Genomic DNA, 144,179 nt, shown 5'->3' on the forward strand with positions numbered 1-144,179 from the left:
AAGTTGGGAGGCGAGGTGGAGTGGGCGCGGCAGTAGCATTGTTATTCAGGCCCAGAGGAAAGAGGGAAAGATCCGCTTTGGGTGAAGGAATGCACTGTTCACCTAGGTGCAAGGAGGTTCAGGAAATGATAAGGTGAATGAAGAAATTATTGTGTATGAAACATCATCTACTCCTAGATTTTGAACTGTCATGGGAGGCATTCATTTAGTCAATAGTTTCCAGCCAAAAAGCCCACCAGGAACACAGCTGTCCTCAGAAAGTTGGGTTTATTAGTCGTTGCCATGAGGGAGAACACACACCTTGGGCAAAGGCGGGTCATTTTAATAACAGTATTAGGAATGACTTTTTATAGGATTTGGGCTTGTATTAGGTAATTTGGGGGGAGGATTCAAGGAAATGGAGATTCGTTCTGTTTTGGGTGCTGTCGAGATGGGTAATTCTAAGATTGAGTATCATAATACAGCTTATGCAGAAGAAGGGAGGGAAACTGCAAGGCTAGATCTGTAATTGGTAAAGCGGCAAAAGTTTTACTAAACCTTTGAGAGGAGGAATTTGGTATTTGTGTAGTTGCAGCGTGACCTTGCCTTTATCTGTGTTCAGGCAAGATTATGAGGTGATCTTGTCTGTTGTCTTACTTTGTCAGGATCAGAGTGGCTTTGATGCTGGCATTCTGTCATGTTGTTTCACAGGGACACACCGTTGCTAGCTCCTAACAACATTGAAGCCATGAGGGTGTGTCAGTTCAGTCCCTGATAACAGCTGCTGCTTATCTTTTTCTCACATTGAACAAATACGACTTGAGTACATAGGTGCTGAGGCTTCTGGGGAAAATGAGGCAGAGAAAGTGTGTGTCTTAAACCTTACGGAAGGAGAAACAGTAAACAAGTAAATATATACAGTGACTTCAGAGGTTGATAAGTGCTCTGAAAGAAGCAATGAGGGGTGGGGACAGCAGATAGTTTGTATACGATGGTCAAGAAGGACTTTTTTTTTCCTTGAGGAGTTGATATTTGAACCCAGAATTAAATCATGAAGACACAAGCTTGCAAAAAATGATTCTGGAAAGGAAAACAGCAGTTGACAATGCTTTTAAAAGGGAACAAACTTGGCATGTTCAAGGACTAGAGAGACCAGTGTGTCTAAACATAGTGATGCAGGGGGAAAGTGCTTCCGCATTAGGGTGGAGAGGAAGGCAGGGGCCTGGTCACGCAGAGCTTTGAAGACCACAGAAATGAGTTCAGATTTTATTCTGAAGCAGCCATGGGAAAATCTTTAGCAGAGAAATAATGTGATCTTAATTAAATTTTAAAAAGATAGACTACCTGCCTTGGAGGTGAGACTTGTGGTACACAAGGATAGAAGAGGAAGATCTGTTAGAAGGTTGTTCAAGTGACAGGCGAGGTTGGCGGGGCTGGGGTGGAGGCAGTGGAGAGAAAGAGGGCAGTGGAGGGAAAGAGGGCTACGAGAACCAGCTGCAGCTACTGTGCTGGAGACACCCCTATGGAGCAGGATTTACTTTAGTGGAGCTTTGGTGTTCACCAAGTGTGCACTTGAGTGTGTCACTCGTGGATGTGGTAGGGTTGTAATCCAGTGTAGTAGAGTCTGACCACCAGTTGCAGTGTCTCTGGGGCCTCCTGGGAGGTGCAAAGACAGCCAGTGCCTGTGCCTTGCTCAGGGCCACCCAGCATGAGCTACACAGCAAACCGTAGTTGGCTGCTACTTGTGCTGGGCTTGGCGGTGTCCAGGAGAGGCCAAGCTATGAGCCAACGCAGGCTGCTGCTAGTTCCAGGCCTGGGGCCACTTACCAAGTATGGGGCCCGCTGCTGCTTGTTTGAGAGATTTTAGGAAAGTCCCAAGCATGAAGCTTGAGAGGCCACTTGTGCAGAAAAGCCCCTGGAGATGGCCTGGATGAGATTTCGGGTAGGTAAGGGCGGGGCCTCCAGGAATCACCGGGGCGGGGCCAAAGATGTGGGTAAGGTGCTAGCAATTCAAATATGGGGCCTGCCAAAGGAGCGGTGGCCTCCGCCAGCCCTTCTGCCTGGGAGGAAGCTGCCCCTCCAGCTCTCACCCTGATTCCAGGCAAGTTAGTTCCTCCCCAAGTGTCCCAGGTCTCTTTCAAGCTGCGGCTCAGAGGGAGCGCGTCTGAGTGAGTCCGTGTGCGGGCCCTCTAAGAGGAAATCCTGGGACTCCCGCCGCCTCAGCGTCACTCAGCCACAATCCCCTCTGGTTTTCACTGCCCGGAGTTATGGAGACTTCTCTTCCCAGCCTTGGAGCCCTGGGCTGGGGGCCTGATGTGGGGCTGGGACCCCTCGCTCCTCTGGGAAACCTCCACTGCCGAGATTCCCTCCCGGGTTACCCCGCGGCACCGGGTGTGGGCCGTGTCTCTGGGATTCAGCTCCTATCCGCCCACGTCTCCACCCCTCCTACGGGTCTCGATGCTTCTTCAGTTCCCTGTTGTAGGGCTTCTGTTCAGTCAGATTTCAGGAGGTTGTGAGTGATGGTTGTTCTGTATTTTAGTTGTAATTTTGATGTGGTTGTGGGAGGTGATGGGTACCGCTGTTACCTACGCCGCTGCCATCTTGTTGTCTCTCCAGACTCTGTTTTGAACTTAGTTTGGGGAAAATAGTCTCCGTAATAAAAACTGAGTGAGTTTACCTGTCTTGTGTTCTCTGAAACCCTGTCTGTCACAGAACTCTCAGTGGGTGGGAAGGGTGGTGTGAGTGTGAGCGTGTGTGCGGTAGTAATAGGCATATTACGTGGCACTCTGAATTCTGGGCCATATTTATGCCTCTTTCTATTTGGATAAAACCTTAACACAAACAATGGACATATTTTTAGTGCCCAGTGGAACTTAACAAATACTAGGCATATGCTTTTGTCAGGGCTAACTCTATGAAGAAGGGTCTTTAACCTTCTCTACAATGAGTAAAAGGATCAGAAAATCTACAAGGGAGTTGGAATCTAAGGCGATTCATGGGTCATGATCGATCCCATAATCTCTTGGACTTAGAATGGTTTTCAGCATAGAGGTCCTGTGCATGTTTCATTAGATTTCTTCCTAAGTATATCATTTTAAAAAAACAGCTATCATAAGTGGTATTGTTTTTTAAACTTTGGTTTCCAATTATTCATTGCTTTTGTATAAAAATACAGTTTTGTATAAAAATACAGTTGAAAATTGATTTATGTGTATTGACCTTGAATCTTATAACCTTATTAATCTCATTTATTTGTTCCAAGCGTTTTTTTCCTGTGTGTTTTGTTGTTGTTGTTTTTTGTAGATTCCCTGGGATTTTTGTTATATGGATAATCATAGTATATGAGAATAAAGACAGTTTTGTTTTATCCTTTCTGATCTATATGCCTTTTATTTATTTGTTTTATTTTTTGCCTTATTGTACAAAGCCTTTCATTACAATGTTTAATAGGAGTGGAGAGACTAGACATCCTTGCTTTGTTCCTGAGTTAGAGAAAAAGAATTAACTTTTCATCATTAAGTTTGTTAGGGGAGGGTTTTTTGTAGATTCTTCTTATCAGCTTAAGGAAGGTCACTTTTTCTCAAGTGGAGTGACATTTTTCCAAATTCTAAAACTGCTTGAGTTATGCCTTGGGTAAAGGGTGTCCAGAAAAGTTCTTTTCCTTAGGTCTTTAGCTTAAGATACAGGTTTTCTTGTTTTTCATCCTATTCCTGAGATCTTCTATTTCTCTCTGAAGTTGTTGGTTCTGACCTTGGAATCCTTCCTTTAGTAACTGGGCCTGTTCCTAAAAAGGGACAAATAAAAAAGAGTGAATAAAGTACAGCAGTAAGCAAATCTCTAACTTCTAGTTTCCACATGCATAGATTTTTATTGTTTTTTTAGTATTTAATTTCTTCTTGAAATTTTCTCTACTGTTAATTTTCATTATGCTCTCTCTTGGGCATCCTAGCTCCATGATTACTTTTCTTGAACCTCCTTTAGCTAAGAAAGATTTTGGCTTATACCTTCTGATATATTGATGAACTTAAATTACAAGTCTTGATCTTTTATCCCATTAATTCTATACAACCTTTTTGGGTAATCTTAATCATAGGTTTGTTTTCAAATCTTATCTGTGCATTATAGACTCTCTTATATACACACACACACACACACACATACACACAGAGACTCTTTTATATACACACACATAACAGAAGTAAAAAATTCTCAAAATCAAAGGAGGTGTCTGATTCTTAGGGCAGGGAATTTGATTTAAGCCTCCATAGCTTGGTGGCAAGGGTAGCAGAAAATAATATTGGAAATCAAGGCCCCAAATCGACCATACTGGATTTCTGCACATAACTCACTACAGAAACTGGGAGTAGGGCATAGAAAACAACCAGGAGTGGCAGACTAACAGAGATGTGAGAGCTAAGGAGTCTTTCTGCTCATAAAGGTTCTCGAGGAACTCATCATACCAAGTGTGACAGAAAAACAGTGATTATGGATTCCCCTAAGTGGTGAAGGTGGTTCAGATATATTACCAAGCTGTGTTACCCTATAAAAGTTAATATTTTCTGAACCTCTGTTTCTTCTCCTAAGTCTTAGGGAGACAGCAGTTCTTCATATAATATTAAACAAGAGATACAGATAAGACATTTTATAATCCCTAGCAGATGATAGCTGCCATTGATTGAAGAATATACTGATAAAGGACTGGATGTGATATAAATGCAAATAAAATTTTTTATAACCGGACATAGGCAGGCGTCAGGTCAGGCAGACAGACAGTATAAGTGGGCGAGAAAGGTCCTTCTGGGCTTCATGTTCTAACAGACACACTAACAGGTCAGGGAGAGTGGAGAGAAAACAGAAAAGGAGAAACCTCAAGGTGATGCAATTAAATACCTTAAGTTTAAGAGCGAGAGTCCTCTCTTGCTCTGCAATTAACTGGGCCCTCTCTTTCTCCATCTTCTCAGTCAGTTGTCTCACATGTTCCTGATAACTCTTTTCTTTCTCCTCCATCACCTGCTGATTCTCCTTCTGTATTTCCTGCAACATTTTTGCTGCAGCCTCTGCAGATTCAGTTTTCACACGTTGCACTGTCAGGGGGAAAGGAAGAAGAAAAATTCACGTGGATGACCACGTTGCTTTTTCCGAGTTGTAAACTTACCTGTCGTTGCTGCTGACTGCGCTGCCTTACTGAGAACTGACTTCAGCTAGTAAGAGTCATCTTTGCGCATCTTGCTCTTATTACGGGACCCCAGGTTCACCCAGCCAAGTTATTTAAACTTTTTTTTTTAATAAAGCTATTACATGCCGAAATGAACCTCTTATTTTGATAATTATTTCTGTAGATGATGCACAGAACAACACACTGGAATTAAATTCAGTCTCACTTCACCAGGGTTCTTTTGGTTTTCAATCTTCACCTGAGGATACTTTTCCCATTGCTTTTCAGAGAGAGTGGAAGGGGGGAGAGAGAGGGAAACATCGATGTGAGAGAGACACATCAACTGGTGGCCATCAGGGCAGGGATCAAGCCTGCAACCAAGGTATGTGCCCTTCACTGGAACTGAACCCAAGACCCTTCAGTCTGTAGGCTGATGCTCTAACCACTGACCAAACCCGCCAGGGCTATTTAAACTTTTAAAAGCTGTTGAGGCTATCTAGTCTCTAGACTCGCTCCTCACCTTCGATCTCCTTTTCCTTTTCCTTGAGAGTCTGGTCTGTCTGTAGAATTGCATCAGTCACAGACTCCTTGGACTTCAAGTATGTCTGAAGAACTTCTTCACTCTAGGACCCAGAGAAAATAGCATTAGTGACAGGAAATAGCCATGAGCGCTTATTCCTATCTGCCCGCCATATTTTCCTCTAGGAATTGCTTCTCTTGGCCCTGGTGTGTCTGCTGGTCAAAGTCCCTGTCACTCATTGGGCACATGCTCCAGGTTGGCCAAGCATGGCACCCTACAAAGCAGAATCCTCTGTATGAAATTGATATGCTTATAGATGGAGAGTCTCTGTTCTCTGAGTGAGGGCTCATACTTTTGGACATGTTGGTGCTGTAGTCCCGTATGGGGTGAGCTTGCTGGGGAATGAAGCCACTGTAGAGAGAGCAGATCCAAGGAAAGGAGGTGGAGGGTGAATGGAGGAAGGGAGGCGTGGCGTTGAGGGGAGCAACAGACATACAGACAGACAGATAAATGTTGGTTACCTGTATTCCCTTTCTGGGTTCCTGATAGTACTTTTCCTTCAGCTCTTTCATAACCTGGATGAAGAGACGGTATCCTCCTGGTTTAGAATAAACCCCCTGCTTTATATCTTCTTCTAAAGAACTGAAAATATCTTTAAGTAAAGCCGAGCAGCGATCCGATGATGCTTTCTTATTCTGTTTACAGAAGTCTTCTAGCCTTTTCTCTAGCTGGGCCTTTCATGTGAAAATAAGAAGTAAAAAGAGTAGAGAGAAAATGTTAGCTTGAGCTCAAGATTTTTGGAAAGGCTTCTCAAAAGATAGTCTGTGACCCCGATAAAAACTTATAGGCACCTCAGCAGGACCACATCCTCCTGATCCTGTCTTTCTACTGAAGTCCCTTTCTCATGGCAGAGATTGCTACCTTTACATTAGCATTCTCTACCCGTCTGCCAGTCATAGTGGGCCATGGCCTTTTACACTGCAGCTGCATTCTCCATCTGGGCCAAGGCGAGGACTGTGTTCTCCATGCAGGGCAGATCCCCACTGCTGATGGCATTGACATAGGTCAGCACTAGGGTTTCTAGTTTTACAAAAACACCTTCAGAAATAAACTTCTGCTTTTCAAATTGTACCAATGATCGCATATGGAATGAATGTGGCTCAATTTAAGCCTGCTCAAGATAACTAAGACTACATATTTCTTTGCTTTTGGCTATAATTGTCAATCAGTCTGATAACAGCAAACATGTAACTTGATTAGAAGCTCTGATTGTTACTTATATGCATTTAACTAAATTATAAGAAAGAGTATTAGTTTATGCAAGAAAGAAAAATGTTTCAAAACTTTAGGTCAATCATAATAAATTGCTTCTTCTTATAATAATAACAAATAGTGTTTTTAAAAATCATTTTAAAGTCTAGTAAGAATTCCTTCTCCCATAATAAACACCCATTTCATTTTCTAGGACTTTGCTTTATGAGACCCTAATCCATGTGAATGTGAGAGAAAAATTACCCCTAAGTCCTTTTGAAATAATTGGTCTACATCCTTAAAGGAATTTTTCATGAAGACTTCGATGGCCTCTTTCTCACTGGCCCTGTGCAGGTCCAGCAGCTCCTGGAGGGTTTCTGTGGGCAGCTGCACCTTCTCACCCATCTGCTGGTCATAGTGGTCAATGGCCTTTTGCACTGCAGCCGAGTTCTCTATCTGGGCCAAGGCCAGGACTGCATTCTCCATGCAGGGCAGATCCCCACTGCTGATGGCATTGACATAGGTCAGCACCAGGCTCTCCAGGCCTACAAATAGAGAACAAAAGATAAGTTTATTGTAGGTGGGGTGAGGAAGCAGTCTATTCTCTGTAAATCTGATGATGTCTTTCACCACTCATTTGGCTCACAGCATCTATGTCCTCAGCATCACCTTCTAGAAATGCAGACTCTCAGCCTCTGCCCCCAATCAACTGAATTAGATCTTCCTCTGGCAAGACCCTTGAGGGATATGGATACATAGCAAAGGGTGAGGACCTCTGTTCTGTATACCATAGACCTATGTTTATTGAGTGCATGTACTTTACTCCCAAGCACCATTAGGACAGGAAATGTAAATCTCTCATTTATGACTCTATCATCAGTTCTGGTCCTTGGTAAGCATTTGTAAAATCGATATTTGTTAAAAAGGAGTCCTCTACCCTGGCTGGGTGGCTCAGTTGGCTGGAGCGGCATCCCATGTACTAAAAGGTTGTGGGCTCAAATCCCCATCAGGACACATACCTAGGTTTCGGGTTCAAGCCCCTGTGGGGCGAGTGTGGGAAGCAACTGATCAATGTTCCTCTCTCTCTCTCTTTCTTCCTCTCTCTAAAATCAATGGAAAAATATATCCTTGGGTGAGGATTTAAAAAATTAAAAAATAAAAATAAATTTAAAAAAGGAGTCCTCCATTTTATTTATTCTAACAGAACACTGTCCAAGAGATCTTTCTGTGACGTTGGTCTTGTGCTCTATGTGCTGTCCAGTATTGCAGTCACTAGTCATGTGTAGGTATGGGCCCTTGAAATACAGCTGTGTAATCAGAAATTCTAATTTTCTTTCATTTTAATTAATCTACACTTAAGTTTAGATAACTACAATTTCTAATAGCTACCATATGGAATAGGACAGGTCCAGTTTAATTGGGCAAATTTCAGTGATAGAGCTTTTTTCTTTGTCCTTTCCTATCTTTGCTCACCCAAGAACTCTGACTAATAAAACCTATTAGAAATGTTGTGTCACGTAGAATGTACCACAGGAATTGCACTAGATTTGCATTTTTCAAAGCTGACACTAGGTGGACGTTCCACTTTCTTTTAGTCTTGACAGTGAAGATAAAGACCAAGAAGAGGACTCACGGGGCCCGTTGACCTGGATGCCCCCTGAAAGAGTTTTGACTTTGGAACTGCTAAAGATGTAGGAGCAGAAGTCTGCAGCTTGTTGCACAAATTCGGAGTCCAGCTCATCGTCGTGCATGGTCTCCAGTTCGCTTAGCTTCTTCCGGTGAGTGGGCCGGTCAAAGATAAAGCATTTCTTGTTCGGGAAGAACTTCCGGATGCAGAGTCGGGGCAGGTTAAAGTTTTTATCTTTATCAGTGGTACCTGGAGAAAGATTTTTTTTTAAAAAAGACTGCTTAATATAGGAGCTTGGAAACTTTCTGTAAAGGGCCAAACGGTAAATAGATTAGGCTTTGAGGGTCAGGTGGTCTCTTTTCCCAATTATTCAGTTCTGCTAGTATAACGTGAAAGCAGCCATAGGCAATCTACATAGCATTAGTCCAATAAAACCTATTTATAAGACAGCTGGCAGGCTGCTTGGGCCATCATTTGCCTGTGGACCATGGTTTGCCAACCCCTGGACTAGTGCACTGTTCATACTTTATTTTCTTTAAATAAATGCCCATCCGACTCCATGTTCTTTGGGCTAATTACAGCATCACAAACTCTAAGCAAGGAGAGAAAATCAATCTGATTATAGCACAGGGAAAGGAGAAAGAAAAAGAAACTTGGTCTTAGAACACGGAAGAAGACAATTCAAAATCAAATCTATTAATTCACATATTAAACAAGCATTAATTTTTAGAACTAGCCAGCTGAGATGAAGTAGAAAACTATACATATAAGAAAGCTAAATAGAAAAATAAAAAATGATGGTTTCTAGTGTCTTGTGATTCCCAATAATCAATTCTAAGTCTGCTTTACCATGCTTAAGTTTGAGTGAATTCTGCAGGTACTCGTCTGGTGAGATGGATTGTCCATCCACTTCCAACACTAGGGAGAAATCCCTCAGTGTCCACACAAAATCTGGAAAGAAGCTCACAAAGTCAGCTGAATCCTCAACATTATCTGCATCAGGTGAAGATTTTGCCCTTATTCGATCTGTCAGCTCTGTCACATAGCTGAGTAGCAAACTAAGGAAAACTGGTGTAAAAGAACAGTGCCCTTCGTCCCATGTTAGTCCCACGTATTCCCAACCTTTGCTTTGCCTTTGTTTCTAACCCGAGTGTCAATTCTTCAGTAGGTACATAGGATCTTTCTCCTGCCCTTGAATTATTTTTTATACATTCTGTTTTTGTGCATGATTAACCAGGATTCGCATTTAGGCAGCTGGTTTTTAAGTACAGGTCTCCCCTCTGATTTTGATGATGTTCTGGACTACAAAGAGGATACTGCAGTTGATCCATGGCCTGCTGGTTTATGGTCCCCATGCTATTGTACACAAAGGTGCTGCTCAGCAGTATTGCCAGGGCGAAGATCCAGGAGTCATTTTTGTTGTCACCCTGGAAATCAGAACACATTTGAGCCAGGATTATGATTTATTCTCATGGCACTTTCCAGATCAGCAGTAGTAAAAGGATGCTCATTTAATCAGAATTTTTTTTTTTTAGAGTAATGACTTACAGGAGGAAACCAAATCCAAATAAAAATGACTGTTAGTAGGACTTGGACTTTGAATAGTTTCCCGATTAGTATTTTTGGTTTACAGTGATTCTCACTAGGTCCTCTTATGATCATTTGCAGATCATTGCAAAACAAATAGTCAGGGTTGGTGGGTGTTCTAAAGCCTTAGATATAATTTTAATTTTCTCTATGTTTTTACAGAAAATTGACTTATATAAGAGTAATAATACTTATAGCTATTTTATGGAGCAATTATTCTGCACATAACATTTTCCATTCTTATTAAATATTCAAAACAATACTATGAGGCAAATACAGGTTGTTAAATCAGTTTTACAGATTAGAAAGCTGAGGTTAAAAGAGGTGAAGTAATTTGCTAAAGCCACTGTGTTAATGACAGAGTTTAAATTTAAACAACAGTTTAGTACTTCTGAACATTAATCCTTACCTGAAGTTGTCTGCAGGATAAGACTCAAGACTGACTTTGTTTGTACTACCTTTATGCATCTGGATTAACTGGCTTAACTTATAGCCTATTGTTAATAATTAGAATACTATCTACTGATCTCTATGCTCTTCTAGGATTCTGCCTTATGAATATTTTCCTGACCCCTGATTGCAAAACTTGGTCTCGTAGCACATGAACAAAAATGAAAAAAACATTATGGTTGAGCGCAAGCTCTTATTTGAATTAAAATTAGTGTAGCGAATATCCAGAAATGAGCAGATTGAATCCCCAAATTGAATCTTCAGTACTTGCCTTCTCTACATCTCCCAGGCCTTCAGTGTCAAGGAGAACTAGGATGTGTTTTGGTTTCTTGGGATGAGGCACACACCACATCCAGATTCCCTTGGTGTGAGACTGTACTGTGGAGCCCAGAGAGAAGCCTGCAGGGGGAGAGGAGATAGAGGGAGTGGGATTTTAACAGCAGATGTGTCTGGAAATTGAGATAAATTTAACTTAATCAAGGTAAGGAGAGAGAACCAAAACCATAACCAGTATTAATTTTACAGAGAAACGGAAATTTGAATATCTGATACATGAAAACATTCAGTACCTTTTTATGGTAAAAATAGTCAACAAACTAGAACTAGAAGGAAACTAACTAAACATAATAAAGGCCGTATATGAAAAACCTTCAGCCAACTTCACACTCCATGGTGAAAGACAGAAAGCTTTCCTTCTACAAAAATTAACCAAAATAGTTCAAAGACCTACATGTAAGAGCTAAAACTATAAAACTCCTAGAAGAAAACATAGGAAAACTTCATGATATTGGATTTGGCAATGATTTCTTGGATATGACACCAAAAGCATAAACAACAAGAGAAAAATAGATAAGTTGGACTTCAAAATTAAAACTTTTGTGGATCAAAGGATACTATCAACAGAGGGAAATATTTCTTAGTTAAGGGATTGATATCCAGAATATATAAAGAAGTCCTACAATGCAACCCCAGAAAACAAACAACCCAGTTAAAAAATAAGCAAAGAACTTGAACAGACATTTCCTTAAAGAAAATATACAAATAACAAATAAACACATAAAAAGATGATTAACATCACTAGCAATTATGGAAATACAAGTCAAAACCACAGTGAGATACTATTTCACAGTCATTAGGATGACCCCTATCAAAAACCAAAATAACAGATGTTGGGGAGAAGGTGGAGAAATTAGAATCCTGTGCATTTCTGGGAGAAATATAAAATGCTACAGTTGCTGTGGAAAATGATATGGTAATTCTTTAAAAATTAAATAGAATTCTAGGAAAGGAATAAAAATGTATGCTTTTAAAAGGGGAAATTAAGGCAAAGTGGGAAGGGACAGTGAGTTGAACTCTTTCGGATCCTGGTAAAGATAAGAGGATAATTGTAGATTAAAAGTTAGCTTTCAGTATTCCTCCCTCTCTCTAACTTTCCTTGCAACACCATACTCATGCTGGGAGTGTGGGTGGACAGAGGGATCTGGCAAAGCTTTGCTGGTGCCCCCCTTACCTCTTGTTTTCCCAGCCAGCTTGTTCATCAGGTAAGATTTGCCTGTGCGGTAGAGGCCCACAATGGCCACCACCACAACAGGCTGTGTAATGGCAGACAGGATCTTCAGAGCTTCTGGATTAACCACTAGTCGCTCTTTATTGTTCTCAATGAGGCACACGGGACCTGGCATGTCCATGGTGTCACCTTATCTGCAAGTGAGGAGATAGGATGAATTTGAATTTCACCAGGTTATTTTTCATTCAGAAGGTGGAGTCATAAAGTTCCCCAACATGGACAGAAAGTTTTGTGTCAACAGTGAAATAGATGAGGGGAATCTATATTATTTTAGAAAGTTACAGAAGTGCAATAGAAATAGCCCATTAAAAAAATATTGGTTTGACAATGACATCAACATTTAACCACTTTCATAAACAAAATCTTTAATTTACCATGGAAAACTTTCTTTTTATATTCTCATTAAAATTTTTAAAACAGACATCAAATGTAAAATAGAATAGGGTTGAGAGGGTATTTTACATCCTGGCTATATGTAAGAAATTCGATATTCATTTATTCATTAATTCTGCTATGAATAATGACTTCTGTGAATAAATGTTTCATCTTTTGATGTATGCCCTTTGGACAATTTTCACAGATTTTAAATGTCTTTTTTTCTACCAGTTGTATTCATTTTGCTAAAATGAGGGTTCACAGAACTGTTTACACTGCTGTTTCGAAAGCAGAACCAGTATAACTTATGCTTGCAAATCTGATAAAAACGTATGGCTGTATGAAATATGACTAGGGACCCACCCAAAGCCTTGGTATGGGCTTGCGTTAGCAAGGGTCCCTGATGACTTCAACTTCATTGGCTTCCCAATAAATACGCCTCCAACTAAAGAATGTTGCTAAGAACCATGTTTGTGTATATATGTGTGTGGTGTAAGGGAACAAAAGACTATGAAATATGGATTAAAAGATCAGGAGAGCTAGGGAGGAAACGGTTCAAAGAAAATATATTTTCAGCCGTACACTTCTAGGCTTTCTGTTTCATTCCGTTTTTCCATTTGGTAGAGGGGAAGGAGAAGCAGGAAGAAGATGGGATGGGGAAAGGGAGAGGGAGGGGAAAAGGGAGAGGGGGAGGGAGGGAGGGGAGAAGGGGGAGGAGGCAGGGGGAGGAAAAGCTGAACAGAGAGAGAACTGCCTGAGAAGCAGGTGATGCTAAAGCTCCAGCCAAGCCAAGGAACTCAGAGGCAGTTTCCAGGAAGCAAGAACAAAGCCGCTTGAAAGCGTAGAGAAATCAGGAAAAGAAACTGTTGGCTTTAGCGGCGAACCACTGTAGATTCAAGGACAAAACTTTTTAGTAAAGTAGCGGGGCCAAATTCTGCTTGTAAGGGGTAAGAAAGAAGCTGGCACTAAGAAATCGGATCTCATGAACCTGGGCTATTTTTTAGTTTAGTTTATTTTTTAAATTTTTTAGTTTTCAATTGCAGTTGACATTCAATATTTTATTAGTTTTGGATGTACCACATAGGGGTTATGTTCTGGCCACCAAGCAGAAGAATATACCTAAGGAACTAACAGTAAAGGTAGAACAAGATCCCCACTGTACAGGACAAGCCCTGACAAGCTAGCCCAATAATTACCGCCCCCCCCCAGTTCCCATAGAAAGAACAAACCAGTCACGCTCAGGCCAAGCATAACCCCATTACTCATCGTAACACATTGTGTTTAAATCGCCCCTTTTGTGTTGCTAAAGGTCCCCCTTGTTTCCTGTACCAAAAGCTGACAGCCTGACAAATTCTTGGAAACCCCTTTACTGCAGCGCCTCTGTGGTTACTGGGTATAAAATGAGGGAAGAACTGAGGGTCGGGGCTGCAGGTCGGCTCTCACGTGGGTGAGATGCTGCAACTGTAGCCGCTGGCAGCTAATAAAGGCTCCAAAATTCAAACACAAACTCTGGTGGTCGCCTGTCGCAGGTCCCCCCAGAACAGTTACACATTTACGCAACTTAAGAAGTGATGCCTTTGGTCCGTCTAGTACCCACCTGGCAGCATGCATAATTATTACAATATTATTGACTGTATGCCCTAAGCTGTACTTGACATCCGTGACTGTTTTGTGCCTGCCGAGCTGTACTCCTCAGTCCCTTCTCCTTTTCACCCAGCCCCATCCTTCCTCCCCTCCGGCATACAGACCCTGCGCTACTGCTAAGCGAAGAAATCTACTTTGAAGCAAAGTTCACATGTATGATGAAAAAGTATGGTGTTTTCCTGAATCTTCAGCTTTTACGCTGGCTTTCAGGTTTTTCTTTCTTCGTTTTCAACAGTGACAGGCGGCTATTTACATTGCAGCTCATTTTCTATTCTTTCTTTCTCATGAAAATAACGTATTTGCAGCCCTTTCAGTGCCTCGGCTGGAGGGAGGTCAGAATTGAACAAGTTGCATGAGACAGTGGTAGTTTAACTGTGTCTGCGGCCAACGCAGACAAGGTTGGCAAAGAAAGAGAATCCTAAGGCATTTCAAACTCTTAGTTTAGCCCCGTTCTGCTGCTACCTAACTTCTCGCAAGCACAGTAGTGACACTTAGGGATGCGCTGCCGCTTGATATCACCAGGATTTCTCCTAACCCCATGTCCCGCACTGGGCTCAGCTGCAACCTGTCTTTAGGCTGGTTGTTCTTTAGAAAATGCACTGACCCTTATAAATCCCTTGCCAACCGTGCCCCAGCTCTGATAAGAAAATCAAGCTCTTACCTGTTGTTTTCTCCTCCTCAGTTTAGGTTGGAGTGGTTTCTGTTCTGTTCCACTGAGTGATTGGACTTTTATATCACCCTTAGGATGCAGGAGGCACTCGGGAGTTCCTAAATACCCTTTCATTAGAAGCAAAGGAGTTACGGTAACGTGAAACTGAAAGCACTGAGAAAAAGGCAATGGCGCAACAACCATAAAAGGAATTTCTGAAAGCTGTGCAAATGGATTTCACAAAATATCTCAGCTAGTTCAATTTCACAAAAGCTCCACCCCTGGTGAGTAAGCAGGGTAAGGTGTATCCCTGGGAAGGGCAGGCCACCAGTATTTCTCATCCCCTCCGGCACTGAGTTGTAGAAGTTAAATTCCTCGAGGCTGAGGCTCCAAACCTCCACCCAGCCCCTGATGCTAGCGGGCTGAGATCACCAGGCCTGATTACCCTCCCTCTGGCTCATTTGTAGGGTGGAGTTTCCAAGCTGGGAGAGCCAAGTGGAGAAGACCAGAGGCTATACCACCCCAGCCCAGCAGAGGAGCAGTGGCTCAGAGATTTTTGTTCAGGGAGAGAAGCAGTCCATAAACACGGAGATCTCTGAAGTTTTCCCCCAAAGAACTGATTTTATTTGAAACAGAGTGTGGGGACAGGAAGAAACTTTATTGCTTGCAGATTGATTTTACAAAAAAATACAAAAGGAGGTCTTTAGGCAGGAACCAAGTGACCCCAGATGATACTACAAATCCATAAAGAAAAACAAAGAGAACCAGTAAGGGAATTATGTAGTTATAAAGGACAGTATAAATGCAGATTTCTTCTTTCTTCTCTTAACTGGTTTAAAATTCAGTTGTGTACAACAATATGTATATAATTGCATCGCAGGGCCTATAACATACATAAATGTAATATATTTAGCAATAACAGAATAAACGAGGTAAGTGGACACAAAGCCTATTGAAATAAAGACATGACACCTGATGTTAACTTGAACTCATAGGAATAAAGAGAACCTGAAATTATAAGTGAGAAAGTTAATGTAAGAAGCCCTACAAATTTATTCTTTCTCCTTCAGCTTCTTTAACAGACATAATGACTATCAAAATATATTGTTGAAATTGTTACCTATAGGTATAATTTGTAATATATATGTAAAAATAATAGCACTAAAAGGGGTAAGAAGGAATAGAGTTACAGGAGTAACAGTTCTGCCTCACTGGAATTACTTTAGCATAAATTTGAGGTATATTCTTTTTTTTTAATTTTTTATTGAATTTATTAGTGTGACATTGGTTAATAAAATTACATAGGTGTCAAGTGTACAATTCTCTAATACATCATCTGTATATTGTATTGTGTTTTTACCACTCAAAGTCAAGTCTCTGTCCATCATCATTTATCCCCCCTTTACTCTCTTCTGCCTCCCCAAGTCCCTCTTTTTCCTCTGGTCATCACCGTACTATTGCCTGGGTCTGTGAGGGTTCTTCTTCTTTTTTGCTTAATCCCTGCCCCTTTCTCACCCAGCTCCCCCACCCCCAACTCCCTTCCCCTGTACAGACCTGGAGAGTATTATGCTAAGTGAGATAAACCAGTCAGAAAAAGACAAATACCATGTGATTTCACTTATATGTGGAATCTAATGAGCAAAATAAACTAACAAACAAAATAGAAACAGACTCATAAATAAAGAGAACAGACTGAGGTTACCCTGGAGCACCATCAAGAAAACAACAGATCTCAAATTAAAATCCTTTCCCCTTAGGACACTGACAAAATAAGAGCAAACTAAATCCAAAGCAAGCAGAAGGGAAAGAAAAAAAGATTTCTGTAAATGAATGTTGTGATATTAATGAAATAAATAGAAAGATAAAGAGGAAAAAAATCAGTGCAAGCAAAAGCTGGTTCTTTAAAAAGATCAGCCAAATTGACAAGCTTTTAGCTAAAATGACCAAGAAAAAAAGAAGGGAGACTCCAATTACTAAAATCAGGAATGAAAGAGGGGACATTAGTATTTACATTAGAGAAATAAAAAGGATTATAAGGCAATACTATAAAAAACTGTATACCATCCAGCCGTGTGTGGCTCAGTGGTAGAGCATTGACCTAGGATCCAGGAGATCAGGATTCGATTCCTGGTCAAGGCACATGCCCAGGTTTCGGGCTGCAGCCGATCAGTGACTCTCTCATCATTGATGTTTCTATCTCTCTCTCTCCCTCTCCCTTCCTCTCTCTGAAATCAATAAAGATATATTAAAAACAAACAAACAAACAAAAAAAAACCTGTATACCAATGAATTAGATTAAAAAAATAGACAAATTCCTAGAAAGATACAAACTACTGAAACTGTCTCAAGAAGAAATAGCTCATCTGAATAGACTTATAACAAGTAAAGAGATTGAAAACTACCACCAAGAAAAGCTTAGGCCCAAACAACTTTACTGGTGATTTCTACCAAACATTTAAAGACGAATTAATACCCATTCCTCACAAACTTGGCCAAAAATAGAAAAGGAAATTTACCCCAATTCCCTTAATGTTATTTTTTCACATTACTTTCTCTCTCTGTCTGAACTATTTGAGAGTTAGTAACAGACATAATGCCTCACTATATATCGCCTTTAAAAATTACCTGGAAGAGAGACTACAGCTTCTCCATCTCCTCCTTCCAGTTGCGTAGTCTACTTGGTTTCTATATTGGCCATCTGCTGATGTCCATATAGACAGTCGTCTGTTTGATTGTGTTGAAGCACATGTTTGTGCTGGACAAGTTGTTTTTCTCACAGAACTTCATGAGCTGTTTTTCTGCTTCATTTCTGACCCCCAGTCCCAATATTTGATTCTGCTTTATTTCCTACTTTTGCATTCTAGTCACTGATTGCTATCAGCATGTCTTGTTCTGATGTGTGGTTACTTGCATAAAATCATTCAATTTCATTTTATTCAGTTCATTAAAATGAAAGTAGAGAGAGAGGGAAAAAAAGAACAGGAAAACATAGCAGTGGTTTACCACTATCTTCTGCTGTGCAGTGTGTGGGTCCAAACCCCACATGTGTTGGGTCCCTGGTGTCACAATCACCAAACACCTACTAAATATAAGCTCTGCTGTGGTTCTAAGTTTTTTATAGGTGTTATTAACTAAATTCAATTCTTCAGCACATGCATATAATATAGCTATTATTATTATTTGCATTTTACACACTAGTAAATACAGTTTAAAGATATTTAATGCTTTTAATTTTTGTTTGTTTTTTAAATCGATTTTTGGAGAGAGAGGAAGGGAGAGGGAGAGAGAGAATGAAACATTGGTGTGAGAGTAAAACAACGATCGGCTGCTTCCTGCATGCCCCACACCAAGGGGGATATATATATCTTTATTGATTTCAGAGAGATGAAGGGAGAGGGAGAGAGAGAGATATAGAAACATCAATGATGAGAGAGTCATTGATCGGCTGCCTTCTACACGCCCCCAACTGGGGATGCAGCCCACAACCTGGGCATGTGCCCTGACCGGGAATCGAACCTTGATCTGGATCATAAGCTGATGTTCAACCACTGAGCCATGCCAGCCGTGTCATACTGGGGGATTGAGCCCAAAATCCAGGAATATGTCCGGACCTGGAGTTGACCCCCAACCTTGCACTGCAGGAGTTGACGCCCAACCAACTGATGCACATTGGGCAGGGCTCATGGTTTGTTAATAGCAGTTCATTGGGCCGTAAGGCCCTGGTGATTGATTTGAGGTTTCCTGAAATGATGAGTCAGTGTGTTAAGAGGAAGGTGAAATTAGGTTCATCCATGGCTCTGTGTTTGCAAAGTGGGCTGAAATGCTGCTGCTGCATGTCTCCCCATTTATCCTCACTGCCTCTGGCAGTCTGACCAGAGCTTTTATAAATTAAAATTCTCTGGCTCTTCCTTTTCTCACAAGTGAGGAATTTCTTGTGTCGATTAATGACAACTTGAAAGTATTTGTATTGAACACACGTCCTTTGAAAATGCAAGTGGAAACAAGCTCTTAGTTTCCCAAGAATAGACTAGATGCTAAGAAAACAGCTCCTTCCTGTTTAGTACAATGAAATTCTGTGCAGTTTTTGTGCCTTTTATTTTCATGTGAGGCTATTTGAAAATTTTTCCAGGGACTTTTTGAAATGCTGAGTATGATGAAGTTATATTTCCTCTCTTTCCAGTGTACTTGGAGTTGCAGTCTCTAGAATACTTGTGTTATTCTAGAAGATAGTCACAGATCAAATTAATTTGCACGTTAGTATTAGTAGATTAAAAATTGATGTGTGTATATGTGCTTAGTGACTTCAAATGTTATCCAGACAGACTCTGAATTTCAGATGTGGGATATTTTTATACTAAGCTGCTTTTCACATGTGCAAACATCCAGAGTCAAGAGAATACGTACAGCGTGTGGAGATACAAGCAGTTCATTCCAACCTCAACAGTCTTAAGCCCTACACTGCTGAAAAGAATTCTTAAAATGTTGAGCTGATCTGAACAATTTTTCCTTCTAATTCATCACCTTTATAGATGTGGGGCAGGAATTTGGAGACCATTCCAGTTGACATCCCAGTAAATTTTATATCTGGACAGAAATTAGGGAGAAATTTAAAGACCTTATTGAGAGGCCCAAACGACAACAAAATTAAGATGCACAGTTTGTAATTTCTGTTTCCTGCTGTAAAAAGTAGACTCATTCTGTTGAGCTGACTTATGGTCTTTCTAGTAGTGTTAAAGACTCTGATTTTGTCATGAGAACTTTGTCTTTCCATGTATTTTTCTTTTAGTTTCAATTTTGTAATTGTACTTATTTAGGTTTAAATAAGTAATAATTTATAAAAGATACAGAAAAATATGTTATGTAAGACTAGTTATCCTTTCATATCTTACGTCAGCTATGCACGTTCATTCCTGTTGTGTCCATGGATACTGTTTTGCTTTATATTTTTCCAGATAGATGATTATAAATGCACGTAGTCATTATTTGCTAAATTTGGTGGTACCACCATACGCACATCCTGCATCTTTTTTTCACTTATGATAAATCTGTAAGTTTCTTCACGTTAGTACATACAGAGCCTCCCTTTCATTTTAGTGACTTTTGGGTATTCCTCCTTTGTAAGCATGTCTCAAGACTTAAAGCTCTTTTCAGTCTTTTGGAGTGATAGCCATCCTGCCACAAATGTACTACTACTATGTCATTTTCAACTGGGGTAAATAAATCTTAAGGTTAGTTCCTGAATGTGGACTTGCTGAATCAATAGCAGTTGCATTCAAAATTTTGATGTGTATTTGCGCCAAATTGCATTCTCACTAGCAAGGGCCAGAGACTGCCAGTTTCCTGAAACCCTTGCCAACCTACTGTCCCATCAAAACTGTCCTTTCTGGACCATCTGACAGGTGACACAGGTACCTCCTAGCTTTACTTTGCATGTCTTTTATAATCATTAAAGTTAAATGTTATACTTTTGTCCATTTAAAAAATGTGGTTGTTGTTCTTTGCTCCTGGATTCCTAAGGATCATTATCACTGAAGAAACAATCTCCGTGGCTATAATACAGATTGCCAGTGTTTTCTTCGTCTTACCATTTGTCGTTTTGCTTTACTTAAACCTTTACTATGACTAAATTATCTTCTAACTTATTTTTCATTTCTTAAAAGCAATTAATTTCATCAACATTAAACTTTTTTTTTTTGGTATATCAGGCCCTGATATCCTTTGGTAATCACTCTTTATTTTTAAACTTTTATTGGCTGAAACTACTATGGCACACATACTTATAAAATGAGCCACAGTGTTATGCTATTATACTGTAAGGAACATTTTATAATATATTTACCAAATATTCTCAGCCTGTCTAAAAAATAAAATCTACTCATTTTCTTCATTGGGCCAGGGAGTTCTCTAGTAATACACCAGCTGCCATATAAAAGAGCTCTATAAATATTGAAGGCCAAATGTTTTCAGTTTCTTCAATCTCTTCTTTTAGTTGATTTATCTCTTTCCTCATCTTCTCCGATTCCTTTTCAAATCCCTCAATAAGTAGTTCTTCTTGGATCTGTAAAAAAAGGAGAGAGTTTCTTTGAAAATCCCAATTAGCAGCACTTTGTACTTAATGACTGCAGCAGCTCAGAACATGTTCTATTTCTCTACTCACTTAAATGCTCTTTGAAGCCTTTGTCCAAAATTTTCAAATATTTGGACCTCATAGTGGGAGTATCCGTGGTTTATAAATTTCTAAGGCCTCTCGGTAGCATCTCACTTCGGGGGTGGGGAGGTGGGGATGTGTCAGGCCTGACAACTATGCCAGGAATGTGTTCCAGTCCCCACAATGCTCTTTGGGAAGGTTGGAGGTTTAACTCTAATTATTTCTCAGTTCCACTGAAGTAGGATGACCACACACGTGTAACACATAATGGGAACTTCTGACTTACCTTCTGCTTGTGCTCCAGCATTCTTTCCTGCTCTCTCAATCGGTTTTCGCTTTCTCTCTTAATCTTCTCCTTCAGTTGCACTAAGTTTTCCTGGAAGCTTTTCTCTTGAGCCTCCGATTTTTCCTGCTCTTCCTTCTGTTTCTGTCTTAGCAGCTCCAGCTCCTTCTCAGCTTCCCAGTTCTTGGCGCGCTCAGCTGTTCCCCAAGGGTGACAGGGGAAGGAAAGTCAGTTATGCTCAGCTGTACCCCACTGGGCTCAGAGACTGAAAGGACTGTAAAATGGTAAGGCGGAGCCTGTGTCTCAGAATGTGATGGAAGGGCGGGAACTGGCCGAGTAAGCTGCCAGAACTGCCCCGTGATTTCCAGTGTAGTCGAGGTGCTGGACAGAAGGCCAGGAGGCGCCTGGTTTCAGGAGGGCCTCGCTCTCACCTGCTGCGGGCGCTGCAGGATCCCCCTCCCCTGCGTGATCAGAGCCCCGCTGTACCTGCCAGGGCCCTCTCTGTGGCCGTGAGGGCTGTGTCTGCCTGCAGGATGGAGTCCTTTGTTGCTGCTTGCGACTGCAGGAAGCCTTGGAGAACCTCATTTGCCTGGAAAAAAAAAAAAAAAAGGAGCTAAGACTCTTGTCAATAAAACTACAAATTTGACCCTGCAAATTCTTCATCGTTCTTAGGATCCCACAGCGGTTCCCTTCCTTCCATGGTCACAATAAAAAAATCCAGCCCTGGCCCATGTGGCTCGGTTGGAGCATCAGCTCATATCGAAAGGTTGTGGGATAGATGCCCAGTCGGGGCATGTGCAGGAGGCAACCCCCCCCCACCTCTGTAAATAAAAAACACACATACAGATGCCATTTAAAAAAAAAAAAATCCAACCTTTTTAGTTAGAATAAAACGCTCTTTGGCAGCCTTTTTCTTAGCTCTCCAGCTTCCTGTCTGAATGATCCCAGCCCCCGCACACCCAGGGCACAGACAACCAGGTTTCTGTGCAGTTCTACACTCATCCCTTGTTTGCAATACCTTCCCATTCTTTTCCTTCTGCCTGGGTGCTCATCTACCCTTTCTTTACTCATGTAGCATAGACTGATTCCTCAACTTGTCGCTCCTATCTCCCCTTCCAGGAAGCTTTGCTGAACTTCCTTCTGAGATCCGAATCGCTGCCAGGTACAGAGCTGCCCTACCAGCTCTACCACTTGCTCGCTGTGTGTTCTTAGGCAAGTAGTAGCTTCTCAGTGCATCACATTTCTGTATAATGGGGATGACAGTAGCACCTAAATTCACATTATTCTAAGAATTAAATTGATAATCCAAACACATCACCTAAGGTGATACCTGTAATAGAAAGTGAGTGCTCAATATGTTAGCCATCACCATCATCATCGTCATCACTACCATTGTATGATTATATAAGCATATCCCATCATATCCAATTGACTATTTACATGTCCTTTATCAGTAAGATCATAGATTTTTGAGAATGTTCTTTCTTTAATTATATATCTCTTATACTTAGCACAAACTATCCACACTCTTTCTTAAATAAAACCAATGTTCTATTTCATCTAGATTTCTGATAATAAATCCTATATTTGGGAAGAAATCATTCTGGTTCATTTAAAAGTATCTAACTGTGGATATAAAAGCTAAAAATGTAAAGCTCATCATGCTCTGCTTTCTCTCCACAAATGGTGCGGTGTGGTCTTAGATTTTGAAAAGAAACAACTAAGACTCCCTGATGATAACCTATTGTCCTTCCACCCTCTTTTTATATCTCACCTTAACTCCTTTCTTGGGCACCAGGGTATAAGATTCTTCAAGCTTGTCCATTGCTTCTAAGTAGAGATTGTATCCACCAGGCACAGAGAAAGTTCCTCCTGAAATACTTTCCATCAAGGGCTCTGACAGCTGCTTAAGCTGAGCCTGGCAATATTTGCCAGATGCCTCTTCATTCTGCAGCAAGAAATGTCCCTTCTTCATCTCTATGGTTTCCTGTCAGGGAAATGTGGAGAAACCCAAAGGAAAGAGACTGTTAGAAGGGAAAGTCCAATGTGATCTTCTAGGAAGAAGCAGTCTGACTTGATGGCACAGTAGGTAAATGCAGTGCTTGTCTCCTCCCAAAACCACATTAAATTTACAACTAAATTATAGAACCACCATCATTAAGAACAATCTGTAGACTAGCTGAACAGAAATCTATAACTAAAGATATAAAGAAGAAGCCACAATGAGACTGGTAGGAGGGACAGAGATGTGGAACGGGCAGGCCCATATTTATGATGTGGCAGTTAAGAATCAGAGGAATATCTCAGCTGCTGAGCTCCCCTCTGTTGAATGATGGGTCCCAGCCCACACTTGGCTTCCCACTCCAAGGAACCAGTGCCTGGAAGAGGAGTTCTCACAACACATGGCTGTGAAAACCTGGAGGGATTGTGAATGAATGAGGAGGGCCTCTGGAGTCCCAGGCATTCCCCTTGAGGGGCCTGGGTAAGGACTCACTTGCTCACAAACTCACTCTTACCTTGCAACCTTGCAGGGCTCCAGGGATATATAGGGGGGAACTTAATTCACTAGTGTCAGGGCTAGGGTGCAGGGGCAGCCACCATGGAAAATAGTAAGGAGACTCCTCAAAAAATTGAATGTAAAACTACTGTATGACCCAGCAATTCAACTGCTGGGTATTTATTTGAATGATTTCAGAACACTAATTTAAAAAGATATATGTACCCCTATGTTATTGCAGCATTATTTACAGTAGCCTAGATATGAAAGCAATTTGTGTCTATCAGTAGTCAATTGGATAAAGAAGTGGTACATATATACAATGGAATATTACTTGGCCATATAAAAGAATGAAATTGTGCCTTTGTGACAACATGGATGGACTGAGAGGGTATTACACTAAATGAAATAAGTCAGAGAAAAAGACAAATACCATATGATTTCACTTATGTGTGGATCTAAAAAACAAACATAAAGACAAAATGGAAACAAACTTAATAGAGAACAAATTGATGTTTTCCAGATGGGAGGCAGTTTGGGGGGATGGGTGAAACAGGGGAATGGATTAAGAAGTACAAATTACCAGTTATTTAAACAGTCACGGGGATATAAAGTACAGCATAGGGAATATAGCCAATAATACTGTAATAACTTTGTCTGGTGTTAGATGGGTACTAGACTTCTTGGGGTGATCACTCTGGAAATTATATAAACATCTAATTGCTATGTTGTATGCCTGAGACTAATATAATATTGTATGTCAATTGTAAATGAAAAATATTAAAAATAAAAGAAGCAGTGTGATGGCATCAGGGTGGCCTGGAAATTGGAATGACTAGGCATCATGTGGAAAACCCCTTATTTGCTCTGGCTCAGGCTCAACACATGTGAAATGATGAGGTTGGTAGACATGAACTCCACAGTGCCTTTCCCCCCAGATTGATAAATAATTAACTTATAACATTATAATAGTTTCAGGTGTACAACTTAATGAATCAATATTTGTATACATTGTGAAATGATCACCACAATAAGTCTAATTAACTGCCCTCATCTTACATAGTAACAAACATTTATTTTTCTTTTGATGAGACGTTGTAAGATTTACTCTAGAAATTTTCAAATATGCAATCCAGCATTATGCATGATTTCTTTATCAGTAGTAGGATTGATTGACAATGAGCAATGGAAAGTTCAATATGACTTTCCTCTGCAAACTTGGGTTGCAATAGATAAAAATAGGTACATAGCACATCAATTGCCCATTAATGAGTTAAGTGGTCTGTGAACAGAGTTTTAAACCAGTCACAAATTTTTTTCAATGAGGGTTTGGTAGTGTAAAAATATACAAATAAAATGCACTTGCTGTACTTCCACATTTTAATGAAGCTGGTTTTCTTCTATATGAACTGAGAGATTTTTATAACCCATAAGATAGTCAAAACCAGACTCAGAGACAAACTTTCAGGGATGGTGATTTATGATGTAAGTAGAATTATCATGTCTGTTAAGTGTTCTCTCCCTTGGTATCCACTCTCTACATAGTTCCTTGGGCCTGTGGGTATGATGAATATTAATCTTGAGATTAGATTAGATTAGATTAGATTAGATTAGATTATACAGCTCAGCTTGACTTTAACTACATGAGCCCTTTAAAAGCAGTTTTCTCCATTTTGCGGGAGAGAAGGTAATCAGAGAGGTTAGAAACAATATAAGGATATGAAGCACCATTGCTGGCTTGAAGATGGAGGGGAGTGCCCCAGAACCTCCACTTGATAATGTAAGTTCATTTGAACCTTGTTTTCAGCTTGTGGGACACTGAGCAGGGCACACATATCTTGCTCTAGAATCTGACCTGAAGAACTGTGAGCTAAGGAGTGTGTGTTGTAAGCTGCTAATCACATGATCTTTTGTTTTGCAATAATACATAAAAAAATCTAATCTGTTAGAAAAAGCATAGAGATTAACCTATAAGGCCCTGTCACTCAAAAGAACTGGGGCTCATTCTACAATGAGAAACACAGGAAGTCTGTGGTCACAAAAAGGGAATTTAGGCATCATTTTAGGACAGTTTTGAGGAGGGATGTATGTTAAGATATCTTACCATAAGCTTCTTCTGGAACACCTGGTTTTCATCCCTGAAGGACTTCTCCATGAAGATTGCAATGGCCTCCTTCTCACAGGCTGCGTGCAGGTCCAGCAGCTCCTGGAGCGTGTCTGTGGGGAACTCCACTAGCTGGTCCATCTGCTGGCTGTAGTGCTCGGCTGCCTTCTGCAGGGCCCCTGAGTTCTCAAGCTGGGCCAGGGCTGTCACCGCGTTCTCCAAACAAGGCACTCCTCCACTGTTGATGGCATCCACATAGGCCTTTGCCAGCGTGCCCAGCCCTGAATGACACATGATATTTAGGAAATTAACAGGAATTTCTCACTCATTGTTTTACAAGCTTTATAGATCAGCAATCTAAAAATCACGACAATTTTATTGAACTGAGGGTTTCTGTTTACTTCCCCCCTGTGTTCCTCCTTGCCCTCATTTTTTATTTATGAATTCATCACACTATAATATTAAAATAATAATCTCAACCAACACAATCTAGAATTTCCTAGAATAATTTTCCCATTGAAATTTTAAAATGAATTTCTTTTATAGGTAAGTAAAGTTGATAATTTGCGGACACTATTTCAAAATGAATGCTGGGCCCTTTTAAAAAAATCATCAAGAATTTCAGGGCAGTGACACAAACATTAAACCAAGCATGGGCCCGTCTCAGCACAGGGCACTGGGTGTCCTCCTAGTTGGTATATCCGTGAATCTTGCCCTGTATATAAGGCTATAGTTAAATTTGCTTCTCAGACTTCCAGTGAACTTTCAGAGGCTCATGTTCTGCTATTTATATGTATATTTTAACTGGAGTAAATTTACAAAATATGTGTGTCCTCACCAAGACACTCATCTCATTCCTACCCTTAACAGCAGCTTGTGCTTATGTCATTAGTGTATTAGTTTCATTAGGTACAATAAGCTTCAATAATCCTTCATATAGGGAAACTTCAATGGAAAAACATGCATGTCCCTGTGTGGCATGAGCCTCTGCTTTTTCTACACCACGCAGAGGAGGAAACAAAATTACCAACAAACCCAGCGTGCAATCACACACCTTGAACTGCGGAGAAACATGCTGTGACAGAGAAGACTCACCATTTCCAGTGAGAATGATTTCATCTCTTATGGTCTTGGGTTTTGCATGTGTAAAGATATATTGACAGAAGTTTTTGGATTGCTCCTGGAAATTCCATTCTAGTTGGTTATCTGACACCTCCTCCATATGGTGTAATAATTTTTTGTCAGTTGTAGGCTGGTCAAAGACGAAGCACTTCCACCTGGGAAAGAACTTCCTGATACACTCTCTAGGCATGTTGGATTTCTGGATTTGGGGATCCTCGCCTATGAAAAAGAAAAAGAGCAGGGATTGGCGAGGAGGCACGGAGGTCGAAGACTTTCATTTCCAGGGATCTTTGCATCATTTTATATCTGGTGCTTGTAAATCTCCTTTTATTTAATCATGCAAATCAACCTAATGCTCATCTACCCAAAGTGCAGACATTTCATTTATTTATCCTTTTTTCCAGAGTCAGGAGTAAAGGAAGTACTTCTGGAAAAGGAGGAGGGGCATCTGTCCCAAGGGAAGAAACTGTTTGTTTTCCTTAGTTCTTCCAGTGTCCAGTGGCTTGACTATTAGCTATTTCTGAATGATAGATTAATCTCCCAAATTGTCAGAAATACTTTTGATATTACAGCCCTCATGTGAGAAACGAAATGTGGGCTCTAAAGTAAGAGTGAATTTTTTCCTGGTAGAAATAAGGATATTTATGATACTTCTGGGAAAAGTTTTATGTGAAGAACAGACAATACTCAGAACAATAAAGAAAAACTAAAAATCAGAGTTAGAAAAGTACACACAATATAAATATGTTCAGAGATTTTTTAGCAGACACCATCAAAAAGTAAGGCTAACCTAATGCTACTTGGAGACCTCACCTGTTCTGTATATCAGATTATATTGAATGTGACAACGTTGCACAGAGGGATTCTGGGCATATATCAGCTGTTCAATAAATGATTCTTGTGTGAATAAGTAAATGATTAAATAAGCAAAAATGAACTTGCTTCTAGGTACCACCTATTATTCTCTCTGCTAAATGTACTCTCTGAAATGAATCTATTATATCAACATGGCAAAATATTGTATGAGGCTACAGAATGAAGAGAGTGATGTTATGAAAAACAGATAATAAAGGATTTGGCCGTCTTATTGGAAGGATATGTCAATGATTTGGAGGGGAAACATTTAGTGTATAAATATCCTTTATATGAAGAATGTAACTATGAAGGCTATTAAAATAGACTACATAAAATATATTTCAAAAATAAAGTCATTTGATATATTTACCATCTTCCATACTAATGGGCATTTTTCTCTAAACAGAAATAGATGAGCTCTGACCTTAATAACTAACACAAATATTTCAGCCTAAGGGAATTTTAGCACTGGTTATAGTCCTCTAATTGTTTTTTCATAATGTCAATTTTTCTAAAATCATTTTGTTTGATATTGGTTTACACTTTGTCAGCCAGCTTAAATTCTGGTCACCGGAGTTTTTTCAGTAATAATAATAACTGAAACTATACCCACCTGTCATACACATATCACCATTAGTATGGGCCTCAATGAGATAAAAAATAAAGATTGACCTTAAGTGCTGAGAGACAGGGCTCAGTTAATCCCAACTCTTACTGAACCTTTTACCACCCAGGCTGTCCTCTTATACCTGGAATCAGCTTCAAGGCATTCTCCAGGTACTCATCTTCAGAGATGGGGCGTCCGTCTAACTCCAGCTCCAGTGTGAAATCACGTACAGCCCAAACAAAGTCTGGAAAGAAACTTAAAAACTCGGCCGAGTCCTCTATGTCACCAGAGCTGGGGGAGGATTTTGTCCTGATGAGCTCTGTGAGTTCAGTCACGTAGCTGGGACCTTAGCTAAGGAATGAGAAGTGCTCCACACCAAACTTCCAGTTCTCACCCAGAAACAAGTTTCATGGACACTCCCTTTCACCCTGTGGCCCTTTCTTCTCAACCACGATTATTGACACGAGGAAACAACAACAACAACAAAAACTCTCGGTTACATTGCCAGAGATCCCACGACACACGGTGGCTGGGGTCCTGGAAGGATACTGCAGCTGCTCCAGGGCCTGGTGGTCGATGGGGCTCATGCTGTTATAGACGAACATGCTGCTCAGGAGCACGGCCAGGGCAAAGATCCACGGGTCATTCTTAGGGTCGCCCTGGAAGGTGAATCACAGCAGGGCGCTCAGGCAGGGGTAGGCGGTGGGTGGGGAGAGATCAACCAAGGAACGTACATGCATATAGGCATAGCCCACGGACACAGACGGTAGTGTGGTGAAGGCCTGGGGGGAGGTCAGTGGGGATAAAACGGGGACATCTGTAATACTCTCAACAATAAAGATAAATTTAAAATTTTTTTGAATTGGAATGACAATAAAATAAAATTAAAAAACAGTACCATCTAAATCAAAGTTTTACTTTAAAAATATAAAAGTCTAATGAAAACGTGAAAGTTTTTTTATACATTTACTGTAAACTTAATATGAGAAAAATTCTCAAAGCCAAGCTGTAAATGATGCCTGTACTCTAAGATGTGAACACAGTAACCAAAAGTTTCCGTTTAAAAAGGCACTGATCGCCCGGCCGGGCGTGGCTCAGCAGTTGAGCGTCGACCTAGGATCCAGGCGATCGGGGTTCCATTCCGGTCAGGGCACCTGCCCGGGTTGCGGGCTCGATCAATGACTTTCATCATTGATGTTTCTATCTCTCTCTATCCCTCTCCTTTCCTCTCTCTGAAATCAATAAAGATATATTTTTTAAAAATGCACTGATCTTTCCCTCAACAGATACATTTTCCCAATTAATCTCTCATTTTACAATACAATCCATCACTAAAATACAAATTATACCTAAATTAATTTAATCTAGACTTACCTGGGTTTTAGTCTGTTTTTATTTGTTTGTTTGTTTGATAAATATACTAAGAGCTAATATTAAAATGTGTTTCATGGCTCAAGTCAAAATACAGTATTATGTTTCTCATCACATAAACAACAACAGCAACAACAACCTGAAGTGAGTCAGTTTAATAAGTGATACAAAACAAGTGGAACAATTATGGGAAATGAAATCTTATACTACAGAAGCTGACCTGTGCTACAGTCAGAAACCACTAAGCTTCTCTGGCCGTGCGATGTACAGATTGCACACTCTCTGAAACAGTCTTAGTAATGGGCACAAACTGTCCCAAACACTAGGAACTAGGAAAGCTACTCCAAGCATTTCACCTTGAGTGACTGAGCAGGTACTTAAAAAATAAATTCATTAAAAACCTGAGAGCAGAAGAGTCTCATCATTTAAAAAGGGGAATTTTAAATTGACCGCTTGCGGGCCTGCTGACTCTGGAGGGCTTCTACCTTTCACTTTTAATTAAGCATTGAAGGAAAAAAGAGAGGCTGGCAATTTGATTGTTTTAGTCACATAAAATGCTAACTTAATGGAACCCTTAAATATCCAAAGTAATAACTGAACCACACAATGCTAGTTACAAGGTAAGACAAGGATAACAATCCAGATCTGCTGTTAAAAGTACAAGTTTAGCCCAGCCGGGCGTGGCTCTGCGGTTGAGCATCGGCCTAGGATCCAGGCGATCGGGGTTCGAGTCCTGGTCAGGGCACGTGCCCAGGTTGCGGGCTGCAGCCAATCAATGACTCTCTCATCATTGATGTTCCTATCTCTCTCTCTTCCTCTCTCTGAAATCAATAAAGATATATTTTTTTTAAAAAGTACAAGTTTATGTACAAAATGATCATAATGCCATTTTAAGAATTATCTACTTTTTCAAAAAACCGCAAGTCTTCATCACTTAGGAAAAAACAAATTTCACTTTTCTTCAAAGGGATGTCAATACTAAATATGATTAAAACATTTGAGTAAAACCTCTTATTCTTTTTTCCTCAACCTACTGAATATTTCCCAGTGTCATTTAGTAGTTTTATATAGAATATGTACTACTTGGATTACTCTGGGAAAATAACATGGCAAATATTGCTGTTATACAATGCAAAAGCGCACTCTCATTTATAAGCAAACCTGGAACACAGAAGACAGAAATATGTCAGTTAAGAGCTCCTTTAAAAACTATTCAGTATTTAGTATGCAGAGAACTGGAAAGCACACTTGAAGACTTAGTTCTTGAAGAAGTGTGATAAAAACTTATTTATCAGAAGACCTTAGTGTTAAGGAGAGCCCTTGTACTCTCTTCTACTGCTGTAGGAATAAATCAGATTTGAATTTCCCTGGGCCTACTGTTCCCTTTAATAAAACAAAACAAGAGTTTTGAGATAAAACTATAACTGACCAGTTCAGAAATAGTTACAAAAGTTGGGGGGGGGGAGTGTTATGAATTTTACATTAAAAACACTATCTCTTACCTTCCAAGGTTCGTAACCTGGCCAGTTTAAATCAAAGATTTTTCTCACGTAGGCCCCAGAATATGGATGACTGACTTGAGTACTGATTATACTGGGAAGTAGTGATCAAGAAATAATTTACAGGTCAAAGCTTAAGTTATGCAGGATGTCAGTGACCTTAAATCAGATCACTCGTCAACTCAAGCACTCCTTTATTGACAGCACTTTATAAATCACACCAAGAAAAAGTTCGCCTCTTTCCACCCACCCCAAATGGCAAGAGCTAACATGTTTGAAGCGTGGTCAGTGTAGCTTTTCACTTGGATGCCAGAAGCAATCATGGAAGGTGGGCTAGATCAGCACTGTCTCCATCTCCGCCTCCCTCAATGCTTTAGGACTGAGCTAATCAGTGAGCTTACCTGTAAAACTATCATGACTTAGAAATATGCTAATGAAATTCAGAGAGGCAGGACTGTTAGCCCTTGAGGGAAGAAATCTATCCACAGAACTAGTGGCTTTTTCAAAGGAAATCTCTGGTCATAGTTGATCCTGGAGACTGGTGATCACCTACGTGAGCATGGGTATGGTTACAGTCACTACTTGATACCTAGTCATGTGAAGGTTTGGCAGGACCTTAACTGAACTTGAATGTTTATTAATACAGTTGTTCAGGTACTCTTGATCTGATCTTCTCAAGTCTAAATAGGGAAATATACATGATACCTTTCAGGTCCCCAATACTCGGGGAATAGTCCTGGGATCAGTCCTATATAGATGTAAGCACTAATCAAAAGTTCATTTCTATTTATCTATAAAAAAAACTTAGCTATACCAATGTATTTTCTTTAAGTAGCTGTGTTTTACAAGATGTTCTTTAAAATGAGCCTACAGTCAACAAGTTTGTAATAATGCATACACAGTATATTTTGTCCATTAAAGCAATGACACAGCCAGCACACACCTTTGCCCTAAGATTCTTTTTTATTCCTCCAAATTTGATAATAATTTAGCACTATTTTTTAAAGTTTTAAAAAATTTGCTATTTTTCTATTAGGCTGACAAAATCTATCCCTTATCTTGTCCTTAGATTTCAGATTCTTCAAACTTATTTTTTAAAAAGCTTTGCGTCACTTGCTAAAATCAAATTTTCATCTCTGTGGATATAACTTGATGTTAATTGAAAAAACCAACTTTGCAACCCAAGAGTTCAAAACCTAACACACCCACTTTTAAAAACTTCCTTCACAGATCACCATTTTACCATAGTCTTAAGAATAACTAAGACATAATTTCACAACAGCACAAATAATTAATACACCCATTATGTGAAGAAAAAAATTCTAAATGAGCTCTAGATTCGTCTCTTTTTATACCATTTTCCATAACTTTCTCTGCCCTAATCCACTTTAATGATTTTCCATATGTTTAAGGTCTGTTGGTTATGAACTAAGACCTGGCTATATTAGTATAAAATGTACCAGTCAGTAATATACTGAGAGTTCTGCTGTGATACAAATCATCAGAGTGTAAAATTTGGTATAGGAGTTGCACCTTGGACTCGTTCAAGCAAATTTATTTCCCTAAAGTAATAGAAGAACCTCATCACAAAGATCTATAACACACATGGTCTCAGAGTGCACCCCCAAGGATGGTACCAGAGCAAGGGTCCCATAAACTCGACAGACCTAAACCTGCCACCGTCTCTTAACATTTACCTGGGGGTGGGGTGGGGAATAATCCTTCCCTGTAAAAATTTTACAAGTTTAATGTAAAATTTAAAAATAATACAAATAGAAGGAAGTCTGTTTTCTTTAATGTTGTACAAGAACCTATGAGTAGAAACAAAAGCAAATTAAACATTATCACATTTGTTTACACTACTATCTAGTTCTTCATATTAGCTTTACTATTTAGTAATAGAAAGCAGGTGGCAACTTAGGGATTGGGAAAGAGACAAAATAAAAACAAAAACAAAAAACCCAACCCTCTTCTACCATGTTTATTCTACACTGTGTAGAGCATTTCCTTCTCCACTGTGTGGGAATTCAGTTGCATATAAAATTGAACTTGCTCAAAAGCTGAGGAAAACTAGAAATAATGGGTCCGTATCCTGGTGCATTGTTAAACAATTCAAATGATGGTGCAGCTACCACCTTGTAATTTTTAGGGACTACAAACAAGGCTTTCTCTTGAATTTAACCAAAAACAACTTCTTATGTTCCTTAGGTTTGATAATATGTGCAGGAATATATGGATACTCAGGACGCTCAAAATTTGGTCTTCAACAGTTACCAACACAGTTATCAATGACCCAGTCTTGCAGGCCTCCATCCTGATGACCCTGTATCTCTGTCATTAAGTGTTTTAGTCTTTCATTTTCATCTTCTCCTGGGTTAAGTTCGCCACCAGGTATTTTTAAGAAAGTTGTTCCAAGTTAGAGCAGTAACGCATGGGGTAGCCATTGCTCATGTACAATCAGAGCCCCTTCTACAGCCCTTTCTCATCCAATTTTATCAAATTCCTCCCTCATGGGCTGGAATCTGGCTGCAACAGAGCTGTCCTCATAGAGGACATTATACCTTTTGTACCAAAGGTGTAATTGGTAAGATGGTCCAGGTTGATGGTGTGCTGCAAGGTGAGGGGCTTGGTCTGCTGAATGTACTTGTTGCTGACACTCCCTGTCCCCTCCTGGGCCTGTTGATCTGCCAGCAATTGGACAGCACTAGGGACACACCTGGCAAGCACTGACCACCAGCCTGAAAGGGGGAGGCCGGGAGGCTTTCCAGGTGTGGGCAGCGGTTATCTGCATCCCACTCAGCAGCCACTGCCCACCATTAACTTGAGAGCGCAAGAGGAGGCCTATGTGGCCAGAAGTGCATTGGAGCCTCTGGAGGCAGGAGGTGGTGAGGTGGGTGTCTACTCTTCATTCACTCATTTAGTTGTTTATGCACTATGTCACCTCTACTATAACTGAATAGTAGAGTCAACACATGAACTGTGAAGCTAAATTGAAAACTCATTTTGCATATTGACCTCCCTCATGGCCTGAGTTTCTTTAGCTAGCAACAAAAGTGACCAACACTGTGAATGTGTGTCAATGTTTAACACAGTGCCTAGAACATAGAAGTATGTTATAATAATTGGGCAATGATTTCTTTGCAAATTCTTCTCAATCACAGGCTTACACACATGCTGTTCAATTAAATCGACCAACTTCTCATTGTGCATCTAAAAATTGCCAGATATTGCATTTTCTTTTGTGCATGTAGTTTCATAGGGCAATTCCTGACCTCCGGAGATGACTTGCTAGAGGGGCAGATACACATGGTAACATGTAAATGCATCCAAGGTGATAAACTCTGCCAAGAGTGACACCCAATGTTATAACATAAAAGACAAAGAGGGGTGACGGGAGAAGATATGACTTTGGGTGATGGGCATACAGAACAATATACAGTTCTTGTAACATAGAAACCCACACCTGAAACCTATATGTTCATAATAACCATTGTCACCCCAATAATTTAATAAAGTGTTAATAAAAGACAAAGGGGGAATGCAAAATCCAGAAAGACTACTCTTTGTTTTCAGGGCAAGAAGCGATTATGTCTGATTGAGATACAATCCCATTAGGTTGAAAATAGCTGGGTTTTTAAAGAACTGAAAGGCAATGGAATTGTGGAGAGAGAGAGACCATGTAGGTGGAAGGACCAACAGAAGCCAATTAGAATTGTTAGAAAATGTGGCCATATAAAGATATTACAAGATTATTTTATTTGATTGAAGTGGTGGTTATCTGTGTGGTTGGCAAGAGTAGATGATGATGCTGAAAACAAGATTCAGGGCAAGTCAGGAGTGACTTTGTAACGGATACTGCTGAGATACACTAGAGTGTAAAGGCAGCAAATAGTTGTGCTTCTAACAGTTCAATTTGATATATCCTGTTTTCTTGACAAATGTGATTAGAGAAAAAGAAGGTTTATGCAAATGACAATCAATTAGACATCAGTAGATCATCTTGGGTTTACATTGAGCTGACTGTTGAGTACTTTTTAAATTCAGATTTTCTAAATTCATGCACCACCATCCCTTTTTGCAGTAAAAGATGCACTGGTGCTACTTTTAACTTAGAGTCACACTAATATGTATAAGGAGAAAAGATTGAATTGTAAGTAACAGTACAAGTACAAAATACTTATATTATCCCACAATAGTGATTTTGGAGGGTCTAACTCATGTTTTTATAGATGTTAGTACAGAGTTCATCTTCAAATAATGAATATTCATGGTGTAACTGAGGCTTTTCTAGAGATAATTTAAAAAGATTATTTTACTGTAACCCATTCTCATGGATCCTACTTCCAACCTCTTTAATCTCACACAACTTAACTAGAAGCTCCCATGGGTTATAGTTTCCTCCAAGAACAACTGGGTTAGAGTCTCAATTTTTGTATCCATTGTACCCTATCCTGATAACACTGCATATTACTTAGCTCCTCAACTAGGCTCTGGGTCTTTTCTTCATTCACTGCCCTATCTATAGTACTTAACACAAAGCCCTGAATGCAGCATCCCTGTAAGTATTTAACTTGCACCTTTTGCCTCAGTGTAAAAATAAAAACATCTATTCCTAGTCAAAGTATTGAGTTTACCAAGAAAATAAGTTCAGTGAAACAGAAGTTAGCCTCAAAATTCACAACTAAATTTGTAGTTTAGAGAAATATGTCGTAAAAGTTAAACTGAGGTGGCAAATGAAAATGTAAGTGGAGTTTCAAGAACAAAGAATATTCTCTGCCTTACCTTTCCCACATCACCCAGGCCCTCGGTGTCCAGAAGGACCAGAGTGTGGTTCGGCTTGGAGGGGTGAGGCACACACCACATCCAGATGCCCTTGGTTTCAGACCTCACTGTGGAGCCCAGGGGGAAACCTGCAAAGGATGAGAAGAAAGTGCTATACAGCAACAGCAGAGAGTCCAGGCTGCCCATGGGTTGCACTGGTTAAACTGTTCAGAATGTGAGTGCCTGGCTGGGAGGAAGGTTGCTTTCATTTCAGCAAGGACAGTCAATCCAACTTTTATACGCATTAAGGACTTTCTCCAGAAACACTTCGTTTCCTCTATTCATCTCACTCTATCAATAGTTCAAGCTATGCCACATTACGGAATTAACATAAATTCTATTAACCTTTTTATATATATATGTGTGTATGTATATGTGTATAGATGTGTACAGATGTATATATATATTTTAATCCTCACCTGAAGAGGACATGTTTATTGATTTGAGAGAGAGGGAGAGGGAGAGAAATAGAGAGAGAAGACATTGACGTGAGAGGGAAACATCGATTTGCGGCCACTTGTATGCGCCCCAACCTGGGACTGAACCTGCAGCCTAGGTACGTGCCCTCACCGGGAACTGAACCTGCGACCTTTCGGTGAGTGGGATGATGTTCCAACCAGGTGAGCCACCCGGCCGGGGCTTGACCTTTATGTTCTTTTCTGACACCAAAGAGCTCCCTTATCCTTCAGGTTCTGGTAGAATTCCATCACGAGGAGGCACCAGCAGGAGACCAGAGTTTAGGCTTGTGGTCCCCTCATTTTCTCCCGAGCGAGCCATGGTGTCCCAGTGCCTCTGTTCCTCTCCCTTGGGTCACAGCCCTTTCATTTAGCTTCATGCCGTCTCTCTGGTATTGGCCACAATCTGTTATCCACTTTTCCTTGCTTCCTCCGGCGACAGTAATCGTAGCGTCTACCTGGCCATTGCTTTTGCCATTCTGGATGCACCCTCCTCCCACACCGGCCCCTTGTGCTGTGCTTACGGCCTTGTGAACAGGCCCTCGCTAGCTGCTCTTCAGGACCCCTGAGTGGGTCACCTGTGTCCTGCCAGGACCTGGATGTTACCTTAGCTTTCTTTGGATTCGTTTCCTCCCTGTAGTTTCCTCAATTATTTTCTATTCTAACAAATGATGGGTTCTTTGCTCACTGCCTCAAGTGGGGATAAAATGGAAGGAAAACAGAAAGAACCTGTGAGATATTCCAGATGCTCTTTCCAAAGGCTGAAATTAAACATACAGTGGGTGAGGGTGTGAAGGATATGCTCAGAAACCCACTGATGATATATCTTGTTCCACAGTCCAGGATTTTGACCGCCTGCCATATGCCAAAGCTTACTTCAATAAAGCATAGAAATGAACATGATAAAATACCTATGGGAGGTTGATTCAGCATAGCTCACACCATTCAATTTCTCTGTGTTTTCCACAGAGAGCACATAAAGCCTGAGATGTCTGCATTCTTCTACACACTATAGTGTTTGGTTGCTTTCTGATTAATACAGAGTAATCTGAAGTTCCCATTACCCCAGGGAGAAAAGGTAGGGTGTAATTAAAGGTCCTTGCTCTCAGCTTTGAGACGTAAAAAACACATAAAGCAAATCCTCAATAAAGAGAGAGAGCAGTAACCTGGTTACGCTCATGGAACTTGACTGGGTGCAAATTTCTTTATGTCTTTTCTGTGATACAAGTGGGGTGGTAAAACCACAACTTTGGGGTTTTGACATGTGTTTTAGTGTAGAGACTTCCTCAGCTATGGGAAATCACCTTGTTATTACCTGAAGTTACCTTAAGTAGAATTAAAAAGACATTGTTGAAACTCTTTGACTGATATATCTCTCTCTTAGGGTTCTCAAACATTTAATCCCTCAAAAAACAACCTATTAATTAATTCAGGTGACGCAAGGAAAAGTGTCCCCCCCTGATTGGTGGTCAAGAATTCCTCTAAAAGAAATACAAAGACAAAATGTTTTGTTAGAAGCCAATGGGATATTGGAAAGAAAAAAGAAGAGAAGAGGAAAGGAAGGAAAGGAAGAGAGAGAGGGAAGAGAGAGAGAGAGGGAACATGAGAGATATTCCAAGGGATCCTTGGAGTTCAGTGGTCAGGGGTTGAATCCCCTAATGGTGCTGAGTTGCTGAGCCATAGAGGAAGACATCAGAATAAATTGGTATGCTGTCTTCATAGACAGAAATGCCTAACAGGATATAGTCAGGTTGTCCTAAAAGTCAATAAGAAACAAGAAAGTAACGTGATAGAAAAATATAACCATTTTTAGTAAGGAAGAGTGAAAGAATGCACCATGAAAATCAAAACATTGGTGAGCTCTAGTGTTGTGAGAGGGAGTGATTTGGGCTTCTGGGTGTTAGCAATGTTGTGTGTGTTTTTTTATCTTGGCAGTGATTATATAGACAATCACTTTATATTTATTAATATTATTGTATACGTATGTATATGCATTTTTCAATATTTGTTATAGTTCACATATTAAAAACACAAAAGAGTGAGAGAGAGCGCAGGAAAGAGAAGGAGATATAATTCATTAAAGTTTGGCTCTGAAATGAAGCAAACAATTGGATGGTAGCCCCATTGAAATATGGGATATACAGAATATACTGTTGTTTGTTCTACTTCCTATCCTTTTAAAAAACAGCAAATATTGAACAATATTTGTATGCTATGAAATTACTCCATAGTTTAGAGCAGAAGTGATGTAGGAGAAAGGAAGGGAATAATTTCTGGAGCTGAGCTCCCCAGTAGATGACTAATGGGGTGGATCTTTGATGGGGTTGGGGGACCCCTTATTACTGGACAAAAGAGTGAGAGTTTGCAGACAGATGAGGTTGAAGTTATAAATTTGGCAATGAGAATTAAAAGTTTTCTTCCCTGGGAGGAGTTAGGCTCTTCCTTAAGTTGACCCTGAAAGAGGTGTGATCAGCCTGTATTATCACTCTTTTTAAGCAAATGGCCCCTGCCCCAGAATAACACTCACCATGGTTCTGTCCTGCCAGGCGGTTCATCAGGTAGGACTTTCCTGTCCGATACAGTCCTGCGATGGCCACCACCACCACAGGCTGCGAGATGTTGTCGAGAATCTCCAGTGCTGTTAGATTTACTGTCAGCTGATTTTTCTGGTTTTCCACCAGACAAATGGGGTCCATCATGGTGTATTCAGAGGCCATGGCGAGCTGTAACCCAGAGAAACAACTCAGTAGAATACAAGATCCCGAAGTCCTATCTAATGGTTACAGGCGTCATTTACATTTACGTATCAGCTTTGTGCTCCTGGAGCTTATATATCAGTTTCCTACATTTGGTATGTTTCTAAAAGATAAGTATTTAGCCTAGTGTGTCAAGGCCTGGTGCAGATTCCTTATGTACACTATCATATTGGTCCAGAGATAAACCCTAAAACAACCCCCTCCAAGTGATGCATGAAAGGAGTAGAATGAGAAAAACCAAACACTGACGATGGAGCCTTGGGAACAGCAACATATTGGAGGGAGCAGAGGCAGAAAGGCACATGCTGGAGGCAAGGGCTGACCATAGACCATATCTCACATCCAGAATGATTTGGTTTCTCATTGACTGCGTGTATTTTCTGAGTACCTACTATGTGCTGGGCACTGTTCTAAGTGCTTGGTATCCATTGGTGACCAAAATGGATACCAATTGCTGCCTCGTGGAGCTCTGCTCTAGGGGGAGGAGACAGACAATACAGAAAGCTAATGAGCAACACGCAGGTGTATATTAGATGATGGAAAGTGCTCAGGAGAAAATAAGGAGGAACTGGGACAGGGAACGTGGGGCTGGATTTATATAAGGGGTGGTCAGGGAAGGCCTCTCAGAGAAAGGGAAATAAATGTGACCTGCGGCCTTGATGAGGACAGGTTTAGTGAATGGTGGGAGCAGGAGCAGTTGGAGGAGGGGAGACTTTGAAAGGGAGAAGAGATAAAGAATGAAGCTCCCTCTCAAAACACAATAGGACAAATCTTTACAGGACCCGGATAAAATTATTTGTGCAGGAATTCATTTAACTGGAACCAAAGAAAATGAGTTCCCATTTTTAAGCTGACAGGGAAGAGAGGCTGGAGCCAGGGTGTTTTAGGGTGTACCCAGATCCACCCGGGGCCCACAGCTGGGCGAGGCCCTACTTTACAGTTTTCATCACGGTGGGTATAAACAGGAGGAACTGCAGGGTTTATTTCTTGGACTGAATATTTAAAATTTGGGGTAGGAATAGATGAATTAACAAACAATTTTTTAAAATGGAAGAAAACTGAAATAATCCAAAAATCTGTTAAGTTCAAATAGGCAAGTAAAATGAAATAGTTCTTTTGTATGTAGTTAAATGGTTTCCAAAGTTTACTCTTGAGGAGAGTCAGTCATATGAAGTGAAGGTGAAAACGACCCCAAGCCTTGACTTCTCAGCAAAGATGACAGGGTATTCTGATACAGTTCTTGCATGGGCCACATGCTGCAAACAATGCATGACAAACAAACGCTATTAGATCTTTTAGTCATTTTTAACACTTGATCAGTGAGCATGAGAACGAATTATTCTAACACAGCTTTGTACTGTCTTTGGAATATTAACTATTGTTAATACAAAAATAATCTCAGTCAATTTTTTAGGATTTAAATTGTCTGAAAATTAAGAACCACCTTTTCTCTCAGTTTCTCCTATGCCTGGAGGTGAGGTGGTGGTGGTAGCGGTGGTGCAGGGACAGTCTGAGGAAGGTCAGGGGGATGGAGGAGGAAGAGACTCCACCAGGCGCCTCTGCAAGCGGACGGGGTTTACTCCATCAGTCCCAGGAAAGGCTTAGCTCCTCTTTGCATTTGAGGTAGGATGTATTCCCCCTCCTCCCTCTCTTTTCCTTAATTTTTTTCACTTGTTCGATTCTTTTCTCTTTCCTTCTGTGTTACTTTGGGTGGGTGCCAGAGGAGCAGCTCATCCTAGTGACAAGGAGAGTGTACGTTGGTCCCCTCACAGAGGCCTGGGTCCCGAACAGAGAAGCTGAGCTGCTGGGAGCCAGGCCACGCACTAGCCTCCCGGCTGGCACCCTGCGGGCCGGTGCCAAGCCTGCGCTTCCAGTGCGGGGTGTGCATTTAGCACGTGTGGTCGCTGTCGGTGTTAGGGAACATGGGCATGGAGGACCAAGTCTAGGGGCGAACTTACGTGTCTCCGGAGCTGCAGACAGGGACAAGTTCTCAGCTCTCCTAGCTCTTCCCTGGCTCGCTCTTCCTCCTGCGTCTGGCTCCTCTGGATACCAAGTGTTGTCTTTAGAAGCTGAAAATCCTGCCAGATATCACAGCCAAGCAGTTATGGGTCTGGTTGATAAGAGCCCACATTGAAAGGACACGCTCTTCTTAGAGAACTGAGTCACTGGGTCGCTCCTCTGCCCCCACCCTCCTCTTATTTTTAACTGAGGCAGGAGAGCAGGTGAGGTGGGAGGCGAGTCTCAGCTCCTCCACACCTGCCTTGGGAATCCCAGGTTGGGCCCTCCTCGGGTGGCTTGTGTTCCCTGAACCCACAGGGGAGAGAGGGTGGCCAGCTGACTGTGAGCCAAGGGACAGGAAGGGTCCTTTTGTGAGGAAAGGGGCTTGTTTATTAATCTCTTTTCCTTAATTTTTTTCACTTGTTCAATTTTTTTCTCTCTCCTTTTTCAAAGCGTATTTTGCGTTTAACACGATGATTTTCATTAGCAAAACAAACAAAAAACCAAACAACTACAGTGTGTGTGTATACAATGCTTGATTTTATAACCCAGACAAATTCCCTGTTCTTTTGTCGCATATAGTTGTTTCTTGCTTATACAGGATGGATCTAGATTTGGTGGGGGAGGGGGTGAAAGTCTGCTTGAAATAAAGCAAAAGAAAAATACAAATTCAAAAACAAATATTCAAAATGACCAAAACCTTGTACCAATATTTTTAAAAAGCTAACAACAAATGCTACAAACGTTTTGTCTCATCGGTTTGTTTCCTTTCTGCTAAGCTACTCCTATCATATTTGAATTTCAATGTGAACTAAAATGCTGACAGATATATTTTAGCTGCATCCTAGGAAAATTTTAATTCACTTTTTTTTAAAAGCATTCCAGCCCGGCCGGGCGTGGCTCAGCGGTTGAGCATCAGCCTAGGATCCAGGAGATAGAGGTTTGATTCCCGGTCAGGGCACATGTCCGGGTTGCGGGCTCGATCCCCAATGACTCTCTCATCAGGGTGTTTCTATCTCTGGCTCCCTCTGCTGCCCTCTCTCTGAAATCAATAAAGATATATATATTTTAAAAAAATTTTAAAAAAAAAGCATTCCATTGTACTGAACTACAGAACAAAAACTGTATCAACTCTTTTAGTTTCAATTTCATTTTAGCCAATATATTTCTGTGAAATGGGCTCTTTGATAACAGTGGTAAATAAAAAAAACAGATTGTAGAGACAATTTTTACAACACTAACAAAAATAGATTTCCATTATATCACATAAAGAAGGAGACTGTTAAATAAAATAAAATGTCAGAAAATGAAATTTCTTTTTGAAAAATTTGAATCCCCCTTTTCCCTTGGATATGTGACCTGATACTACCAATTACATTTTCATCAGAATGTTGTCTTCGATATGAGTTTATATTTTAAATGTTAAAATGGACTCTGCAAAAGATTATAGTGAAATTAGATGATCAGTTTTTAATTTAATTTTATTACTTATTTATTCTTGTCTGTTGTCCATTTTAAAAGATTTTTAATTGACTTTATTGAGGTGACACTGGTTGATAAAATTATATAGGTTTCAAATGCAACAATCCTATAATACATCATCTTTTATTGCACTGTGTGTTCACCACCCGAAGTCAAGTCTCCTTCCATCACCATTTATTCATCCTTTGCCATCTTCTTCCTGCTCCCACACCCGTTTTCCTCTGGTAATCATCATACTATAGTCTGTGTTTATGAGGGGTTTTGTTTGTTTGTTTTGTTTTGCTTTTTCACTTCACCTTTTTCACCCAACCCCACTCCCCACTCCCCTCTGACAGCTGTCAGTCTATTCTTTGTATCTATAGTCTGTTTCGATTTTGTTTGGTTGGTTATTTTGTTCATTAGATTCCACGTATAAGTGAAATCATATGGTGCTTGCTTTTCTCTGACTGGCTTATTTCACTCAGCATAATACTCTCCGGGTCCATCCATGATGTCACAAAAGGTAAGATTTCTTTCTTTTTGAAGGCCAAGTCGTATTCCATTGTATAATATACCACAGCTTTTTTATCCACTCTTCTACTGACGAACATTTGGATACTTCCAAATCTTGGCTTTTGTAAATAGCACTGCCGTGAACACAGGGGTACATATATTGTCAGTGCATGAGGGCTCCCTTTTCACCACAATCTCATCAACACTTGTTTTTGCTTAATTTATTGATGACAACCATTCCGAGGTGTGAGGTGATAACTCACTGTGGTTTTAATTTACATTTCTCTGATGATTAATGACATTGGGCATATTTTCATATATCTATTGACCATCTGAATCTCCTCTGGAGAAGTGTCTATTCAGGTTCTTTGCCCACTGTTTTTACGTTGTTGAGTTGTAAATGTTCTTTATAAAATTTGGATAGTAACCCTTTATCAGATGTATCATTGTTGAATATGCTCTCCCATTCAGTGTACTGTCTTTTAATTTTGTTGATGGTTTCCTTTACTGTGCAAAATTTGTTTAGTTTTATGTAGTCCCATTTGTTTATTTTTTTCTTTTTTCCCCCTTGTCCAAGGAGACATATCTAAAAAATATTGCTATAAGAAATGTCAGAGATTTTACTGCCCATGTTTTCTTTTAGGATTTTTATGGTTTTGAGTCTTACATTTAAGTCTACAATCTATTTTGTTTATTCTTGTATATGGTAGAAGAAGGTGGTCTAGTTTCATTTTTTTGCATGTATCTGTCCAATTTTTCTAATAACACTTATTGAATAGACAGTCTTTATCCCACTGCTTTATATATTTAGATGATCCTATATTGGGTACATATATGCTTACAAGGGTTTCATCCCTTTGTTGGATCGATTCTTTTAACATTACATAATGTCCTTTTTTGTCTCTTTTATGGCCTTTGTTTTGAAGTCTATTTTGTTTGATCAAGTATTGCTACCCCAGGTTGGTTTTTGTTTTTTTTTTCATGAGTTTCCTGCTTGGGAGAAGTGCAATTAGGCAGTCAATGGGGTGAAAATGGCCCCTACTCCAGAGCCATACCACTCAAGTCTCTTCTGAGTCTCCTACCCAGGCTGCTCTAGCAGGGTGCACTGAAGGTTCAGGTTGGGTGCAGCCAGCTGGCCTCTCTGGAGCTCAGCAGGGTGATGCCCCCAGGGTGTTGCCACCGGGAGATGGAAGGGCAGGTCAAGTGAGTCTTTCGTTGTGGGAGTGGTGCGAGCTGCACTAGCAAGGGCTGAGGAAAAGAATGCCACCCCCCTCCACAACTGGAGCCAAATAACCCAGCGACCATCTGAGTCCCCAGAAAGAGCCTTTTAGGGAGAAGTGCTCTGAAGGTCCCAGTTCTGCCCAGCACTCCAATTGCTTTGTGGGACTGAGCCTAGAAGGGCAGTGTCTTTGGGAGTCAGAGGACAGGTCAAATAGGTCTCCAGTTGGAGGGGGGCAATAGCTGATTATGCAAGGTGGTAGGCATCATGTTCAATGGGAAATTGATCTTCATAACAAAAGGATAGTTTTGTTTCAACTGTGAGACAAAGGTGGTGACGTCATTGCTGGGTAATTGTCAAGGCAGAGAAGAATGAAGAACCCAGAGCACATGGTGTGTCCCGTGCCTCAGAGAGAACAGGGCAGCAGGTTCAGACGGGTGTGCATATTCTTTCTGCCTCAGCAAGTCCCTACTGCACTAGTTCCTAGAACTGTGTCCTTTATTTTGAGGACTTGGAGAGCAGTTGATATAGTAAGAAAATGCTAGTTGGGGCCTTGTTGGATGGCAGCTTATAGACTCACCCCTAATTTTTGAACACCTGGTGTTCACAGGGTGGCCTTTGTGATGGGAGCCAAATACACGAAGATGAAGATCAGCAAGTAGATGAGGTCATGAGGCAGTAATGGAGACAGCTGTAAACAGGTCATTTTAATTTCATAATTATATAAAAGTGCTGTGGTAGCAGGGACATCACAGCACAATACCAGCCCAAGGAAGGAACCTTATGCAGTCTCTGGAAATCAGGAAATGGCAGAGGGTAAGGAGGAACAGAAACTTGCAAATAACGGGTACAGGGTGAGCCCCCGAGTGTTTAAGGAAATCTGTGTGCAAATGTCCAGAGTCAAGAGAATACGTACAGCGTGTGGAGATACAAGCAGTTCATTTGAACCTCAACAGTCTTAAGCCCTACACTGCTGAAGAGAATTCTTAAAATGTTGAGCTGATCCTGAATAATTTTTTCTTCTAATTCACTACTTTTATAAATGTGGGGCAGGAATTTGGAGACCATTCCAGTTGACATCCCAGTAGACTTTATATCCAAACAGAAATTAGAAATTCCAAGACCTTATTGAGAGGCCCAAAGGGCAACAAAATTAAGACACATATCTTCTAATTTCTGTTTCCAGCCGTAAAAAGAAGACTCATTCTGTTGAGCTGACTTATGGTCTTTCTAGTAGTGTTAAAGACTCTGATTTTGTCATGAGAACTTTGTCTTTCCATGTATTTTTCTTTTAGTTTCAATTTTGTAATTGTACTTATTTATATTTTAGTAATAATACATACAAGATATAAAAGATACAGAAAATATGTAAGACTAGTTATCCTTTCATATCTTACGTCAGCTATGCACGTTCATTCCTGTTGTGTCCATGGATACTGTTTTGCTTTATATTTTTCCAGATAGATAATCATAAATGCACATAGTCATTATTTGCTAAATTTGGTGGTACCACCATACACACATCCTGCATCTTTTTTTCACATAAGATAAATCTGTAAGTTTCTTCACGTTAGTACACACAGAGCCCCCCTTTCATTTTAGTGACTTTTGAGTATTCCTCCTTTGTAAGCATGTCTTAAGACTTAAAGTTGTTTTCAGTCTTTTGGAGTGATAGCCATCCTGCCACAAATGTACTACTACTATGTCATTTTCAACTGGGATAAATAAATCTTAAGGTTAGTTCCTGAATGTGGACTTGCTGAATCAATAGCAGTCCTCTTCTCAACCACAGCAACCAAGTTACAGGAAAGAAAACATGGCCTCGGTTGCCATATCTACAAACTCAGTAAGTACTCATTTAATTGTGTCATTAACCCTAGTGTTAAAAATAAGATGAAACTCTTGCCTTAAAGTATCAAAATATTTGTGCTCTCAGGAAATAAGTTCAAGGGAAGAGAACTTAACTTCATCTACAACTTGCATTTGCTATTTGCTGGAATATTTCACACAAATTGAATGAAGATGGTGAATTAAAAAGAGAGGGAAAAGAAGATTTCTCAACATGCTGCCTTATCTTTTTCACACCCTCCAGTCCTTAGTGTACAGAAAGGCCTGGGTATGGTTCAGCTTAGAGGGGTGGGATACATACCACATCTAGATCCCCTCAATTTTAGATCTCACCATGGAGCACAGACAAAAACCTGCTAGGGAGAAGTAAACAACATCCAGTGACAATGAGTAGTCCAGTCTGCCCAGGAGCGACATGATTAAACTGGAAAGAAGGTAAGGGTCCAGCAGGGGAAGGGCTGCTTCCATTTCAGCAAGGCCAGTCAGTCCAATCTTTACACATATGAAAGACTTTCTCAAGAAACACTTTGCGTCCCCCATTCACCTATTATTTTTATAGGCTCAAATAAGTCGCATTACAGATTAATGTAAACTCTATTAACTTGTGTATTTTTATCTCAAGAGGAAATAAAAAGCACACATTCATAAGTAGAATTAGAGAGAGGGCTGAGACAAGAACTCTGTTTTTCTGGTCCATCTTCATGTCGCACCTCCTTTCCTTTATTTGGGTCATTTTTAAGAGAAAGTCACCTAAAGGGAGAAGACACTGCCCTGGGAAAGACAGCACTGAGCTGCCGCTCTAGGCCAGCTCTGCTGAAACAGTCTCTTAATAGAGGAGGACTGAGGACTGAGTCTTGAAGTGTAGTTATGTAATCCATAATGGGAGGCTCTGAGTGTCTCATTAAGTAGACAGGACCCATACTTCACAAGTGGTGCGACTACTTGAAAGATATTTAATCTTTCTGTGACTCAGTGTTGTTTTTGTCCATCTGTGAAATGGAAATTCTTATAGTAATTAAATAATAGGGTCAGCAAGAGAATGAAATATCCCATAATCTATATAAAGCTCTTTGGTACTAGTAAATGCTATATAAGTATTATTTAAGAAATAGATACCTAAGGAGATAAGGAGGGTGAAATTTCAAAAGAAGATAAAGAATTGTCTTTGGTAAATGGTGACAATTCTCTCCCAGGAGTGAAAGGTGGTGTGAAGGCAAGAAGTATGACTGCAACCGAATTGTCCCATGAAAAAGAACAGCAGGCAGAAGCAGAAGAGCAGGGACCACTGGTGGGGAGGGAGGGCACTAAAGAGGATGAGTCAGCAAGAGGAACCCAGAGACATCCTGGGGTGTCACAGTACAGACTGAGGAGTCAGGCTGCTATGGTTCACAACTAGGATTCTCCTCATCTATTGCCCATGAGACCTTGAAAAAGAAACTTACACTGTAAACCTCAAATTTCTCTTCCATAACTTTTGCTTAATTCATTACAAGTTAATAATAAAAAGACTCTCAATATATTATTTTTAATTTCCCACAGTTAATGTACTGTTTCTACAATAAGCCCATGAAGTCATGAAGTACTGAAGCAATTAGTTCTGTGGCAATAGGTTCTATAAAATGGAAATTGCCAAGTAACACTAGAATAACTGAAATTTTTCTTTTGTGAGTGCTGGAGCCCGCCGGCAAAGTCGAACGGTCCTGAGGAAGGGGTGAGGATTAAGAAAAGACAGACACAAAAGAGATGGGATCGGGAGGACTGCAGTTTGTGATTGCAGCCCCGAGTTTATTTTCCCAGCTCAATTTATACAGACACTGTTGATTTTGCTGAATAGCACCCCGCCCCACGTTCCTTCAAGGGCGCATGAATGCTCTTTCAGAGTAAACACCCTGCCACCTGCATGAGCTCGGACCTTGGTAACTATGTTTATCTCAGCTTCTAATGGGAACTTTTGGGGAGGATTGAGTCCTTGGTTGGTATGTGGCTTGACTGTCCCTTGACCCTTCAGGCCGGGGCCAACTTCCTGATAAGCCTTTCTGGAATTTCTGGCCGCAAGCTAAATTAGTATCGCCTTGATGCCTCAAGGTCTGGGTCAGGGAGCAGGAGAGCACATCTGCAGCTCACCCAGGCAGCTCCTCCGTGCAAGGAGCAGATCCTGGAGCCACAGCAGCTCCCCACATGTGAGGAAAAAAACCACATCAATTTGATTCTTAACAGACTTCCTCTGTCTAGTTTCTCTTCTTTTCTATAGGTGGTTGGAAGAAGAGATCGGAGATAAAACACGAGTCTTTTGCTGCTATGTTATGAGCAAGAAGGGATGTAGAGTTCTTAGAGTTAATATTTCAAAAGGCTTGGGGAGAAGTAAATAATCTTACAAAGTAATTTTTAAAAATTTAAATTCAGCCCAGCCGGCGTGGCTCAGCAGTTGAGCATCGACCTAGGATCTAGAAGATCGATGTTGGATTCCTGGTCAGGGCACATGCCCGGGTTGTGGGCTGGATCCCCAGTCAGGGGCGTGCAGGAGGGGGACTCTCTCATCATTGATGTTTCTATCTCTCTCTCTCCCTCTCCTTTCCTCTCTCTGAAATCAATAAAGATATATTAAAAAAAAAAATGCAGAGTAAGACTGAGGTAGCCAATCCAAGACACTTTTACCTCCAAATAAACAAATAGAATGAAACAATGCTATTAGGTTGGGATAAATGATCAACATTTCCAAAGTTACTGTCCACAAGAGTCATTTGGGGTGATGGTTAAATATGTCCCAAACCCGTATTTTTTAGTACGTACTGCAGGTTATTATTTGTGGGCGAACCATGCATTTAGAAATGGTGCATGATGAACAAACTATATAGTTAGACCACAATGCTGTTTTTAACAGCTGACTAACAACAGGTTAGAAGAGTGTCACTGAATTATTCTATATAATACAGCTTCCTAGGATCTTTGGAATACTGGATGTGATGAATACAAAAATAATCAGTAGTCCAGATTCTACATTTAAATTGCCCCTAATGTAAAGGTTTATCTTGTCCCTCTGTCTTTCCAATGCCTGGCAGGGCGCAGTCAGGGGATGTCTGAGGAGAGGCGAGGAAGGTGAAAGGAAAGGCCTCACCCAACACGCCTGCGGGAGCGCCAGGTTGGGTCCCTCGGTCCCCGCAAGGGCTTCAGCCCCATCCCGCCTGCGAAGTGGGGCGCGTTCCTCCTTCTCTTGTGCAGGGTGCTTTGTGCAGCCCTGGGTGGGTCCCTGAAGAGGAGAACCGCATCCCTCATCCTGCATCCCGCATCCCGCATCCCGCATCCCACATCCCGGGGACTGGGTTTGTGCTCTGTAGCCTCAAAGGCGCCTCCAACCCAAACTGAGGCTCCTCCGTACGCCACGGGCCACGCGCCCCTGGGCCCCCCGCGCCCGCCGCCAGCTGCCTTCACCACTTGCCAGTGTCTGCCTTGGGCACATGTCAGTTAGTTAGTTAGTTAGTTAGTTAGTTAGTTAGTTAGTTAGTTAGTTGGTTGGTTAGTTGGTCGGTTAGTTGGTCGGCTAGTTGGTTCATGGACTTGTGCATGGAAGACCAAATGTAGGACAGAATTTACGTGGCGAGGGAGCCGCAGCCAGAGGACAAGTTTCCATCAGCTGCCCTCCGCGTCCCCCGAGCGCGCCTCCAGCACCTGGCTCCTGCGCGTGCCAGCTGTTGTCTTCAGAAGCTGAAACCCGTGACCGCTTTCCAAGCAGTGAGGAGCGGGAATGAGGAAATCCGAAATTGAAAGGTGACAAGCCTTTTTTTCTGCGGCTTGAACGGTTGGAGTTCTCAGCCGCTTTTCACCGAGGCTGCAGGAGCAAGTCTGTGGGGTGAGGGCGGCGAGCGCGGTGGGCCGCCTCCCGGCCGCTTAGTTCCCTTCCCCCTCAGTGCTTGGGGTTTGTTTGTTTGTTTGTTTGTTTGAATAGGTTTGCGGTAGGGTGTGTGCTTTTTTCTTTTTTTGAAAATTTTACTTACTCATTTCTTATTTCCCTTTTCTCTGCCCACAGCTTTCTTAAAAAAAAAAAATCCTGTAGTTAACATGAGTACTCTTTTCATAACAATAAAAATACATACATCTACTGCAGATATAAAACTCCTAATGTAATAGTTCAGAAATAATCACTATAATTTTGTTGTATAGTCTTCCTGATTTTTTCTCTACTTATTCTTAGGCATATCTGGATTTTGATATTGCGAGGCTTATATAACTTAGGATTCTGCTTTAAATAAAATGACTGCCAGGGGTGGCATTCAGCATATGACCACTTGGCAGGAGTGATGTCCACTTGAGCTCAAGACTTTAATCAAGCCCCATTTGACCACACCCCTTAGGGCACTTCCAATCCCCCCTGAGAAAATTAGGGGTTGGCATTGAGGTACAAAGGAAAGTTTCCCTGAAAGAACCAGCCCAATATCTCTACCAAATAAATGCAGCAATCAAATGCCCTTTATTATACAATTCATGATCTTTTTAAGGAAGTAATTAATCATCAGTTAAACTGTTGAAATGCACATTTTACCAATTATGTGAGCATCATAACTTTATAACAATACAAAAGTTTGATATAATTATTGTAAACTTTATTTAAACAGTAATCATCCCAAGTTTTATAGTTTCGTATTTCTTTCTATCTTCAGGGAAAGTGAACATGAAAAGAAGTTCTGATGTTTAGCGTTAGAGTAAGATGCATGAATCGTCTCGCTGCTGTGCATTGAGTTCCCTCTGGAGTCTTCTCTTTTCAGCTTCGGCTCTCTCCCTCCGCTGTGCAGCCTCTTCCTGAAGAGTGATAAATAAAACTAAAGAGCTTAACAAAAGGTAATATCTACATCACTGGAGAGGTGGGGAAGATAAGCCAAAATCATTGACTTTCCTCACTTATTTGAAGCCATCAGAAACGAAAGACAGTCCCTAAATTTTCCTTTCTATTGTCCACTTTACCTCTCATTTTTGGTTTCCTACCTGAGCCATTCTTCCATATCTCTTTCTCTAGCAGCAGCATCATCAACATCTCTCAATTCCTGAAGTATTGGCGTCTCAAGAATTGCATCCCGTGGTCCCTTCCTCCTTGGGCATCCTGAGCCACATCTTGACTTCAATTTTCATTTATACACAGAGGAATGGCGGATCTAGTTCTTCGAGGAGAGGCTAATACAACTACTGGGTGTCTAGGTGACATCCACAGTCAGGTGAGGGGTCTGAGCCTTGATCAGGGAATTTGTTTCAGGTCTCCACAGTTATGGGGCAGAAGTAGAGGAAAGAGTGAAGAGATCAAGAACCCCAGTTTGACCACACTGCCCTTCAGTGTAGATCTGTAATCACAGAAATGTCCTGGAGCATCACCTTGAAAACTAGGACCTACAGGTAGACTGGTCACCCTAGGGGAGGTGCTCACATAAGAATTTCATACTAGGTTTGCAGTAATAAAAGCACTGCAGTTCTCACTCACTGGGAAGGCAGTTTTGATAACTTGAGAGGCTGGGTGATATTAGCATTTAGTTATCTCTTTGGAACCTAATGTTTTTAATCAGAAAAATGAATCCATAATCGTTCTGCTTCACAATGAACAGATTAGATGAGAGAATGCATATAAAGTACTTTGTACAGTACTTGGTAAGTAGGAACCACTGCTATTGAGTGATGATGATAATAAAGGACTGGATGAAAGAAACTTTGAGTTAAAAGCAATATGAAATTAATTTAACAAGGTTACCTATGACTAAAGGAAAAGACTGCTTATAGCAATGAAGAACATAACAAAAAAGACTAACTTCTGTGAGTTAGAAGTGTCCTTGGGTTTTATTTAACAAAGTGTAGTGCTTGTTCTGTACTCAGCACCAATCTAAACACAAATATTAACTCATTTAATTACCCTGTAAATAGGTATTATTGTCTCCATTTTCCACAAGTGGAAACTAAGTCACAGAAGGGACAGATAACTTGCCCAAACTATATATTTAGTAAGATGTGGGCCTGGGATTCTCACCAGGCTGTCTGACTCCAAAGTCCTTACCCTGAGCCATAATACTATGCTTCTCCCTCTTTGTTCCTGCTCCCTGCTGTTATCAATACAAAATTCTGAGATGAAATAATGAGCGAGTACCTGGAGCTGATGTTCCAAATCCCTCTGTTGCTGTGCCAGATACCAGGCTCTCTCTATTTCCATTTTCCTCTGATGCTGTTTCTCCATTTGTCTCAATAGCGTCTGATGTTCTCTCTCCCTCTCCTCCATGATCCGCTGGTTCGACCTCTGAATCAGCAGCAACATTTGTGCTATAGCGTTCGCAGCCTCTTCTTTCAAATGTACTTCTGAGAAAGAAGGAAAGGACAAACCTCTCTAAGATTCAAGTGTCTCCTCCTTCTGTCTCCCCCTCCTATTGGTGCTGCTGCTTCCTAGAGGAAATTCCCTAGGGCCATTTTTCCTTTCCAGCTGACAGTGCACGCCCTACTCAGGTAAAGCTTGAAGAGCTGAAAGTCATCCTGGCCGTTCTTGCTCTAGTTTAAAGGCCCCGTGTAAACCAGCCCAAATTAGTTGAAAATGTGCAGGAAGTTCTATCTTTCATCTCTCCCACTTTCCTCTCACCTTCCATCTCCCTTTTCCTTGCGGTGAGAGCCTGGTCTACGTGTAGAATGGCATCACTCACAGACTCCTTGGACTGTAAATATTTTTGCAGAGCTTCTTTAGTCTAGGAACCCCAAAATCATGCAGTTAGAAGTAGGAACTGGAGATTGGGCATGTTGTAAACCTTTTTATTTCTTTTTCTTCACAGCATCCTTTCCTCTCCAGAACTGCTCAGCCTGCACTTAGTGGAACTGTCAATCAAGCCCCTTCTGTCACAGGGATGGGCACAAACTCTGGGCAGGCTAATCAGAGCACCCAAGTTCACGTGATACAAAAGATTTTGGTTCAGGTGAGAAAATGCTCAACTTGAGTGTTTTAAAGACTGATACGGATACTGGGGGAAAAGGCTCTCTCTTCCCCTGAGGCTGAGGGCAAGAGATGTAGTTAAGCTTGGAGATGCTGGCGAAGTCTTTGCTGTCATGCCTGAGAATGAAGCCAATGGCGAAGAAAACAGAACAGAAAACTAAGTGGGAGTTGGAAAAAAAAAGAAGGGGAAAATTGATGACATTGTTTAAATTTCTGAACGTAGCTGCATTTGCAACTAAATTTAAATCTTTCCTGTAAACCAATGAACTACCGTTTCTTCTTAAGTTAGTGTCAAGTAGTGGAATTCTGTCCTATGTAATCAAGAGTCCCTGTGTTGCAATGAATGTTGGTGGTTGCAGTAAAAGTCTGGTGATTATGGTGATAGCTGAGTTTAATTCCACAGCTATCTTTAGAGTACAAATACTTTCTTCCTATCTTCACTGGATTTTGAAAGAAGCCCTCCTTCATCCTCTAACAATGTCCCACAATTAATATATGAAACTAGGGATACCTGTATTCCTTTCCTGGGCTCCCGGTAGTACTTTGCCGTCAGCTCTTCTGTCTTCTGAATGAAGAGGCGATGCCCCCCTGGCTTTGCATAAATCCCCTTTCTCACATCTTCTTCTAGAGGACCAAAAATATCCTGAAGTAAAGCTGAGCAACGCTCTGATGATGCCTCCAAGTTCTGCTTACAAAAGTCATCCTGTTTTGCTTCTAGCAGGGTCTTCAAAGGGACAAAGGCCCGTGGAAAAGATGTTAGCAGCACTTTAGTATCTCTAGAAATGATTCTCAAGAAGCATCTCTTTTGTGTGTGTGTGTGTTTTCCTAGAAACTAGAGAACTACAGCAAGACTATATCCTTCTTACCAAACCTAGGAAAGTTCCTAGGGTGATACAGTGCAGAAAAACGACTTTAGTTTTGTGTTTCAAATCTCCTGAAAGCCCTTTCTCTTGCTATTTCTGCTTTAGATGTGATCTTCAGACTAAAGATCTCTAGCTTCATGCCCTAATTTTAAGTGCAACCTACTCATTTGCAACCATTCCTTGCTTCAGTATTTTATAGGGCCTTGGATTCCCAATAAGGAGATGAAGTAGAATAATTGGCTAGAATGAGATGAGTGGATGCTATTAAACCTGGAAACATGATATTTTAGTAGATCCATCTGGCAATTTTGTATACTTTATTAATATAAAAGAAAAGTTAATTAATACTTTATATATTTATGAATGCAATTTTTAAAGAATAAAATTAATTTTTAAAAATTAGTTCATGGGTGTAACATGGTGAATTGTGTGTGTGTGAAATGATCAGAATCCAGCCCTGCGAGCGTAGCTCAGTGAGCATCAAACTATGAACCAGGAGGTCATGGTTCAATTCCCAGTCAGGGCAAATGTCCAGATTTCAAGCTAGGTCCCCAGTGGAGGGTATGCAGGAGGTAGCCAATCAATGGCTCACTTTGACCATTGATGTTTCTGTCTTTCGCTCCCTCTCCTTTCCTCTCTCTCAAATCAATAAAAACATATTAAAATATATATATATATCAGAATCCATAGGACCCAGAGTAGTTACATGTTTGTTTATTTTGTTCATTTGTTTGTTTTTAGAATAACAGTGATATCTTGGTCACATAAGTAATAGTATTTCCCAGTCTAAGAAGAACTGATTTTTGCCCAGCTGGCGTGGCTCAGCAGTTGAACATCGACCTATGATCCAGGAGATTGCGGTTCAATTCCTGGTCCGTGTACATGCCCTGGTTGTGGGCTCGATCCCCACCAGGGAGCGTGCAGGAGGCAGCTGATCAATGGCTCTCTCTCATCATTGATGTTTCTATCTCTCTCTCTCCCTCTCTCTTCCTCTCTCCGAAATTAATAAAAATATATTAAAAATTAAAAGAAAAAGAATTGCTTTTCTTAACTAAGTCCCCATTTTGCATTTCATAGCAATACTTTTACTTGTAATGTATGCAAGCCCCATGAGCTAAAGCAAAGAATATTAAATACCTTTAATTCCTTCTGGAATCTTTGGTCTACATCCTTGAAGGAATTCTTCATGAAGACTTCGATGGCCTCTTTCTCACTGGCCCTGTGCAGGTCCAACAGCTCCTGGGGGGTTTCTGTGGGCAGCTGCACCTTCTGGCCCATCTGCAGGTCATAGTGGGCTATGGCCTTTTGTACTGCTGCTGAGTTCTTGATTTGGGCCAAGGACAAGACTGAGTTCTCCATGCGAGGCAAATTCCCATTGTTGATGGCATTGACATAGGCAAGCACCAGGCTTTTTAGACCTTCACAGGGGAAAAAGATGCTTGCATTATTTTCAGAAAAAGAGGGCATGCTCTAAACTGGGTAGTTCTGAGAATGTTAATTTAACAACGCATGGCCTGAGTTTTTCAGTATTCTGCTGTGTTCAGGTGGCCCAAATAAGTTTTATTTTAGAAAGTTGTGTGACTAAAAAGTCAGATCTTTCTTTGAGAAAAGGAAGTGTTCAAAGGAGAATTATCAAGATCTATGTGATCATCCTCATGCCATCCTTCTTCTATTGAGAAATGAGGAAATTGTTAAAGTTATACATATTCATTTAATTAGACTACTAGAGGCCTTTTGCCTCTTTACTCTTCCCTTTCTTTCCATCTTCCTGAGGTTTCATTTCCCTTCAAAATTCCCTTTTCTCTTCCACTTGAGTATGTAAAACTGAAATGAGAGCTAGCTGAAAAAACACAAAGTGCGCAAATTCGACTAGGCCACTTTTACTCTTTGTTGAAACTTTCTTATTTGTCTTCTTTGTCCCTTGCATACTTTTGTTTGCATTCACCATCCCTCTAGAGCAGCAATTTCCAATCTTTTTCATCTCATGTCACACATAAACAAGTTACTAAAATTCCGCCGCACACCAAAAACTATATTTTTTTCCCAATCTGCCAAAAAAAACAACACAAAAAAACTATAATTTTGATTCATTCACACCAGATGGCTATTGTACTGACTGCTTTCTTTTTTATTATTATTATTATTTGACAATCTAAAGGAAAAGAGGTCAGTGCCCCTGACTAAATGGTCAGGTTCTGCGTGTTTTAAGAATTCTTGAGGCACACCAGTTGAAAATCATTGCTTTAGAGTATAGCAATAATTTATAGAGTTCTGAGACCTAGAGTCTTTAGAAAAAATCTGGACCAAGATGTCTTGCTTAAATTTCCTTTAGGGCTCTAGACATCTTGGGCCTCTGTTTATTTAATGTTCATATCAAGTAAGTTCCATTTCTACAGAGAATGTATATGTTCTTGTGCTTATCAAAGGTTGTGACGCATAATAAGTATCCACTATATTCGTGGAACAAATGTTGCCAACTCATGTAGCTAGTCTAGTCCAACAGTGGACCACTTATGAATAGAACTCTTCAATTTGACCTTTTCTTCAGATCGTATTCCTAGTTTATCCTACTTGAGAGGCATAACTAAAAAAATCACTAGGAATGTTTTGGGTACCCACTGGAACTTAATAACTTAATAAATGTGATTCATACAATTTTCTTAGTAGTAACTGACTATGCATTTTCAACATTGACAACGAAAGGAGAAATTTTAACGGTAACCCATCCTTTATGTTGAGTTTAAGGAAAATCCTAAAAAAGGTACTCACGAGGTCCATTGACCTGGATGCCTCCTGAAAGAGTTTTAGTCTTGGAATGGTGAAAGATGTAGGAACAGAAATCTGCCACTTGTTGCACAAAGTCAGGATCCAGTTCATCATTATGCAGTGTCTGAAGCTGGGCAAGCTTCTTCCGGTGAGTGGGTGAGTCAAAGACAAAGCATTTCTTTGTTGGAAAGAATTTTTGTATACAAAGACGGGGCATATTAAAATTTTGATGACTTTGATCAGTGTCTGGGGAAGGAAAAATAGGATTTATTTACTATAGAACTAGCATTTATTTTAATGTATTTCCCATGAATAAATTTGCCTTCCACCTAATATTATTTATTTTAACACATCTCCACAAGCCCTAAGCAAAAAATTAAAAGGTAACCCATCAGGGAAAAGAAGAAAGAAAAGTAATTTGCTCCAAGAATAGCAAGTAATACAATTTCATATTGAATCTATTAGTTCACTTTAAATTAGTTGTGTTAATTATTTACTTGGCAGTTTAGCCAAGCGATTACATATAGGAAACTATAAATGTAACCACCTATACTCAGAAATATTCTTGTATTACTTTTCTCTCTCTTTCCAAAACTGAAGTCCCAATTACCTTGCTTCAGCTTCAAGGAGTTCTTCAGGTAGTCATCTGCTGTGATGTGCTGCCCATCTGCTTCCAGGGATAGGAAGAAATCTCTCAGAATCCACACTAAGTCTGGGTAGAAGCTTACAATGTCAGCTGCATCTTCAGCCCCATCAAGATCAGGTGAATATACTGTCTTGAGCAGATTTGACAGTTCTGTTACATAACTGAAATATAATTAAGGAAAACTGGTTGGAAATAGGACTGCAGTTAAGCCCATATTGAATTCCTTACATCCCTATACCATTATGTTCTCTTTTGGTTGTAACCAATTCTTCATATTATCAGTAAGTATAAGGGCTGTTTTTCTTGTACTTTTAATGTTTATCACATTTTTGTTTTTGTGTTTGAGTCATAAACACAGCTGGGGGATAGAAGAATTCTCTCTGGCTTTGGTGCCGTCCTGGATCATAAAAGGATACTGCAATAGATCAATAGACCTCTGGTCAATTTTGTTCATGGTGTTGTAAACAAAGGTACTGCTCAGTAGTATTGCCAGTGCAAAGATGTGAGTATCATTGTTCTTGTCACCCTAGAAGTAAGAACAAATTTAAGTCATGTCTCATGGCATTCCCAGATGAGCAATCATTAAAAATAAGCCCCTGACCTACAATGTTCAATGAGACAAACAAAAATGATTGTGAGAAACATATAAATTTGAATAGAATAGTTCTGTCATTAGCACTGAAAAAATTTTTTTGCTATTTTTCACTGTATTTTAATTTATACTGATACAAAAACATACAGGTAGAGATGGAGAATGATCATTTGGTAGTCACGGAGACGAGGGCATTTTATTTACAAATCTTCCCCCATCTCAACCATATCACTGATGACCAATAAGTGTTGGCATTGCTGGCTGATTCCACGTGGAAGGTTAGGGTGTCATTGGGTCTGTTGTGGCCAGAGGCTCCATGGTGACTGGGCAGTCCAAGTGTGGATGGTCCATGGAGAGGCTGTGGTCCTCTGCAGAGCTGGGCTTTGGGCCCATCCTTGAGAAGCTAGGCAAGGAGGCTGCTGGAACTGAGGCTGGATGGCCAGAGTCCACGCCTCCTTGTCCACGTCCTCCAATGGGAGATATTGGCGTGTCCACCTGTCATCCGTTTCTTGGTGGGTCTCGTATTTATAGTCAGACTTGTTCGGTCTGTTTGGAGTAGACTTTATGTAAGATGTGAAGTGCAGCTGGCAAAAGCACTGGCCAGACAGGACAGATGGAGGAGAAATGCCAACTCATGACAAGTTCTGCTCAGTTAATGAGGAGTGCACGGGGATCAAGTCTTCCTTAGACAATGCCAAGCATGAGAATCATTAAATATACTCAGCCTTGCCAACGCTGGCAGAAAGGTGACCACAACCTACTGGATGATGAGGCAGGAAATTACGTCCCTGGTTCACGAACTGAAGGAAGAGAGATCCAAATGCTCCAGGCAAGAGGAGGAGATGGGAGGGATGTTAAAGAGGCTCAAGTCCCTGGAAGAGGTCATGAAAATCTCCACTTTACAAGCCACTGTTCCAAGCCTGCTAGGATGCCAGGAGTCAAGCCCTGATGGTTCCCTCCTCAGGAATGGACCTGGGTCTTAAAGCAGCCCTGTTCCCTCCACTCCACTTGGGCCTCTCCAGTTACCAGCTGTGCAGCCCGCCTCCACAGCTTTCTGCATTTCGGTTAACTGCTTAGCTCCACACTAGTGGAGTCTCCCTATCATGACTTTGGCTTAGAAATATATTTTCCTCCCTTCAGGTTTCCAAACTTTGACTATTAAATATAGATTCTCTAGTCAAGTGGAAGTACATTAAAAAAATCTCTATAAAGAATGCTCAGAGATGAGAGGGTTGATTCTTGCCCCTCACCTTCTCTACATCTCCAAGTCCTTCGGTGTCAAGCAGAACTAGAGTGTGGTTTGGCTTCTTGGGATGAGGAACACACCACATCCAGATTCCCTTGGTATGAGACTGCACCGTGGATCCAACTGAGAAGCCTGCAGGGGGAGCGGAGAGGTTGTACTAGATAAGGGGATCTGGAAATTGGAGATGCTCTTGACAATTGAGCTAGGGTTTAAGGAGAACAAGGTGTGGATATGGAAGAAAGTATAACCAGTATTGATCTGAACTGCAATAGAGAGATGGGAAAACAAGAGTATCAAGTATCACAGGTTGAAAACTTGATGGGTTTTTTTTACAAGAATATTATGCTACTAAAATTTTAATATAATTATAAACAATTATGTATATATATGCTATTTTATTGGTGTCTTATGCTTTATGATTGGACAATATTTTGCTTTATCCAAGGAGATACTAAGTAAAAAGAAAAAGAGGTGATATTTCAGAAACAGAGCTCTGTCCTTTATCTCCCAGAAGATAATTAGCCAGCTGTGGCCCAAACATTACCTTTCAATATTCCTCCCCATCTCTAACTTTCTCTCCTCACATCTCCACACTCATGCTGGGAGTGTGGGTGAAAAGAAAGGACTCAGCGGAGCTTTACTGGGAAAATAAGAGTATCAAGTATCACAGGTTGAAAACTTGGTGTTTTCAAGTTTTCCTGTCACTCACCCTCTTTCTTCCTCGCCAGCTTGTTCATCAGGTAGGATTTGCCAGTGCGGTAGAGGCCCACAATGGCCACCACGACAAGAGGCTGTGTGAAGGAAGACAGGATCTTCAGAGCTTCCTGATTAACTTCCAGTCGCCCTTTGATGTTCTCAATGAGGCACACTGGGCATGGCATGTGGATCTCTGAGGCCATGTCCAGGGTGTGACCTTGTCTGCAAAGGAATGGATGGGATGGATTAGAACTTCCAGTCTTTCGTCCTTTTGCTTCCTGAACCTGAGGACATATTACTCCTCAGCATGGCCTAAGTGTCTGAAGAAATTATAAAAAAAAAAAAAAAAGACAGCAAAGCAAGTTACAGTAAAATCCTGGACCCATCAGAGGTCTACTATAAGATAATCTACTGGTTCTTAAATATTCAAGAGCATATGGAAAACTATTTTCTAAATATAATCTATTGCTGGTTTGAATCGGACTCTTCTCCATTGGTTTTTGGCTTGCTTATGTTTCTTAGTTTTTACCTCCCTGAATCCTCATATTGAATCATTTGACCATTATTTGTTATATTACACTTCTTGCTTTTACCCCATCTAAACTTGCTTTTCTGTAATGTAGGGTTATATGTCCAGTCAAAGTGTAGTATACTAAATCCTGACAGGTCATTATATACTATTGTTGAACAAATCATAGCAGTTTAAAAGAATTTTTTATAGATATTGGTGTGCCTTTTTCAATCAAAATATTTAAGGCATAATCATTTTATGAATGAGAAAATGAGTGAAAATACTTTTTAAAATACTACTTACCCATTTATTTTGTAACTTCTGGGCATCAACTCCTATAACCTGATAAAACATTTTTAAGCTAGCTGAGATTTAAGCAAATGCTTGCTCTTTTGCAGTGCCTTACCATAAAAAACAAATTTCTTTCATTTTACAAGTGATTATTTACTACGGAAGATAAAAATCCACCATCTGCTTGATTTTTTCTTTCACTGAAATCTTCCAATGAACACATCTGGATTTCCTTACTACTTGACTACAAAAATTGCTTTTGAAAAAAATTATAAAGATACATTCTCCCCACTTCCTCATAGCTAGTGCCCTGGAGATCATCCAGGTACAGAAAAATAAAAACAGAAGCTGCTTGGGAGCAGATAATAGGACATCCATTGCAAATGGCATAGCACTAGGGAATCAGAAAATGCCCAATCCAAGCCAGATCCAGAAAGAGTGGATTCCATGTGATTTTACGGATTCTTTTTATTCTAATTCAGTCCCAATGCAATATTAGCAACTTACATTTGTAAAATTCTGGTTGTCTGATTTGTATATAGCACTGGTTATAAGTATTTTTAGATTAGAAAGATAGGGGTATCTGGCAGTGATGATCTACAACAATTAGAAAAGTAGAAGATACACAATCTAAATATATTTGCAGATAATGGGGTCTGACAAGTTCTTGCGCTTCAGGATGTTGTCACTAATGGGAAAGGGAACTAATTTGTTTTAATTCTCTGGCCTTCCAATGAATAACATTAGAGCTGTGTATCTATATTGTAAAAGTGTTTTATAGATTGTTCCCAGATGTTATCTAGTTAACATTTTTAACGCTTTTAGGAAATTCCAGTCTCCAAAATTTTTGCAAATTAAACATGTTCAAGCCCCACACTTGACTATGGCTCTGCTTTCATAACTCAGCCTGTGATGTGTGCTCTGAGATGCATTCTGCCTAACACCGTTAGAGCCCATTACCTTTTGTAAATAAAAACGATGCAAGAATGCATATCACACATGCCCGCACACACACTCACACTCACACACACACACACACACACACACACACACACACACAATTCATTTTCGCTTTAAAGTAAAGCAGACCTGATTTCCAATCCTAACCCTGCAAACTGGCTATCTGTATGACATTGCATTTCACTCAATGCTCTAAGCCTGTTTTTAAAATAATGGAAGTAAATAAATTAACGCCTATTTATATGGGTAGAACTACTAGCTTGAGAGAATGAGAGAGAGAGCTGTAGGAACAGAAAAAAAGTGTAAAGAAGGAAAATGCCAAAAAATATTTTTTTAAAGGCTCAAAAGTGCTAGTGATGGTGTTTCTAGAAGATTTCTCTATTTTCAGCCATGCAATTCTAGTTGGGTTTTGTGTTATTTTTATTAGCGTTGCTTCCTTTTGTTTTGCTTTGTGTTGTTCTTGGTTTGAAGTTGGAGGAAGAGAAGAAGGCCCTTATCTAGGGAGGAAATGGGAATCAAACAAGGGGGCAATGCATGGGGCTTGTGCTGTGATAAGAAATTCAAAGGAGAGCGTTCCAAGGAGTAAACAAAATTACCAGACTGAAGTGTTAGTAATAACCAAGTGTTAGTAATAACAGAAGCAACAGAGTAGTAGAAACAGAATCCAATGTAAAGGGCCTTAAGTGGGTACCAAGAAATCAAAACTAATTGATTCATGGTATTTCTAAAGGAAGAACTCTACCTTCAAACAAAGTACAAGACTATGGCTAAGAATATGTAGTTGTTTTCATGAAAGCTCTTTATTATTCACTTTGGGTTTTAACGTTTTTTGGCCTTACCGATGTGAGCAAGCTCTTTTCATTGTATCTCATTCATTTCTCTTTCAAAAATAATGGTTATAGTTTTTGAAATTTTCAGGATGTTTGGGCTAATTCCATCAGGTTTTATCAAAGATTAAGATAACCAAAGTGGCAGTTATGATTCCCATAGATCATAAGTTGTCAAAGGAAGAAAAACAGTGTTAAGACATTTCACACTTAGGTTAGTCTCTACACATGCTTCTGTTTAGTTCAGCAGTAAGCAAATGTAGCTGCTCTTAACGAATTCTGCTTCCTGTCTGACAGCACCCCAGTTTAGTTTTTAATGAAGCCTGATAATCCGTCCCAGGCTCAGCAGCATCCTATCCTGGATAAAATGTTATTAAAACATCCTGCCCCTTATAAACCTTTTCCCACCCTGGTCCCAGTCTTACCTTAACTGTAAAATCAATAGCAGATGTCTTTTACAGCTGGTAACAAAGCTGCTTCTATGAGAATGTTGTAGGAGTTCTAACTCTGCCTCTCAATTTAGCTGTGTTGGCTTCCGATAAATGTTTTTCCCTACCAAATCCTGGGGATTTCATTTTTCTTTATATCCCTTTCCCCCTCACACGCATACACACAGAGCAGAGGATTAGAATACAAAATAAAAACCAGAAGTAGGAGGGGTTTCCTAGCTTTGCTGCAGGAAACAAACTACACAGCAAGCTCATAGGCTAGGCAGTTCTAAACAGAGTGTTGAGTGTTGCCAGGTGAATGTATTTGGCCTGATTTCTCAGAAACTGCATAATGTCAGTGAAAGATAGTTTCAGTTTAACTTTCTATTTCAAGCTGTCCTCAGGGCTGTGAGAGTCCATAACTCCACAGTTACAGTTAGTATAATCCCAAAGTATGTTTGAATTATGTGAATATGCCATTTTCCTTTTTAAGGAAGCAACCATCCTTGTATTTAGCAATAGAGAGGTTGATAGAATTTTCTTTGACAAAATCGAGTTTGGAATACATAGAATACATTGCTGTATAATGTCAATGAAAAAATTAACTTACTAAATAGATAAACCAAATGCTGAATAATTTTAAAGAATTTAAAGAAAAGAGAGTCTCTTCAGTAAGTGGTATTGACAAAACTGAGCAGATACATGTTAAAAAAATAGATGCATTTTTTTACACCATATACAAAAATAAATTAAAAATGGATTAAAGACTTAAACATAGCACCTGAAACCATAACATTTCTAGGAAAAAAATATATAAACAGTAAAATATATAAGCAGTAAACTCTTTGACGTCAGTCTTAGCTACTTTTTTTTTTTTTTGATATGTCTCCTCAGGCAAAAGCAACAATAGCAAAAATAAACAAATGGAACTACATCAAACTAAAAAGCTTTTGCACAGTAAAGGAAACTATTAACAAAATGAAAGGCAACCTACTGAATGGGAGAAGATATTTGCAAATGATATAATCAAGAAGGGGTTAATATTCAAAATATATAAAGAACTCATACAACTCAACATCAAACATACACACACACCTTGTTAAAAAATGGGCAGAGGACCTGAATAGACATTTCTCCAAAAAGACATAGAGACAGCCAAAAGACACATGAAAAAATGCTCAACATCACAATCATTAGGGAAATGCAGATCAAAACCACTATGAGATGTAACTTTGTACCTGTTAGAATGGCTGTTATCAAAAAGACAATAACAAGTGTTGGCAAAGATGTAGAGAAAAGGCAACCTTCGTGCACTGTTAGTAGGAATGTAAACTGGTGCAGCCACTATGGAAAACAGTGTGGAGGTTCCTCAAAAAATTAAAAATATAGCTACCATATAGCCCAGCAATTCCTCTTACAGGTATTTAAAAAACAAACCTCAAAACAAACACTGATTTAAAAAGAGATATATATATACCCCTGTGTTTACTGCACCATTATATACAATAACCATGATATGGCAGCAACTTAGGTGGATAAACAAGTTGTGAGATATATATATATATATAAAATGGAATATTACTCAGTTAAAAAGGGATAAATACTGGACATTTGTGACATTAATGGACCTAGAGGGAAAATAAGCTGGATAAAGATAAATACCATATTATTTTATTTATATATGGAATATAAGAAAACAGATAAACAAAACAATACAGAAACGCACTCACAGAGAGAACAGAGGGGAAAGGTGTTGGGGGATGGGCAAAAAAGTGAAGGAGAATCAGAGCTAGGAACTTCCAGCTATAAAAAGTCACAGGGATGAAATATACAGCATAGAGAATATAGTCAACAATATTGTAATAACTTTGGTGACAAATGATCAGTAGACTTATTGTGGTGATCGCTTTGTAAGGTATGTAAATATCGAGCCACTATATTGTACACCTGAAACTAATAGAATATGTCTACTATAATGAAAATTAAATAAGTAAACACTTTGGATATTGCTGGGCATGAAGACATATGGAAAAAATGAATAAGGAATTGATACTGTGAGTGACTAGAAAATCTGCCCTCAGTTCAGCAGTTACTGTGTCTAGGGCCTGGGAAACAGGATAGAAATGAGAATTTAGGAGGATTCACTATAATTTGAATAATATTTGAAGGAAGAAAGAAACTTCTTCTAAGAGTGGGATAGTGGCTGCTAGCTAGCATTTTGTATCTGCAAACTTAACACTAGACAAAAAGTTCTCTTATTCCACTCCATGAGAAGCCCCTTCTGTTTCTTATCTTTTGCCCCCTCACCCCACTAACTGCATGTATCTGTTCTAGGCCACATCACTGATGGTGACCACAGGTATCTAGGGTACAGCCCAGATTACTGGTTGTTCCTCATCTTGCCCTGACTCCACTCCCCAGGGAACAGATTTGATGCCTTGCAAGTGAAGCCAATTGTAAAGAGTATCTTCACCCCTGGTTCCGACATCCAATTTGTAAAATTAAAAAACAGATTGGTCTCCCTCTGGTGCCTGTGACATCTGGTCTGAGATAACGGTAAATATGTATGCACATATACTGTTAAATTCTACGGCTGGAAATGCCCCTTAATACATGTGTCCAAAACTTTTCAAAGATAGTTAATTTGTGACTCTGCTGGCAAAAGCTACTGATTTACATATGTTGTACTTGTCATTTTTGTACCTCCAAGGCCTTCAAAACGAGCATGTGTTGATGGAAAAGCCTTACTAGAAATAGCAGTTTAAGAAAAGGCCTCACTCCAGAAAGAGTACAGGTCTTTGCATTCCTAGATCCAGGCTCCTCCTGAGCGCTCTCTGCAGGGTCCCGGGTCCGAGGATGCCCTGAGTTCTGTATGCAGATGGGCTTCTTCCCTGTAACTTGAGGTGCTCCAGCCCCAGCTTGACCACCTGAGTTAGATCAGTGAGTGGCCAGCTACCCAGGAATTATCCTTCCCAAACTGCAGAATCTGAGCAAACCTGAAAAGAGCATCAAGTCTTGTAACAGGAGAGCTGTGATTTTTGACGTGGTGCCCAGTTTTTCCTAATATTAGATGTCCAGGACATTTCACCAGAGTCTGGCAGAGTCGGCGTCCTCTGTTCCTTTCCACCTGCTGCTTCTCCTTCCCTGTCTTGTCCTCTCCTCTGCTCTCCAGCCATCGCCTGCCTCCTGCCTCCTGCCTCTGGGGGTATCATGCAGAGCCTGTCCAGTCAGACATCTCTGTTTACAGCCAGGTCCATTCCACGTCTGATTCTGTTCATTGTCATGGTTTCACCATTTCCAAACAAATATAAACTGTATTTGTTATCTGTCTCTATGAAGAGGTAGAATCATTAAATATGCACAAAGTATTTCAGAGTAGGAAGACTGTAGAAAAGCCGCTTCTCCTCTAGAAACCATGTAAGTGTCAAGATGATTTGAAGTACTCTCAGGAAAACTATTTGGAAACATATACTTAAGTTGAACTGAAGTTCCCTATGACCTGGCCATTCCATTCCTAAGCATATGTCCAGCAGAAATGTGGATACATGCGCACAAAAAACATGCAGAGAGTGATCATAGTAGCAATATGTATAATAGCTCCAAGCTGAATATGACCAAAGTCCATCTAAAATAGCTAAATAAACCGTGGGGTATTGGGTAATGGAATATGTAATAGTAATGAAAATAACCAAACTACACCTAAACCCAACAACATGGATTTATCTGACAGTCATATGGTGAATAAAATAAAGTGCACACTAGGAAATACATGTTATGTTATTCTATTTATATAAAGTTTTCGAACAGGCAAAATTAGTCTTTGATAAGAAAAGTAATAATAGTGACTATCTTTGATCAGGATGGAGTGGTTATTGGGTAAAAAGGGCCCAAGAAAGTTTCTAGGATTTGGAAGTGCTCTTTTTTTAAATCAAGATAATAGCCCGGCCGGGTGTGGCTCAGCAGTTCAGCGTTGACCTAGGATCCAGGCGATCGGGGTTTGATTCCCGGTCAGGGCACATGCCCGGGTTGCGGGCTCGATCAATGACTCTCTCATCATTGATGTTTCTCTCTCTCTCCCTCTCCTTTCTTCTCTCTGAAATCAATAAAGATAGATTAAAAAATAATAAATAAATAAATAAATAAAGATAATACAGGGATGCGTTCATTTCGCGTGTTTCACCTACTGCATACGTTTGCCCTTAGAACTTTTCTGTTTCTAGGTTTGCTTTTCTTTAAAAGGTGAAATATTATGGTAAAAGTTCTTATTCTAATAAAAAGGCCACTGAACAATTTAAATGTGATCTAAAATTCAGATTCTTTCCCAAGTTGTCAGTAATATAGGCTCAGAGTGAAAATGACCAGTATGTTTGTACAATTTCAGGGCTGTATTAAACTCTCATCTGAGAGAAACTGGGGGAAAACTCACCACCTCTGCCTGTCTCTCCTCCTGCCTTCCCTAACTTTCTGTCTGATTAATATTTTGCAGAGGAGAAGGTCTAAAGCTCATCCTCACTTTCTTGCCAATATAAAATTCTGGTGTCAATTTCAGGACAAAGTTTGATACTTTCTATGAAAGTGAGAATGAAAGCAAAGTAGAGCAGGGCTACTTTGAAATCTGACAATGCTAAGAAATCAGCTGCTTGTTCTTCTGACCAATAAAGTCTGTGTTTATATCAGGGAAGCAAAACAAGCTCCAGGGACAACCGAATGTTTTTGTGGGCTTTTGAACTGAGATTCTTGCCAATCCTCTAAAACCCTTTCCAGATAAGCTAAAGTTATTTACTGCGTGCACAAAGACTTGGAACTGTCTGTAAGAATAATTTAATTAATGGTATGTTGAGCAGGAGCCTATTTAAAAACAACTGCTGAACAAAATAGATCCAGAAACATAGAAGCATGGAACAGACTGACTAATCTCAGAGGGAAGGCGGGGGTGGGTGGGTGAGCAGAGATTAACCAAAGAATTGATATGCATGACCCATGGACACAGACAACAGTGTGGTGAAGGCCTGGGGTAAGGGGTGGGGGCTGGGTGGAAGGGGTCAATGGGGGAAAAAAGGGGACATCTGTAATACTTTCAACAGTAAAGATAAATTTTAAAAATAATAATAATTTTAAAAAATCAATAAGGTGTAGATAAAACCCTGGAACGTGTACACTAAAACCAACAGTATTTCTAGTAAAGTTATTTTTATGGTTCTGTGTGCATTATGAATTTATTTTCAATAAGTGTAAATTATTTTTCTTCATAAAAGTACACATATATGATAAAATATTTTCCATTTTAAACAATAAAATTATTTTTCTGACTATTGCAAGCCCACAGGTATTTATGGGTTAGACAAGCATTTAATAAGCACTGACTATATCCAAAACTCTATTCATCAGTTTTTTTTTAAAATAGATTTCTACTTTACATACTACTAATTAGGACCTAACTGGGCATATTTATGTCTTTTATGTTAAGGTTGGTCAGATAGGAAAGGCAGCTTGGAATGAGAGGTTGTATTGGCCCCAGTGGTTTGGACAGAAGCTGGACATTTGATAGAGTTGCAGAGACCAAAAAAAGGTGTTTTACCTTGTGAGCAAGTGAGAAGGCAAAGCTCTGTGACTATAGCAGGTTAGAACTGGGACAAATTGTTATTATTTTGTCCCATGTGATAATTTAAATTATAGCTTCCACATCTTTTTTTCACTTTATGATAATTTTCAGAGACTTATTCATATTAGTAAAAATAGTATTTACCTCTTTATTTTAGTAACAGTGGAGTGTTCTTTATACATATATCCCATGGTTTACATTACTAGTACCTGACAGATTACTTTAGAGTTGTTTCAGCCTTTTGCCATTTCAACAATGTTGCAGTTAACATCCTAGAACATCCTAGTACATATGCCATCTTGCTCTAGAGCAAATATATCTATAAGATAGATTCCTATATGTGGAGTTGCTGGGTCTGAGCTTTAGGTGCATTTAAATTTTTTATATATAATTATGTACCAATTTGCACTGTCACTAGGAGATATGAAAGACTGCCCAAACCCTTGCCAACCCATTGTTCCTGCAAATGTTTTATTTTTATTTTTTTCTAATTTTTTAATTGAAACAGGTAACTCATAGTTTTAACTTGCACATCTCCTTATTATCAGTAAATGTAAATAAACATCTTTTTTTGGTCTACTCTATTTGCCCAGTATTTAATATGGCCATTGATTGCTCTTTTTCTCACTGATACGTAAAGGGCTCCTTATAGCATAAAGATATTATCTCTTTGATATAAATGGCAAATATTTCCTTCACTTGCCATTTGTCTTTATGTTATATATATAAAGCATATATATATATGCTTTTTAAAATCCTCACCTTGAGGGTATGTTTATTGATTTTAGAGAGAGGAAGGGGGGGAGAGAGAGAGAGGGAGAGAAACATCGATGGGCTGCCTTCTGTACACCACCAGAGATCAAACCCACAACATAGGTATGTGCCCTAACTGGGAATCAAGCCCACAACCTTTGGGGGTACGGAAAGATATTCCAACCAACTGAGCCATCCGATCAGGGCTTACATATTTTTTAAAAGAATTTCATTATTTTATGTAAGTGAACTTATTAAATCTCTTATTTTAAGTCTCTTTTCATATCACACTTAAAAGTGGCCTCTTTATACAAAAGTTTTTTAAAGGCTCAAGTATCTTATCTAAGATTTTAGTTCAATTTTTCATGTTTCACTTTGACCCATCTGAAATTTATTTTCATGAAAGGTATAAAAGAGTCTCCAACTTCATATAATTTCATATGGCTACCTATAGTCCAAATACTATTCACTGAATATTTCATAATTCTTCACTAATGCTAAATATCAAGTTGATTATGTACTAAATATCCATATGAATCTGAGCCTTCATAAGTTTCAAGTCTTTTATTGCTGTTTAAATGTTTAATGTCAGTACCGTTGTGCTAATCTTTGAAATGTTTTATCATGCAATTACTGTTGAGTCCCCCCACATTTAACATCTTTGTTTCAAAATTGCATTGGAAGATCTTGCTTTTAGTTTTTTACGTATCTGGTTTAAAGTAAGTATTTCTACTTCAAAAAAATATTTTGCCATATTTACTTGAATCATATGAAATGTATTTATTCATTTATAAAGATCTACATTTTTATGTCCATACAGTTTTACACATCTTTGTTTCTTTCAGACACATTTCAACAGTTCTTCATATGAATCTTACCTACTTGATAATTTTATTCTAAACTATTTTATGTGTTTTGATGATATTGTAAATTTGGTCTTCCATTACATTTTCTAACTTGTTTCCCACTCCTTTAAATTAGTTATTTCAATCAACATGTAATTTGTTTTCTGTATTACAGGCCCTGATAATTTTTGGAAATTATGTTTTACTTTTAAAACTTTCACTGAATAAAGAAAAAATGACATATATTTCAAAAGTGAGCCACAACATTAAACTATTAAAACAAAAGAAGCCTCACTTTATAATTTATTAACATTAATTCTAGAGCTTATTTAATTTTGGAGTAAAGAGTTTTTTCTCTACACCAACTATCTTAGCAGTCCCATGTAGTCCTATACTGAACACACACTGCCAGCTTCATCAAGGGACTGTGAAAACAGTAAGCTTTCATTACATTAGTTCTTTCAGTCTCTCTCTTTTTTTTAGTATATGTTACTTTATTCCTCAGATTTCTTTTTAAATCCTTCCTTAAGCAGTTTATCTTGGACTTATAAAAGAGAGAGTACACCATTAAAAATCTCCAACTATCACAAGTCGGGATTTTGAATTTATCAAGGTCAGCAGGTATGCATGTGTGTCTACTTCCCTACTTCCTTAGAGTACCTTTTTATGAGGTCATCCAATATTTCCATATGTGCAGACAAGATACTGAGAATATCCATGGTTTGAACCTTCCTAAGTTTCCCTCACCACCTTCTCACTGGGGGTGGGGAGCTTGTTCATAGGTGAGGGCTGTAACTTATCCCTATAATGTGTCAGTCAAATGATGCTCTTTGAGAGGTAATGTAGGTATGATGCTAATTAATTCTCAATCCCAATTGAGGCTGCTTAGCCACCTACATATAAAATATAATGCAATGCTGGCCCTGTATGGAAAACTGATTATCAAGCTCCATGTTTGTTCAAAGAAATAATTTTCTTCTGTGCTTTTTAGGATGATGCAGGCAGATTTAGAAACAGACGCAACAACTTTTGGGCTTTCAGCATCGTGTATTTCATGTCAGGCCCAATCTGATACTTCCAAGAATTAATTGATCTATTTCACATTTCTTTGATGTTGTTAAGTTAACCTTTATTTGATGTGCTATAAGAATGAAGAAGGTGATGTCTTTAGAGGGATTTAGGAGTCTACTTTTCACTCACTCATTTGTTCTTTCACTATTTCAGCTATACTATACACAGAGGAACCTTGGTTCTCAAACTTAATTCTTTCTGAAAGGCTGTTTGAGAGGTGATTTTTTCAAAAACTGAATCATTTTTTCCCATTAGAAATAATGTAAATTGAATTAATTCATTCCAGACTCCCAAATTATTCCCTGTTTTAACTTTTCTTATATACAGTACATGTCTAATATACTGTTTAATCTATAAGCAAACACTTATTTTCTTAAATTTATTTAACCACCCTCTACCAGCCTTAAACCCATCACTTTCAGCACTCGTTCCAGTAATGTCTTTCAGGTCAGTATGTGGCATCTTCGCTTTGTCACATATCATTGTCTCCAAAATGCTGTCACTGACTAACTGCTTTTCACTTACACAAATCAACAATAGTTTTTCTACTTCTTCAGTTGCCTGTGATTATTATTTCTTTCACACCCTTAGCAGCATTAGCACTTTTAATGTCCTCTTTATGTTTTAAAATTGTGCTAATCACCCCTACTGCCAGCAACCAAAGCAAACAAACAACCAAAAAAAAAAATCCACAAAAATATTCACAGCACAATTTCCTGAGATGTTAACAATGTGAGGTTTAGAGGTAAACTGACTTGCATTCTCTCCTTTGTTTGTGTATTGAGAGACCCTTTTTTGATGTATCAACATGAAAGTGTTGTCAGGTTGAGAACCGATGTTTTGTTCAATGACCGAGACATTTTTTCCATGAACCACTTGTTCAAGAACCTAATTGTTCAAGAGGAGAGATGTTCGAGAACAAAGGTTTCACTGTACAGCTAAATCGTAGGGCAAAATGTAAATTTTGAAGACAATTTTAAGTTTAAACTGTAACTTTGATATTTACATTAACCCTTCTCGGGGTATCCTTTAACTCTTAAAATAAGTAAATGTGTCCATGTGTATGGGTTTGTGTATTCTTAAATAGCCACATATATGAATACAGACATCATTTTTGGGTTTACACATTGAATCACATTTAGACTGCATTCATTTTTTCAATATCTATACAATCATCCTTAGTTTTTGGCAGCATGTAATCTGTAGCTCATTCTCCAGTACTTATCTCAGAACCAATCTTATGCTGGGAACCCAGGTCCTAAGGCACTCTGCCTGAACACATAGGACATAGTAAAGAACTTGAAACAATCCAAGGATATGTGGCTGAACCTCTGTTCCCTTTCCTAGGAATCTACTCTCAAAGCTCTTGTTTGCTACCTCATGATTGACCTCTTCATTCTGCTGAGGTTATATATTGGAATTAAAACCCATTTCTCTAACTCAAACATACTGTCTCAAATTATACTGCATCCCAAAGGGGAAAGCATATCAAGTATTGATTGCCATTATTTCCTGTGACACTTGGGAAATTTCCAGAACTAGCTGAGACCATGCTATGTCATTGTCTGATTCCCCACAGTATGACTTTTGCAGAAATGAACTCACCGTCTGGATGGTAATTCAATCAGAGATAGAACTGCATGTGTTACCTTCTAAGACCTCATTGCCAAATGCAAGACTATCCAAAAAGCTTATACTTAATCTAAAGTATAATAGATTTTACTGAAAATTGGGGAGGACATAGTTTGCCTTACGATTTATTTGCTCATCACAGCTTTGAAGGGAACCGTGAGCTCTTCAACCCACTGAAGCCCAGCCACTTTCTACCCTGATGGTTCCACCCTCCTCTCCCTATCCTAGTCTGTTCTTGACTCACTACCTTGCTTTTAGGAGCAATTAAACTTTCTCTAACAAAGCAACTGGGAACCATTTTTAATTGCTGAGGTTTCTGTTGAGACATCTCTGTATTCCCCCTTCTACTCCAATAGACATATTAATGAATCTTAACAAACACACACATTTTCCTCTATATCAAGAATTGAGTATGACTCTGTCAGTTGGAGCGTCCTCCTATGCATAGAATAGTGGTGGGTTCAATTGTGGGTAAGGGCACAGACCCAGGTTGTGGATTCGATCCCTGGTCTGGGAGAATTCAGATATTTCTCTCTCACATTGATGTTTCTGTCTCTCTCCCTCTCCCTTCCTCTCTAAAATAAGTTTTAAAAAGGGAATTTGGGGTCAAATGTTAAATAATAAACCTTTCTTTTACCTTTTTATAATATGTTATCCCAATATCTATTCTGTATAAGAAAGAAGGAGGCTGTGTGTGAACAACCCTTAAGAGTTCAAATAGTGCCCAGACACTTTTGTTTTGGAAACTATGTGGCCAAACGGACCCTAGGAAGACAAGTGCAGGCATATAAGTTAAATTCCCCATTTTGAATTACAGCCCTGTGGAGTTTTAGTCAAGTTCCCAAACAAGCAGCAGTTGCACATTCCATGAATTTTTGGGTCCCATGAAATACAAGTGGACCCCAGTGGAAGAATGTGGTGTCCAAAGAGAGTATGCAAAGCACATTAGGGCGAGTGCTTTAATTGTCTGCACACTTTTACACATTCTGCTATGGGTTTAGATTGTCAAAACCAGGCTCTTGGGTTGCTCCTGCAGAAAGGCAACTGATTTCCTGGAAATGAACCTGTGGTAAAAGTAGCTCTTCATTGCTTTCAGTTTCGATCTGAGTTATGTTCACAGGATAGGCCATTTTGGTGGCTTTGAATGACCTAACAAATGGTTCTGCTGGCTGAAAAAATTTCACATTAGGTTATTTAAAAACCTAATTGCTGTTCACGGCTCGTACAGTGTTATATATATATATCCATTATATTTTACTAACTCTGGGGGAGAAAATGGCTGTGATGAGGTGAAATTTGAAGGGAGGAAGAGGGAAAACATTGTATTTAAGAGTTCTGGCACTCTCATGGTTGTTTTCCAGAGCAAATATATGGCATATTTATTTATTTTCAGCATTTTAAATCTTTAACAAACAGGTTGGTAATTTTAAGAAGCTGCTGGTTGACCTGTTTTTGGATCTCAAGTCATGGCCAGAAATAATCAGCTCGGCAGTCTTAATTGATGTTCATACAGTAGTCACAATGAGTTCATTAAAACAAAATATCTTGTCATTTTTTTCTACACAAAGTCCTAAAGCATTAAAAGCTTGCATTCTCCATACTATGGCTGCAAGATCCAACGCATTCTGGCCCCTGCCTGTCACTGTCCCCATCACATGTTATCTCAGCTTCAGATACCAAACACACCCAACTCTTCACTCATCAGGACTTTTGTACACAAACTCTCCTCTGTCTGAAACAATCTTCCCTCATTTTTTTCCTAATTGTATTCACCAAAAATTCATCTTAACTCTCATTTTCTCAGGGGAGGGTTGCTGACTGAGTGGTCCAAATTCAGTCTCCTTTCTACACTTGCTCATAGCCCTCTGTATTATTCCTTTACAATGCCTATTAGGCATTCAAATATTACATTTCTTTCTATGACTTGTCTTAATGTCTTCTTTCTGGGGGGGGAAAAAAAAAAAAGCATGAGCTCAGGCACCACAGAGTCCTGAATGCCTTCCCAATGCATTCCCTGGTGCCCAGCCCATGGTCAGTGGTCAATACATATTTATTAAGTGATTAAATGCAGTCATGTTTAACAGTACCCATTTGTTGTCAGCCAGACCTATATTTGAGTTTTGTTTCTATATTGTAACCTTGTAAAAAATACCAAAATTTGTTGACAATACACAAAACGTGAATTGATGAAGGTGAACTTTTGTTAATACTGTATTTGTTCCTATCATCATTGTTGTCATCATCACCATCTTTGTTAGGTTTGCCCTTGATGATTCTGTCACTCAAACAAAATCAGTCTCTAAGTGATAAATGTATTCTGCAAAACCAAGGAACTTGAGATTGTGCTTAAATTTGCTTTGTGTTAATATTGAGGATTTGGATTTTATTCTGAATTAAATGATTTACTTCTATCATTCCGAATAAAAAATAAAAAGGCACTAAGAATTTAATAAAGTAGCACACACTTCCTTACTCATTAATAAAGAAATAACAGCAAAAATTGAGACCTGAGGAAGTACAAATGAGTCAGCGTTTTGGATCATGTTACTTTTATTTTCTCCCCACAGCCTACCAAGTTAAATACATTTTGAGATAAAGGAGACATATTTCTTAGGCATTGTTAAGTGGCCCTTTCTTCCACACTTTTCTCAGCCCTTATGTCTACTTAGATCCTGAAACACCTATTATGAGATTGGGATGTGATTGAATAGAGATGGTTTTAATTATTCCAGCTCAATAGCTCCTAAAGGTGGTGATTTGGCCCCCAGGTGACATTTAGTAATGACTGGAGATATATTTGGTTGTCACAGCTGGGTTGTTTAGCAGAACAGGTGCTATTGGCATCTGGTGTTTAGAGCCAGGGCTGCTGTTTAACGTCCTAAAATGCCCAGGACAGTTCCCACAACAAAGAATTTCCCAGCGCCAATGTCAAGAGTACTGAGGTTGAGAAACGTTTTGTGGAGCAATGAAGAGAACAAATTCCTTCTGCATGCAACAAGGATGACTGTCACAAACAAAACATTGAGCAAAGAAGTCAGTCAGAAAAGAGTACATGAAGTTGTGTTCTATGAACTTCAGAAACAGACTAAACTTTGCTTGGTGAGAGTAGTAGTTAATCTTGGGTAACCAGAAGTAGAAACATTACTGGAATTCAAATAACGCTTTATATTTTTATCTGGGTGGGAGTTACAAGGGTGTATTTATTTGTAAATAATTAGGCACCCATATTCTAAAGTCTCCAGTAGCCTTCAAACTTCATCTGCAACATTGGCTCTTCCTGGTCTTCAGACTAGAATTGGAACATCAGCTCTCCTGGGCCTGCTGGTGCACCTTGCAAATTTTGGACTTGATTACCTCCATAATTATTTGAGCAAGTTCCTTTTAATACGTTTCTTTCTACATATATACACATCCTATTGGTTCTGATGTTTTGGAGATCCCGAACTACTACACATGGTCAAATTTTGGAATTAACATTTCCACTTATGAAACTTGCAGTTAAAAATTCAATTCTTTGCCCATCACAGTCTCTTTTCTTTGTATTGTGAGCTTCCTTCTAGGTCTCCTACATGAATACTCTTGAAACTCAATGAAGTATATATCCATTCTTCTCAAATCTTTCACCTCTCCCATGTCCCCTAACCATCTGGATTTCATGGTTCTGAACTATGCCCTCTCTTACAAACACATGTAACTCAGTTTTCAGCCTCCTTCTGAATAGTCACCTTGCCCAAAGTCTTGACCCCTCCTAGGATGTTCATCATTCAATGACCAATCTCCTAAAAACTGGGGGAAAATGAGAAGGACTACTAAAGTCCAGAGTTTTTCATTGGGATGGGTGAGAGAACTGTTAAGACTGTAGCTAAATTTCTGTCTTCCCAGTCCAATTTCCTTCCACATCCATACATAAGTACTCATCCCAGGAGTGTTACCTAATAAATATTTTACATGCAAATTTCCATCTCAAAATTTGCTTTGTAGGGAATTCAACCAGCAGTAGATTGTACCCACAGAGGGCTGAAAAATAAGTTTCAGAAACAGGGTCCTAGATCTATATAACTGGCTGCTTAGATGGCAGGGACCCCACCAGTGGAGGGGTGGCATACATAGACCTTGGCACAAGGTAGGTATGCACTTATTAACCTATATATCGGTGCTATTCATTGTTAGTGCCTCAGTTAGATCACCTTTACAAGGCACTGCACCCATCCTCCTGTTGCTGTGAGTGTTCATTGCTAAAAGGCTCACAGCTGCTCCTTTCTTCAGAGAATTTCCCTTGAGAGCATGGTAGCTGCTCTGCTCAACATGGATGGCCCCCAAACAATGCCCGATGGTGTACAAATGTCGAGCACTTTACTCAAGGAGGGACAAGCTCTCATGCTATTTCTGCTACAGAGGTTCCAGTGGATCAGCTTGAAGCTATTTTTTTACTGCAACCATAGCCTCTTTTAATGTTTCTTTTCTGGCCCGTTCCTGCTTCCCTTAGACCCCTTTTACTGAAAACACTCCCTCAATAAACACATGCACAAGAGCCCATCAGCAGGACTCTGCTTCTAGAGACATTACTAATCCTGCTTTGTGGTGTGGTATAGGTAAAGATCATGTGAAGTTTCTTAGTGTGCTTAAAAAAAAGGATGTGTCTTGTACTGTTGGGTGCAGGGTTCTACATTAGTACAGTAGGCCAAATGTGTTAATTATTATTATTTTATTTTTACTTACTGAGATGTGTGAAAATTATTTTATGTCTCCTAGTATAGAAATTAAAAACTTTCTCTGTTCTTTAACTGATTACATTATAAATGACTGTACTTAGACTTAAATGGTGAAACTCAGAATTACTCACCTTATTCTCCTGAAAACAATTCAAGGACCTTATAACACTCGATCTCTATCCAGACTCTTCCTGAATTATTTTATGGAAATTTTATCTTCTCATTTTTAATCCCAGAGCACATTATTGTGATTTTTTCATGAACTCAGTTTTATTATATGACATATCCACTGCTGTTTTGGATCTGCATTCCCTTTTGTATTGCAGACTTTGTACTTGGGCTATCTTTATTTTTGCCTAAAGTAAAATATTTAGAACTTTTTTAGACTTGACTTATTCAAGAAAACTCTCCGCCAAATACATATTTTGCACCCACTTTTGAAAGTTATTTTTTTCCACCACACAATAATAAGTTGACAATTATATTTCACTAACTTACTCTCTCTTGCACTATTGTTTGACTACCATTACAATAAAAATCATGAGAGCTCCTCTCACCGTTTCCACCATGGAAGACACAGCAAGAAAGCAGCCATCTGTAAATCAGGAAGAGTTCTGACCAAGAACCCACCAATACTGGCACACTGATCTCGAACTAACAGTCTCCAGAACTAGAAGAAATCAATAACTGCTTTTTAAACCACACAATCTATGTAACGTCTTATAGCAGCCTGAGCTAAGACAAACCATGATGCTGATTACTATCATTGTATCTAATTGCTTTCTGATATTTATGTGCCAACACCTGGCCTCCACGTGTCAAGGTGTATCATCCCCAAAACTATCAGGCCATCCAGTTCTGCAATGGCACATGTCCCTTCTGTTTTTGCCTGTAGCAGTGAGGCCACCACTGCACTTTGAAGGATGATAGGATCCCTCTCACCAGTGCATATTCTTACGTTTGGTAATTTGCTTCTAATACCTTAAAAGTATAGTTCGGTGACAGCAAGTAGAAGATGCTCTGGCTCAGATTTCAAAGTGAGACAGGAGAGTGTATATCCTAGTTTTGAAGCAAATATAAGGGATTGAGAACAAGGCTCAAATAAAAACAAGATTAGGATACAAATTTTATACTTTCTATACTTAATCTTAAACCCCCAATTGTGCAGGTTGATGTCATTTCTAGAAGCAATGAGAACTTTCATCATCTAATAGCCTTTTTTACATTCTTATTATTGTTATAAAATTATTCTTACACTTTACATTTTCTTTATTATTTATTTATGAAATGGTAATACAAGATTTCTCTATAAGATTCAAAAGCAAGAGTATATAATGAAAAACCTGTGACTGGTAAACCCTGATCCCACCCACTTCTCCCAAGTAGGAACTGATAGTACTAGCTTCTTCCAGGGCTCCCATAGATATTCAATGCGTACAAATGTAGGATTGCACACAATAATTGCATTTTCCCAGTAAACCCATTATACGCACTTTGTGTCTCACTTTTTCCACTTTAAATGTATTTTCAAGATTGTTGTATATTTATAAAAATGGGTCTGAACTCTCAATTTATTTACTGGTTGCATAGTATTCCAGTATATGCACATGTTAAATTTATATTACCAATTTACCTACGTGAATATATAAGTAGTTTCCAATCTTTTGTCATTTAAAGTGATAACTCAATGGACTGTTTATAAGTGTATTGATTTAAACATATATATTTCATAAAGTAAACATGCTATATCAAAGAGTATGTGCATTTATTCTATTTAACGTGGGCTCGGCATTTATAAATTTTAGTACACTTTTTAATGTTTAAAACGTGAATGAATGAAATAAAAAACAATGCATGCCAAAAACAAGCGATAGCATATATCCACATTCTATAATTTCCTTCAAAGGACAACTATTTCTTTTTAAATAGTGAGCTCAAGCCTCTTATAACAAAACCTACAACTTTACCAAACAATATAGAACTGAGCTCAGGGCCAATTACATCTATGGCTTTTGCAATCCAGTTAGTATCATCATTTTCAGTAGTATCAATCATTTTTTTCAAACGATTGATTTCTGCATTCATCTCTTCAGATTTCTTTCTAAATCCTTCTTGCAGCAGATCTCTTTGAACCTTAAAAAAGGTGAGGAGGGAAGTAAAACTTTTTAAATTCACAGTTTCTCAAGAATTACATTTTGTATTTAAGAACATGTTCTTAAATATTTGAAGTCTTTTCTTTCACTCTTAAAATTGCTCTCTCTTACACAATCAAGGAAAATTTTGCAACAATACACACTGAAAGAAAGCATTGTTTACAGCTTCACAAATATTCACACATCAATAAGGTTTTCTGGGATGCTAAGCCTGGCCTGAGGACAAATGTAATATGTGCCAGTCATAATTACAGTTAATTACAATAATTACATAATTACAGGTAACCTTGGTCTGCTGGCACTAACTCTCAGTCCCACTTGGAATAATGTGGTCAACCAAAGTGTGGAAGCCATGGGAAATCCTACATTGTTCTACAGCTCTATTTTAACATGTACAGAGAGCCAATCAGGAATTCTTCCTTTGCCATATGGTAACTTGGGTAAACTATCCACACCTGGAAACAATGCAGCCAGTTTAAAAGCTGTCATTTCCCTGAGTTTTGAAGTCTGGACATTTCTAATAGTTTATTGTGAGCATAGATCTACCTCAGGGTCTTTGGGTGGTAGTAGGGTTCCTGATAATACATAAGGTTCCTGATAATACATAATGATCTTGGTAAAGCAAACCAGTTGGTGGTCATAATAAATAATGGTGTTTCAAATAGCTGTTTAATCAGGCCACATGAGATCATTTTAAAATGCCCCCAAATAGCACCTCAAATGCTATTTATATTCTCCAAGTATTCAGAGGTGAGATGCTTGTCCTGACCACATCAGAGGTGATTTCAAAGATATTTTCACAAAGAAGGGGGTGGAGGGGAAGATTCAAGGTTTTACTAAAACACAAGTCGTAATGGCAACGGCGTTTCCTCCCACGGTCTCGCTGTAACCCCCTCCGGCCCAGCGGAGGTACCAGGATAAGGGCCACTGAGCGCCCTGAGGCCACCGCAGGACTTACCTTCAGTTTATGCTCCAACATCGAGTTCTGCTCTCTGATTAGGTTCTCTCTGTCCCTCTCCATCTTCTCCTTCAGTTGACATATATTTTCCTCGAGACTCCTCTTCTGCGCCTCCATCTGCTGCTGCTGCTCCTGCAGTTTCTGTGTCATCAGCTGCTGTTCCTTCTCAGCTGCCTCCTTCCTGGCCCGCTCCTCTGCCCCAGGCAGGTTTGAGAGAGGGAAGGAAAGTACGTGAGGATTGATCTCTACCCTCCTGAGCTCAGAGACCAAACCAAACTGGAAAGGGAGGGGGAGGACTCTGAATTCCCACCTTGGCACCGTCAAGAGCACAGTTCACAGTGCGGCGGGAAAGGCCCTGCCTGGCTGCTGTGCCCGAATGTTTTCAGATTTAGCAGAGTACGGCCCACAGAAGAAGCAAAAGCTCCTTGTTGCAGGAAGGTTTTGCTCTCGCAGCTGCCCGAGGACACTGCGGGGCCCGCGGCCCACCGTGAGCCCACCCTGCCCGTACCTGCCATGGCCTTCTCCTTGTCCGTGAGCGCTCTGTCCGCCTGCAGGATGGACTTCCCTATGGCCACCTGCGACCGCAGGAAGCTCTGGAGCACCGCCTTTGCCTGAGGAAACAAGAAGGAAAAAGAACTTGATCTCCACTGGGAAGAACAGTGCTGCAAAAACAAGTATGTCCCTGTAATTTTTCCTTCATGATTAAAACTGCATCGTGTCCTACACAGTGTCCAGGCTCCTTGGAGTGACCAGAGGCTCTCCATGCCCTACTGCCTCCTGTCTCCCTCCAGTGTCTCTCCCAGAGCTGCCTCCTTCTACCCACTCTAGGTTCCAGCCAGGGAGAACCATGTTCACACCTACAAACCCACAGTCTCTGCTGCTTTTTCACATTTGCCTTCCAGGGTGAAATGTCTCCAATTAGTGCTGCTGTTCTCCTCTGTCACTTGCTCGCTGTAACTTCAGGCAAGTCGTTTTAACCCATCTCTGCCTCTCAGTTCGGATGTGTAAATTGTTGACAAAAAGTGTAGATGCTTCTTAATGCTACTTGAAGGATTAAATTAAAAGTCGAGGGAAAGAGCTTCATAGTGTGCCTTAACAATAACCGTTTGATGTGTATTAGTTGCAAAATCATCATTATTATTTTAATATTATGTGTTCCCATCAGCTATGGAGCCAATGATCTCAGGTTCATAAGGATTGTAACCCTGTGTGAAGGTGTCTGCATGTTTGGCTGCCTTTTCTCTTTCGATCAGCCTTGAAAGCAAAGACTCTGACTTTAATTCGTAAACTCTCTGCCTTTGAATGTCATGTGGTTGGATAGAAAAATGATTATTTCTCTTCTGTCTCTTCTGGATTTCAGAAATCCATATTCATTTTTGAGAATGGACTTTTCTTCTCTCTTCAGTAAGACAGAACAAATAATGGGCCCTAAAAGCTCAAATGGTCATGATATCCCCTTGCTCTCATGTTACCCACAACTGGTGCTGTGCTCACACATTTTCAGGAGACCCTCTTGACTTTAATCAGTAGGATCCCTATGCTCCCCTTGTTCCTCACCTTCACCCCTTTCCTGGGCACTTGCCAGTAGTCCCGTTCAATCCTGTCCTTTGCTTCCATGTAGAGCTCGTAACCACCAGGAACAGAGAAGATGCCTGCTGAAATACTTTCCAGTAGGTTCACTGAAAGCTGTTCAAGTTCAGCCTCGCAGTATTTGGTAGATGCCTCTTCATTCCTCCGCACAAACTCATCCTTCTTATCCTTGATGATCCGCTGCAAGGGAAGTATAGAGGGATATGATTAGAAGAAAGGAAGAGAGGAGATAAAGTTCCATAGAATCTGGTAGAGGGAAGTCTAGCTGTGGTCCTCATGAGCAAAGCACTCTGTTGGAGAAGGACATGGAATAAAGCAGGAATTGCGAGACTCGATTTACTCACAACACTGAAAATGCCACCTGGGGCAGGGGAAAGCTTCTAACCTCCCTGAGTCTCAGGTTCTTCATCAACAATGTTCGACTTGCATTCCCTTGTCCCTATGGTTCCTAGAAGCTCTGACTTTCAGCAATTCCATCTTGGATGACTCAGTGATACCACGAGGAGTCCATAGGAATTCAAAATAGCCTGGAATGAGGGTCTGTTAGGAGAGCTTTGGTTCCTTGAATGGGAGAGTGTTCTCAAAAAAGCGATTAGCCAAGGAATGGCTTTTGGGTGTTCCGGGAAGGCTTGAATTCAATACAGGTATTCTTTTCAGAAAGCTATCTATACTGATTATGCATGAGAGATCAGAGAAATTTTTGCATAAAGTTCCTAAGGTTTGGGGGGAGGAAGGGAAGAAAATGCAGTCTTTTGAAGCTCTATCGCTCATAAGAATCCAGGCTGCTTAATCCAGGAGAGAAAGAGGAGGAAGGGGGTCACAGAAGCTCTTCCAGGCTTCATTCCTCAAGGGAAGGGCCACAAAGGGTAAATAAATACTGAGACAAATTACCACAAGATGCTTCTGGAACACCAGGTTTTCATCCTTGAAGGACTTCTCCATGAAGATTGCAATGGCCTCCTTCTCACAGGCTGCGTGCAGGTCCAGCAGCTCCTGGAGCGTGTCTGTGGGGAACTCCACTAGCTGGTCCATCTGCTGGCTGTAGTGCTCGGCTGCCTTCTGCACGGCCGCCGAGTTCTCAAGCTGGGCCAGATCTGTCACCGCGTTCTCCAAACAAGGCACTCCTCCACTGTTGATGGCATTCACATAAGTCACCACCAGAGTCTTTAGCCCTAATAAGCCAGGAAATTTAAGGGATAAATATCAAGTTATCATTCAGTGGGATCCAAGATTCTGAGACTACATTTCTAAATCTCTCTCTCTCTCTTTCTCTCTCTCTGTGTCTTTCTCTCTGTTTCTCTCTCTCACAAACACACACATATGCACATTCCCCAAGCCACTCCACACACAAACACAAACACATTACCTCCTTCTACTATTCTTGGAGTATGTAGTTAGTTAGATACTAACAATAGGCCAGGAAGCAAATGGACTCACACATCTGATTAAGCCTGATTAAGTGAGGGAAAACAGCTTTTCAGTCACCCTAGGGAGTACACCCAACTAACTGGGATGCAAGAAAATGGCACAGAAGGAATTCCTTTACTAAGTACATGCGCAGAAGCCAAATGATGAAGCAGAACTATAAGGCATGTGCAGTAAGAGCCAAATGAAGACAATAAAAGGGGGAGGGCACTAGCCTGGGAAAATCTAGGGAAAAGATTGGATAAAAGGACACAAGACCCGAAAGAGACAGGATAATTTGAAAGAAAGCTTGCCCTTTCCCAAACCCCAGGATATATAAGGAAGCTTAACAAGGCCTCCAGGCAATAGCTGCCCTCTAGCCTGCCCGCTCTCTGTCTCCCTGAGAGTGTAATGTTGCTTTTTGCTTTAATAAACCTTGCAACCATTGCTAAAAACGACTCCAACACAAGGGTCCCTGAAATTATTTTCACACAACACTGTAGAAGATCATATTTCCTCCACTAATACTATTGCCCCACAGACTCTTAATTTTTATGTTTATTCAGACCACAAGGCTAAAACAAATTCAATATCTACCATTATCTAACATACTAAAGGATATCTGGAAAACATAATTTCCCATTAAAAATATTAGAAGCAAATTGTTTACATAGGTATACAGATGAGGCAGGGGAACTGCCATTATATTTATTCCTAATTCTGAAGCTTCCAGTAAATTTTCAGAGCTTTGTGGGCTAATATTCATTATTAAATTACCCTAAACTCTCAAAATATGTTTTGTATTCTCCTTGCAAATCACATTCCTTATAAAGGAATTTTTGAGGAAACGGTGTATTCTGTTTTTATACCCAGTTAGTGATTTATTATACTTGAAGATTTTTTATATGTATGGATGCTGCAGACTTTGTTGATAAAGGTTGTAATATTGGAGAGGAATTTATAACCCTCCAATAATGTGATGAGTATACTTTTGTCTTCAATGGAGTTTGAATATCTTTAGACCCAAAATTCAATATAGAACCAAACAGAAATCCTGGAGAACACATCATAGAATATACTAAACAAATATTAGGCCCCACAGAATGACAAAAGGAGACTCACGTTTCCCGGTGACCAGGATTCCTTTTTTGAGGGTCTTGGTCCTCGCCTGGGTGAAGATGTGATAACAGAAATTCTTTGTTTGTTCCTGGAATTGAGGGTCCAGTTGGTGTTCTTCAATCTTCTCAATATTGGCTAGGAGTTTCTTATCATTTGTTGGCCGGTCAAAGACAAAACACTTCCGTTTTGGAAAGAAATGCCGGATGCACTCTCTGGGGAGATTGGACCTTTGTATTTTGGGATCCATGCCTGAAGGATAAAAAAAAAGGAAAAAAAAGAAACAAGCAACAACAATGAAGCAGATATTACAGTAGGAACAGTCTGAAGAAAGGGACCTAATGATTTTTATGACAGGCATTTTTGTATTTTTGCCTATTCTGTGTCCAACTTCTGTCTATAACTCCTTTAGCAAAGACATCCAAGCGCTTCTTTAACATCCAATTTACCAATGATGGAACTCTGGGGAAACATTTTGGACGAGATCAAATATGGTTAAAAAACACATCTATTGCCCGGCCGGGCGTGGCTCAGCGGTTGAGCATCAGCCTAGTATCCAGGCGATTAGGGTTCAATTTCCAGACAGGGCACATGCCCGGGTTGTGGGCTGGATCCCCAGTTGGGGGTGTGCAGGAGGCAGCCAATCAATGACTCTCTCATCATTGATGTTCCTGTCTCTCTCTCCCTCTCCTTTCCTCTCTCTGAAGTCAATAAAAAAACATCTATTGCTGCTATCAGACCTAAAAATGGTAGAGTATTGTCTATAGTGTCTATATCGATTACTGAATGAGTGGCTAAGAGAAAAATAGGTCAAATGTAGGGTTTTGGTCTACTTCATCCCAGATGGAAATGAAGCTGTAGACCAAAATGAAGAGCCACAAATAAGCCTTAATGAAACAGTGTTAGAAATAACACGCAGGTTATTCAAGGAAAACTGTTTACATACTAAAAATAATGTGTACAACATTAGTGTTTTGTTTTTTTCAACAAAAACCTCTTAAGAGTGAAGTATCATGCTACCTGACATCAAACTATAATACAATGCTGTGGTAATCAAAATGTAATTTTAAGATATCACCCTTAATCTCTAAACTCTTTAAGGTAAAGAAATATATTTCATTTGACGTGTTGCTCTTCTACCTAGCCAATTTCTCATCGTTTTGAGAAACCATAAACAGAAACATGAAGAGTATACAAGTCAGAATTGATATTTCTTTCAAGGTTTCAGCAGATACATGCCTATGTAAATATAACCCATTCAAATAATTCATTACTTTGAAATTATAGCAAGGATAGATATGTGGGAATTGAAAAAAAGCTATGATATGGATAGAAAGAATTAATATCGTTAAAATGTCCATATTGCCCAAAAAGGAAGCAATCTATAGTTTTAATGCAATCCTTGTTAAAATACCAATGGTGTTTTTCACAGCAGTAGAATAAATAATCCAAAAACTTATATGAAACCATGAAAGGCCCCCTGAATAGCCACAGAAACAATGAAAAAGAATAACAAAGTAGAGGTATCATGCTACCTGACATCAAACTATAATACGATGCTGTGGTAATCAAAACGGCATGGTGCTGAAATAAAAACAGACTATAGATCAATGGAACACAACAGAGAGCCCAGAAACAAACCCACGCAAATATGATCAATTAATATACAACAAAGGAGGCAAAACAACATACAGTGGGGTGAAGACAGTCTTTTCAATAAATGGTGATGGGAAAACTGGACAACTACCAGCAACAAATGACACTACACCGCCTTCTGACACCATATACAAGAATAAGCTCAGCCCGGATGGCCTGGCTCAGCAGTTGAGCATCGACCGAGGATCCAGGAGATCGAGGTTCCTTCTCAGTCAGGGCGCACGCGTGAACTGCGGGCTCGATCCCCAGTAGGGGCGTGCAGGAGGCAGCCGGTCAATGACTCGCTCATCATTGATGTTTTCCTCTCTCTCTCTCCCTTCCTCTCTCTGAAATCAATACAGACATATTTTTTCAAAAATTTTTTAAAAAGGAGAGAGAAACAAGATGGCGGCGAAGGTAACAGCTGTACCCGCCGCCTCCCTCAACCACATCAAAATTACAACTAAAATACAGAAGCACCATCACTCAGAGCTTCCTGAGATCTGGCTGAACAGAAGCCCTACAACCAGGGAACTGAAAAGCACAGAGACGGTAGGAGGGGCGGAGACGCGGGCGGATCGGGGCTGAATCTTTGAGAGGCGGCCGCAGGCGCACACCCGGTGCCGTGGGGAGGGAATCTCGGCGGCGGAGGTTTCCCGGAGGAGCGAGGGGTCCCAGCCCCACAGCAGGCCCCCAGCCCAGGGCTCCCGGGCCAAGAAGAGACATCCCCACTACTCCGGGCTGTGAAACCAGCGGGGACTGTGGCTGAGGGTCGCGGAGGCTGCGGGAACCCCAGGCTTTCCTCTTAGAGGGCCCGGCACGGACTCACTCGGACACGCTCCCTCTGAGCCCCAGCGCCGGGCAGCAGCTAGACAGGAACCTGGGACACTCGGGGAGGAACCAACCTGCCTGAGATCCGGGCGAGAGGGGGAGGGGCGGCTTCCTCCCAGGCAGAAGGGCTGGCAGAGGCCATGGCTCCTTTGGCGAATCCTCCCCGCACACAGCCGGCAGGCAGGCGCCATATTTGAACCGCCAGCACCTGACTCACACCTTTGGCCCCGCCCCTCCCCACCTGCAGGCTCATCCAGGCCATTTCTATGCAAGTGGCCTCTCAAGCTTCATGCTTAGGACTTTCCTAAAATCTCTCAAACAAGCAGAAGCGGGCCCCATATGGCTTGGTAAGTGGCCCCAGGCCTGGAACTAGCAGCAGCCTGCATTGGCTCATAGCTTGGCCTCTCCTGGACACCGCCAAGCCCAGCACAAGTAGCAGCCAACTACGGTTTGCTGTGTAGCTCGTGCTGGGTGGCCCTGAGCAAGGCACAGGCACAGGCTGACTTTGCATCTCCCGGGAGGCCCCAGAGACAGTGCACCTGGTGCTCAGACTTGACCATGCTGGATTACAATCCTACCACATCCATGAGTGACACTCAAGGGGTGCACTTGGTGAACACCAAAGCTCCACTGAAGTAAATCCTTATCTATAAGGGTGTCTCCAGCACAACAGCTCTTTGGCTGTAGTTGCAGCTGGTCCTCACAGCTGATTGGCCTGGGGGTCAGTTCCTCCCAGGGATGCCAACAGTAACCAAGGCTCAACTACAACAGGACAGTGCACACAGCCCACACAGGGGAGCACCTAGAAGGCCCAGCTCAGGTGACTGGGGAGGCTAAGCCACTGGACCCTACAGGACACCTACTACACAAAGCCACTCTACAAATTTCAGAAGACATAGCAGCTCTACCTAATACATAGAAACAAACACCCGGAAGCAGCCAAAATGTGGAGGCAAAGAAACATATCACAAAGGAAAGAACAGAAGAAATCTCTAGAAGAGGAACTAAATGAAATAGATCCAAGCAACCTAACAGATAGAGAGTTCAGAATAATGGCTATAAGGATGTTTAAGCAGACTGTTAGGGAATAACTGAGAAAATCGATAGCATAATAAAGTACCAATTTGAAATGAAGGTTAAGGAACTGAAATGAAGAATAATTTACATGGAATCAACAGTAGAGTAGAGGATGCTAATAATCAAACCAGCAATTTGGAACATGAGGAAACAAAAAACACCCAACCAGAAAAGCAAAAAGAAAAAAGAACCCAGAAATATGAAGGTAGTATAAGGAGCCTCTGGGACAACTTCAAGAGGCCCAACATTTGTATTATTGGGGTGACAGAAGGGGAAGAAAGAGACCAAGGAATTGAAAACCTATTTGAAAAAAGAATTACACAAAACTTCCCCTACCTGGGGAAAGAAATCGACTTACAAGTCCAGGAAGCACAGAGGGTCCCAAACAGGAGGAACCCAAAGAGGCCTACAGCAAGACACATCATAATTAAAATGCCAAAGGTTAAAGACAAAGAGAGAATCTTAAAAGCAGCAAGAGAAAAGCAGTTAATTATCTACAAGGGAGCACCCATATGACTGTCAGCTGATTTCTCAACAGAAACTTTACAGGCCAGAAGGGAGTGGCAAGAAATATTCAAAGTGATGAAAAACATAGAACTACAACCAAGATTGCTCTACCCAGCAAAGCTATCATTTAGAATTGAAGGTCAGATAAAGAGCTTCTCAGACAAGGAAAAGCTAAAGGAGTTCATCACCACCAGACCAGCACTACAGGAAAAGTTGAAGGGTCTTCTTTAAGAAGCAGCTAATGAACAGAAGAATCTGATGAAACTAAATATATCCAAAGACATTGACGCATACAACAGATGATCATATTTCAGAGGGAAGGGGGGAGGAGGGTGGGAAGAGAGTAACCAAAGAAGTTATATAACCCATGGACACAGTTAATAACAGGGTGAAGGCCTGGGAAGGGGGTGGAGGGAATCAATGGGAGGGAAAATGGGATACCTGTAATACTCTCAACAATAAAGATAAATTTAAAAAGTAAAAAAAAAAATTTTTAAAGAATAAACTCAAAATGGATTAAAGACTTAAGACTCAAAGCCATAAAACCCTTAGAAGAAAACATAGGCAGTAAAATCTCAGTCATTTTTCTTAGCAATATATTTTTTTTTACATCGCTCCTCTGGCAAGGGAAACAAAAAAATGAGCAAATGGGACTACATCAAACTAAAACTTTTTGCACAACAAAGAAAACCATCAACAAAACAAAAAGACAACCTCCTCAATGGGAGAACATATTCTCCAATGACACAGTTGATAAGGGATTAATATCCAGAAGTTATGAAGAATTCATACTACTCAATATAGAAACAACAATTGGACTAAAAAGTGAGCTGAGGACCTGGATAGAAACTTCTCCAATGAGTCATACAGATGGCCAATACACATATGAAAACATGCTCAACATAACTAATCACAGAACTGTAACTTAAAACCACGCCAAGGTATCACTTCATACATGTCTGAAAGGCTCTCATCAATAAATCAACAAACAACAAGTGTGGATGTGGAGAAAAGGGAACCCTCGTGCACTGTGGGTGGGAATGCAGATTTGTGCAGCTACTGTGGAAAACAGTAAGGCGATTCCTCAAAAAATTAAGAAGAGAACTACCTTATGACCCAGTGACTTCACTTCTGGGTATATATCCAAAGAAATCCAAAATACTAATTCAAAAGAATATATGCCCCCTAATATAACTGCAACATTATTTACAATAGCCAAGATATAGAAGTACCCCAAGTGCCCAACGATAGACAAGTAGATAAAAAAGAGGCAATACATTTACACAATGGAATATTACTCAGCCATAAAAAAGAATGAAAACTTACCATTTGTGACAGCATGGATAAACCTAGAGGGTACTATGCTTATTGAAATGAGTTAAACAGAGAAAGACAAATATCATATAATTTCACCTATATGTGGACTCTAAAGAACAAAATAAAGTAAAATTGAAACAGACTATAGATAGAGAGAACAAAGTGATGGCTGCATGAGAAGGGAGAGGTTGGACGTCTGGGTGAAAAAGGTGAAGGGACCAACAAATACAAGTTGGTAGTTACAAAATAGTCTTGGGGATGTAAAATACAGTATAGGAAAAATAGTTAATAATACTGTAATAACTATGTATGGTGCCAGGTGGGTACTTAAAATATAGGAGGTATCACTTTGTAAAGTATGCAATATCTAACCGCTATGCTGTACACATGAAAATAATACAAAATAATATTAAATGTAAACTTTAATTGAAATATAAAATTATTTTTAAAAGAAAAAGATTCTGATATAGAAATTAAAATGTATATTCTGATAAATATCAAAAATGTCACAAATGCATAGACTGAAAAGAAAAAATATACTTCTTCCAGTTTATTACAACATAATGCCATTTTTATTGATAACACATGTATGAAGACATTAGAAAGTCATATGCCCATTTTAGAAGAATAATATCTAACTATGTGAATGATTTTTTTTTCATTGGATAGGCTTGTCATTGTAATTTTATTCCCAGCAAGTATTTGATCAGTTGTTTTCCTCAACATGGAAAAGCAGAAGCTAAAATAACAAACAAAAGTGCCTGGTCTTTAGAAGGCTTTAGCATCCCTGTATTCTAGGTTACAATTGGATGCTAAATTACATATTGGGGAAAGAACAAATTGGTTATGAATCATTTTACTCTACTTCAGGCTCTACTTTTCTTACGTGGACTTAAACTCCAGTCCACAGCGCTTTTCAACCCCTCTCCCAGCCATCTTTTCTACAGACTTCATGTAGTCTCAAGTACAAATGCAACTCCAGACATGGTGTCTAATACCTCGCACCCTGTATTGGACCATCCACTGCCCAGCCATGTGCTGTTACCTGGAACCAGCTTCAAGGCATTCTCCAGGTACTCATCTTCTGTGACAGGGTGACCATTTAACATCAGCTCCAGGGTGAAATCCCGCACAGTCCAGATAAAGTCTGGAAAGAAACTCACAAACTCTGTGGAATCATCTACTCCATCTGATGTAGGAGAGGCCTTTGCCCTGATGAGTTTTGTCAGCTCTGTCACATAACTAGGACTTGGCTAAGGAAAATAAACTTTCTACCCACAATTCCCTATTTCTCTAACAAAATAATGTATTATAAACAGTCCCTTTTGCTCTGGTTCCTTCTGGTCCACCAAAGGCAATCTAGTGAGAAGGAAGGAGAAACTGACTGGATCTCCATTCCCAGAGACTCCACGACACACAGTGGTTTGGTTCCTGGAAGGATACTGCAGGTGCTCCAGGGCCTGGTGGTTGATGGTGCTCATGCTGTTGTAGACAAAGGTGCTGCTCAGGAGCACGGCCAGGGCAAAGATCCATGAGTCATTCTTAGGGTTGCCCTGGAAGCACATTAGGTCAAGACATTTAGGAGTTTACCCTGTAGAACTTCATTCAGACACTGAGTCTAGCAGCCTTTTACTTTTATTTCAGCTATGTACTCACCATGCAAAGAAATAAGTTTGAAGACAGGAGTAAATACACATATTGGCTTTGACAATTACAAAACATTTCTTGTGACTGAATTTTTTCATATATAAAAGGATTTTGTGATCACATGGCTTTCTTTTGATTCAATTGGATGAAATAAAATAGCATATAGAAAAGCTTATACATCCTTCCAATGTATTCTTTATTTCTGCTATGTCATTCTTCATTTCTGAATAGTCACTTTTCATAGTTTCCATATCTTTTTTTCATGCTGTTGAGCATCTTTACAATAAGTATTCTGAACTTTGTATCTGAGAAATTGCTTATCTCCATTTCAGTTAGCTCACTTAGGCCTGGATGGCTTCACAAGGGAGTTTTACCAAACATTCAAAGAAGAATTAACACCTATTCTACTGAAACTATTTCAAAAAATCCAAGAGGAAGGAACACTTCCAAACTCTCTTTATGAGGCCAGCATTAGCCCAATTCCAAAACCAGATAAAGACACTACAAAGAAAGAGAATTACAGGCCAATATCCCTGATGAACATAGATGCTAAAATCCTCAACAAAATATTAGCAAATCAGATCCAGCAATATGTTGAAAAGATCATACACCATGACCAAGTGGGGTTTATTCCAGGGATGCAAAGCTGGTACAGTATCTGCAAATCAATAAACATGATACATCACATAAACAAATTGAAAGACAAAAATCACACGATCATATCAATAGATGCAGAAAAAGCATTCGATAAAATCCAACACCCATTTCTGATAAAAACTCTCAGCAAAGTGGGAATAGAGGGAACATACCTCAACATAATAAAGGCCGTATATGACAAACCTACAGCCAACATCATACTCAAAGGGCAAAAACTAAAACCATTTCCTTTAAGAACAAGAAGAAGACAGGGGTGTCACTTTCACCAATCTTATTCAACATAGTAGTAAAAGTCCTAGCCATAGTGATCAGACAAGAAGAAAACATAAAAGGCATCCAAATTGGAAAAGAGGAAACAAAACTGTCATTATTTGCAGATGGCATGATATTGTACATAGAGAATCCTAAAAACTTCACCAAAAAACTACTGGATTTAATAAATGAATTCAGGAAGGTAGCAGGATACAAAATTAACACCCAGAAATCAATGGCATTTTTATATACCAATAATGTACTCTCAGAGAACTAAAAAAAAATCTCATTTGCCATTGCAACTAAAAATATAAGATACCTAGGAATAAACTTAACCAAAGATGTAAAAAACCTTTACTTGGAAAACTACAGGACACTGAAAAAAGAAATAGAGGAAGATATAAATAAATGGAAAAATATACCATGTTCATGGAATGGAAGAATTAACATCATTAAAATGTCCATGCTACCCAAAGCAATGTATAAATTCAATCCAATCCCTATTAAATTACCAACTGCATATTTCGCAGATCTAGAACAAACATTTTGAAAATTTGTATGGAACCAAAAAACACCCCAAATAGCCATGGCAATCTTGAGAAAGAAGAACAAAGTTGGAGGCATCACAATACCAGATATCAAGTTATACTGCAAAGCCACTGTAATCAAAACAGCCTGGTACTGGCACAAGAACAGACATACAGATCAGTGGAACAGAACAGAGAACCCAGAAATTGACCCATGCCATTATGATCAATTAAAATTTGACAAAGGAGGCAAAAACATACAATGGAGTAAAGACAGTCTGTTTAATAAATGGTGTTGGGAAAATTGGACAGCTGCATGCCAAAAAACGAAATTAGACCACCAACTTACACCATACACAAAACTAAATTCAAAATGGATAAAAGACTTAAATGTAAGACATGAAATCATAAAAATCCTAGAGGAAAACATAGGCAGCAAAATCTCAAACATTTCTTGTAGCAATATGTTTGCTGATACATCTCCTAGGACAAGAGAAACAAAGGAGAAAATAGACAAATAGGACTGCATCAAAACAAAAAGCTTCTACACAGCAAAAGAAACCATCAACAAAACGAAAAGGGAGCCCACTGTATGGGAGAACATATTTGCCAATGACACATCGGAACATAGGGTTAATATCCAAAATATATAAGGAACTCATACAACTTAACAAAAGGAAGACAAACAATCCAATTTAAAAAATGGGCAAAGGACCTAAAGAGACAATTCTCCAAAGAGGACAGACAAATGGCTAAGAGACATATGAAAAAATGCTCAATGTCACCAATCATCAGAGAGATGCAAATTAAAACCACAATGAGGTATCACTTCATACCTGTCAGAATGGCTGCCATCAACAAATCAACGAACAACAAGTGCTGGTGAGGGCATCTTAGTACACTGTTGGTGGGAATGCAGACTGGTGCAACCACTATGGAAAGCAGTATAAACTTTTCTCAAAAAACTACAAATTCACCTGCCATTTGACCCAGTGATCCCACTTCTAGGAATATATCCTAAGGAACCCAAAACACCAATCACAAAGAACTTCTGCACCCCTATGTTCATAGCAGTGCAATTTACAATAGCTAAGATCTGGAAACAGCCCAAGTGCCCATCAGTAGATGAGTGGATAAAAAAGCTGTGGCACATTTACACCATGGAATACTATGCAGCTGTAAAGAAGAAGATATTTTATCCTTTGGCACAGCATGAAAGGAACTAGAAAGTATTATGCTAAGTGAAATAAGCCAGTCAGAGAAAGACAAATACCACATGATCTCATTTATATGTGGAATATAATAAACAAAATAAACTGATGAACAAAATGGATCCAGAGACATAGAAGCATGGAACAGATTGAGAGATCTCAAGAGAAGATGGGGAGGGGAGTGTGGGTGGGGAGAGATTAATCAAAGAACTTAAATGTTTATAAGCATAACCCATGGACACAGCTATTGGTATGGGGAAAGCCTGTGGGTAGGATGGATGTGGGGTGGAGGGGATTAATTCAATGGGGATAAAAAAGGGACATCTGTAATATTTTAAATAAAAAGATAAAGAAACTAAAAAAGATAAATGAATGAATGAAAATAAATACATAAATAAATAAATAAGAAGAAAAAAAAAGAAAGAAAGAAAAGTTTAGCACAGTACCTGTTGTGCAACTAGGTTCAATGAAGAGTGTTACCACATATTCATTCTACACCATTTGTTGGTCATGAACTACATAAAATATACCATAGTTAACATAACTGGGGATATATTCAAGAAATGTTTTTGAGTAACTACTGAATATTTCCACTGCTGGTAAATTTAAAAAGCAGTTGAAAGTGAGAAATACTACTTTCAAGACGAGTATTTTGCAGCCGTGAGAGACACCTATAACAAAGAATGCAACAAAGATAACAATATCTACAGGCGGCTTACATCTGAATAATGTATAGAAGCACTGGAACCTATAGATGTAGTCAATAAAAATTTACAGGTCCATCATGGAAGACCAGAGCTCTAAAAGTTGGAAAATTTAACAGAACACAAAGTTTTCCTCAGCATCTTGACAGAAAATGAAAGACTTGGTAGAATGTGAACTTGAAGAAATGAAGGTATCCTATGGGCAGAAAGACCCACGGAAGCAAAAGTAGACATGGCAGAATACAGGGGTCTTTTCAATAAAAGTAGACTTAGGTGATCTCACTGGAACAGGAGGTAGGTCAAGAAGTTTAGGCTGGAGAGTAAGCCTAGTGCAACCAGATGCAGGACCTTTAAGGCCGGGTTAATTTGTTTGTATAAAATACAGCGGAATCTTTTTCTAATATAAACAGTGTCTAAAGTTGTTCCCTAGAGCAAAGTGAAAAATGCCTAGAAGACGCAATAATAAATTCTTGGAGGGAAATGCTGATTCGTTAATTTATCTTCTCAAAGCCCAATTTAAATAAAATGATTACCATAAGAAGTGTCACTTATGACAGCAATAGGTTGTTTAGAAAGCAAGACTCTTTGATATATAAAAATAACACAAAATGGATAACTCTTCTTTGGTAGAAATAGAGCGTTGTAGAAATTTAGGTACTATTTCCAAATAAGTCTCAAACTAAAGCAGAAAAGGAGAAATCATGCATTTACCCCTTAGTAGAAAAATAAAATATCAAAAACTCATCTACATGTATTGTAGGACAAACACATGCTTTGATAGAACCGTCCGTCTCCTTCAGAGGTGCCTCAAAGTCTTCCAGAATGCTCTGTGAGTACTTGATAATCTTCACCACAGGACTGCAGACTCTTTGAGGGCAGAACTTTGACTTTGGTCACTAGTATCTACAGTACTAATTTAGAGACCTGGGAATATGGTGCTCAGTAATTATTTAGTAAATTGAATGAAATTATTCACCCAGTGCCAAGAAATAAAAGAAAATTTTACTCAAAGTACCATGACACCTTACCTAGAAGTAAGAGTCAAACCAATGAAAATGTGCCTGATACATAGTTGGATTTCAAGATTTCACAAATAGAGCAGTTAAGTTAAAGAGATCATTATGAGAATATCCAGACTGAAAACAATGTGTCTGTGACTCTCTGCCTTACCTTTTCCACATCGCCCAGGCCCTCGGTGTCCAGAAGGACCAGAGTGCAATCAGTCTTAGAGGGGTGAGGCACACACCACATCCAGATGCCCTTGGTTTCAGACTGCACCGTAGAGCCCAGAGGGAAGCCTATCATGGAAGGGGAGACCCAACACACAGTGACGACAGACAATCTAAGCAGCCAAGGGCTACAAAGTCAGACTTGTTGCACTGTAAGAACCCCAGAATATAAGATAGTGTTTTCTCTATTTTGTAAGAATGCTTCACTTTGTATGTCATCTATTTCAAGGAGGAGATGAATGTCAACTGTGAGAATGATACCCAGCAAGGGCTCGAAATGGAGGCAGGGGGCATCCATGAACCAGACACAATAAAGGTCACTGAATACCATACGAGCATTTTAAAAGAACAGTCTAGTGCAAACCGGGCAGAGGTAGATAACAGAGAGACATCTAAAGAAAAATCAATTGAAATAGTATTTATTCCAGTTAGAGTGATAAAAAAAAAAAATGGCAGAGCGTGGAGAGAGATTATTAGCTACAGTGGGATGTGAACTCACAATAATTTTTAAACATGGTGATTGATATTCAAACATCTTTATATGCTGATAGGAATATTTCATAGAGAAAGCAAAACATGTTATAAGAGAGAGAGGTGGCCCAATTTCAAGACCCCAGTGCTTGCACAGGTAAAACAAGGCAGGAGTCTGCCCATTGGTAGGAGAGAGTTTCCTTAATAGGAGTAAAACAATGAATATGGCAAGAAAATACATTCGGGTAATAGTTTAGTGGTGAGAATAGAATTAGAAGGTTGGTTTATCGAGAGGAGTTTGGTTCTCTCTTCATGTACCAGGGAAGAGAGCTGATAAGCTGTGATATAGGTGGAGTCAAGAAATTGACCCCTGCCTGAGGCCACACTCACCATGGTTCTGTCCTACAAGACGGTTCATCAAGTAGGACTTGCCTGTACGATACAGTCCTACAATGGCCACGACCACCACTGGCTGAGAAATCTGGTCAAGAATCTGCAGAGCTTCCTGATTCACTGACAGCTGCTCATTGCTGTTTTCCACCAGACAAATGGGGGCCACCATGCTGGGTATGGATGCCATGGCAACCTGCTAACCTAGAAGAGCATCCCAATAGAAATAAGATTATAACATTCTCTGATGCAGAATTATGCAAAGCACCCATCGCCTTAGAACAGCGAGTGTTCTGCTTTGTTTCTGGCACAGTAAGCATAGGCTAAGCCCTGCGATAAAAATTCATCGCTTCTTGGTTCTGTCCTTACAGTGAATCTTCGCAGGGGCCCAAGTGTTCCCAGTGCTGTGAGGATCTCAGTTGAGTATTATTGCCAGCACTGGGCAGCCTCGTTATAATGCACGAAGTAGTTGGCTCTACCCAAGGCGAGAATCACCAGTGAGGAGCAAAGCCATCCCCTCACACCAACATCCTCTCCCCAAACCTAAGGCTTAACCAGCTGCAAAGAGGACAGTGGGGCCGATGCTGAGGAAGGACCTGCCACCAGGACGACCTGGGGACACAGCCATGAATTGTAAACCACAGGTTTCACGCATCTTTTCTATCGAATGGTCCTAGTTGTTGAGAACAGCTATAGAACTAGTGGTGAATATGACTAGGACCATCAGAATCTGAGTTTTTAAATTGACAGTTTGCTTTGACATGTGACAGACAATGAAGTGTAATACCTATGGCACCATTTATGATATTGAAGGGGCCGAAGGAGTTTGGGTTTCCAGAAGGGTAACAGCATTTGATTTGTCTCCTCTTACAGAGTCTTCAAACTCTTTTTGGCCACAAAGTTGAACAGTCATCCCCTGTTCAGAGAAACTGAGTCACACAATATGATTTTGTTTTTCAGAATGAAGTATGCATCCGAATTAAAAAGTGGATGTATGTTATAGTCCAATAAAAAGTATATATTAAAAAAACAGTCAATAAAGAATAACAAGTCCTCCCAATTTCTGCACCCTCCACGTCCTGTTAACAATATCCATGTGAAAATATCCAGCGGTTCTGCATAATTCCTGGATATGTCTGACAGAGGACTTTGTTAGGGAAGAGAAAGTACTCCTGATATTCCAGAAAGTGCTGTGCTGGTGCTTCCCAATTTTCAGAACATCCTGAGAACGAAGCTGAGCCAGGAGGCACCCTAAGCAAGTTTGGGCCTGAGTAGTGATTTACAGCATAGTCCAGGGGACAGCATGCTTGTTTCCCAACTTTTAAGGATGTGAATGGAAGCTGGAGGTGAGGCTGCAATCTTTATGCACCCCATCTGTGTCTAGATGTTCCTTCCCTCCCTCCCTCCCTCCCTCCCTCCCTCCCTCCCTCCCTCCCTCCCTCCCTCCCTCCCTCCTTTCCTTCCCTCCCTCCCTCCTCCCTTCTTTCCTTCCCTCCCTCCCTTTCCTTTAATTTCATCCAATAAATAAAGGGAAGCCAGAGCTCTCTGAACCACGTCTGTTCTTGATTTTTTTAAAAATTAATTTTAAAAGTCGCGCAGGCGATGAATCTGACGTAGAATCAGAGTTGTGAACCATAAGCCCATCCCAATGCACATGATGATGAGGATGGCTGAGCTCATGGATGAAGAAGCTGCCTCCACCGCCCCCACCCCGTCCCATTACACAGCCAGAAGAAGACCCTAATCTCTCATCTTTCCATGCACCCACCGTTTCCTCTCCACCTGCTGCTGTCCTGGTTATGTGACTGGACATGCTGCCAGGCTGTCACCTCACAGCTACCACTGTTCCAAATGGAGAAGCTGAGCTTTCCCAGAACTAAAGTCAGCAACTGAAGCCTGCAGCCCAGGCTGTCCCACTACAGGGGCCCTTACCTCCCTGTTCCTCAAAGACCATTTTGAATCAGAAATTGAGAGGTTTCACCTCAGGCCCCGGTTGCTTGCAAAAGAAAGTGGAATTAGCATCTCTGCCCCACAGCTCCCCAGGTCAGGGTGTCCAAGAACAAGCTCCCCGCCTTCTCACTTCTCCTGGCTCCCTTTCCTCCTCCCACTTTTCTGTTGCTAGTTTATAGAAGTTTCAAAAAGCTGAGGACTTTTTTCATTCTTACAAAGGAAACAGCAAAGCAGGTGAACCTAAAACTAATGTAATTTGTTTCGTAGGGACCACCCATTTGGAAACTGCAGGATAAACTTCTGGCTTAGGCCCTAGAGTTATTTTTAACACTTGGTTAGAATATGTGAGAATGAATTATTCCATCTAAATACCTCTTCATAGAACCTATGGAATACTAAACAGGGTAAATGCAACAAAGAAATGTTTACTATTTAAAGTGTATGTTGAGGATCATCTTTCCTCTGTTTGGCAAATGCCCAACGGGAAAAGTCTGGGGTGGGAGGAGGGAGGTGGAGGAAGCTGCTGCACCCGGCGCTCCTGCGGGACCGGGTTGGCTCCTCAGTCACGGAAAGTCCCCCGGCCCCTGCGGGCCGGCGACGGAGGATGCGCAGCCTCGGGTGGGTGCCCCAGAGGAAGCGGCTCACCCAGGGACGAGGCGCGCCCGCTGTCGCCTGGCAGCAGCCCCGGGACCTGAGCGGAGACGCAGAGCCGCCCGCAGCCGAGAGGCCCGCAGCCCCCCGGGGCGACCCCCCCCCCCCCGTGTGCGCGCCGCTCGGGGCCGCCAGCGCGGAGCCCGCGCCCCCGCGAGCAAGGTGCCGGGCGCGCGCGTGGTTCCCGCCGCTGGTCACGGAGCGCGCGGGGACGCGAGGCGCGGGCGTACTCACGAGTCCCGGCGCTGCCGATGCCGGAGGTCTGGGCGTCCCGCCGCCTCCCCGCGGGCTCCGCCGGCGCCGCGCTCTAGAAGCTGCAGGTGGAGCCCGATGCTGCCCGAAGCGGCTGTGAGTCAGGCGGGGAAAAACCGAAATCGAAAGGACACCTTTTCTGGGAACTGAAGCCCGGTGGCCGCCGCCTCTCCCGCACCCCAAGGCGTGAGTGGGCCGGGTGGGAGGTCAGCCTCGGGTCCTCCGCACCCAGCCGGGAATAGCAGGCTGGCAGCCCCTCCTCAGGGCCTGTGTCCCTGATGCCACGGGGACCCCGGGCAGCAGGCTGACGGGAGCGCGGCCTGTCGCGCGGGCACTTTGCTGAAAGGCAGTAAGGGTCGTTGCTTTAATTTTATGCTTAGACTCCCTTTTCATATCTGACTTTGTTTTCACTCTTGTTATGAACTTACCCTTCCTCAGTATCAATGACCGTGTGCATACAACTCCTGTTTTTCCAGTCAAGAGATAGTCACTAGTAGTTTGTAGCATATTCTTCCACTTACTTTTACTGTGGTGGCTCTGTGGGGGACTATAAGGGTCCTGAGTTTACATTTTGATTGTTTCTTTAAATAAGATAATATAAAAATACAAACTCAAACGCGAACATTGAAATTGAACAAAGAAATCATCACCATCAACAAATTTTTAAAAGTTGGCATTTGCCACAAATATTGTCTGTGTTTTCTGCTTTTATCTCCTGTTAACTTTCATTTCCCCATATTTGAAAATTAGTATGAATAATAATTCAGAAAGAAAATATATGTAATTTTAAGGGATGCCACTTGTATTAGACTACTGGTCAGAACTGTGTAAACAAATTAGTCATTTGGTCCACCTGTTGCCTTCTGGGGGGATCTAGGTAGCCGTTGTGTTATTGGAAAAATTTTGGATTAGGCTCATTGCCTGTTTTTGTCTGCCTAGAATATTCTGTGTTGGTTTCAAAGACATTAAAGTGTTAATTCCACTTTCACCAATATGTCTGGTTGAAACTGGCTCTTTGACTACATGATAAAAACAGTAGCAACAGCTAGATGTTAGATTCAATTTTATAGAGTCATCATAAATAGATTACTAAAATGAAAAACTTGTTCCAAGACATCTGTTATGTTGAATACAATAATCATAAAATAAACCAAAAGTTTGAAAATTGAAATGTCCTCTTTTATTTAGTATGTGAATAAATATTACCAATCATATTTTTATGGGAATATTTGTCTTTTAATTTTTTTAATTGATTTCAGAGAGAGGAAGGGAGAGGGAGAGAGAGATACAAACATCAATGATGGGAGAGAGTTATTGATCAGCTGGCTGCCTCCTGCACGCCCCCTACCAGAGACTGAGCCTCTAACCGGGGTTATGTGCCCTGACAGGTACCCAACCGACCTCCTGGTTCATGGGTCAACACTCAACCACTGAGCCACACTGGCTGGGCTTTTTTCTTTTCTTTATTTATTTATTCATTCATTCATTCATTCATTCATTCATTCATTCATTCATTCATTTACTTTTAAAATGAGTTTACATCCTAGACTTGTTATTTTCAGAGTTATGATGTAATCTTGATGTTTGATATTAGTTTGTCAGTCTTTATAACTTCCGTATATTTGTATTTTTAATTTGGGCAATGCTATTGTTTTCCTGCAACTCATGGTGGTGCATTTCACTGGTACATGTAATATAATTGTGAGGCCATTACCTTTGCCTGTTTAAAGATGAACAAAGTAAAGGTCTTAACCTTGGGATAATCTATACCTTGAAAGAGGCAAAAATAAATTAAAGTAAGAAGTGATGAGTGTTAGAAAGCGATGTTACAAAAAAAGTGCTTGTGTCTACAAAAGCAACAGTTAATTATATTAGGAAAGGTTAGGAAGGTTTATAGATGGCCTCACAGAAAATTCTTATTTCTGTTGGATCTTAAAGAATGACTCACTTTTGAAAAAAGGGTGATTGGAGGGAGGAAAGATATTTGAAGGCAATGAAAGGGAACGAGCAAGTATACAAAATTAGGAGGTAGGTGCTAGAAATCAGCCAGGTCCAATATAGCCAGTATAGTGGGCTCACTGGGAATAAAGTAGAAAGATCAGTTGGGACCTGGATCATGGACAATGTTGCAGAGGCAGGCAGATACTTTGATGGTTACTAAGCATGCTCGGAGCCACGTTTGAAATCTATTTCTCTGATGGCAGGAGTAAAATGAATAAATTGAAGACATTGGAGGTCAAGATCATTTAAGAGGCTGATGCTACAGCTTAGAAGGCATATTACAGTCCCACCACTCTAGGTTCCACCTCATCTTTCAGAGATTTCAGGTTTCTTCCATTCTGTTGTTCTGTATCCACTAAGGCCTTGGACATATCTGCAAGGTCAAGGGTTGAGTTATCCACATCCGATGGCCAGATAGTAAATGGAAAAGAGTAACCGGTGACAAACAAGCTCCAATTTCTCTGACCCAGACCCAGAGATAACATAGTTATAATTCTGCTCATACTTCATGTGCACATGGCCCCCTTGATGCAAAAGCAGCTGGAAAGATTTAATCTCTACCTGGTTAGCCATGAGATCATCTTCTAAAATGGAATCATGCAATATTTAGAGCTGAAAATTCTGTCATATCTCTAAAACTATATGCACCAATACCAGAGACAGCTTTGCTAAAACACCTTTATTCTAACTTGGCAGTTTCTAGAAGTGAACATAAGCAGGGTTAGTATTGTGACCCTGTACTTACTGAGACATGCAGATTGTTGCAAGATGAGTGTTGAGCAACAAATCAATTCAAAGAAAGAGAGTCCTTCCTTATCAACTGGATCAAAGAGCCTGCCCTCTCTTCTCCCTCTGTTTTTCTTTACTGTTATTTTATACTTTTGTTCCACTAGGCGACAATATGAAAATGTAATGCTAGACATAAAGAATATAAGGCTAGCTCGTTTTTTGGTCTTGAAGTTAAAATTTATGCCTGATGGGGCACAAATGTCTAGCACTTTGCTCAAGTAGGGACAAACTGCCATGCTATTTCTGCTACAGAGGTTCCAATGGATCAGCTTGAAGCCATTCTTTTACTGCAACCATAGCCTCTTTTAATGTTTCTTTTCTGGCCCACTCCTGCTTCCCTTAGACCCCTTTTATTGAAAGCACTCCCTCAATAAACACATGCACAAGAGCCCATCAGCAGGACTCTGCTTCTAGAGACATTACTAATCCTGCTTTGTGGTGTGGTATAGGTAAAGATCATGTGAAGTTTCTTAGTGTGCTTAAAAAAAAGGATGTGTCTTGTACTGTTGGGTGCAGGGTTCTACATTAGTACAGTAGGCCAAATGTGTTAATCAATGTTTTTAATTATTATTATTTTATTTTTACTTACTGAGATGTGTGAAAATTATTTTTATGTCTCCTAGTATAGAAATTAAAAACTTTCTCTGTTCTTTAACTGATTACATTATAAATGACTGTACTTAGACTTAAATGGTGAAACTCAGAATTACTCATCTTATTCTCCTGAAAACAATTCAAGGACCTTATAACACTCGATCTCTATCCAGACTCTTCCTGAATTATTTTATGGAAATTTTATCTTCTCATTTTTAATCTCAGAGTACATTATTGTGATTTTTTCATGCACTCAGTTTTATTATATGGACATATCTACTGCTGTTTTGGATCTGCATTCCCTTTTGTACTACAGACTTTGTACTTGGGCTATCTTTATTTTTGCCTAAAGTAAAATATTTAGAACTTTTTCAGACTTGACTTATTCAAGAAAAACTCTCCTCCAAATATAAATTTTGCACCCACTTTTGAAAGTTATTTTTTTCCACCACACAATAAGTTGACAATTATATTTCACTAACTTACTCTCTCTTGCACTATTGTTTGACTACCATTACAATAAAAATCATGAGAGCTCCTCCCACCCTTTCCACTTAGGAAGAAACAGCAAGAAAACAGCCCTCTGTATATCAGGAAGAGAGTTTTGATCAAGAACCCACCAATACTGGCACACCGATCTTGAACTAACAAGTCTCCAGAACGAGAAGAAATCAATATTTGCTTTCTAAGCCACACAATGTATGGTAACTTCTTATAGCAGCCTGAGCTAAGACAAACCATGATGCTGATTACTATCATTGTATCTAATTGCTTTCTGATATTTATGTGCCAACACCTGGCCTCCACGTGTCAAGGTGTATCATCCCCAAAACTATCAAGCCATCCAGTTCTGCAATGGCACATGTCCCCTCTGTTTTTGCCTGTAGCAATGAGGCCACCACTGCACTTTGAAGGATGATAGGATCCCTCTCACCAGTGCATATTCTTACGTTTGGTAATTTGCTTCTAATACCTTAAAAGTATAGTTTGGTGACAGGAAGTAGAAGATGCTCTGGCTGAGATTTCAAAGTGAGACAGGAGAGTGTATATCCTAGTTCTGAAGCAAATATAATGGATTGAGAACAAGGCTCAAATAAAAAGAACAGGATACAAATTTTATACTTTCTATACTTAATCTTAAACCCCCAATTGTGCAGGTTGATGTCATTTCTAGAAGCAATGAGAACTTTCATCATCTAATAGCCTTTTTTACATTCTTATTATTGTTATAAAATTATTCTTACACTTTACATTTTCTTTATTATTTATTTATGAAATGGTAATACAAGATTTCTCTATAAGATTCAAAAGCAAGAGTATATAATGAAAAACCTGTGACTGGTAAACCCTGATCCCACCCACTTCTCCCAAGTAGGAACTGATAGTACTAGCTTCTTCCAGGGCTCCCATAGATATTCAATGCGTACAAATGTAGGATTGCACACAATAATTACATTTTCCCAGTAAGCCCATTATACACATTTTTTGCCTCATTTTTTCCACTTTAAATGTATTTTCAAGATTCTTGCATATTTATAAAAATGGGTCTGAACTCTCAATTTATTTACTAGCTGCATAGTATTCCGGTATATGCACATGTTAAATTTATATTACCAATTTACATAGGTGAATATATAAGTAGTTTCCAATCTTTTGTCATTTAAAGTGATAACTCAATGGATTGTTTGTAAGTGTATTTATTTAAACATATATATTTCTTTTTTTTAAAAATATATCTTTATTGATTTCAGAGAGAGGAAAGGAGAGGGAGAGAGAGAGATAGAAACATCAATGATGAGAGAGTCACTGATCAAGCCGGCAACCAGGCATGTGCCCTGACCAGGAATCGAACCCTGATCGCCTGGATCCTAGGTCAACGCTCAACCTTTGAGCCATGCCCAGCCGGGCAACATATGTATTTCAAAAAGTGAACATACTATATCTAAGAGTATGTGCATTTATTCTATTTAACGTGGGCTCAGCATTTATATATTTTAGTACGCACTTTTTATGTTTAAAATGTGGATGAATGAAATCGAAAACAATGCATGCCAAAGCAAGCCATAGCATATATCCACATTCTATAATTTCCTTCAAAGGAGAACTATTTCTTTTTAAATAGTGAGCCAATGCCTTTTACAAGAGAACCAACAAGTTGAGCAGGAGCAGACAATATAATAGTGAGTTCAGTGCCAAGTTTATCTAAGGCTTTTGCAATCCAGGGAGTGTCATCTTCAGTAGAATCAATCATCTTTCGCAAACGATTGATCTCTGCATTCATCTCTTCAGATTTCTTTGTAAATCCTTCTTTCAGCAGATCTCTTTGAACCTTAAAAAAAATGAGGAGGGAAGTAAAACTTTTTAAATTCACAGTTTCTCAAGAATTACATTTTGTATTTAAGAACATGTTCTTAAATATTTGAAGTCTTTTCTTTCGCTCTTAAAATTGCTCTCTCTTACACAATCAAGGAAAATTTTGCAACAATACACGCTGTCTTGGACCGAAAACTGAAAGAAAGCATTGTTTACAGCTTCACAAATATTCACACATCAATAGGGTTTTCTGGGATGCTAAGCCTGGCCTGAGGACAAATGTAATATGTGCCAGTCATAATTACAGTTGAGAGGCAACCTTGGTCTGCTGGCACTAACTCTCAGTCCCACTTGGAATAATGTGGTCAACCAAAGTGTGGAAGCCATGGGAAATCCTACATTGTTCTACAGCTCTATTTTAACATGTACAGAGAGCCAATCAGGAATTCTTCCTTTGCCATATGGTAACTTGGGTAAACTATCCACACCTGGAAACAATGCAGCCAGTTTAAAAGCTGTCATTTCCCTGAGTTTTGAAGTCTGGACATTTCTAATGGTTTATTGTGAGCATAGATCTACCTCAGGGTCTTTGGGTGGTAGTAGGGTTCCTGATAATACATAAGGTTCCTGATAATACATAATGATCTTGGTAAAGCAAACCAGTTGGTGGTCATAATAAATAATGGTGTTTCAAATAGCTGTTTAATCAGGCCACATGAGATCATTTTAAAATGCCCCCAAATAGCACCTCAAATGCTATTTATATTCCCCAAGTATTCAGAGGTGAGATGCTTGTCCTGACCACATCAGAGGTGATTTCAAAGATATTTTCACAAAGAAGGGAGTGGAGGGGAGGATTCAAGGTTTTACTAAAACACAAGTCGTAAATGGCAACGGCGTTTCCTCCCACGGTCTCGCTGTAACCCCCTCCGGCCCAGCGGAGGTACCAGGATAAGGGCCACTGAGCGCCCTGAGGCCACCGCAGGACTTACCTTCAGTTTATGCTCCAACATCGAGTTCTGCTCTCTGATTAGGTTCTCTCTGTCCCTCTCCATCTTCTCCTTCAGTTGACATATATTTTCCTCGAGACTCCTCTTCTGCGCCTCCATCTGCTGCTGCTGCTCCTGCAGTTTCTGTGTCATCAGCTCCTGTTCCTTCTCAGCTGCCTCCTTCCTGGCCCGCTCCTCTGCCCCAGGCAGGTTTGAGAGAGGGAAGGAAAGTACGTGAGGATTGATCTCTACCCTCCTGAGCTCAGAGACCCAACCAAACTGGAAAGGGAGGGGGAGGACTCTGAATTCCCACCTTGGCACCGTCAAGAGCACAGTTCACAGTGCGGCGGGAAAGGCCCTGCCTGGCTGCTGTGCCCGAATGTTTTCAGATTTAGCAGAGTACGGCCCACAGAAGAAGCAAAAGCTCCTTGTTGCAGGAAGGTTTTGCTCTCGCAGCTGCCCGAGGACACTGCGGGGCCCGCGGCCCACCGTGAGCCCACCCTGCCCGTACCTGCCATGGCCTTCTCCTTGTCCGTGAGCGCTCTGTCCGCCTGCAGGATGGACTTCCCTATGGCCACCTGCGACCGCAGGAAGCTCTGGAGCACCGCCTTTGCCTGAGGAAACAAGAAGGAAAAAGAACTTGATCTCCACTGGGAAGAACAGTGCTGCAAAAACAAGTATGTCCCTGTAATTTTTCCTTCATGATTAAAACTGCATCGTGTCCTACACAGTGTCCAGGCTCCTTGGAGTGACCAGAGGCTCTCCATGCCCTACTGCCTCCTGTCTCCCTCCAGTGTCTCTCCCAGAGCTGCCTCCTTCTACCCACTCTAGGTTCCAGCCAGGGAGAACCATGTTCACACCTACAAACCCACAGTCTCTGCTGCTTTTTCACATTTGCCTTCCAGGGTGAAATGTCTCCAATTAGTGCTGCTGTTCTCCTCTGTCACTTGCTCGCTGTAACTTCAGGCAAGTCGTTTTAACCCGTCTCTGCCTCTCAGTTCGGATGTGTAAATTGTTGACAAAAAGTGTAGATGCTTCTTAATGCTACTTGAAGGATTAAATTAAAAGTCGAGGGAAAGAGCTTCATAGTGTGCCTTAACAATAACCGTTTGATGTGTATTAGTTGCAAAATCATCATTATTATTTTAATATTATGTGTTCCCATCAGCTATGGAGCCAATGATCTCAGGTTCATAAGGATTGTAACCCTGTGTGAAGGTGTCTGCGTGTTTGGCTGCCTTTTCTCTTTCGATCAGCCTTGAAAGCAAAGACTCTGACTTTAATTCGTAAACTCTCTGCCTTTGAATGTCATGTGGTTGGATAGAAAAATGATTATTTCTCTTCTGTCTCTTCTGGATTTCAGAAATCCATATTCATTTTTGAGAATGGACTTTTCTTCTCTCTTCAGTAAGACAGAACAAATAATGGGCCCTAAAAGCTCAAATGGTCATGATATCCCCTTGCTCTCATGTTACCCACAACTGGTGCTGTGCTCACACATTTTCAGGAGACCCTCTTGACTTTAATCAGTAGGATCCCTATGCTCCCCTTGTTCCTCACCTTCACCCCTTTCCTGGGCACTTGCCAGTAGTCCCGTTCAATCCTGTCCTTTGCTTCCATGTAGAGCTCGTAACCACCAGGAACAGAGAAGATGCCTGCTGAAATACTTTCCAGTAGGTTCACTGAAAGCTGTTCAAGTTCAGCCTCGCAGTATTTGGTAGATGCCTCTTCATTCCTCTGCACAAACTCATCCTTCTTATCCCTGATCATCCGCTGCAAGGGAAGTATAGAGGGATATGATTAGAAGAAAGGAAGAGAGGAGATAAAATTCCATAGAATCTGGTAGAGGGAAGTCTAGCTGTGGTCCTCATGAGCAAACACTCTGTTGGAGAAGGACATGGAATAAAGCAGGAATTGCGAGACTCGATTTACTCACAACACTGAAAATGCCACCTGGGGCATGGGAAAGCTTCTAACCTCCCTGAGTCTCAGGTTCTTCATCAACAATGTTCGACTTGCATTCCCTTGTCCCTATGGTTCCTAGCAGCTCTGACTTTCAGCAATTCCATCTTGGATGACACAGTGATACCACGAGGAGCTCATAGGAGTTCAAAATAGCCTGGAATGAGGGTGTGTTAGGAGAGGTTTGGTTCCTCGAATGGGAGAGTGTTATCAAAAAAGTGATTAGCCAAGGAATGGCTTTTGGGTGTTGTGGGCAGGCTTGAATTCAATACAAGTATTCTTTTCAGAAAGCTATCTGTACTGATTATGCATGAGAGATCAGAGAAATTTTTGCATAAAGTTCCTAAGGTTTGGGGGGAGGAAGGGAAGAAAATGCAGTCTTTCGAAGCTCTATCGCTCATAAGAATCCAAGCTGCTTAATCCAGGGGAGAAAGGAGGAAGGGGGTCACAGAAGCTCTTCCAGGCTTCATTCTTCAAGGAAAGAGCCACAAAGGGTAAATAAATACTGAGACAAGTTACCACAAGATGCTTCTGGAACACCTGGTCTTCATCCCTGAAGGACTTCTCCATGAAGATTGCAATGGCCTCCTTCTCACAGGCTGCGTGCAGGTCCAGCAGCTCCTGGAGCGTGTCTGTGGGGAACTCCACTAGCTGGTCCATCTGCTGGCTGTAGTGCTCGGCTGCCTTCTGCACGGCCGCCGAGTTCTCAAGCTGGGCCAGGGCTGTCACCGCGTTCTCCAAACAAGGCACTCCTCCACTGTTGATGGCATTCACATAAGTCACCACCAGAGTCTTTAGCCCTAATAAGCCAGGAAATTTAAGGGATAAATATCAAATTATCATTCAGTGGGATCCAAGATTCTGAGACTACATTTCTCAATCTCTCTTTCTCTGTCTCTCCCTCTCACAAACACATACATAGGCACTCGCCCCCCCATATACACACACACAGACAGAAACACACTACCTTCTTCTACTATTCTTGGAGTATACCTTTAGTTAGATATTAACAAGAGACCAGGGAGCAAATGGACTCACACATCTGATTAAGCCTGATTAAGTAGGAAAAAACAGCTTTTCAGTCACCCTAGGGAGTACACCCAACTAACTGGGATGCAAGAAAATGGCACAGAAGGAATTCCTTTACTAAGTACATGCGCAGAAGCCAAATGATGAAGCAGAACTATAAGGCATGTGCAGTAAGAGCCAAATGAAGACAATAAAAGGGGGAGGGCACTAGCCTGGGAAAATCTAGGGAAAAGATTGGATAAAAGGACACAAGACCCTAAAGAGACAGGATAATTTGAAAGAAAGCTTGCCCTTTCCCAAACCCCAGGATATATAAGGAAGCTTAACAAGGCCTCCAGGCAATAGCTGCCCTCTAGCCTGCCCGCTCTCTGTCTCCCTGAGAGTGTAATGTTGCTTTTCGCTTTAATAAACCTTGCAACCATCGCTAAAAACGACTCCAACACGAGGGTCCCTGAAATTATTTTCACACAACACTGTAGATCACATTTCCTCCACTGATACTATTGCCCCACAGACTCTTAATTTTTATGTTTATTCAGACCACAAGGCTAAAACAAATTCAATATCTACCATTATCTAACATACTAAAGGATATCTGGAAAACATAATTTCCCATTAAAAGTATTAGAAGCAAATTGTTTACATAGGTGTACAGATGAGGCAGGGGAATTGCCATTATATTTATTCCTAATTCTGAAGCTTCCAGTAAATTTTCAGAGCTTTGTGGGCTAATATTCATTATTAAATTACCCTAAACTCTCAAAATATGTTTTGTATTCTCCTTGCAAATCACATTCCTTATAAAGGAATTTTTGAGGAAATGGTGTATTCTGTTTTTATACCCAGTTAGTGATTTATTATACTTGAAGATTTTTTATATGTATGGATGCTGCAGACTTTGTTGATAAAGGTTGTAATATTGGAGAGGAATTTGTAACCCCCCAATAGTGTGATAAGCATACATTTTCTTCAATGGAGTTTGAATATATTTAGACCCAAAATTCAATATAGAACCAAACAGAAATCCTGGAGAACACATCATAGAATATACTAAACAAATATTAGGCCCCACAGAATGACAAAAGGAGACTCACGTTTCCCTGTGACTATGATTCCTTCTCTGAGGGTCTTGGTCCTCGCCTGGGTGAAGATGTGATAACAGAAATTCTTTGTTTGTTCCTGGAATTGAGGGTCCAGTTGGTGTTCTTCAATCTTCTCAATATTGGCTAGGAGTTTCTTATCATTTGTTGGCCGGTCAAAGACAAAACACTTCCGTTTTGGGAAGAAATGCCGGATACACTCTCTGGGCAGATTGGACCTTTGTATTTTGGGATCCATGCCTGAAGGATAAAAAAAAAGGAAAAAAAAGAAACAAGCAACAACAATGAAGCAGATATTACAGTAGGAACAGTCTGAAGAAAGGGACCTAATGATTTTTATAACAGGCATTTTTGTATTTTTGCCTATTCTGTGTCCAACTTCTGTCTATAACTCCTTTAGCAAAGACATCCAAGTGCTTCTTTAACATCCAATTTACCAATGATGGAACTCTGGGGAAACATTTTGGACGAGATCAAATATGGTTAAAAAACACACCTATTGCTGCTATCAGACCTAAAAGTGATAGAGTATTGTCTATAGTGTCTATATTGATTACTGAATGAGCGACTAACAGAAAAATAGGTCAAATGTAGGGTTTTGGTCTACTTCATCCCAGATGGAAATGAAGCTGTAGACCAAAATGAAGAGCCACAAATAAGCCTTAATGAAACAATGCTAGAAACAACAGCCAGGTTATTCAAGGAAAACTGTTTACATACTAAAAGTAATGTGTACAACATTAGCTTTTTTTTTTTTTTTAAAGAAAACCTCTTAAGAGTGAAGAGCAAATGTAACTAAAATGTAATTTTAAAATATCACCCCTAATCTCTAAACTCTTTAAAGTAAAGAACTATATTTCATTTGACGGTGTTGCTTTTCTGCCTAGCCAATTTCTCATTGTTTTGAGAAACCATAAACAGAAACATGAAGACAAGAGTGTACAAATCAGAGTTGATATTTCTTTCAAGGTTTCAGCAGATACATATATGCCCATGTAAATGTAACGCATTCAAATAATTTATTACTTTGAAATTATAGCAAGGATAAATATGTGGGAATTGAAAAAAAGCTACGATGTGGATAGAAAGAATTAATATCGTTAAAATGTCCATATTGCCCAAAGAGGAAGCAACCTATAGTTTTTAATTCAATCCCTGTCAAAATACCAATGGTGTTTTTCACAGCAGTAGAATAAATAATCCAGAAACATATGAAACCATGAAAGGCCCCCTGAATAGCCACAGAAATAATGAGAAAGAAGAACAAAGTTGGAGGTATCATGCTACCTGACATCAAACTATAATACGATGCTGTGGTAATCAAAATGGCATGGTGCTGAAATAAAAACAGACATATAGATCAATGGAACACAACAGAGAGCCCAGAAACAAACCCACGCAAATATGATCAATTAATATACAACAAAGGAGGCAAAACAACATACAGTGGGGTGAAGACAGTCTTTTCAATAAATGGTGATGGGAAAACTAGACAACTACCAGCAACAAATGACACTACACCGCCTTCTGACACCATATACAAGAATAAGCTCAGCCTGGATGGCCTGGCTCAGCAGTTGAGCATCGACCGAGGATCCAGGAGATCGAGGTTCCTTCTCAGTCAGGGCGCACGCGTGAACTGCGGGCTCGATCCCCAGTAGGGGCGTGCAGGAGGCAACCGGTCAATGACTCGCTCATCATTGATGTTTTCCTCTCTCTCTCTCTCCCTTCCTCTCTCTGAAATCAATAAAGACATATTTTTTCAAAAAATTTTTAAAAAGAATAAACTCAAAATGGATTAAAGACTTAAATTAAGACTCAAAGCCATAAAACTCCTAGAAGAAAACATAGGTAGTAAAATCTCAGTCATTTTTCTTAGCAATATATTTTTTTTACATCGCTCCTCTGGCAAGGAAAAAATAAAATGAGCAAATGGGACTACATCAAACTAAAACTTTTTGCACAACAAAGGAAACCATCAACAAAACAAAAAAACAACCTCCTGAATGGGAGAACATATTCTTCAATGACACACTTGATAAGGGATTAATATCCAGAAGTTTTGAAGAATTCATACTACTCAATATAGAAACAACAATCGGGTTAAAAAGTGAGCTGAAGACCTGGATAGAAACTTCTCCAATGAGTCATACAGATGGCCAATACATATATGAAAACATGCTCAACATCACTAATCATCACAGAACTGCAACTTAAAACCACGCCAAGGTATCACTTCATACATGTCTGAAAGGCTCTCATCAATAAATCAACAAACAACAAGTGTTGGTGAGGATGTGGAGAAAAGGGAACCCTCGTGCACTGTGGGTGGGAATGCAGATTTGTGCAGCTACTGTGGAAAACAGTAAGGCGATTCCTCAACAAATTAAGACTAGAACTACCTTATGACCCAGCGACTTCACTTCTGGGTATATATCCAAAGAAATCCAAAATACTAATTCAAAAGAATATATGCCCCTAATATCACTGCAGCATTATTTACAATAGCCAAGATATAGAAGTACCCCAAGTGCCCAACGATAGACAAGTAGATAAAAAAGAGGCAATACACACCTATATGTGGACTCTAAAGAACAAAATAAAGTAAAATTGAAACAGACTATAGATACAGAGAACAAAGTGATGGCTGCATGAGAAGGGAGGGGTTGGACGTCTGGGTGAAAAAGGTGAAGGGATTAACAAATACAAGTGGGTAGTTACAAAATAGTCCCGGGGACGTAAAATACAGTATAGGAAAAATAGTTAATGATACTGTAATAACTATGTATGGTGCCAGGTGGGTACTTAAAATATAGGAGGTATCACTTTGTAAAGTATGCAATATCTAACCGCTATGCTGTACACATGAAAATAATACAAAATAATATTGAATGTAAACTTTAATTGAAATATAAAATTATTTTTTAAAGAAAAAGGCTCTGATGTAGAAATTACAATGTATATTCTGCCCGGTCCGGCTTGGCTCAACGGTTGAGCATCAACCTAGGATCCAGGCGATGTGGGTTCAATTCCCGGTCAGGGCACATGCCCAGGTTGCGGGCTAGGCAGCTGATCAGTGACCTCTCATCACTGATGTTTCTATCTCTCTCTCTCCTTCCCTCTCTCTGAAATCAATGAAGATATAATTTTTTAAAAAATATATATTCTGATAATTATCAAAAATGTCACAAATGCATAGATTGAAATGATAAAATATACTTCTTCTGGTTTATTAGAACATAATGCCATTTTTATCGATAACATATATATAAAGACATTAGAAAGTTATATGCCCATTTTAGAAGAATAATATCTAATTATGTGAATGATTTTTTTTTTCCATTGGATAGGCTTGTCATTGTAATTTTATTCCCAGCAAGTATTTGATCAGTTGTTTTCCTCAGCACGGAAAAGCAGAAGCTAAAATAACAAACAAAAGTGCCTGGTCTTTAGAAGGCTTTAGCACCCCTGTATTCTAGGTTACAACTGGATGCTAAATTACATATTGGGGAAAGAACAAATTGGTTATGAATCATTTTACTCTACTTCAGGCTCTACTTTTCTTACGTGGACTTAAACTCCAGTCCACAGCGCTTTTCAACCCCTCTCCCAGCCATCTTTTCTACAGACTTCATGTAGTCTCAAGTACAAATGCAACTCCAGACATGGTGTCTAATACCTCGCACCCTGTATTGGACCATCCACTGCCCAGCCATGTGCGGTTACCTGGAATCAGCTTCAAGGCATTCTCCAGGTACTCATCTTCTGTGATAGGGCAGCCGGTTAACATCAGCTCCAGGGTGAAATCCCGCACAGTCCAGATAAAGTCTGGAAAGAAACTCACAAACTCTGAGAAATCTTCTACTCCATCTGATGTAGGAGAGGACTTTGCCCTGATGAGTTCTGTCAGCTCTGTCACATAACTAGGACTTGGCTAAGGAAAATAAACTTTCTACCCACAATTCCCTATTTCTCTAACAAAATAATGTATTATAAACACTCTCTTTTGCTCTGGTTCCATTTGGCCCACCAAAGGCAATCTAGTGAGAAGGAAGGAGAAACTGACTGGATCTCCATTCCCAGAGACTCCACGACACACAGTGGTTTGGTTCCTGGAAGGATACTGCAGGTGCTCCAGGGCCTGGTGGTTGATGGTGCTCATGCTGTTGTAGACAAAGGTGCTGCTCAGGAGCACGGCCAGGGCAAAGATCCACGAGTCATTCTTAGGGTCGCCCTGGAAGCACATTAGGTCAAGACATTTAGGAGTTTACCCTGTAGAACTTCATTCAGACACTGAGTCTAGCAGCCTGTTAGTTTTATTTCAGCTATGTACTCACCATGCAAAGAAATAAGTTTGAAGACAGGAGTAAATACACATATCGGCTTTGACAATTACAAAACATTTCTTGTGACTGAATTTTTTCATATATAAAAGGATTCTGTGATCACATGGCTTTCTTTTGATTCAATTGGATGAAATAAATAACATAGAAAAGCTTAACGCAGTACCTGGTGCGCAACTAGGTTCAATGAAGAGTGTTACGACATATTCACTCTACACCATTTGTTGGTCATGAACTACATAAAATATACCATAGTTAACATAACTGGGTATATACTCAAGAAATGTTTTTGAGAAGCTACTGAATATTTCCACTGCTGGTAAATTTAAAAAGCAGTTGAAAGTGAGAAATACTACTTTCAAGACAAGTATTTTGCAGCCGTGAGAGACACCTATAACAAAGAATGCAACAAAGATAACAATATCTACAGGCGGCTTACATCTGAATAATGTATAGAAGCACTGGAACCTATAGATGTAGTCAATAAAAATTTACAGGTCCATCATGGAAGACCAGAGCTCTAAAAGTTGGAAAATTTAACAGAACACAAAGTTTTCCTCAGCATCTTGACAGAAAATGAAAGACTTGGTAGAATGTGAACTTGAAGAAATGAAGGTATCCTATGGGCAGAAAGACCCACAGAAGCAAAAGTAGACATGGCAGAATACAGGGGTCTTTTCAATAAAAGTAGACTTAGGTGATCTCACTGGAACAGGAGGTAGGTCAAGAAGTTTAGGCTGGAGAGTAAGCCTAGTGCAACCAGATGCAGGACCTTTAAGGCCGGGTTAATTTGTTTGTATAAAATACAGCGGAATCTTTTTCTAATATAAACAGTGTCTAAAGTTGTTCCCTAGAGCAAAAGTGAAAAATGCCTAGAAGACGCAATAATAAATTCTTGGAGGGAAATGCTGATTCGTTAATTTATCTTCTCAAAGCCCAATTTAAATAAAATGATTACCATAAGAAGTGTCACTTATGACAGCAATAGGTTGTTTAGACAGCAAGACTCTTTAATATATAAAAATAAATACAAAATGGATAACTCTTCTTTGGTAGAAATAGAGCGTTGTAAAAATTTAGGTACTATTTCCAAATAAGTCTCAAACTAAAGCAGAAAAGGAGAAATCATGCATTTACCCCTTAGTAGAAAAATAAAATATCAAAAGCTCATCTACATGTATTGTAGGACAAACACATGCTTTGATAGAACCGTCCGTCTCCTTCAGAGGTGCCTCAAAGTCTTCCAGAATGCTCTGTGAGTACTTGATAATCTTCACCACAGGACTGCAGACTCTTTGAGGGCAGAACTTTGACTTTGGTCACTAGTATCTACAGTACTAACTTAGAGACCTGGGAATATGGTGCTCAGTAATTATTTAGTAAATTGAATGAAATTATTCACCCAGTGCCAAGAAATAAAAGAAAATTTTACTCAAAGTTCCATGTCACCTTACCTCGAAGTAAGAGTCAAACCAATGAAAATGTGCCTGATACATAGTTGGATTTCAAGATTTCACAAATAGAACAAGCAGTTAAGTTAAAGAGATCATTATGAGAATATCCAGACTGAAAACAATGTGTCTGTGACTCTCTGCCTTACCTTTTCCACATCGCCCAGGCCCTCGGTGTCCAGAAGGACCAGAGTGCAATCAGTCTTAGAGGGGTGAGGCACACACCACATCCAGATGCCCTTGGTTTCAGACTGCACCGTAGAGCCCAGAGGGAAGCCTATCATGGAAGGGGAGACCCAACACACAGTGACGACAGACAATCTAAGCAGCCAAGGGCTGCAAAGTCAGACTTGTTGCACTGTAAGAACCCCAGAATATAAGATAGTGCTTTCTCTATTTTGTAAGAATGCTTCACTTTGTATGTCATCTATTTCAAGGAGGAGATGAATGTCAACTGTGAGAATGATACCCAGCAAGGGCTCGAAATGGAGGCAGGGGGCATCCATGAACCAGACACAATAAAGGTCACTGAATACCATACGAGCATTTTAAAAGAACAGTCGAGTGCAAACCGGGCAGAGGTAGATAACAGAGAGACATCTAAAGAAAAATCAATTGAAATAGTATTTATTCCAGTTAGAGTGATAAAAAAAAAAAATGGCAGAGCGTGGAGAGAGATTATTAGCTACAGTGGGATGTGAACTCACAATAATTTTTAAACATGGTGATTGATATTCAAACATCTTTATATGCTGATAGGAATATTTCATAGAGAAAGCAAAACATGTTATAAGAGAGAGAGGTGGCCCAATTTCAAGACCCCAGTGCTTGCACAGGTAAAACAAGGCAGGAGTCTGCCCATTGGTAGGAGAGAGTTTCCTTAATAGGAGTAAAACAATGAATATGGCAAGAAAATACATTCGGTGAGAATGTATTTTAGTGGTGAGAATAGAATTAGAAGGTTGGTTTATCGAGAGGAGTTTGGTTCTCTCTTCATGTACCAGGGAAGAGAGCTGATAAGCTGTGATATAGGTGGAGTCAAGAAATTGACCCCTGCCTGAGGCCACACTCACCATGGTTCTGTCCTACAAGACGGTTCATCAAGTAGGACTTGCCTGTACGATACAGTCCTACAATGGCCACGACCACCACTGGCTGAGAAATCTGGTCAAGAATCTGCAGAGCTTCCTGATTCACTGACAGCTGCTCATTGCTGTTTTCCACCAGACAAATGGGGGCCACCATGCTGGGTATGGATGCCATGGCAACCTGCTAACCTAGAAGAGCATCCCAGTAGAAATAAGATTATAACATCATTCTCTGATGCAGAATTATGCAAAGCACCCATCGCCTTAGAACAGCGAGTGTTCTGCTTTGTTTCTGGCACAGTAAGCATAGGCTAAGCCCTGCGATAAAAATTCATCGCTTCTTGGTTCTGTCCTTACAGTGAATCTTCGCAGGGGCCCAAGTGTTCCCAGTGCTGTGAGGATCTCAGTTGAGTATTATTGCCAGCACTGGGCAGCCTCGTTATAATGCACGAAGTAGTTGGCTCTACCCAAGGCGAGAATCACCAGTGAGGAGCAAAGCCATCCCCTCACACCAACATCCTCTCCCCAAACCTAAGGCTTAACCAGCTGCAAAGAGGACAGTGGGGCCGATGCTGAGGAAGGACCTGCCACCAGGACGACCTGGGGACACAGCCATGAATTGTAAACCACAGGTTTCACGCATCTTTTCTATCCCGTGGTCCTGGTTGTTGAGAACAGCTATAGAACTAGTGATGAATATGACTAGGACCATCAGAATCTGAGTTTTTAAATTGACAGTTTGCTTTGACATGTGACAGACAATGAAGTGTAACACCTATGGCACCATTTATGATATTGAAGGGGCCGAAGGAGTTTGGGTTTCCAGAAGGGTAACAGCATTTGATTTGTCTCCTCTTACAGTCTTCAAACTCTTTTTGGCCACAAAGTTGAACAGTCATCCCCTGTTCAGAGAAACTGAGTCACACAATATGATTTTGTTTTCTAGAATGAAATATGCATCCAAATTAAAAAGTGGATGTATGCTACAGTCCAATAAAAAGTATAATTAAAAAAACAGTGAAGAAAGAATAGCAAGACCTCCCAATTTCTGCACCCTCCATGTCCTGTTAACAATATCCATGTGAAAATATCCAGCGGTTCTGCATAATTCCTGGATATGTCTGACAGAGGACTTTGTTAGGGAAGAGAAAGTACTCCTGATATTCCAGAAAGTGCTGTGCTGGTGCTTCCCAATTTTCAGAACATCCTGAGAACGAAGCTGAGCCAGGAGGCACCCTAAGCAAGTTTGGGCCTGAGTAGTGATTTACAGCATAGTCCAGGGGACAGCATGCTTGTTTCCCAACTTTTAAGGATGTGAATGGAAGCTGGAGGTGAGGCTGCAATCTTTATGCACCCCATCTGTGTCTAGATGTTCCTTCCCTCCCTCCCTCCCTCCCTCCCTCCCTCCCTCCCTCCCTCCCTCCCTCCCTCCCTCCCTCCCTCCCTCCCTTCCTTCCTTCTTTCCTTCCCTCCCTCCCTTTCCTTTAATTTCATCCAATAAATAAAGGGAAGCCAGAGCTCTCTGAACCACGTCTGTTCTTGATTTTTTTAAAAATTAATTTTAAAAGTCGCGCAGGCGATGAATCTGACGTAGAATCAGAGTTGTGAACCATAAGCCCATCCCAATGCACATGATGATGAGGATGGCTGAGCTCATGGATGAAGAAGCTGCCTCCACCGCCCCCACCCCGTCCCATTACACAGCCAGAAGAAGACCCTAATCTCTCATCTTTCCATGCACCCACCGTTTCCTCTCCACCTGCTGCTGTCCTGGTTATGTGACTGGACATGCTGCCAGGCTGTCACCTCACAGCTACCACTGTTCCAAATGGAGAAGCTGAGCTTTCCCAGAACTAAAGTCAGCAACTGAAGCCTGCAGCCCAGGCTGTCCCACTACAGGGGCCCTTACCTCCCTGTTCCTCAAAGACCATTTTGAATCAGAAATTGAGAGGTTTCACCTCAGGCCCCGGTTGCTTGCAAAAGAAAGTGGAATTAGCATCTCTGCCCCACAGCTCCCCAGGTCAGGGTGTCCAAGAACAAGCTCCCCGCTTTCTCACTTCTCCTGGCTCCCTTTCCTCCTCCCACTTTTCTGTTGCTAGTTTATAGAAGTTTCAAAAAGCTGAGGACTTTTTTCATTCTTACAAAGGAAACAGCAAAGCAGGTGAACCTAAAACTAATGTAATTTGTTTCGTAGGGACCACCCATTTGGAAACTGCAGGATAAACTTCTGGCTTAGGCCCTAGAGTTATTTTTAATACTTGGTTAGAATATGTGAGAATGAATTATTCCATCTAAATACCTCTTCATAGAACCTATGGAATACTAAACAGGGTAAATGCAACAAAGAAATGTTTACTATTTAAAGTGTATGTTGAGCCCAGCCGGGCGCGGCTCAGCGGTTGAGCTTCGACTTAGGATCCAGGCGACCAGGGTTCGATTCCCGGTCAGGGTCCATGCCCGCGTTGCCGCGTCCATCCCCAGTTGGGGGCATGCAGGAGGCAGCCAAACAGTGACTCTCTCATCATTGATGCTTCTATCTCTCTCTCCCTCTCCCTTCCTCTCTCTGAAACCAATAAAGATATATTTAAAATTAAAAAAAAAAAAAGTTTATGTTGAGGATCATCTTTTCTCTCTTTTGCAAATGCCCAACGGGAAATGTCTGGGGTGGGAGGAGGGAGGTGGAGGAAGCTGCTGCACTCTAGCGGGACCCGGTTGGCTCCTCAGTCACAGAAAGTCCCCCAGCCCCTGCCAGCCGGCGACGGGGGATGCGCCCCCTCCACGCGGGGCGCTTGCAGCAGCCCCGACCCCAGCGGAGACGCCGAGGGGCCCGCGTCCGAGCGTGCAAGGCGCCGGGCGCGCGCGTGGTTCCCGCCGCTGGTCACGGAGCGCGCGGGGACGCGAGGCGCGGGCGTACTCACGAGTCCCGGCGCTGCCGATGCCGGAGGTCTGGGCGTCCCGCCGCCTCCCCGCGGGCTCCGCCGGGCGCCGCGCTCTAGAAGCTTCAGGTGGAGCCCGATGCTGTGGAAGCGGCTTTGAGTCAGGCGGGGAAAAACCGAAATCGAAAGGACACCTTTTCTGGGAACTGAAGCCCGGTGGCCGCCGCCTCTCCCGCACCCCAAGGCGTGAGTGGGCCGGGTGGGAGGTCAGCCTCGGGTCCTCCGCACCCAGCCGGGAATCGCAGGCTGGCAGTGTTCTGGGCACGAAGCAGAAGAATATACCTAAGGAACTAACAGTGAAGGTAGAACAAGATCCCCACTGTACAGGACAAGGCCGGATGAGCCAGCCCAATAATTACCACCCCCCCCCCCAGTTCCCATAGAAAGAACAAACCAGTCACGCTCAGGCCAAGCATAACCCCATTACTCATCGTAACACATTGTGTTTAAATCGCCCCTTTTGTGTTGCTAAAGGTCCCCCTTGTTTCCTGTACCAAAAGCTGACAGCCTGACAAATTCTTGGAAACCCCCTTACTGCAGCGCCTCTGTGGTTACTGAGCATAAAGTAAGAGAAGAACTGAGGGTCGGGGCTGCAGGTCGGCTCGCACATGGGTGAGACGCTGCAACTGTAGCCGCTGGCAGCTAATAAAGGCTCCAAAATTCAAACACAAACTCTGGTGGTCGCTTGTCGCGGGTCCCCCCAGAACAGGCAGCCCCTCCTCAGGGCCTGTGTCCCTGATGCCACGGGGACCCCGGGCAGCAGGCTGACGGGAGCGCGGCCTGTCGCGCGGGCACTTTGCTGAAAGGCAGTAAGGGTCGTTGCTTTAATTTTATGCTTAGACTCCCTTTTCATATCTGACTTTGTTTTCACTCTTGTTATGAACTTACCCTTCCTCAGTATCAATGACCGTGTGCATACAACTCCTGTTTTTCCAGTCAAGAGATAGTCACTAGTAGTTTGTAGCATATTCTTCCACTTACTTTTACTGTGGTGGCTCTGTGGGGGACTATAAGGGTCCTGAGTTTACATTTTGATTGTTTCTTTAAATAAGATAATATAAAAATACAAACTCAAACGCGAACATTGAAATTGAACAAAGAAATCATCACCATCAACAAATTTTTAAAAGTTGGCATTTGCCACAAATATTGTCTGTGTTTTCTGCTTTTATCTCCTGTTAACTTTCATTTCCCCATATTTGAAAATTAGTATGAATAATAATTCAGAAAGAAAATATATGTAATTTTAAGGGATGCCACTTGTATTAGACTACTGGTCAGAACTGTGTAAACAAATTAGTCATTTGGTCCACCTGTTGCCTTCTGGGGGGATCTAGGTAGCCGTTGTGTTATTGGAAAAATTTTGGATTAGGCTCATTGCCTGTTTTTGTCTGCCTAGAATATTCTGTGTTGGTTTCAAAGACATTAAAGTGTTAATTCCACTTTCACCAATATGTCTGGTTGAAACTGGCTCTTTGACTACATGATAAAAACAGTAGCAACAGCTAGATGTTAGATTCAATTTTATAGAGTCATCATAAATAGATTACTAAAATGAAAAACTTGTTCCAAGACATCTGTTATATTGAATACAATATCATAAAATAAATCAAAAGTTTGAAAATTGAAATGTCCTCTTTTATTTAATGTGTGATTAAATATTACCAATCATATTTTTATGGGAATATTTGTCTTTTAATTTTTTTAATTGATTTCAGAGAGAGGAAGAGAGAGGGAGAGAGAGATACAAACATCAATGATGAGAGAGAGTTATTGATCAGCTGGCTGCCTCCTGCACGCCCCCTACCAGAGACTGAGCCTGTAACCTGGGCATGTGCCCTGACCGGTACCGAACCCTGACCTCCTGGTTCATGGGTCAACACTCAACCACTGAGCCACACTGGCTGGGCTTTTTTCTTTTCTTTATTTATTCATTTATTCATTTATTCGTTTATTCATTTATTTATTTACTTTTAAAATGAGTTTATATCTTAGACTTGTTATTTTCAGAGTTATGATGTAATCTTGATGTTTGATATTAGTTTGTCAGTCTTCATAACTTCCCTATATTTGTATTTTTAATTTGGGCAATGCTATTGTTTTCCTGCAACTCATGGTGGTGCATTTCACTGGTACATGTAATATAATTGTGAGGCCATTACCTTTGCCTATTTAAAGGTGAACAAAGTAAAGGTCTTAACCTTGGGATAATCTATACCTTGAGAGAGGCAAATATAAATTAAAGTAAGAAGTGATGAGTGTTAGAAAGCGATGTTACAAAAAAAGTGCTTGTGTCTACAAAAGCAACAGTTAATTATATTAGGAAAGGTTAGGAAGGTTTATAGATGGCTTCACAGAAAATTCTTATTTCTGTTGGATCTTAAAGAATGACTCACTTTTGAAAAAATGGTGATTGGAAGGAGGAAAGATATTTGAAGGCAATGAAAGGGAACGAGCAAGTATACAAAATTAGGAGGTAGGTGCTAGAAATCAGCCAAGTCCAAAATAGCCAGTATAGTGGGCTCACTGGGAATAACGTAGAAAGATTAGTTGGGACCTGGATCATGGACAATGTTGCAGAGGCTACAATATGAAAATGTAATGCTAGACATAAAGTGTGTTTGTTTGGCACCAAGTGTATTCACCTTTGTGGACTAGTAGAATTTCTTAGACAAGAAAAGTCTCATTTTAACACGCTATCCACAGAGGTTGGCAGAAGACCATAAAGCTGCTAATATACCAGCCATTCCAGAGAAGCACAAACTTGGAGCAGTTTCTGTTCAAAATTCTGTTGAGCGCAGTTCTTCAACTGAGAAAAATCAAGGACAAAGAAGTAATGGCCCCTAAAAGGCAAGATTCATAGGCTTGTGGAATTCTAGACTTGAAGAGAATATCCCACTGTGACAAAACAGTAAAAATAAAACAAAATGAAAAGCACCTTCAATATTGCTAGGCATTGAGATACACAGACTGAAAGAATAGGGTTTCAGAATTATACACAATGTAAGCAATGAAACCTGCTTGGTGGATTGGCTGTGTCAATATGTTACACTGGCTAAGATTACATCACTAGAGGAAAAGTACACCCCTCTTTGTTCTTCCTGTACCTGGAACACAGCTTAATGGGAAAACTGATATTACAGATATTTTTAATTGGCAGGATGAATATCTTCGGGGAAGACAGAACTTCTGGTACAATCTCCTAGTCACTGGAATGCTAGGATTACATATAGATTTATACAAATTCAGCTTCTCTCATGTCACATTCTGAGAGACTCTGGCAGGTCCATTGTGCCCCATATCCACTCATGTTCAATCCACAGTGCCTGCCTTCACTCATCCACTTTTACATGAGGTGAGACTGAGCCTTGTGCCATATCAATGATGCAACCACAAGCAGTCCTTGGTCGTTCTTCCTTCAGGGGACCTTAAAGACACTGTTCTTACTCCTCTAGAGAATAGTTTGGTGACCTGTCAATGTATGCAACTCTCATCTAAGAGAAATTAGGAAAAAACTCACCAGCTCTGCCTGTCTCTCCTCCTGCCTTCCCTAACTTTCTGTCTGATTAATATTTTGCAGAGGAGAAGGTCTAAAGTTCATCCTCACTTTCTTGCCAATGTAAAATTCTGATGTCAATTTCAGGACAAAATTTGATACTTTCTATAAAAGTGAGAATGAAAGCAAAGTAGAACAGGGCTACTTTGAAATCGGACAATGCTAAGAAATCAGCTGCTTGTTCTTCTGACCAATAAAGTCTGTGTTTATATCAGGGAAGCAAAACAAGCTCCAGGGAAAACCGAATGTTTTTGTGAGCTTTTGAACTGAGATTCTTGCCAATCCTCTAAAACCCTTTCCAGATAAGCTAAAGTTATTTACTGCGTGCACAAAGACTTGGAACTGTCTGTAAGAATAATTTAATTAGTGGTAGGTAGAGTAAGAGTCTTTCTAAAAAACAGCAACTTATAAATTAATAATGTGCAGATAAAACCTTGAAGAACATGTACACTAAAATTAATGGCATTTCTAGGTCACTGAAGTAATTAAAGCTTATTTTTACAGTTTTGTGTGTTTTAGGAATTTATTTTCAATGAATGTGAATTATTTTTTAATCATAGAAGCACACATATATGATAAAATATTTTCTTTTTTGAAAAAGAAAATCATTTATACAAGTAATTTTCTGACTAATTTCTATGTAATAGGTATGAGAGGAGCCTTATTTTTTAATTTCCTTACAGGAATTCTAAAGCTTACCTCACTTATGTGCTCATAACTCTTTTCTTTACAACTATCTTAGCAGTACCATGTAGTCCCATATGGAACACACTGCCACCTTCATCAAGAAACTGTGACAACACTGAATTTTCATTGCTTTTGTTCTTTCTATCTCTTTTGTAGTTTATACTTCTGTTTTTTTTACTCCTCAGATTTCTTTCTAAATTCCTCATGAAGCAGTTCTGGCTTTTAAAAGTCCTCAATTATCAAGATTTGGGGTTTGTATTTCTCATCAGTGGCTAAGCATGTGTGCCTATTTCCAGTATTTGCACGTTTGGACTTACGATTTGACCCTTCCTAAGATTTCCTCAGCACCTTCTCACTGGGCATGGGAAGAGGTAGTTAATAGGCAAGGCCTAAAAACTATCCCTATAATATGTGTCAGTCAAATTATGCTCTTTGAAAGGTAATATAGGTTCAGTATAATTAATTCTCAATCCCAATTGAAGTTGCTTAGCGGCCTAGATCTAAAATATAATGGAATGCTGACCCTGTAGGAAAAACAAATTATCAAGCTTCATGTTAGGTCAAAGAAAGAATTTTCTTCTGTGCTTTGTAGGGTAATGCAAGCAGATCTAGAAACAAATGCAGCAAAATTTAGAGCTTTTATCATCCCATATTTTATATTAGGTCAAATCTGATACTTTCAAGTTTCGGTGGATTTATTTAAGATGTCTCTGATGGTTGTAGCAAAATCCTGTTAAATTTTTATATTTAAAATGTATAGATTAAGAGGAGTAAGACCTTATCCAATTGGGGCACATCAAGATCATTCTAATCACTACCACTCATTCTTCTTTATCCCAAACCATGCTTTTGCCATGGTTCAGTGAGTCAGGGTTATTCTAAAAAATTTCACTTTGAGGATCAGCTAGACTCAAGAGTCCCTAAGACCACCCCTCCAACTCAATGATTTAGTAGAAGGACACTCAGAACTCTTGAAAAGTTTTATGCAAAAGGAACAGTTCATTGGAGTGAAAGGCTACAAATTAAAACTAGCAACAGGTGCATAAGCTGCAGTCCACCAGAGACCAGGCACAGACAAGATATTGCCAACCATGGCAGCTCACCCAAGCCTTGGAGGCAGTCAAGGAGGCATGGAGTGTTCAGTGGCTGATCTTAAAGTTAGACTCCAGTCTCTTAAGTGAAACTGAAACAGTACACTAAGATTTTCACTGGAAGTCAGTTGTCAGCATAAACTACCTGGTATGGCCCAGGGCCTCCATGTATTCAAAACACTCTTATTAGGCAGGATATTCCAGGGGTTAGAGGTTTTCTCCCAGGAGCCCGTCAAGGGCCAGATCTTTTCTTGGAATGTGAAGGAACCCAAACCCACTGAGTTAACCTTTATTGAATAGGCTGTAGGAAAGAAGAAGGTGATATCTTGAAAATGTAAAATGAAAGATTTGGTCATCTTACTGGAGAGTATTTCAATATTTTGTTCTTGAAATTTTTAAAATATAAATATACTGTCTCTGAAATATGTAATTTCTAGGCACTAATAATGTATTCTGTGTGGTATGTTCTTTTAAATTAGGTCATTTTATTTCATTGTGATTTTTGCTTAACTACTTCTAAACTGATTAGCTATTCTTTTTTCAATACAGAGCAAAAGGAGCATTTGATAAGGCCTTCAAGTATGTGAATCTTGGGAAACAATAGCACTGATTATAACCTGAACTTTTTTTTTAGGAGGGGGGGAGGCGAGGGCGAGGGCGAGGGCGAGGGCGAGGGCGAGGGCGAGGGCGAGGGCGAGGGCGTACTCCCAGGAGGGAGAGCCTGGACATTTTTTTATAGTACAAATTGGTCTAAGATCATTTGGTCCAACTTTGAGCTTAAGTTTTTATAGTGAGCTTAAACTTTAGGCTCTGGACTTTTTCAGGTGGTAATAAGCTTGAAAATGAATTATCAATCACTTTTCAACAATCATCAGCCACCATTAGCATGAGCCTCAATCAATCTCAAATAAAAACTGACAGAAAAAAATTGACATCAAATGCTGAATCCCCCCTCCTTCTGAAACTTCTACCACCCAGGCCATGCTCTGATGCCTGGATCAGTTTCAAGGCATTCTCCAGGCACTCATCTTTAGCGATGGGGTGTTCCCCAATCTTTAGTTTCATTATGAAATCCCATGCAGTCCTAACAAAGTCTATGAAGAACCCACAAACTCAGTGGTGTTTTCTACTTTATTAGATGGGGCTTAGTATTCTTAGCAGCATAGCTCATTGAGACAGTGACTGCCATAACTTTATGGCATTGGGTGTCTCTGCAGAGGTCCCCAGTCCAGCATATGAGGCAACAGGCTTTACAGGTTGATCATTTAAATGCATTAAAGCCTAGGACAGTACTTTAGTCCACCTGGTCAAGGTGGTTTTACTTGTCAGTAAACTATTCTGCTACTTTACTGTTCAAGTTTTTCTTTTTATCAACCCTGCCACTTTCATGTTACAGGGGAGATGGAACCTCCATTCAATGTCATGCTCTTTTGTCTTGCATATCATGACTCTAGATCACTATCTGTTTGATGAGGGTATCTATAGATGGTACTCAACTTCTTTAATTCCCTAATGGTGACAGTTTAGTTTGCATATCGACAGGGTAAATCTCGGGTTAAACCTGTCACAGTGTCCACACAAATCAAGATATATTTAGAACCCACACTCACAGGGAGGGGGCCAATACAAGCAATTTTCCAATCCTTTATCAGTTGAAAACTCAGGTGGATGGCTCCAGGTTCCTGTGGCAGTTGCCTTAGACATTGTTTAGAACAAACAGGACATGCTATTATTACTGCATTAACCAAATCACTCTATTTCAAGAGCAATCCAGTATCCTTGACAATGCACCATATCATAGGCACTGCAGGGGCCACTCTTTATATGGACACAATCTGCTGTATCTACTAAAGGGTCAGTTGCTAAGGCTCCTACAGAACAGAGGCATCAGCTTCCTCATTACCGGGGTGTCAGCACCTCAGCTGGGATGTGGAAATCATGAGGACTGCCTCAGGCTCTTGCAAGCAAACTCAAATGTCCCTTCACTCAACACTTACCGTGACCCCACAAGGGTTCACTCAGGGATAATTCACCCCTCGGATTTTCATTGCCTGAGTCATAGGGTTAATCTCTTTAGAACAGCTCAATTGTCCGTGTAAAGGGTTAATGGCCAGGGCTCATGAGTGACTACCAGCCAAAACACTCTGAATTCAGCCCACTGGCTGCTGTAGTTCATTCTGTCCTGAGAGGCTCCACCTGGAGCAGTGTTGTGTACACTGCTGGGAACTGCTTCTCTATGGGAATACCTTGGGTTCTTCCCCCTTCCAGAGCTGACTCCAGAATCCTAGGGGTACCCTCCTTTTCTGTTGTCTCTGCCACAGTGCCAGGCCCATACTTTCCAGAGTCTCACACATCTCAGATGTTAGCCCTGCTTGGGAAACACCCAGAGCTTTAATCTGCTTTACTAATATTTTTGCCATCTCAAAGGTAGCTTGCTGATGGTTGCCAGAGGAGACGGGGTGGGGGGCATGGGAATAAAACATTTTTGAAAAAAGAAGTGAATGATACTGTGTGTGTAAAATATTTAATACAGTGCTTAGAACAGAGTAGGTTCACAGTAAGTGGCCTGGAGTGAACAACAGCATGTCCTCTCATCTTAGCTCTTTTTCCGACTTTCTACCTTGAATTCCAACCTCTAGTTGGGGGCATCAGTGCCCAGCAGAACTGCTCATAGAGAGCCAGTCCACTGATATAGCCATTTGTTTTACTTTTTTGCCACAGTGTGTTATGCACAGTTCTTCAAACAAGACATTAAAGCAGCCAGTGGGAGCTTCCCGAGTATAATCTGAAACAGGCTCCCATACACAGAAAGGGCAGGGAGAGACCAATGAAAAAGGCAGACTACTTCAGATTAGTCCGCAGTGACAGGTTTAACAAACAAAGAAAATGATTTAAGAGGCTTATCCTGGCAGCCAAAATACTAAAATAGCTTTCTGCAGCCAGCCACCAAATTTTAAAAGCTTACAGAAAGGTTTTAACTGGGCTCAGTCACGGACCCAAGAGGCCTTAACAAGGTTTAGTCATGTACTCAGTCCAGATGATCTTGTCACCACATTCCTGCCTCAAAGCTGTGTCCTTTGGCAAATTCAAGCAGAGGGTGCATTCCAAGCACAGGGTACATTCCAAGCATGGGGGAAGGAGTGAGGATCTTCCAATTCCCTGGGGTAAAACCTGCAGCAACTTCTTCTTGATGACCTTCCCCAACAATACAGTAGCTACTTTAGAGCCTGGTGGCTGATAGTGGTCATGCTGTAGTGAGCCGCAGGGCTGCTCAGAAGCATAGTCAGCAACAAAGATCCACAAGACAGTCTTACAGTCAACCTAGGAAGCATACTGCTGAGAAAAATTTAGGAGTTTTCTCTTCATTCATTCATTTATTCATTCACTATTTCAACTGTAGGATATATAGCTAAATAATAGGGGATAAAACACAAGTTTTAAAGAAAATCTTACATTCAAACCTTAGCTTTGGCATTACAGTAGCCCCTCTCAGAGTCTCTATTTCTTTAACTATTAAAGGAAGTAAATGATTGTTATTCAACGATAAAACAGAATGAAATCTTGCCTTTTGCAACAACAGGGATGAACCTAGAGGGCATTATGCTAAGTGGAGTCAAATGGAAAAAGACAAATACCATATGATTTCACTTATATGTGAAATCTAAAGACAAAACAAATGAATAAATATAGCAAAACAGGAACAGACTCATAGACATAGAGAACAAGCTGAAGGTTGGCAGAGAGTAGGAGGTGGTGGGATGGGAATAAAAAAAGTGAATGATGCTGTCAATGTGTTTGAAATATTTAATATGCTTAGGATAAAGTAGGTGCACAGTAAGTGGACAAGCATTTCTTTAGCAAATTTTTATCAGTCTTGGGCTACCTTAATAGCTTAGATGTTATCAGTTAAATCCAACAAGCATTTATCGGGCATCTACAAAATGCCAGGTACTGCATTTGTTTGTCCATGCTGCCTGGGAGGGGCAGAATTACCTCTCTCTATCCTTCTTTAGCTCTTATGGCTGGAGTAATAATAAAATAATATACTTGACACAAGACTAGATTAACAGAAGAAAAACCAATTTAATACATGCAGACTAGAAAATTACAACATAATGCTCAGGTCATGAAATGAGGCTCAAAGAAATAATTGAATCAGGCACCTTTTAATACTTTTTAGACAGAGACAAAAAATCTGTGAGAAATTGGCAGGACAATGAAAATGCTCATGAGAACAAAATCTAAGAAGGTTTGGGTATTCATCAGTGAGAAATCTAAACAAGTAGGAAATTAGAAAAGAGGCAATAAGATTTGACTATATAGAATTTTCAGTTCTGATTTGTTTAACCCTAGCAATAAGGAGTATCTTCTAGTTGTAGGGAGGACATCTTTCACAAGGGAGATTTATTTCCTGCATCCAAGGAGACAAAGGAGGGTCAAGGTGCCCTTCTGGCACCAGCTGCTTGTCAAATAGCTTTAATTCAAAGTAATCAATATGCATTATGGGATATTTTGGGGTGGCCTATCTTGGGCCCTGACAGTCCCTTCTTCTACAACGTCTCTGAAAGTTTCACATATTAAAGGCAGGGATGGCAGCTTTGGAGAGAGAAAATGAGTTAGAAATTAGCATTCTTTAGTCAGCCTTCTAATAAATTATTAATGTGCAAAAGGGTGTTTATTAATTGTGAGTGTGTGTATGGGAGGGGGTATTGGGAAAAGTCTATGTCATGGTGCCATTTGCTTCTGGAGCCTAGGGAATGGCCCTGGAAACCCTCAACTGTAGGGACTGTCCCCTAGCGGGCTTGAGAATGATGATGTGGATCTATTTTGGTGTGGCTTGCATGGATCCAGAAGGATTTTTCTTTTATTTTGATGGCAGTGTAGGTGGTCCTTTCTATGGAAGTGATCATGTGTGTTTTCTTCTAAAAAAAAAATTAATGTCCTCTTTTACCTGCTGGCTATATGCTTCAAGAAGCCTAGTTAGTTCTTGCATTATACCTAGTCAAAGCATCAATTTGTTCACTTAATTTCCCATAAGGTTCACCTAATCCAAGAAAGGAAGACTTAGAGATGCAGGTAGGCATAGGGTGTTCAAATATTATTTTAAAAGGGGTCAATCCATTTCTCCTATTTTGAGTACTCCTGATCTTTATAAGGGCCAAGATCAAAGCTTCTGGCCATGTTAGTTAGGTTTCTTGATAGATCTTTTCTAAAGTCCTTTTTTTTTTTTTTTTTTTAAGATTTTTATGTTTCATTTGCCTTGATGATTGAGGATGATATGAGGTATGGCATGTTCATTAGTACCCCGAGTTTGTGCAAGGAGGTGGTTTACCTCTGCTGTAAAATAAATTTCCTGTTCCGGTTCAGCCCATAAAAAGAAATGCAAAACAGATCGTCTCCATTACTAACGTTTGCTACCACCATTGCGGTGTTAGAAAATCTAGTTGTAGAGCATTCAGTTCACCCACTGAACGAGTGGGTAATGATGAGAGAGTGAGAATAGCCTGGGGCTGGGGGTATCGATAAAATCCATTTGAAGGGCTGCAAAAGGCAGTGCGGAAGCAGGAGAGCTTCCTGAGGGTTTTTTCAGAAGTTTGGTGAGATTTATAAATTGCTCACCAGGAAATAATTGGTCAGACATTTTTTGGATGCCAGGGAAATACCAATTGTCTTTCAATTTCTTAATTATCCCCTGCCTACGCATGTGTCCCATTTGGTGGCATATAAAGACAAGCCACAAAGTCAAAAGGAAAGGAGCTACCAGAAATTTATTTGGCCCAATATATCACCCATCTGATAATTGTTTGGCACCCATTTGTATCTATTTTTCTCTTTAAGATTGTGGGCCTTTTGCCTGGTAGTTAATAATATTAGTTAAGGATAAAGGCAGGTTTCAAAATCAGGCTGAGAAAGGATAAGGTGATCCCTTTTGAGCTATGTATTTAGCAATTTTGTGAGCCCTGTTGTTTCCTAAAGATAGAGAATCATTTTCCGCAGTATGAGCAAAACAGCAGTTTTAGAAGATAAAAAGTGTGTAACAGGGTAGCATTTATATGCCCACTGACAATAGAAGTTCCTGCAAAGGTTAAGAATCCATGGGATTTCCAAATTGTTCCAACAGCATGACAGACTCCGAAAACATATTTAGAACCTGTGCAAATAGTAGCAGTTTTATGGATTCAGTTTTTTCTTAAAGCCCTGTAAATTCTTACCCAGTTCAGTTTTACGATCTTAAAGTTGTTAGAAAACTGTAAATCATCAGGGCAAAATTTGTCTGTAAATGACAAAAGACTTAAAATGACATGGCTAAAGATCTGGTTACAGTGCATTGACAAGGAAATTTGGTTATTCCTGTAATACACATTTTAAGATAGTAGAATTATGATTAATAACTTAATACCAGAACATATCAGAATTTTAAATTTTTTATATAATTTAGAAATTTATAGAGCTATATAGACAAAATGTGTAGAAGACAATATTATTTCTTATTTAACAAGTTTCCCATATAGTTTAACATATCAAATAAGCCTAATTAATTTAATATGTCTTTATAAGGAGAAATAAAAAAATTTTCTGATGCATTCTAGAGGTCCTTTGTAAAACTTTGAAGTTATTTTAGGGCCAAAAAAATAAAACTGAAAAACTTCTATTTAAAATGTGAATTTGGGGAAATTTGTCAAAAGATTTAGACATTTAACTAAAACATCACAGATCATTATGAAACCATAAATAATTACCTATTTTAAACAAATTGACAAACGACTTTAAAGACAAATACAAGATTCCATAATCATTAGCAAAATTTAGCTCTTACTACTGAGAAAATTCAGTTTTCTTAAGAAATCAAGGACCTGATTAAGACAACATAAAACACAAAGTTATTTTGATAAAACATAGAATCTTTGATTTCTAGCAGAAAACTTTTCATATCAACCTACCAGGAACAGACCAAAGTACAGGAAAACTTTGCTTTTTAATAAAGAGAACCTAACCATAATTCTGCACCAGCTTATTTCTGATATTGAAATCTTTCACTTAATTAAATTCCTTTCAATCTTATTTATCTTGACTACACTTAAAATTTATTTATTTATTTTTTAAAAATATGTCTTTATTGATTTCAGAGAGGGGAAAGGAGAGGGAGAGAGAGAAAGATAGAAACATCAATGATGAGAGAGTCATTGATCAGCTGCAGCCCGCAACCCGGGCATGTGCCCTGACCAGGAATCGAACCCCGATCGCCTGGATCCTAGGTCGACGTCGGGCACAAAACCTCTTTAATAAATGATGCTTGGAGAATCAGAAAGCCACATGCAAAATAATGAAGCTAGACTACTGTTTGTCCCCATATACAAACATTAACTAAATGTGGAACAAAGACCTAAATATAAGACCTGAAACAATAAATTACAAGGAAGAAAATGGAGGTACTAAACTTATGGACCTTCGTCTTAAAAAAATTTCTCCCTCTCTTTCTCAAAGACCCCAAAAGCAAGGGAAGTAAAGGCAAAAATAAATGAATGGGTCTATATCAAACTAAAAAGCTTCTGCACAGCAAAAGAAACCTCCAACAAAACAAAAAGGCAACCAATTGAATGAGAGAAGATATTTGAAAATGACAGTTCCAACAAGGGGTTAATATTCAAAATACATATAGAGCTCAAACAACTCAACCCCAAACAAATAAACAATCCAATTAAAAAATGGGCAGAGGACCTGAACAGACACTTCTCCCAAGAAGACATACACATGGCCAACAAACATATAAAAAGATGCTCAACTTCACTAGTTATTAGGGAAATGTAAATCAAACTACAATGAGATACCACCTCACACCTGTTAGAATGACTATAATCAACAAGACAATAACAAGTGTTGGAGAGGCTGTAGACAAAAGGGAACCCACATTCACTGCTGCTGGAAATGTAAACTACTACAACCCCTACGGAAAACAGTATGGAGCCTCCTCAAAAAATTAAGAATAGAGTTACCATATGACCCAGCAACCCCTCTTCTGGGTATCTACCCCAAAATTTTGAAAACATTTATTTTCAAAGACATATGCACCCCTGTGTTCACTGAAGCATTGTTCACGATGGCCAAGACATGGAAACAACCAAAGTGTCTTTTGCTAGAGGATTGATAAAGAAGATGTGGTGCATGTATACAATGGAATCCTACTCATCCGTAAGAAAAGATGCAATACTGCCATTTGCAACAACATGGATGGACCTTGATAATATCATGCTAGGCAAAATAAGTCAGACGGAAAAAGTTAAAACCAGGTGATTTCACTCATACGTGGAATAGGAAACTGATAGCAACAAATGAACAGACCAGACAAACAAACAAGCAAAAACTCACAGACACAGACACCAGTATGGTGGTTAGCAGAGGCGAGGGGGTGTGGAGGCAGTAAAGGGTAAAGGGGGTCAAATACATGGTGACGGAAGAAGATTTGACTTTGGGTGGTGGGCACACAATGCAATATACAGGTGATGTATCATAGAATCGAACACTCGAAACCTATATAATCTTATTAACCAATGTCGCCCCAATAAATTTAATTTTTTAAAAAGAAAAGATGATGTTACAGGTAGGTTCCAGACCACCACAATAAAGCAAATATCACAATAAAGTGGGTCCCAAGAACTTTTTGGTTTTCTGGTGCATATAAAAGTTAGTTTTACACTGTAGTCGAGTCTATTAAGTGAGCAATAGCATTAGGTCTAAAAAACAATGTGCATACCTTAATTAAAAATAATTTATTGCTAAAAAATGCTACCCACCATCAGATTCTACAGTGATTCGAAATCTTTTTCTTTGTGAAGGGTCTTGCCTCGATGATGATGAAAACATGCTATTTATGAATCACAATAAAGCAAGCACAATAAAACGAGGTATGCCTATATTCCTGTAGTTGACATGACTCAACTCTCCATTCGTATGTCAGTCTACTTCTGAGGTCTCTAGTTTGTTGAATCTGTGCATCCCTTCAAGTGTACCTATACCATGCCATCTTAATTATTCCAACTACGTTTTGATATCTTATAGAGCAAGTTCTCTCATTTCATTCTTATTCAAAATTATTTTGCCTGCACTTAGCTTTTTGCACTTCCACATACATTTTGAAATAAACTGTGCATTTTCAATAAATACACGCTTTGGGACTTTGTTTATAATTACATCGAATATGTAGATAAATTGGGGACAAATGGTGTTTTTAATATAATGAATTTTCCATTCCATATTCTTTATACATCTCTCCATTTATTAGGCCTTTTTAAAATCTCTCAGTAGTATTCTATAGTTTTCAGTGTATAGTCCTTGCATATGTTTTTTATTTATCTATTTTTTTTCCTCACCCAAGGATATTTTTTCCATTGCTTTTCAGAGAGAGTGGAAGGGAGAGAGAGAGAGAAAGAAACGTCAATGTGAGAGAGACACATCGACTGGTTGCCTCCTGCAAGGGCCCCAACCAACCGGAGGCCAAGGATTGAGCCTGCAACTGAGGTTTGTGCCCTTGGCCACAATCAAACCCAGGACCCTTCAGTCCACAGGCCAACACTCTAACCACTGAGCAAAACCTGCTAGGGTGCATAGGTTTGTTAGATTTATTCCCAGATATGTTTTAAGTAAACTTCTTTGAGACTATACAAGCATGCATAAAAGTGTACACCTCATAAATGTACAACTTTATGAATTTTCAAAAGTGGACACATCATTGCCAGCATCCAATTACAAAATTCAGACCATGACAGGACCCCCAAGTTATTTCTCATGCTCCCTTTCAGCTTTACCAACTCCCATACTCCCAGTCAAAAATAACCACTATCCTGCTTTAGCGCTTTATTTAAGTGGAACCATAAACAATGTACCCTTTAATATAAAGTGTATTTTTCAATATTATAATTTGGAGATTAGTCCATATTTTTGTGCATAGCTGCAGATCATTTATCCTCATTGCTATGCAGTATTTCATTCTATGAATACAACATAATTTATTTACCCATACAAGTGTTGATGGACATTTAAGCATCGTATAGCTTTTTAACTGTTACGAAAGTTCTTGCACATATCTGTAGTTTATATGTGTGCAAATTCTTCATACGCATATACATACAAAAGGATTGCTGTAAAAGTATATGTTCGGCATTAGCACATATTGTCAAATCTTTTTAAAATTGTACTAGTTCACATTTTCACTAGCAGCACTGAACATTCCAGGTTTCACAACCTCATCAGACTTTCAGATTGTCTTCCTGGCTTTTATTTGGCAGATGTGTAGTGGAATCACATTGTAATTTTAATGACTCATTTAATTAATCTTTTTTATGTTTATCGGTAATTTGATATCCCTTTTCATTATTTTGTTAGAGAAAATGATGTCATGTAATATGTAGCTGGTTATAATATCTCTTTTATCACATATTTCTTTGAGATTCTTGGATGCAAGTAAAACATTTGGATTTGCCCATTGAAACACATTTAGACTGCTTTCATTTATTAAATATTTCTAAGACCATCCCTAGTATTTAGCAGACATAATCTGTAGCTCACCCTCCAATACTTATCTCAGAGCCAATCTCATGCTGAGAACCCAGTCTTCAACACATGAAACAGCAAAGAATTTGGAACAGTCCAAGGATATGTGGCTGAACTTCCATTCCTTTCCCTAGGAATCCACTCTCCGAGCAACTTTTTGTTTGCTAATTCATGATGAACTTCACTCTGTGTAGGTCATTTACTGGAAAAAAACCCATTTCTCTAATTCAGATATATTGTCTCAAATCACAAGACCTCCCAAAAAGAAAAGCAGACCAAGGTATGATTCCTATAATTAATTGTGACGTTGGGATGGTTTCAAGGGCTGAGACAATGCTGTGTCATTGTCTGATTCCTTGCAGCAAGACTTTTGCAAACACAGTGAAAATGACCTCACCTTCTAGATGGTAATTCATTCAGATATAGAGCCGCCTATATCACCTCCTATGTCCTCATTGCCAAATGCAAGACTATCCAAAAAGCTTTTGTGAGTGTAACAGATTTTACTGAAAATGGGGGAGGGCACCTTTTCTGCCCATCGCAGCTTTGAAGGGAAACGCGACCTTTTCAGGCCGCAGACGCCCAGCCCCTTTCTACCTCGCTGGCTCCACCTCCTCTTTCTATTCCAGTCTGTTCTTGACTAACTACTTTGCTTTTAGGAGCAATTAAACTTTCTCTCACAAAGCAAATGAGCATCATTTTTTATTGCTGAGATTTCTGCTGACACATCCTTGTAGTCTCCCCTTTGCTCGAACAGACATTTTAATGAATCTTTACAAACATACACATTTTCCTCTCTATTCAGAACGTGGTCAGATGCTAAAATAATCAAGCTTTTTTATCTTTTTATATGTTATCTTTTTATAATATGTTATCCCAATATCTATTCTGCTATAAGAAAGAAGGAGGCGGTGTGTAAACAATTCTGAGTTCAAATAGTGCCCAGATGCCTTTGCTTTGGAAATTCTGTGGTAAAATGTGCCACAGCAGGACAACGACATGCGTCTAAAACTGAGTTCCACAATTTTAATTACAGCCCTCGGGAGTCGTAGTGAAGTTTCCAAACAAGCAGCAGGTGTACATTTCAGGAATTTTTTTGACCTGTGAAATACAAGTGGACTCCAGTGGGGAAAAATGAGAGCTAAAGAGAGTGTGCAAAGCACATTAGGGCGAGTGCTGTAATTGCACACTTTTACACATTCTGCCCTGGATTTAGGTTGTCAGAACCAGGCTTTTGGATTGCTCCTACAGAAAGGCAGCTGATTTTCTGGAAATGAACCTGTGGGAAAGTAGCTCTTCATTGCTTTCAGTTTCAATATGAATTATGTTTACAGGATATGCCATTTCTGTTGGCTTTGAATGGTTTAACAGGTTGCTTTGCTGGCTGAAAAACTTTCATACTAGATCATTTAAAAACCTAGTAACTGTTCCCCTTAAACTTACAGATATCCATTACATCTCACTAAAGCTGGAAAGAAAAAGTAATGACTGGAAATGTGTGCAATTTGGAGGGAGCAAGGGGAGAAACATTTTGTTTAAGAGTTCCAGCACCTCTCATTGTTATTTGCAAGAACAAGTATATGGCACCTAGCATTTTAAATCTTTAACAAACAGGCTGGTAATTTTAAGAAGCTGCTGGTTGGCCTGTTTTTAGGGATAAAGGCATGGAAACAAATAACTAATTTGTGCAGTCTTAATTCATGTTTGCACAGTAGTGATGGTGAATTTTTTAAAACAAAAATTAAGTCACTTTTTCTACACAAAAGTGTCAAAAGCTTGCATTCTCCATATCATGGCTGCAAGGTCCTACACAATTTGGCTTCTGCCTGCCCCCTCCTCATTACATGTTATCTCAGCTTCAGCACATGGACTTTCATTCAGATACTAAACACATCCAACTCTTTACCCATCAGGACATGATCTTTGCATTTCTTTCTTCACAGAATACAGAATAAAAGTAGGTCAAGAAGGAGAATTTAGCAAATAATTGACACTATTCTTAAGTGAATATTAGAATACATGTGTGAATAAATTAACTATTTTTTAAAGCCTTTTCATTTACTTTTAAGTGATTAATGCATGTTGTTGTTTTTTAAAAAAAACAACTTTGTATTAAAAGAAAATGAAAATAATATTTCAAAGAGATATATGCACTCCCATATTCATCCCAGAATTATTTACAATAGCCAGGATATTGAAACAACAAATCCATCAACAAATGAATGGATAACAAATATATGGTATATATACATAATGGAATATTGTTCAGCAATGAGAAAGGACACGGATGAACCTTGAGCACATTACGCTGAGTGAGATAAGTCAGACAGAAAAAAATAAATGCTGTGTGATATTACTTACATGTGACATCTAAAGTAGTCAAGACTTTTTCTCTTTGTTCTTCAACTCAGGGTGTCTCTAAAGACCAGAACATCAATTCAAGTTCTCAATGGAAACAGGTATTTCTATAGAATAGTTTGCTTTTCCATTGAACCCTATTACTTATTGGTCACATATTCATTACTGTATTTCTTTCTTAAAAAGGCGAAGTCATTCTTTCTTCTGAACACTTGAAGTCACAGCTGGATGGAGCAACTTAAAATCTCCATTGCAGACGTGTTTAGACCTTCACAGAGACTATGAAACATGAGGTCAAAGAGAGGAGACTTCACTAGAAAAGGGTTTTTTTCCTGCTAACTTTTAAATCACTGTAGAGATCTTCATCTGATATAAAAAACCCAAACTATCTATTGCCTCAAATATTTGAATTGTTTGTGGTATTCTGGCAATGAAAAACTATCATTTAAGTGTCAACCTTTTCTTTTACCAGAATATCCTTTTAGACATTCTGTGCTTACACACACTCCAAGGAGATGTACAGAAGATGTAATGGTTCCTGTCCTCAAATGAACTTTACCTTTATTTGAAAACAAATACACGACACCAATTAGTTGCACCTGGGCCAGGACAGCATTTATTATCTGAATACCATGTGCCCCTGCTTTGACAGGGAGACTGTGATGTCTTTCCCATATCTGGTATCACTGCCAATTTGGATCCTGATTCCAACAGTGCTCAGATTGTTTAGTCATTCCCATTTCCCTAGGACACAGGTACCAAGTAAATGGGCAGAAATACCCTAAGAGAAGGATTGGGAAAATTATTATCATTATTCCTGACGCAGGGTTGCAAGATTCTTTGTCTTGGGATCTTATCCTGTCTTCCACAAGACAGATTCAGGGTCTCAAATTGACTCAGGTCAAGGCTAGGGGTTGTGACATTTTACCCCTGACTGCCTCTCAGCCCCTTGATGACATCTAGATTTCACTAGGTTGTTTTCTCCCCATTCTTTTTTTTTTTTTTTTTTTGCATATATTTTAAAAAGATACTTTATTCTGAAATATTTAAAATTATACACTTGTTTGAAAAGCAAAATACAATTATAGTTCATGAATATCAATTTTACACTAAAATTTATTTAAAGCTGAATTTAAAATTTTTATTAAAAATATAACTAAATCTTTTAAAATCACTTAAAAAAAGAAAACATCATTCTAACAGTTAATGTCTGTCCAATTTTCAATGCAAACGAGCTTGTCACATTTCATATCCATTTCATCTAAACCTAAAAACATACAAATTTAAGAATAATGCCAATTCTTTAATATTATGAATTATTTGTCAGTCGCTAAGGGCAAGCATCGTGAATGTGATCCCAACTCATGAGTATTGCCAGACCCTTGTGGAACATAAAGAGAAAGGAAATTGATGTTCAACATTATTAGGAAATGATCATTTATCAAGACAGTATTTCTTTTATGCTGAGAGGAACAATTTAACAAGTTGATTAAATTATCTTTACCTTTCTCCAATATATTAGTCATCTAGTGGCACATAACAGAGTGCTCCAAAACTTAGCTATTTCAAACAACAAATGTGTATGATTTCTGTTTCTGAGTTAGGAATCTGGGTGTGACTTAACTGGGGCCTGTGGCTCAAGGTGTCTCAAAGGCTTCCAGGTGAAGGTGTCAGGCTGCATGGCAGGGTGGTGGGGAGGGGGCAGAAGGGCCGGATTCCAAGCTCGCTCTCGGGGCTGTTGGCAGGCCCCAGTTCCAATCTGCCTGCTGGCCACAGACCTCAGTTCTTGGCCATGTGGGCCTCCCCTGCGAGCAGATCACAGCATGGCAGCCGCTTCCTTCAGTGTAAGAAGGAAAAAGTCCCAGTAGAGAAGCTAGTCTTTTTTTTTTTAATCTTCACCCGGGGATATGGGGTTTTTGTTTGCTTGTATATATATATTTTTAATTGATTTGAGAGAGAGAGAAAGAGAGAAACATCCATGTGAGAGAGCAACATCCCATGGTTCTTCGATTCTCTTTTTAAAATATCTTTAGTACATCAATGTATCAGAAAGGCTGATGGAAACTCAAAGTTATCCACTTGAACCTGAATTAGAGAAAGATGCCCACTGTCAAAAGAGCATTGTTAGTGAAGAAGTTGACTGCAGCGCTGATATCTAAGTGAAGCTAGTGGTGGTGGCTCCAGAGAAAGCTGGAGCGCCCACCCAGACTGGGGCCTCTGACACAGGAAAACTTCTGCATCACAGAAATAGATTGGACTTAGTTTCACCTCTGAATCATAGCTAGGTTCAGTTCCGGTTTCATTTTATTTTTATTATTTATCTCTATTTAACATGGCATTAATGGATCATTTTCACCTCCATTGTGCCATACTCTGAAAACAAAGCCTTAACTATAAGGGACGAAGAATTCAGCAATGGCATCTGTCATTCTTTAATTAATTAGAGTGCCCCTAAAAAGACCCAGAAGAACAAATATTACATCTGAGCACAATTGTGTCTGGCCGATGGTCTGCAGTTCCCAGTTCTGGGCTTCCTGTTTCTCCATATGTCAGAGAACGATAGACATCTCAGAGCATGTCACAAATGTCATCTAGGTTAGATTAGAGGAGCCAAACCTAAAGACAGGGTTTGGAATTCAGTTTTGGAAATATTCAGGGGAGGAATTTTTGCTATTTGGGGAGGTTAAATGTCTGTAATTAGGTGTAGGTCTGGGAAATATTTTAATGTTTTGTAACATGGTTGTTTTTACTAAATTCCAGATTAGCCCAAAATATGGTGACTTTATGTTCAGAATTTTTTGGAACAGTCCTGGTTTCAAATTTACTGTATTATCCCCTCCCCCCAAGAGGCTCATGTTTTCCACATCATGGTGACCAAATCTTTGGTTTAGGAAATATGAGCATCTAAAAATCAGGCAAAAGAGAAGGTATGTTGTACTTCCTGGCATCATTTTCTTAATTGCTAAAACTACAAAGGTGAAAGAGAGAAAAGTTGACAAAAATACTGCAAATCGATAGGCAACCCGAACATACCTCTCTGTGGTCTAAGAATAAGGTTTTCCTGTTAATAGTGAAGTTCAGGGAGAATCTTTAAACTGACTTTTCAAAAATCCACCATGGGTTGAGCCAAATGTCTGAGTAACACTCAGTACAGGTTGATTGCTGCTGTTACTTTTATTGGCAAACAATAGCCAACTGCCAAGGCATGGTCAATCCACACAGCTCTTTCCAATGATTCATTTCCCTTGATTTCCCAGCTGAGCCATTCAGAAGAACAGCAGGTTTCAAGCCCCAGTTGCTAGTCCCATAGCTGCAAGGAGTCCTCCCCTTCAATTGTGGGAGAATTTTAAAGGCTGGAGGGAGGGGACAGTTGCCCTCCTAAACAAAGCTGTTTCCATGACCAGAGGGTAAGCAGGCAGGGAAGGTCGACAGGAAACGAATGTTGGTTTTGTGGTGAGGTGCTCACCATGGCTCTGAATCATAACATGCCTCTCCAGCTTTCCCTCACACCAGGCACAGACTTTAGCCCAACATTCCAACCACTCTGGCAGTTTCCAAAACACAGAAGGTGCTTTCCCCCGCTGCCGCTGACACCACTGTTATTCCCACTGGCTGGAATGTTCTTTCCTCTTCTTTGTCTGAGACCCTCTTGCTACCCCCAAGACTAAACCCAAGTATCATGAACCTTCCCAGGTAGGTTAGATCCTGCATTCTTAAAGGGAAGTCATTGTCCTCAGTGGGTGAAGATGACTCTTGGAAGGCAAAAATTTCCTATTCTTTTTATGTATAAAGCACACATATACATATAGTATATAAGCAAGCATATGATTTATCTGTGGTATGAAAATTTCATTTTGGAGGGAGGCAATAAGAAGAAAATACCTAAAAAGGCTCCTTAAGTGGGCATCAGTGAACAAATATTGAGGAACACTGGGTTACATGCTCTTTGTCTCTCCCATGCATACTGTTCGGCTTGTTTTAAGTCACTGATGCAGGATGACTTGCTGCTCAGTATGACTGCAGTGAAAGCTGACTGATCCCTCTTTCAAAGGCCTCCCCTCCTCCCACCCCAGTCATGGTCATAAGCTTCTTGAAAGCCGGGCCAGTGTCTTGGGCCTCACTGCCTGCTCAGGACCAGGCACAGTGCTGATGTAGCAGGTACTCAGGAGGTGTTTGGTCAACAGCTTTGATGGGACCATGACCTCTCAGTCCTATTCATGACTCTTACACCCACTGTGCTCTCCAAAGGAGGCTGCAATCCCTTCAGCGCCTGTGATTTGATGAGATGGTGCTTCATGAATTTTTATTCCACCATAGCAGAGACACCCACTTTCAGCCAAGGGGAATTACCAGGGAGCAGCTTTACCTTCTTCTCAGAGCGGGGAGGACACGGACACCGTCGGTTCCTGCAGGGCGGTGAGATCCACCGCAGCAGAGAGAGGCCTGGATGTAAACTTTCTGCGGTCTGGTTCCCGCTTCCTCATGGAGCTCTCTGGGCTGCTCGTTCCACCGAGGACGGGGCTCTGCAGGGCGCGGGCCGCTTCCCCTGGGGTTGGCAGAGAAGCCGAGGGTGCCGAGCATCTCTTGAAGATGCAAAACCAGTGTGACGGCAGCTGTGCCCTCTTCCAGGGCGTGCAGAAATCTTCACAAGATGAGGGGGGCAAAACTCAGGGCGCCGTGGAAGCCGCCACGGCCTTGGAGAAGCGCCTGAGCTGGGCCCTCTGGGGCCTGGGGCCTGGGCTCCCCCCACACAGACGCCCCTGGGAGTCCCGGCTCCCCATTCTTTATGACCCTACGGATGCCCTGCTGTATTCACCATCTTCAGAATTCTTTCCGGTCAGGCCCAGATGGCTGTGACTCCAAACATGTTTTGAAATGAATGTTGTGTCCCTTTAAAATTCATTCGATAAAACCCTAACCCCCAATGTCCCAATGTGATGGTATTTGGAAGCAGGTAATTTGGTAATGAGGGTGGGGCCCTCATGAGTCTCATTACTGCCCTTACAACAAAGAATCATTGGAGCTTCCCACACCCTTTTCACCTTGTGAAGACACACCAAGGAAGCAGCC

The 144,179-nt window shown here is 40.1% G+C and overlaps 4 protein-coding genes and 1 pseudogene across 7 annotated transcripts; all 5 read right to left on the minus strand.

Annotated features, from left to right (window-relative positions):
• Positions 1-3,345: 3,345 nt before the first annotated feature.
• LOC308560477 (guanylate-binding protein 1-like) lies at positions 3,346-17,698 on the minus strand. Its single transcript, XM_081144393.1, has 12 exons — positions 17,430-17,698; positions 14,817-14,932; positions 12,080-12,270; positions 10,841-10,968; positions 9,850-9,959; positions 9,382-9,578; positions 8,539-8,781; positions 7,170-7,450; positions 6,176-6,388; positions 5,655-5,757; positions 4,870-5,063; positions 3,346-3,763 (listed from the first exon to the last, which is right to left on the minus strand). Exons 3-12 carry the CDS (start codon positions 12,255-12,257, stop codon positions 3,650-3,652), a joined length of 1,761 nt encoding a protein of 586 aa, XP_081000519.1. The 5' UTR covers positions 12,258-12,270; positions 14,817-14,932; positions 17,430-17,698; the 3' UTR covers positions 3,346-3,649.
• A 1,439-nt stretch (positions 17,699-19,137) lies between these two features.
• Positions 19,138-41,378, minus strand: LOC308560476 (guanylate-binding protein 7-like). The gene is made up of 11 exons (XM_081144392.1): positions 41,281-41,378; positions 39,094-39,289; positions 36,073-36,200; positions 28,970-29,079; positions 28,563-28,759; positions 26,932-27,177; positions 25,837-26,117; positions 23,010-23,222; positions 21,722-21,824; positions 21,239-21,432; positions 19,138-20,862 (listed from the first exon to the last, which is right to left on the minus strand). The coding sequence occupies exons 2-11, from the start codon at positions 39,281-39,283 to the stop codon at positions 20,689-20,691; spliced, it is 1,836 nt and encodes a 611-aa protein (XP_081000518.1). The 5' UTR covers positions 39,284-39,289; positions 41,281-41,378; the 3' UTR covers positions 19,138-20,688.
• Positions 33,318-34,500, minus strand: LOC308560376 (cleavage and polyadenylation specificity factor subunit 5 pseudogene; annotated as a pseudogene). The gene is made up of 2 exons: positions 34,458-34,500; positions 33,318-33,974 (listed from the first exon to the last, which is right to left on the minus strand). The product of its transcript is annotated as a cleavage and polyadenylation specificity factor subunit 5 pseudogene (transcript).
• Positions 41,379-50,808: 9,430 nt separating the features above from the next.
• LOC308560951 (uncharacterized protein) lies at positions 50,809-100,341 on the minus strand. The gene is made up of 23 exons (XM_081145371.1): positions 100,257-100,341; positions 97,422-97,625; positions 96,502-96,629; positions 91,777-91,886; positions 91,379-91,575; positions 84,973-85,218; positions 83,338-83,618; positions 82,414-82,626; positions 81,365-81,467; positions 80,857-81,050; positions 79,658-79,878; positions 71,800-71,921; positions 63,128-63,209; positions 60,127-60,335; positions 59,422-59,549; positions 57,996-58,105; positions 57,544-57,740; positions 56,937-57,179; positions 55,305-55,585; positions 53,816-54,028; positions 52,960-53,062; positions 52,480-52,685; positions 50,809-51,155 (listed from the first exon to the last, which is right to left on the minus strand). The coding sequence occupies exons 2-23, from the start codon at positions 97,609-97,611 to the stop codon at positions 51,054-51,056; spliced, it is 3,879 nt and encodes a 1,292-aa protein (XP_081001497.1). The 5' UTR covers positions 97,612-97,625; positions 100,257-100,341; the 3' UTR covers positions 50,809-51,053.
• Positions 100,342-104,901: 4,560 nt separating this feature from the next.
• On the minus strand, positions 104,902-121,219 carry LOC308560475 (guanylate-binding protein 6-like). Of its 3 annotated transcripts, none has more exons than XM_081144391.1 (11): positions 120,852-121,219; positions 117,919-118,122; positions 116,995-117,122; positions 115,176-115,285; positions 114,778-114,974; positions 111,046-111,291; positions 109,442-109,722; positions 108,521-108,733; positions 107,472-107,574; positions 106,964-107,157; positions 104,902-105,987 (listed from the first exon to the last, which is right to left on the minus strand). In XM_081144391.1, the coding sequence occupies exons 2-11, from the start codon at positions 118,106-118,108 to the stop codon at positions 105,763-105,765; spliced, it is 1,887 nt and encodes a 628-aa protein (XP_081000517.1). In that variant the 5' UTR covers positions 118,109-118,122; positions 120,852-121,219; the 3' UTR covers positions 104,902-105,762. The 3 variants fall into 3 exon arrangements, with proteins under 3 accessions (XP_081000517.1, XP_081000516.1, XP_081000515.1); XM_081144390.1 differs by having other exon boundaries at positions 104,930-105,987; positions 120,848-120,875; XM_081144389.1 differs by lacking the exon at positions 120,852-121,219 and adding an exon at positions 120,290-120,350 and having other exon boundaries at positions 104,930-105,987.
• Positions 121,220-144,179: the final 22,960 nt, after the last annotated feature.

The sequence above is a fragment of the Miniopterus schreibersii genome, assembly GCF_964146895.1.
Source record: "Miniopterus schreibersii genome assembly, chromosome: 8".
Classification (NCBI taxonomy): Eukaryota; Metazoa; Chordata; class Mammalia; order Chiroptera; family Miniopteridae; genus Miniopterus; species Miniopterus schreibersii.

Coding starts and splice junctions, on each gene's coding strand:
- LOC308560475 (XM_081144391.1), bottom strand. CDS start 118,108: ATGGCATCCATACCCAGCATGGTGGCCCCCATTTGTCTGGTGGAAAAC. Junction 117,123..117,918: donor TCTTGTAGGACAGAACCATG/GTGAGTGTGGCC, acceptor CTTCCATGATAG/GCTTCCCTCTGGGCTCTACG. Junction 105,988..106,963: donor TGTTGGAGCATAAACTGAAG/GTAAGTCCTGCG, acceptor ATTTTTTTTAAG/GTTCAAAGAGATCTGCTGAA.
- LOC308560951 (XM_081145371.1), bottom strand. CDS start 97,611: ATGGCATCCATACCCAGCATGGTGGCCCCCATTTGTCTGGTGGAAAAC. Junction 57,741..57,995: donor AGGTCTATTGATCTATTGCA/GTATCCTTTTAT, acceptor ATTATATTTCAG/TTATGTAACAGAACTGTCAA. Junction 53,063..53,815: donor AGCCCAGGAAAGGAATACAG/GTATCCCTAGTT, acceptor TGGGGTTCCTAG/ACTAAAGAAGCTCTGCAAAA.
- LOC308560477 (XM_081144393.1), bottom strand. CDS start 12,257: ATGGACATGCCAGGTCCCGTGTGCCTCATTGAGAACAATAAAGAGCGA. Junction 5,758..6,175: donor AACCCAGAAAGGGAATACAG/GTAACCAACATT, acceptor TCTGGGTCCTAG/AGTGAAGAAGTTCTTCAGAC. Junction 3,764..4,869: donor CTCTCGCTCTTAAACTTAAG/GTATTTAATTGC, acceptor GTCCCTTTTTAG/GAACAGGCCCAGTTACTAAA.
- LOC308560476 (XM_081144392.1), bottom strand. CDS start 39,283: ATGGCCTCTGAATACACCATGATGGACCCCATTTGTCTGGTGGAAAAC. Junction 28,760..28,969: donor CAGGCCCTGGAGCAGCTGCA/GTATCCTTCCAG, acceptor CTAAGGTCCCAG/CTACGTGACTGAACTCACAG. Junction 23,223..25,836: donor TGTTCCAGAAGAAGCTTATG/GTAAGATATCTT, acceptor TTTCCCTGACAG/GAAACCATAGAGATGAAGAA.